General features: G+C 40.9%; 3 protein-coding genes across 10 annotated transcripts in view; 2 read left to right on the top strand and 1 right to left on the bottom strand.

The window, feature by feature from the left end:
* Positions 1-49,481: 49,481 nt before the first annotated feature.
* Positions 49,482-64,839, bottom strand: brd2 (bromodomain containing 2). 6 transcript variants are annotated; one of them, XM_012953825.3, is made up of 13 exons: positions 63,266-64,839; positions 58,363-58,663; positions 57,210-57,311; positions 56,350-56,487; positions 55,938-56,076; positions 55,113-55,315; positions 54,663-55,031; positions 54,125-54,253; positions 53,834-54,040; positions 52,754-52,983; positions 51,401-51,705; positions 50,747-50,896; positions 49,482-50,660 (listed from the first exon to the last, which is right to left on the bottom strand). In XM_012953825.3, the coding sequence occupies exons 4-13, from the start codon at positions 56,458-56,460 to the stop codon at positions 50,527-50,529; spliced, it is 1,977 nt and encodes a 658-aa protein (XP_012809279.2). In that variant the 5' UTR covers positions 56,461-56,487; positions 57,210-57,311; positions 58,363-58,663; positions 63,266-64,839; the 3' UTR covers positions 49,482-50,526. The 6 variants fall into 6 exon arrangements, with proteins under 6 accessions (XP_012809279.2, XP_012809278.2, XP_017951574.2 ...); XM_012953824.3 differs by lacking the exon at positions 57,210-57,311 and having other exon boundaries at positions 64,008-64,839; XM_018096085.2 differs by lacking the exon at positions 57,210-57,311 and having other exon boundaries at positions 63,626-64,839.
* Positions 64,840-64,940: 101 nt separating this feature from the next.
* mhc2a (major histocompatibility complex class II alpha chain precursor) lies at positions 64,941-116,522 on the top strand. 2 transcript variants are annotated; one of them, XM_018096585.2, is made up of 6 exons: positions 64,941-65,035; positions 101,811-101,926; positions 108,134-108,394; positions 110,958-111,239; positions 114,268-114,396; positions 115,700-116,522. In XM_018096585.2, exons 2-6 carry the CDS (start codon positions 101,848-101,850, stop codon positions 115,702-115,704), a joined length of 756 nt encoding a protein of 251 aa, XP_017952074.2. In that variant the 5' UTR covers positions 64,941-65,035; positions 101,811-101,847; the 3' UTR covers positions 115,705-116,522. The 2 variants fall into 2 exon arrangements, with proteins under 2 accessions (XP_017952074.2, XP_002942060.2); XM_002942014.5 differs by lacking the exon at positions 64,941-65,035 and adding an exon at positions 101,355-101,737.
* Positions 116,523-125,399: 8,877 nt separating this feature from the next.
* Positions 125,400-144,179, top strand: part of LOC100495183 (HLA class II histocompatibility antigen, DM beta chain) — a 23,257-nt gene continuing 4,477 nt past the window's right edge. Inside the window, exons 1-4 of one of the 2 annotated variants that reach the window (XM_002942013.5) lie at positions 125,400-125,501; positions 135,321-135,605; positions 138,469-138,747; positions 141,076-141,192. In XM_002942013.5, coding sequence (XP_002942059.2) covers positions 125,438-125,501; positions 135,321-135,605; positions 138,469-138,747; positions 141,076-141,192 — 745 coding nt within the window. In that variant the 5' untranslated portion in view covers positions 125,400-125,437. The remainder of the gene's footprint in view (positions 125,502-135,320; positions 135,606-138,468; positions 138,748-141,075; positions 141,193-144,179) is intronic. The other variant, XM_031892002.1, reaches the window with a different exon arrangement.

A 144,179-nucleotide genomic window follows, 5' to 3' on the forward strand; every position in this document is an offset into this window, starting at 1 on the left:
TTAACATTTTGGCACCCCCAAGTGACTTTGCCTTTCCTTCTCCTTTAAAAAAGAAGACTCTGCGGTCACTCGCCTATTATTAGGCAGTATATTGGACATAGGAGACAAAAACCCATCAAACTCATTCAATTAAAGGGGGAAACCAAGGCTAAAGCTCCACCCTGCAACAAGGCTAAAATAAAATCAACTTTCTTAGTATCATTAGGGTAATGGTTGGGTTGTAGATTAAAATTATGATTGCATTGGTCTAAGAACCAACAAAACCTGCCCTGATTAACCTTCTGTGTATCAGGGAGAAGTATTTTCTAAGTATGGGTGCAGAATGGGCAACAGCTGCATTTATTCAATATTTTAATGTCCCTAATATCATAGGCGGAGGGTGACTTTTTTGTTTGGGGAGGCTAAATATGGGCCATACATAGACTGACCTACAGCTAATGTGAGACTTAGTGGATTCGCTGCTGGTGTAAAAAATTAACCTCCCAACTACCTCTTGCTGTTCCCACTGACTCCCAGGGATACTGTACAAAAGTGCGGGTAGGGGTGCTTTTTTAACCTTAAAATGCTTAGGATGTAAAAACATTCATTTTATACATTTGTGTTTTTGATCAGTTAGCTTCAAGGGGTAGTTCACCTTTAAATTAACTTTTAATATGATGTAGACATTGATATCCTAAAGCAAGTTGCAATAGGTCCTCTTTTATTTTTAATGGTTTTTCGGTTATTTAGCTTATTGTTCAGCAGCTCTGCATTTGGTATTTCAGCAGCTATCTGGTTGCTAGGGTCTTATTTACCAGGTAGTGGTTTAAACAATAGATGGGAATATGAATACTTAAGGGCCTGCATGGAAAAGTAAAACTGTAGCTTCACAGAGCAATACTTTTTGGTCAGTGACCCTCATTTGAAAGCTGGAAAGAGGCAGAAGCGAAAGGCAAATTATTAAAAAACTACAAAAAATTAACTTGGAAGACCAATTGCAAAGTTGCTAGGAATAGGCCATTTTATAACATACTACAAGTTAACTTAAAAGTGAACTTCCCCTTTAGATGTGTTTAAGTTAGCTTTATAGAGAGAGAGGCAGCAGGTACAGACATCCCACGCACATTATATACAGTGAGACGCAGTCTCTATATACAAAACTAGCACATTACCGTATTTTTCGCCATATAAGATGCTCCGGAATATAAGACGCACCCAATTTTAAAGGAGGAAAATCTAGAAAAAAAAGATTCTGAACCAAATCAATTGAGTAACCTGAAGCTCTTGAATCACCATCTATATTTCCCCCAAAATAAATCAGTTCTAAATCACCAACAGCTTAAGATCGTACACTAAACTCCCCTCCCAATGCAGTCCCCATGCTCCTCACATACAATGCGTGTAAACTATATACTACTACTATATACTCACATATAGGTGCCACAACAAGTTCCCCGTGCTCCTTATTTTCCCCTAAGCGCGAAGCTGTGCGCCCGTCCGTCCACGGGGGGTGTGTGTTCTTGGGTGCTGTAGTATATAGTTGCGAGCACGCCGGACTGACAGGAGCCTACAGTCCCCGGAGCGTGCTGCCGTATTGACTCACATATAGGTGCTCTGTTCCCCGTGCTCCTCATATTCCCCAGAACGAAGCCGTGCACGGGCGCGCGTGAGCACGGCTTCGCTCTGGGGAATATGAGGAGCACGGGGAACAGGGCACCTATATGTGAGTCAATATTTGTCGTATAAGACGCACCAACTTTTTCCCCTCATATTCCCCAGAACGAAGCCGTGCGCATGCGCGCCTGTGCACCCGCCGGCGGGTGCACGGGCGCGCGTGAGCACGGCTTCGCTCTGGGGAATATGAGGAGCACAGGGAACAGGGCACCTATATGTGAGTCAATATTTGTCGTATAAGACGCACCAACTTTTTCCCCCCAGTTTTGGGGAAGAAAAAGTGCGTCTTATACGGCGAAAAATACGGTATATGCAGTGAGACGCAGTCTTTACATACAAAACCAGCACATATGCCATGAGGAGCAGTGGGCACTGATGGCAGATATTCAGGCCCTGGCACTATAACACTGGCACTGATACACAGCATTGGCTCCACTGTAACTAACTAGAAATGAAAAAAACAATGACAAAAGTAAAAGAAATATAGAAAGTGCAAATAACAAATATATAAAAGCACAATGAGCTTTGTCAGGGGGAAAAGTTAACTTACCCTCCATCTGTTAGGGTAGGGGATAGGGATTTTATAGATGCCAGGTGACAAAAAACAATTTAATTTCAGCTAGTGGGTCAGTCTTTAGAACATATAAAGTATAGTACTTGTGTACAGTACCTGTGTATAGTGCCTGTGGGATTAAAACTGCAGCAAAAGTTCAAAGTTGGTTCTTGGGTAAAGTTTACAGCCTGCAGATTCTTCTTTTTTTTGTCTTCAATTCAAATTGCAAAATCTCCCGATCCCTGTCTGCATCTGCGCCTTGATTGGTCAATTTTACTGCCTGTCAAGAAAGCTGTGCTCTGATTGGAGAATCCACAAGAAGAAAGATCCAATCAGAGCACAGCTGATTTCTGCAGAACCCGGGGAAGATTTGCAGGACAGTGCAGCAACGGAGCCAGGTTTTAAGGTGCCAAAGCAGGTTTGGGGAGGCTTAGCCTCCCCAAGCCTTATTGAAAATCCGCCTATGCCTATCCTGCAAACCATTTATACAGAAAACCTATACAGAAGCAAGGCTAGGATCGATCTCGCCGCACAGTGCATACTTCCCCTGCATCGCCGTATCGCCTTTTTTCAAATGACCGGAAGCCAAGTTTTAACAGGTATTTTCTAATAAAGCATTCAAAATAATAAATGGTTTGCCGGATAGAGCAATTATTGGGGCAGGGTAGAATAGATTTTTTAGATTTTTAGTGTTACTTTTCCTTTAATTTACACTTAGGCATGTACTTAGGTTCTATTTTGCTCTGGTGTTTAGAGTTAACTGATAAAGTTATTTATTCCATTAACCAGATTGGGGCAGGGTAGAATAGATTTTTTACTTAAAAATTTTTACTGTTACTTTTCCTTTAAGTGTAGTGTAACATCATATTATCTGAGGTCTGTCAAAGTGTATAAATTACAAATGTTTACAGTGTTTTCATTATAGAATACTGTATCTAGGTTTTCTTCTCATCTTAGCTTGGCAGACTAGAACTACAATATACCAAATTTTATCAATGCCTCATTTTCATATATATTCTTTTAACTCGACATGGTATACATTCCGATTAAACTCAATCATTGTTATATTTACAAAATGTCATGATAATGCTGTTATCAGTTATACGAAAATTTCGAGTTTGCATTCGAAAATCAAAAATTTTTCAAGCTGGAAGTATTGTTAAAACTTAAGTAAAACTCAAGTTTAAACGGATGTTCATTTATGTGAATCCTCTTTATTTTTCCCAAACAGGAATTGCTCCAGCAGCCCTTTTTGGAGCAATCTTGGAAAACAATAATATGTTTATGTTTCACTTGAAACTGGATGAAGTAAAAAACAATGATGGGATTAACTTCCTCTTGAAAATGTGTGAAATAGAAAACAATGATAAGGTTACCTTCCTCTTGAAACTGGGAGAAATAGAAAAAAATTAACAATTAGCTGTGTCAAGGACAGGCTGTCGCTGACTATTCTATTATTCTTCTATTCTAAGCCTCCAGTACTCGACAGCAAAATCCTGCTGAATTATTTTTGCAAAATAAAAGTTAACTAAACATTAATAAATAACGAATTATGGGAGTTATTCGGGGGAAAATTTCCTAAAAACTTGAATTTTTTAAGAAACAGTAACGGAAAAATTGAGTCCTGGCAAAAACCCATTCGTACATCTCAAAAATATCTAGAAGTAAAAAAAAAATCGACTTTTTTCAAAATTGCTTAGTAAATGTGCCCCTAACTGTCTACTTCTTACAGGTATATTTGGTGTTTGATTTTGCAGCTTTCATGAGACCTTTGTTATTTAAAACATAATCAAAAAATTCTGCACATGGCTCTAAAAAATTCAAACCTAATGGAGATTTCAGACTCTACTAGGTAAGTACTTACAAGTATTGCTAAAAAGTACTCCACAAACTTCAGTAGGTTTTCTGCAGAGCATTATCCACAGGCTTCATCATCTAGTGATGGGATTACTCTTTTTAAAATAGAAAACTCATTAAACAGTTCACCATCCACTTCAACATTAAAAATCTTTACAGTTTCATAAAGTTTGTCAAAAGTGATTGTCTCATTTGCCTAATCTGAATCTTGCTTAAACAAGAGCCCTCTCAAAGTTGAAATGCTTTTATAAATACTGTGCACTTATTTTGTAAACTTTCAGAGCATTTTTTGAAAGGCTTTTTGTTCTACCTGAGGAACATTTATCAGCACCTGGTTTATTTAAAAAAACTAAAATATTCTCAGTAATGCATGATTTCATGTTAAAAAGCACTTGTTTCATTACTGAGAAAATCTCATGGACTGTGCTCTATCATACTCTATTTTCAGTATGGCAGGCTGGAATGTGTTCATATAATTGTAAATAAAGAAAAGAAACTACAGGTATCGGACCCCTTATCCGGAAACCCATAGACTCCATTGAAATTGAATAATTCACATTTTTTAAAATTATTCCCTTTTTCTCTGTAATAATAAAACAGTAGCATGTACTTGATCCCAACTAAGATATAATTAATCCTTACTGGGGAAAACCCCAGGTCCCAAGCATTCTGGATAACGGGTCCCATACCTGTACTCAGACACAGACAGGTCAGAATCAGAATTCAGTCCATGTTCTTGGGACAAATTCCCAGATAAGACTTAAACCCTGTTGAATAAAGTGCATCTTAACTGCTAGCCAATTTTTTAATAATTGATCTACATCTGTACACAGAGTAAGCCATCTTGTGGGTACATGTCACAGCAGCTTGTAATCCCCATATCAAGAAAATTAAAGCATGACTTTAGCTCCTTAACACACTACACATTGCAAGAAAATTAATTGTATGTCTTGATGACAAAGCCTTAGTAATAGGTCAGTTTCTTGTAGCTTTGTTCTGCAGCATTGTGCAGCAGATGGCAGGTGCATCCACTAGCAAGAAGGTTGCAATTTGTTGACTTGAGGCTTGTATACACTGAATGATGGATGCCAAAGTTTACAGCTGCATTGTCTGCACAGATAACTTGGGCAGATGATGGGCAGGGTCGGGCAGGGTCGGACTGGGCCGCCAGGACACTGGGAAAAATCCCGGTGGGCCCTAGCTCTAGTGGGCCCCAGCGGGCCAGACCTGACCCTTGCCTGCGCTCCCCATGCCCGACTGTTCCTCCCCTGACGCGTTAAATTACGCACGCTCAGGGGAGGACATCAGGTGGGAGGGCCCTGCGAGGGGGGTTAGGGGGGCCCCTGCAGGGGGGGTGAATTAGGGGATGCGGCCAGCGGGGGCACCTGCAGGGCCCCTGGGGCGGGAGCCCTGGTGGGCATTTCACCCCCCAGTCTGACCCTGATGATGGGCCATGGAATCTGATGTCTCATCTGCATCTTAATAGAAATCAATTACTCTCTTTTGAAAAAAAAGTGACGGCAAGTGGGGAGAACTTAATGTTTCCTTTATTTGATGCTTCTAAAGAAACTGAAAAAGGCTTTCCATCCTAAAGCTTCTTAAGCACCTTTCCATTGCATATGGTGACAAAATAATTAGAACGATTGCTTTCCTTTTGGTTGTTCCACAGTTTACTTTTTTTTTTAGCAATCTCGGAGTCTGAAAAAAGCTTTGGAATCAATTTGTTTCCACAATCCCAGTTCAAAAGATAAGATTGAACCTGTAGCCTAGAATAAACTATTAAACATAATGGATAGCAAAATATTCTTCAAACTAATTAATAAGTCATAAGACTTATTAATAAGCATCTGAGTGTAATGTATTTGTAAAACAAAAATGAAATATTATAATCAAGGCTAGAAACCAAAAGAATTAGGCTAGCTTAGTAGATTGTTCTAGACACAAGAAGTAGTATTGGTCCCACCTGGGACAAACAGCTGTGATGATGTGTTACTCTATAGTAAACTAGTGGCAGTTACAGTATCTTCTTCTGATGTGTTTTTGTTTACAAGGAATTTGGAGTGAGTCTCAGGTGTTTTCTAAACATTAAGTGCTACTTGGAGTGGATCTCATGTTTCATAATCAGTTACTGCATTAATTACATCATGTTTCACTTTGAAGGAAATGACACACAAGCTGCATCTTGCTGACATGTCATCACCAGGTTTCTTCCGAAGCCATTCACTAAAGTCATCCCTCTCAAGCCACTCATGACAGAAATGGCAGAATCTTTTTCTGTGTTTAAGTGCCACAAAACCACACTAAGAATGTGCCACTTAAATGTATGCCAGAGAAGACATTTGCTATATGATGAGAAAACTCAATGTGCTGATGTTAATGTACAGCATTGGAGCTGAAAAGAGAATTATGTAGCCCCCTGCGCTGGCATGTGCATTATTACATTTAATTTCACTAAACTAAATACAAATTTCTAGATTTTTAACTGTTCCGAAACATGTTTTTTCTAAATAGTTTTCATGCCTGGCAGTCTATGGGTAATGTTAAACTTCAAAGGCAGAACTCAACAACACACACACATATTAGGCACACATATTTAGTGTGTCTAGTCCAGAAAAGTTGCAGTTGTAGTACATACCAGACAAAGTGGCTGCAGCTCTCTTAATCAATATGCTAGCCTGCCAAAGAATCTGCAGCTTTTCAGCATAAGAAAGAGGGTTGTTGGCTCAATAATTGTCATTGGTTGTTAAAACATTTTTTATGAATTATGATTCAGATCAACCCCTTTACTGCTGTTGAGATCATAGGGGTATTATATGGCATAGTAAAAAGTTATTCCAATGATCTCAACAGCAAGTAAGGGGGTTAATAATAAAACAAGTTTTAGCAGCCAGTGACAAATAAGGACCTACTGTACAACCCTCTTCCTTATGCTAAAAACCTGAAAACACTCCTTCTGACCCTCATGCTTTGAAAGTCTGCTTGTATATTTGGCACCTTCAGCTAGAAATGGCACCTGAACACTTAGGGGCAGATTTATTATGCAGTATAAAAAACTGTGACAACATTCGCAACACATGGCCAGGCTTCATCGCATAAAAAATAATGTAACTTTTTTTACTACTTAAAATAATGGAGTAAAATCTGACATTCAGATGGCGAATTTTGCCTTTTATTTTGCACAGCTTTTTACACAGTTTTTTTTTGCTTAATTTCTTTTACACATGATGATAAATAGGCCCCTTAAAGGGATACTGTCATGATTATGGTACACTTTTTATGGTATACTTTTTTTTCTAAATTATACTGTTTACATAGCAAATAATTCACTCTACTATTTAAAATGTTATTCTTGAACAATCATATGTATTTTTTTTTTAGTTTTAATATTGGTGTGTAGGCAGACATCTCAGTGAATTGTGCCTAATTCTGAGCTTTCAGAAGGAGCCAGTGCTACACATTAGAACTGCTTTCAGGTAACCTATTACTTTTCCTACTCCCATGTAACTGGAGGAGTCCCAAGCTGGACCTGGATTTCTTACTATTAATTATTCACGAACAAGCTAAAAGGGTTGAGGAGACCACCTCATACGTTTGCAAATAAGTCACAACAGGATTCTGGGAACAAATTCCTTTAGGCTCTTAGAAAAGTCCCATTTACATGGGTTTATCCTATAGACTAATGCTTACCCACTGGGTTTTCAATGCAAAAGCCAGGATAATAGCTGATCAGATTCCCAACTACAGACCGGTTTCACCCTTCTTGGGGCTCATCAGTGTAGTGCAGGGTTTTCTGATCAGCTTAGGTAGAGCCAGGAGTGGGGATTCACGAACAAGCTAAAGGGGGGAGGAGACCACCTCATACATATGCAAATAAGTCAAAACAGGATTCTGGGAACAAATTCCTGAAGGCTCTTAAAGTAGCGATGGGCGAAAAAATTCAGCAGGCATGGATTCACTGCAGAAAAATTCTCAGTGTGTCCAAAAATTGGTCACAAGCCTCAAAATATTTGTTGCGACCGTCAAAAGAGTTGTCTCTCATCAATAGAATTGTCTTGTGTGTCTAAAGAATTGTCTCGGGCTAAAGAAAATTGTCTCTCATCAAAAGAATTGTCTCTTGCATCAAAAGGAATTGTCTCTCATCAAAAGAATTGTCTCTTGCATCAAAAGGAATTGTCTCTCATCAAAAGAATTGTCTCTTGCATCAAAAGGAATTGTCTCTCATCAAAAGAATTGTCTCACCCATGCAAAGAATTGGCTCACCCATGCAAAGAATTGTCTCACACATGCAAAGAATTGTCTCACCCAGGCAAAGAATTGTCTCACATCAAAAGAATTGTCTCTATCAAAAGAATTGTCTCTCACGTCAAAAGAATTGGTGCGCACAGCAATTTTTTTAAATGCATTCTGACGCTATTCTGATATCTACTGGGAGCTGCTATTTTGCTACCTTCCCATTGTTCTGCTGATTGGCTTAGGGCTCTGGCACATGGGGAGATTAGTCACCCGCAACAAATCTCCCTTGTCACGGGCAACTAATCTCCCCGAACTACCATCCCACCGGTGAAAATGTAAGTTGCCAGTGGGATGGTAGACGCTGCGCAGGCGACTTCGGCAAGTCGCCAAAATTGCCTCGCGAGGCAAGTTCGGCAATTTGCCGAAGTCGCCTGCACAGCGTCTGCCATCCCACTGGTGACTTACATATATAGCAAATAATTCACTCTACTATTTAAAATGTTATTCTTGAACAATCATATGTATTTTTTTTTTTTAGTTTTAATATTGGTGTGTAGACCCAGGTGCTACCCACTCAGCATACTCACACAAAATCCCACATTTTTTACAAAAAAATTACTTTTATTGTTCCATAAAACTAGGTCGATGTTGTGGTTTCCTTCTAAGACCCTTTTCAAGGTCTTATTCTGGTCCTGAAAAAGGTCTTAGAAGGAGACCGAAACGTCGACCTAGTTTTATGGAACAATAAAAGTAATTTTTTTGTAAACGTTCCCAGTGTGCGCCTGCCTATGTGGGATTTTATATATATATATATATATATATATATATATATACACACACACACACACACAGTATATATGTTTATACATTCCAACATTGGAATTTTTGTAAATGAAACACTTTTTTGGTTTGAGGAGTTCCTGTGAGTGTGGTACTTTTTATCTTTTTATATATATATATACAGTTCAAACGACACCGCATTCATGGGTCTTAGTGGAAAAGTGTGTTTATTGAAAAGAAGACTGATGTTTCGGCTAGCAATCTAGCCTCTTTCAAAGTGACAATATATTACAAAGGAAGCCAGAAAAACCCTAAGTGGCGGTTAAGTGCAGGGGATGATGTCATAACATTGTCATTGTAGTGAGACAACTAGGGATCAACATAATATATACAAATAAAAAATAAAAATAGAAAAGAAAGCAAACAAAAGTGCAGAAATACTTCATGCAATTGGAAACAAATTGGTAACAAATTCAACTGCTAGCTGGTACATGTTACTGCTTTAGCAAAGTTATAGATACAATAAAAAAACAATATATGTAGCAATATTATGCCGTGCTCTGCACAAGCTAGAGATACATCAGGGAAAAGAATATAGTCTCCTCTCTTATCACAACTTAAAGGAACAGTTCAGTGTAAAAATAAAACTGGGTAAAATAGATAGACCGCGCAAAATAAAAAATATTTGCAATATAGTTAGTTAGGCAAAAATGTTATCTATAAAGGCTGGAGTGAGCAGATGTCTAACATAATGGCCTCCTCTCAAGTCACTGATTGATTACTGATACCTGATTACTGATAACAGCTTAGAGAGCTGTAAAGGTGGAAATAAAGTTCTGGCCATCATATTAGACATCTGCCCACTCCAGCCTTTATAGATTACATTTTTGCCTAACTAACGATATTGAAAACTTTTTTATTTTGCCCACTTTCATTTTTACACTGAACTGTTCCTTTAAGTCATTTAGAGACTTCTAGTTACAGCAATATGCTAAAGAGAAAAGCTGCAGTTACTATACTAGTAAACAGCACAGCTTGTCATAATGGAAAAAAATCATTGCATAAATACCTCAGTAGCTTAAATTCGTGTAGGCATATTTAGTTGAGCGCAACATCAGTCAAGTCAGGACCCCCTTTGGTCAGGAGGCATGGTGTTAGTAGAGACATGGGGGTCAATTATTAATACTGGGCAAAATTGCCAATAGGCAATAACCCTTGGCAACCAATCAAATTGTTGCATTCATTGTTCTTTCTGCAGCAGGTTGGAAAAAACAAATCACTGATTGTTTGCTATGGAAATGCAAATTTGCCCAATGTTGATAAATGAGCCTCTGTGTGTGTACAATTACCTACACTTGGGCTGGGGTGCAGTGCAGGTTGCCATGACAACAGTTGAGTTGCTATGATATACATGGTGGAACAGAGGCAGGGATTGGTCAGTAAAGACAATTAATGGGTAAAGAGAATTACACAGATATGTGTAACAAAATTAACAAAATTTTAATATCTCTAGGTAAATCAATTTAAAGTCAGGTTGTTGCTTGTAAAAAATCAGGAATAAGCATCCCATAACTTTTGGCTTATCCCAACAATCCTTATATTCAGGCTGAGTACATGTGGTGACCACGGGGCACAATTACCCATCGCTAAGTTAGGGGACGTTGCATACTAGGTGGGGTCAACCACCTATCCGGTATTGAAAGTTGAAGTAACTGGTTCCCAGGGGTTATAGACACACAACCCATCCGATCACACGTCTTCCAACTCTACAAATCTTGCCCAACCATATTAGGTCATACAATATATTGAGCTAACAATATATTGAGTATCCACCACCCAAGGTACCCTCCCCTAGGCATTATTGTATTTTTTAAACATGAGTGCCGGCTAACACCCTTTTGCTATATTTATAGACATACATATACAGACTTAATATTTCTGCTCATATCCAACAAAGGAAGAATTAAATTCCTTCTTCCTTCCATATAAAACAGGCATGATATCCTTATTCTGAACTGTAATTCTTGCACTGTTGGGATACAAAAATAAAGACTAATCTGCACTTAGTACTGGGCTGGGATTACTGTTGGAAGGAAAGTCCCTGGCATTGTCAGTAACAACAATCTCTAAATATAGATACTGAGCTCTTATTTCCAGTTAATATTTCAAGCCCTAACAGCTAATGGGCAGGTTTCTTTAGTTGGTGTCATGTGTTGCTAGGTAAGATACAGGAACAGAGAGTAGAACTCATGTACAGTACTGATAATATTACTGAGGGGATAATTTAGGTCCAGACTGGCAATCTGTGGATTCTGGAAAATGCCAGAGGGGCTGCTGTAAGATGCCATAGACAGTCACTATGGTTGTATAAGTTTAATCCTCAAAATGGTAAGTTTTGTAACATGTAAAGGGGTCATTGACAACTGATTGGACCAAAAGCACCGGTTGGACCTAAATCACTGTGTTTTTCCCATAATGCAGTGCTTTCCCTATTTCATCTTAATTGCAGCCCAGCATGGATTTGAGTACACCACAATTGTGCCCTATGTGTTAAAACTAAGGTTGCCACATTCTAACTGTAGAAAGTCTTGACAGGGGGCGGTAGTGACATCAGGGGGGCAGGGAAGGTGACTTAGGGGGTTGGGTGGGTGACATCAGGGGCCAGGCCGGTGACATCAAGGGTGGGGTTATGACGATTGCCGCGTCAGTCTAGTCTGGTTTTGTGGTTTGGAAAACCAAGCAGGTGCTTTTGCCCCAGACAGCCAAGTTTCTTGAGGGCTGTCTGGGGCAAAAGCGCCTGCTTGGTTTTCCAAACCAGAAAACCAGACTAGACTGACGCGGCAATCGTCAAAACCAGGGAGGTAGCAACCCTAGTTAAAATTATAAACCTGAGGAAGAAGAACAAATAAAGGAAAAGGAGAAAGATAAGTGTAAATATAAGCAAAAACACTGTGACACACAAATTAGGTGACCCGTGTTGGAAAGGGTTACTTTTATGGTGGGACTGAAGCTAACAAAAAATTGTTATGCTTAGAAGCATATTGGATTTGTTAACTTGAATCATTGTTACAGAGTTAAAGGAAAATTGGAATCTGTCTGTAATCTGTAAGTACAATTAATGCTTTTCTTTAGTGCTTTTCTTATGTTTTTTTTTTACTTTTAGAATAAATCCAAACAAACAAGTTTGGAAGAAAAGCAGCATCCTACAATACACAATATACAATGGATTTTACAAGTGACCTTTTTTATTTAATTTTTATTTTTTCCAATTACACAGTTTTTGCTGATGGTTTTTAATAGGTTTTATGTGTTTATTATTGTCACTTTAGCTCTACATCGCCATCTAGCTGTGTAACTCTATAGTAGTCAAAATTGTCATAAGGATTGCTTTATTTCTGGCACAAACTGTTAAAATATTATTAGTGTGTGATTCTTTTAAGTCTATTTACCTAGCATGCCAAGAGAATGCTAGAATTACTGCTGCTTTCAGGGTGGGGGTTGCTCCAGGTTTCCCTAATCTTTATAGCTGCCATTGCTTGCAATTCATCAGAGCAGACTGGAAGGGCACAGGAGGGTGTTTTGACACAAGTACATTTCAAGAAAGGCATCAATATGAGTAAAATTTGATCTGTTTTTTCGTGCTATCTTAATTGTGGCTGTAATTGAAAATGACCCCTTTAGTCTGGTTCAAATATATTCAAACTTCCAAACTACACAGTCAGTGTGGGAGATGTTAATAAGCATTGTAACTAAATAGATGTGTGCAGTAAATCCTAGAAGGTGGTTTAGATTTAAAAAAGTCACAAAAGAACCAAGCGTAAAAGATGAATATCTGTTCTTTTACATGTATGTGAGGTTTGAGTATCTGTCCTGTGGGGTTTGAGTATCTGTCCAGACTAGAATGCTAGCTTTTTGACCTTTAGATTAGTGGGACTACAAAGACTGAGCAGGTATTGGCAGCGCCAGTAAAGGCAGATAAACACTATAGTATAATAATAATAGTATAATATGCATAATAAACATAATCTGCTAACACTTTAGGTGATTTTAAAAAACTCAGTTTTTTTCGGATTTGTATTTTTTTGAAACCATGAAAAAATTCATTTACATGAATGGCAGTCATTTTTCAAAAGATCTGAAAAAGCATGAACAAAAAAAGTTGCGGGAAAGTCACCAAAACCACAACGTTTTCAACTTGTCGCATGACTTTTTTGTATTGTTGCACAAAACCCAAAAACCCTAAAACCACAAAGCAAAGAAAGATCTTCCAATTGTAAAAGTGACATATGACATTTACTTCAACATGATCTCGGTTTTAGATGGAGTATTTTTGTATTCAGAATTCGGATTCCGTTTTGTTGCATAATAAATCTCAGTAGGAGTAAGGGCTAACAAGATATTGTCTTGTATAAAAAGAGGCATAAATTCAAAAGATAAAAGTAAGTCCTGAGCCATAAGTCATTGATATGTGCCCCTACCACCTCCGTGTATGTAGATTGTATGTATATTGTTGTATAGAAGGTGCTTAAGGGGGGATAAGATCACTATGTATACATATATAGTGGGGATCATGAAATAAATTCTCTGATTCTGTAGTAAATATATGCTAGCCAGCAACAGTGTACAGATAATCAAAAGGCAGTTTTCTTCCATTAGCAGTTCAAAGACACAAGATAGCTTCCAGCAGCAAAATAATGACCCCCCCCCCAAAAAAAAAAACTGTATTTTGGACCTGGTGATATCTAATAATACTGAACTCATCTCTAACATTTGGGTGGGTGAGCATTTGGGGGACAAGGATCATAACATGGTCTCCTTTGAGATAATGCTGCAGAGACAGCTCTATAAGGGAGTAACTAAAACGCTCAATTTTAGACATGCAGACTTTGCCAGTATAAGGGCATCTCTGCAATGTGTCAACTGGGAAAGGCTTTTCATAGTGTTAGCCACAGAAGGAAAATGGAACATCTTTAAAACGTTGCTTAGCAAATACTGTATACAGGTCAGTATATTCCCCTTGTAAGCAAGGAGAGGCATAGCAAAACAAAACCTTTATGGCTGAATAAAAAGTGTAAGTGTCGAGGTTGGTAAGAAAAAATCTGCTGTTAAGCAGTCATGTTAGCTGGGACAGCAGAAACTTTCATCAGGTACAAGGAAGCAAATAAAGCATGCAAAAAAGCTATCAGGCAAGCTAAAGTAGAGATGGAAAGGGATATTGCAGCTAGGAGTAAAAGGAATCCAAAATTATTTTTTAAATACGTTAATAGTAAATAAAAATGAAACAAGAAGGGGTGGGAAACTTATTATCACAGACATTTTGAACTCTTATTTTTCATCTGTCCATAGCCTCCCCAAACCTGCTTGGCACCTTAAAAAATGAAACAAAAAAAATCTCACTCCAATTCTGCTCTATCCTGGAAATTTTCTCCTGTTCCTGCTAGCCGGTTCTGCTGTGCTCTGATTGGATCTTTCTTCTTGTGGATTCTCCAATCAGAGCACAGCTTTTTTGACGGACAGTAAAATCGACCAATCAAGGCAGACAGGTGTTTTAGCGTTTTGTTACATAACCCTCAAAGTGTGAGTGCCATAAGTACAGAAAAATTAGATGACTTCTCAAGGAGACAGGCTTTGTCTACAAACACAGGTTTGGTTGATTAATGACTTTGTACTACCCCCTCCCCCCGAGTGAAAAAATACTATGCAGATACCAGACCAAAATTGTTCCTTATACCGTAAAAGTCTGATTAGTTTTCTTCTTTGATAAACCAAACACAGAATTTTGCTTGAGTTCTTTTTTTGACCTTGTAAGACGTGTACTAAATGAGTCTGTTTGTACAAGTATCAGACCCCTTATCCGGAAATCCATTATACAGAAAGTTCCGAATTACGGAAAGGCCATCTCCCATAGACTCCATTTTAATCAAATAATTCACATTTTTAAAAATGATTTCCTTTTTCTCTGTAATAATAAAACAGTACCTTGTACTTGATCCCAACTAAGATATAATTAATCCTTATTGGAGCCAAAACAATCCTATTGGGTTTAATTACTGTTTAAATAATTTTATTAGTAGACTTAAGGTATGAGATCCGAATTATGGAAAGACCCCTTATCCAGAAAACCCCAGGTCCCAAGCATTCTGGATAATGGGTTCCATACCTGTAATACAATCACTTAGATTGTAAGCTCTACGGGGCAGGGACCTCCTTCCTACTGTGTCTCATACCACATGGCATTTATCCCCTGTGCATTTATATATATTTATTGTGTTTATTTATTATATCACTTGTCCTCCCTGTGTGTAATTTTGTATTCTGTAAGACTGTACAGCGCTGCGTACCCTTGTGGCACTTTATAAATAAAGTTATACATACATACATACAAACATAGCGATGCACTGAATCCACTATTTCTCATTTGGCCGAACCTGGAATCCTTTGTAAAAGATTCGTCTGAATTCTGAACCGAATCCAAATCCTAATTTGCATATGTAAATTAAAATATTGAAGGGTTTACACAGCAACAATTTATCAACTTCTGTGCAGGGGACCCCAGGGTCCAATCAATCTGGATAATAGATTCTATGGGGCTGATTCACTAAAGTGCGATAAGCGTTATTGTATGCTTTTTTGCGTTACAAAGCATGCGATAAATACCGCTTGATTCGCCAAAGTAATATCGCATGTGATTATGCATATTAAATAGTGCAGTACTGCAATGCGTTAATTTTAACTAACGCATGAGTCACAAACACATATGAAGCGTTAAACGCGCTAAATATCGCATGAGTCTATGCGAAAATTAACACCTACTTGGGGCGGGCGGTACTTAAAGAAAATTGTGGTTCGTGAGCTTTTGGCAACACAATATGGACTTTGCAGTGGGATTTTTTCAAGTATGTGTTGCCCTAGAGTGATGTAGCCTCCAGTTTTCAGGGAAATGGTCATTTTCAGAAATGTAATGGTTACGTGCGTTAAATCGTGCGCTAATATAGCATGTGCCAAAATATATTGCGCGCAGTGGTAAATAACGCAAGAAAACGCTCATCGCGAGTTAAATAACGCAAACATCACATCTAAATTAACGCAAGTATCCCATAGTGAATCGTGCATTAAGTCATGAAAAATAAGAAGTGATAACATTTTTAACGCATGCTATAAATAGCGCTTGTTTTATCGACCTTTAGTGAATCGGCCCCTATATCTCTACCACTATTAGTACAAGACATGATACAATGCAATAGTGTCTCATGGGGTGAAATTTGGTGCAGTGTACATTTTGGTGTATGTACTGATAGGCACATGCCATGCCTGTAAATGCATTTTAAAGACCAGGCAGAAGGCAGCAGATTGTGTTTTCACCACCACCTGAGGAAAATGCAGCATGTGACATTAGCCTAAAACTTTAGTGTTGATCTACACTCACCAAAAGGATTATTAGGAACACCTGTTCAATTTCTCATTAATGCAATTATCTAATCAACCAATCACATGGCAGTTGCTTCAATGCATTTAGGGGTGTGGTCCTGGTCAAGACAATCTCCTGAACTCCAAACTGAATGTCAGAATGGGAAAGAAAGGTGATTTAAGCAATTTTGAGCGTGGCATGGTTGTTGGTGCCAGACGGGCCGGTCTGAGTATTTCACAATCTGCTCAGTTACTGGGATTTTCACGCACAACCATTTCTAGGGTTTACAAAGAATGGTGTGAATAGGGAAAAACATCCAGTATGCGGCAGTCCTGTGGGCGAAAATGCCTTGTTGATGCTAGAGGTCAGAGGAGAATGGGCCGACTGATTCAAGCTGATAGAAGAGCAACTTTGACTGAAATTTCCACTCGTTACAACCGAGGTATGCAGCAAAGCATTTGTGAAGCCACAACACGCACAACCTTGAGGCGGATGGGCTACAACAGCAGAAGACCCCACCGGGTACCACTCATCTCCACTACAAATAGGAAAAAGAGGCTACAATTTGCACGAGCTCACCAAAATTGGACAGTTGAAGACTGGAAAAATGTTGCCTGGTCTGATGAGTCTCGATTTCTGTTGAGACATTCAAATGGTAGAGTCAGAATTTGGCGTAAACAGAATGAGAACATGAATCCATCATGCCTTGTTACCACTGTGCAGGCTGGTGGTGGTGGTGTAATGGTGTGGGGGATGTTTTCTTGGCACACTTTAGGCCCCTTAGTGTCAATTGGGCATCATTTAAATGCCACGGCCTACCTGAGCATTGTGACTGACTATGTCCATCCCTTTATGACCACCATGTACCCATCCTCTGATGGCTACATCCAGCAGGATAATGCACCATGTCACAAAGCTCGAATCATTTCAAATTGGTTTCTTGAACATGACAATGAGTTCACTGTCCTAAAATGGCCCCCATAGTCACCAGATCTCAACCCAATAGAGCATCTTTGGGATGTGGTGGAACGGGAGCTTCGTGCCCTGGATGTGCATCCGACAAATCTCCATCAACTGCAAGATGCTATCCTATCAATATGGGCCAACATTTCTAAAGAATGCTTTCAGCACCTTGTTGAATCAATGCCACATAGAATTAAGGCAGTTCTGAAGGCAAAAGGGGGTCAAACATCGTATTAGTATGGTGTTCCTAATAATCCTTTTGGTGAGTGTATATCAGGGCTGCCCAGCTGGGGGGCCTATGGGCTGGATTGTGCTTAACTGTAATTTAAAAAAAGGAAAATTAATGTTTGTAATATAAAGGATAGGACAACCACCTTTAGACTGACATTATTCAAAATGAGTACTTGTCTTTACATTTATAGCCCCTGTACTTTCGTCTTAATTTGCATAAGCCCTAAGAAGGTAACTCAAACTACAGAAAAAGTGTGTTGTAATTTTTGTATGTAGTTAATCATTAAGGTATGTCATTTTTTTTTTTGTTTTGACAAAATACAAAAATGCAAGTTTTTTGCTTAGACCTATATAAAAGAACACTGTCTGGGTCCTTAGTCACAGAATTTCTCAGTTACTTCTATAAATCCTGCAGGGCATATGCTATGTCTTATATATTTATAATTGTAATTTTAAGCCCCAACATTTTTTGTTTATAAGGATTTATTACATCCTGTTAAAAATTGTGTACTCCCATTATTTTGTAAAAGTGAGTGCACTTGTCAGTTGTGTTTCCCACAGAACATGAAGCCCCGACACCCACCTCAGAGGCCTACCAAAATGTGATCTGTGCATTGGGTCTGGCAGTTGGAATCATTGGGATTATTGCTGGAGTCATGCTCATCATTAAAGGGATGAAGCAAAGTGCTGCACAGGGGAGGAGCCAGTGCTTATCTGGAGAAACTGGTTTTAATTTCTAGTAATGCTGTATAATATTTTCTGCACACATAACCCTTACTCTGTAATGCAGAAAATGTAGCTTGAAGCTCAAAGCAGAGAATGTTGTAGATGCTCGCCATACCTCTATTTTAATGAATCAACATTGTTAATTTTAATTAGATGAATTAAATGCCAGACCCAATGCAATATAATTTTATTCAAATCGGAAATCTAATGTAGTTTAATAAGCGTGTAGAAATAAGTTTGGTTTAGCTTTTACCTGTTCAATAAACCTTAATCATTCCATTCCCATTCATCTACTTCATTCTGTTTAGGGAAGGCCATACTGATAGCCAGCACAGGACATTAGGACTGTGTTCTCTGAGAGACACTCATGAAATGCCAGAAGCTGAAGCATTGCCAAAAAATATTTCCATTGAGACTCAGTTATGTGACTGTAGCAGGAAACGAATGAAGCTCCAAAAGAAAGTCTGGTTCTGGCACAAGTGTTACTATATTCTGCATCCCTGGAGGCATTTCTGTTTTTTTTGTTTGTTTCTTAAAGGGGTACATGAAACTTCCAAATGCTCTTCTCAGTTTAACTTCAATGTATTTCTATTTTTAATTGTTTTTCAAAGATTACAAAAACCCAACATACTGTTCTTCGACCTCCACGTATTCTTCCGCTTTTTCTTATTATTATTTTTAGCTCCCTCCATTTTCTAAACGCTACTTCTCCTATAGTTTTAGGGGTACAACACCCAAACTCGCCACACTTCTTCGCCCTATAGCAGAGCAGGTTGCTTGTGCTTTTCTAAGCAATCCTGCTCCCCCTTCTTTTTGTGGCGCTGCTCTGAACCCCCCAATTTTCCCATTGACTTTGACAGGGAAGATTTTCAAACTGCTGCCACACTTACAGCTTTGAAGCTACACCCCCCAAACTTGAATAACATAATCATGGGGTCACCCTGAATGAAACAGCGACATTTGTTGGATTAGCCAAAGTGGGAGGGTCTTTAATGGGGAAACTAAAACTGCTGCCAATCTTTGAGGCTACACTCCACAAACTTAAATCATATAGTCATGGGATCAGCCTGAATGAAAATATGATGATTGTTGGATGCCCAAATGTGGACGGAGCTGTGACCAGCCTATGATCATTGCCTATGAGCAACTGGTTGGTGATCACTGCACTAGGGGATTGTTTATTACAATTTGGTTGCATATTTTGCCACTCTTTGATAGAGAAAAAAAACTTTTTTGCAGTGATTTCCCAAAGTTTATTAAATGGAAATCCTTAAAGAAATGTCTTACAATCTTAGTGTAAAGCAACACAAGGCTGTTTCTCTGCCTATGTAAAGGTATGGGACCTGTTATCCAGAATACACAGGACTTGGGGTTTTCCAGATAAGGGATCTGTAATTTGCATCTTCATACCTTATATCTGCTAAAATAATAATTTAAACATGAATTAAACCCAATAGGATTGTTTTGCCTCCAGTAAGGATTAATTAAATCTAGAAGTGGCCATACACTGTAAGATCCACTCATTTGGCAAGGTTGCCAAGCAAGCAGATTTTCTCCTGATATGCCCACCTACGGATGGGAGAGATCAGGCTAATTCAATTTGGCCCTAGAGCCATACGATTGTGTCCGGTGTCCCCCCATTTCAATGTGAGTAATCATAATGTATCACAGTTAAAATGCCAGGTACTGGAAGTAGTTGACAAACCACGGAGAGGTGGCGATAGGAAAAAATTCTATTACAAAGCAAAACACTATGGGCCTGGTTCACTAAAGTGTGATTTAACGTGCGCTATTTGGGGGGGGGGCATTTAAGAATATTTAGCCAAATACTTAGGGGTCCGTTTGCTAAAGTGGCTTAAATTAAGTGGGAGATTTTAGACACAGAATAAATGGCAAATATTTTATGGGCACTTTATTAAACGGGGACAAATATAATATTGCAATTATTCTGGCAACAAAACATTGGATTGGCAGTTATCACACTCGCCAGAAAATTCGCTACGTACTAATTAACGCAAGTTTTGCTATTCAGCAAAATGGGCTAAAGACAAAATTGTTGGCAGAATATTTGCAAACATTTAACCCATATAGCATATTGATGCTGTTACTGATAAATGTAAGAGTGTAGGGGAAACTACATGAAAGTATAGAATACCATATCAAGGAAGGAAAAATAATGAAACATTACTCAGTTCAAAAGTAGAAAACTAAAAACTTTTACTTAATATAATAAAATAAAAAAGGGGGGAAAAAAAAACTTAGGGCTTGCTGCCCTTGAGTTCTTTAATGTCCCTCTTTAGTTGTTCCACTTCCCCCCGGAGCTGGGCCAGCTCGGCCTTCATGTTGGCCAGGTCCTCCTGCACTGATGGTCCCTCGTGCACAGGAGAACCTGGCACCCAGCGCTTGGCCTGGGGGGAGTCCGGGCCCTGGAGGGAGAACTCAAGGGCCTGGGGGGAAACTGGGGGAGGAATCAAGGGGGGGTGTCTGTGGCCTCGGGGGCATATTCGGCCTCGGGGACATATCCGGCCAGTTGTCGGGCCTCTGGGGCCAGTTGTTGGGCCTCTGGGGCCGCAGGTCGGGCCTCTGGGGCCAGAGGAGTACGGGCCTCGGGGGCCGGTGCTTGGGCCTCGGGAGGCCGGAGGTTGGGCCTCGGGGGCCGGAGGAGCCTGCTGGGCCACAGGAGCCTGGAGGGCCTGGGGTTGGACCTGGGGAGGAGGCGCCAGCTGAAGTTCTGTGAGATAGTATTGCAAGATGTTATTTTGTGTAATATATTATATATATACATTCATACACCATCATAAATAACGGGGCCCCTCACAACAACATTTTTTGGGCCCCCCTCCTCCCACGCCCCCAATGGCCCCTCCCCCTGTGAACCCTCACATCAATACAAAGGACACACAGACATTGTTAGCCAGGGCCCCCTAAAACATTCCTGGCCCTTCCCCAAATGACTCACTCTATGGGCCACTACCTGCTGCTTCCCCCCTGCTTTAAACTTATTTATGCATATGTATTTGAAAATAGATGTATATATATATATATATATATATATATATACAAACCACGAGGGTTTGTCCTATATAGGGAAGACTGATCAAACGTTGAGGCTGCGTATGGATGGTCATCGCTCTGCTATTAGTACAGCATTTCCTGATGGGGTGACCAATAAACCTGTGGCAAAAATTTTTTAGAACAGGGCCACAGGTTACCCACCTTTCGCTATATTGCAATCGACCATGTTCCCCTACCCAGGAGGGGGGGTGACCGCTCCCGTTTGCTCCTACAAAGGGAAACATTCTGGATTAAAACTTTAAACACATTATCCCCTTTTGGCCTTAATGAATATTGCTCTTTTTCCTGCTTTTTAAATCAACGCTAGATGTTTGTGGGGTTTAGATTCTAGGGCCCTTAATTTAAGGTGATGGGCCAGAATATAAATGGGAGTTTATGGCCAGTGGTATGCTCATTATAATTCTCCTTATGGTGTTTGATATTGTTTTCTCCTTGGTACAGGGTTTCTTTTAATTTTGACACATGACTGGAATGACTTGTGCCATTGGGTGTGGGTTTGTGCTTTTATCTATTTATAGCTTTGATGGTTTTTACATGTTTAAGGTCTTGACAAAGGCCCAAGATGGGGGCCGAAACGTTGACCTATTTCTCCATGTATTAAGTTTTATATATTTCAATAAAAGCTAATTTTTAAAGGATTCCCAGTGTGCACCGCTATACCTGTGGATATATATATATATATTACGAAGTGCTGGAAAGCTGCACACCATAAGGAACAATAATACCTGGGTGCCTGTGGCAAAACAAAATCTAGACAGGCATGGGGTGACGGCACACACAGGATTTTCACAAGGAGTCACAAAGATGTGAGATAACATTCAGAGGTTTATTGTGACCAACGTTTCAGTTCCTCACTGGCATTATGGTTGAACGTGATGGACGTATGTCTTTTTTCAACCCAACTTACTATGTTACTATGTTACTTTCACCATCCCTGACATTTCTTACATTTGTACCTTTAGTTCAAATTACTTGCTAAATCTTTTACTGAACGTATACTGTAAAAGCATAATAAAGTACAATAATTACCTTCCGCAATTTCAGCAACCAGATCTGAACTCCTGCGCTTCAGGTCAGACCACAGACGCTGGAGCTGGCGGGGGTCCACATCAAGGGCAAACCCGGCGAGCAAACCTTCTCTTAGCTCGCCCAGGATTGCCCTCTTCCTCTCGTGGACCCCCAGTCCCCCAGCGGCGGGTCGTCATATCCTGAGCGCAGAAGCATGCTGATAATATAGCGCCTCTCCCCTGGTAGCAGATAAGAAACCCCAGGCATGATCCTCTCTGTAGTGTGGCTGCAGGCTCAATGACACAAAATGGCCCCAAGTCGCACATGTCACGAGATTACAAAATCGCCACAAAATGTCCGCAAGTCGCGAGTAGAGATGTAGCGAACTGTTCGCCGGCGAACTAATTCGCGCGAACATCGGGTGTTCGCAAGTCCGCAAATTCGCGAACTTTTCGTGATGTTCGCAATTTGGGTTCGCCGGCACCGAAAAAATCGCAAAACTTACGATAACGTTACGAATGCTCCGAAAAAGTCGCAAAACTTAGGATAACGTTACGAATGCTCCGAAAAAGTCGCAAAACTTACGATAACGTTACGAATGCTCCGAAAAAGTCGCAAAACTTACGATAACGGTACGACTGCTCCGAAAAAGTCGCAAAACTTACGATAACGTTACGAATGCTCCGAAAAAGTCGCAAAACTTACGATAACGTTACGAATGCTCCGAAAAAGTCGCAAAACTTACGATAACTTTACGAAAGCGCCGGAAATTACGAAAAAGTCGCAAAATTACCGATCATTTCGAAAAACAGCGTGGGTCAATTTTTCAGAGAAATTTTTGCTTGATCCCCCTCCTGCATGCCACTGTCCAGGTCGTGGCACCCTTTAAACAACTTTAAAATCAGTTTTCTGGCCAGAAATGGCTTTTCTAGGTTTTAAAGTTCGCCTTCCCATTGAAGTCTATGGGGTTCGCGAACTTTTTTTTTGAGGTTCGCTACATCCCTAGTCGCGAGATTACAAAGTAGCGACAAAAAAAAAATATCGCCAAAATATACATAGTAATGTATTTTGCGCGACAAAATATTCTCCGCTACAGTACTGTATATTATCGCAAGAACATATTCACCGCTATAGTACTGTAGGGTACCTGCTGCGGTCCGGAGCCAACCGCGGGGCTCCTCTGTGGCACCACCGGGCAGCACGGGCGCGGACAGCGCGCGTCTCGGCAATCCGCGCATGCGCGCGGCTACGGTGACGCCTGTCTGACTATGCCTTCTGCCTACTGTTTTTGCTCTGATGCTCAGGTTCGGCACTCCTGCCACTCCTCCACTAGGCCCAGTTCTGTCTCACCCTCAGAGGCTGTCGCCTCAGTGGGAGGTGTAGGAGAGGTCCTTCCCCTACGAACTCTTCCAACAAACTCCTCAATGGGTCCTGATAGTATCACTTCGCCACGACGGAAGAATCTGGGGAAGCTTTGGCCATGCGCCGCCTCACCCAACAGCTGGCGGCTCTTACCCAGGCGGTACAGGACCTCCAGACGGGTTTTCAGCACATGCAGGCTCAGCTACAGGCGCTACCCGAGGAACCTTCTGTCTACTGTTTTTGCTCTGACGCTCAGGTTCGGCACTCCTGCCACTCCTCCACTAGGCCCAGTCCTGTCTCATCCTCAGCGGCTGTCGCCTCAGTGGGAGGTGTAGGAGAGGTCCTTCCCCTACGAATTCTTCCAACAAACTCCTCATTGGGTCCTGATAGTATCACTTCGCCACGACGGAAGAATCTGGGGAAGCTTTGGCCATGAGCCGCCTCACCCAACAGCTGGCGGCTCTTACCCAGGCGGTACAGGACCTCCAGACGGGTTTTCAGCACATAAAGGCTCAGCTACAGGTGCAGCCACTCCTGCTGCCCCTATCCCTGTCTTAATTCCTGCTCCTGCTACTAAGCTGAGCTGAAGCTCACTGGCTGAACGTTTTTCGGGGGATCGAAAGAAATTTCGGCTTTCATGAACAGTTGCAAGTTAGAGTTAACCTTGAACCCTCATGTCTATACTACAGAACAGTCTAAGGTTCGCAATTTCTCTTTTGTCCAGCGAACCACAGACCTGGGCTCATCGGCTTTTGGAGCAACAAAGCCCACTGTTTGGTGACTCAACTGCCTTCTTCCAAGCAATGGCGCAACTGTATGACGATCCCCAAAGGGAGGCCACGGCAGAAGCAGCTCTCAGGTCTCTGTCCCAAGGGAGGCGCGCAGTGGAGGAATATGTGACAGACTTTCGCAATTTTTCCGCTGACACGCAATGGAATCAAGCTGCGTTAAAGCACCAATTCAGGATCGGTTTATCTGAGAACTTATAAGATGAATTGGCCCGTGTCGGAATACCCGAGGAGTTGGAGGCCTTGATTGACTCCGTGATCCAGATCGATCGGCGTCTAAGGGAGAGAAGGTTAGAAAGATTGGGAATGTTTCAGCCCAGCTGGGTAGTTCCCAAGGCGCCTTTGTTCCCCAAGCCTACCGTATTGTCACCCACTCCAACATCCTCCTCAGAAGTTCCTGAACCAATGCAAATTGGGTTGATTCGCTCTCCGCTGACGGCTGAAGAGAGACTACGTAGGCACCGCATGAATTTGTGCCTGTACTGCGGGGGCTCTGGGCATCTCCTCCGTACCTGTCCTATTCAACCTGCACGTAAGAGATCCGTTCCTATCCTCCTTAGCGCTGAGTCTGTTGAAGGTCTGTCTCTCATGTCTATTGATGCTGTTTTACAGTGGTCAAGAAGAACTCTCCAGATACCGGCACTGATTGATTCTGGAGCCTGTGGATGCTTCATTGACCGGGACTTTTCCCAACGTTACGATATTCCGTTAAGACTGAGATCCTGTCCAATGGCGGTTAAATTGGCAGACGGATCCGACATCTCCTCTGGTCCTGTACTTTTTGAGACCATTCCTTTGTTAATAAAGATTCAGCAGCATTATGAGTCTTTGTCTTTTGATGTGGTATCTTCCCCCTTATACCCGCTCATCCTGGGATTCCCTTGGCTCAAGGCACACAACCCTCTTATCCATTGGGACTCTAATCAAATCTCATTTTTGTCCAACCCATGCTTCCATCATACCTCGCCTCCAGGAACTCTGCAATTATTAACCTCTGACGCTCGCCTCAAACTTATCCCTGTGCCGTATCGTGAGTTTTTGGATGTTTTTGATGAAAAAGGGGCTGATGATCTCCCACCTCATCGAATTTATGACCTATTGATCTCCTGTCTGGCTCCACGTCACCTGCCGGAGCCGGTATCTTCTTTGTAGAGAAGAAGGACCACTCCTTACGTCCCTGCATTGACTATCGTGATTTAAATAAAATTACAGTCAAGAACCGGTACCCTTTGCCTCTAATACCAGAGCTTTTTCAAAGATTGCGGTCAGCCCGAGTATTTATCAAACTTGACCTACGGGGGGCTTATAACTTAGTCCGCATCCGCCAAGGTGATGATTGGAAGACGGCCTTCCGAACCCGATATGGCCACTTCGAGTATTTGGTAATGCCTTTTGGGCTTTGCAACGCACCAGCTACGTTTCAACACTTTGTCAATGACATTTTTAGAGACTTTTTAGATAATTTCGTCATTGTGTATCTCGATGATATCCTGATTTTTTCCTCTTCCCTAGAGAAGCATTGGGTTCATGTTAAGAAAGTGTTTACCAGGTTAAGGACCCACAAACTTTTTGCCAAGCTCGAGAAATGTGAATTCAAAAAATCTTCCATTGAATTCCTTGGTCTCGTCATCTCTCCTGATGGAATGTCCATGGACTCTCGTAAAGTTTCAGCTGTGCTTGACTGGCTTACTCCTAATGACCGTAAGGCAGTTCAAAGATTTGTGGGATTTGCTAACTTCTATCGGAAGTTCATCAGAGACTTTTCCAGGCTCATCGCCCCAATCACTTCTCTCACAAGTTTGAATAAAAAGTTTCATTGGTCTCCTGAGGCCCAGCAAGCATTTATAGACCTCAAGAAACGTTTTATGACAGCTCCTATTTTGCGTCACCCTGATCCGACTTGCCCATTTATTCTTGAAGTTGATGCTTCAGAATATGCCATAGGTGCAGTGCTTTCACAAAGAACTGATTCTAACAATCAACTCCACCCTGTTGCGTTCTTTTCAAGGAAGTTGTCACAGTCTGAACAAAACTATGATGTGGGGGACATGGAACTGCTTGCCATTAAATCAGCTTTTCAAGAATGGCGACATCTTTTAGAAGGAGCAAACCATCCTATTTTAGTTTTTTCGGACCATAAAAACTTGGAATATTTACGCTCTGCTAAAAGACTTTGCCCTCGTCAAGCTCGGTGGGCACTTTTTTTCTCCAGGTTCAACTTTCATGTCACCTTCAGACCTGGTTCAAAGAATGGGAAAGCAGATGCTTTGTCTCGCACCAGAAGGTAGTTCAGCCACTGGGACTATACTTAAAACCTCTAACTTCCTTCTCCTACAGGCAGACCTATTGGAAAAGATTCAAGATGCCTCCAGAGGTATAAGCAAGGGGCCTGAGGGTTCTATCTTCCAAAATGACTATTTTTTGACGGATGGGAATATTTTTGTCCCTGAAGGGTTACGCCTTGAAATTCTCAAATTTATTCATGATCATCCAGTGTCCGGTCATTTAGGAATCCGTAAGTCACAGGAACTTGCTAAAAGACATTTTTTTTGGCCCGGCATAACCAGAGACTGCTTTAAATATGTTATGTCTTGTCAGACTTGTGCCCGATTTAAGGATCCTTGTTCTCATCCTATGGGTCTGCTTCAGCCTCTTCCGGTCCCTGAGAAACCGTGGGAGAGAATTTCCATGGATTTTATTGTGGATCTTCCAGAGTCTGCTGGTTATAATACTATTTTTGTTGTGGTCGATGGTTTTACTAAGATGGCTCATTTCATCCCCATGGTTGGGTTACCATCGGCTGCTACCACGGCTGAAGTCTTTATCAGAGAGATTTTTCGGCTCCACGGTTTGCCTAAACAGATTGTGTCTGATCGAGGCTCTCAATTCACTTCCCGTTTCTGGAAGTCTTTATGCCAGGGACTGCGTATACAACTTGCTTTGTCCACGGCTTTCCATCCCCAAACTAATGGACAGACTGAACGTACCAATCAAACTCTGGAACAATATATTAGATGTTTTTCTTCATTTTCCCAAGAAGATTGGGTGGCACTCTTACCTTTGGCAGAGTTTTCTTATAATAATGCTGTACATTCCACTTCCAAACAGTCTCCTTTTTTTTCCAATTATGGGTTTCACCTTACTGCTTTACCTGGACTTTCTGAAGTTTCTGTCCCTGCGGCACAAGACCGGCTTTCCTTTTTAAACAATAACTTTAAGGTTCTTCAACAAACGATCAAGGAGGCACAAGAGGCTTATAAGAGACACGCTGACAAGAGACGAAGAAAGAGTCCTGAATTCAAGGTGGGCGATCTCGTCTGGCTGTCTACACGTAATTTAAAACTCTCTTGTCCCTCTAAGAAGTTAGGACAAATGTTTTTGGGGCCTTTTCCGATTATCAAGCAGATAAATCCCGTTGCTTATAAATTGAAATTGCCTGTTAATCTCAGGGTGCATCCTGTATTTCACGTCTCTCTACTAAAGAACTCTTTTCGAAAATCCATTTCCCGGTCGTACTGAGCCTCCTCCTAAGCCTGTGTTGGTGCAAGGTTCGGAAGAATTTGAGGTACAAACTATCCTTGATTCTAGATTCTGAAGAGGTAACTTACAATATTTGGTCCAGTGGAAGGGTTTTCCCCCTGAAGAGAATTCTTGGGAGTCTCTAACCAATATCCATGCTCCCCGGTTAATTTGAGCCTTCCACAAGAAGTTTCCAGGTAAACCTATATCCGTGCACGTCCAGAGGCCGCGCCTTGGGGGGGCAATGTAGGGTACCTGCTGCGGTCCGGAGCCGACCGCGGGGCTCCTCTATGGCACCACCGGGCAGCACGGGCGCGCACGGGCGCGCACAGCGCGCGTCTCGGCAATCCGCGCATGCGTGCGGCTACGGTGACGCCGGCGCATGCGCGCGCGCGTCTTTACGCCGGCGCATGCGCGCACGTGTCTTTATGCCGGCGCACAGGCACAACTTGACGCAAGTGCACGCCCCTGATGCTCTGCACATGCACATTACGTTTTTAAGGATGCCTGAGGCCTAGAATCACTGCAAAGTGATCTTTTCTCTGGGAAACACTAAGCTTTATCCTCTACTGCTAAATATTTTGACTTTGACCCGACCTGATCTTGGAATTGAACCTCGCTGCCTGCACCGACTCACCGCCTGTCTGACTACGCCTTCTGCCTACTGTTTTTGCTCTGACGCTCCGGTTCGGCAGTCCTCCACTAGGCCCAGTCCTGTCTCACCCTCAGCGGCTGTCGCCTCAGTGGGAGGTGTAGGAGAGGTCCTTCCCCTACGAACTCTTCCAACAAACTCCTCATTGGGTCCTGATAAGTACTGTATATTATCGCGACTAAATATTCACCGCTATAATACTGTATAATATCGTGACTAAATATTTACCACTATTGTACTGTATATTTTAGCGACTAAATTTTTACCGCTATAGTACTGTATATTAGTAGCGAAATTCCATACATGCCAAGACTTTAGTGAAATTGAGTAAAAAGACACATACTTGAATAAATAACACTGTAAGTCCATATTTTATTGCCAAAAACTAATTTACTGTACTTTTCTAAAATTTTTCGCCTGCCTGTAGTAGGTGTTAATTTTCGCATAGCCGAATGCGATATTTAGCGCGCCTAAGTGTTTGTGAATCATGCGATCGTATTCTTTTCAGCGCGGAAATTAACGCATGCATTAAAACTAGCGCATGCGGTCGCACGACAAATAACGCATGCGATATGGCGACTTAACGCACGTGACAATACTATGGTGAATCGCGCGCTAATTATCGCGACTAATTTAACGCAAAAAAGCGTGCAATAATTTTTATCGCACTTTAGTGAATCGGGCCCTATGGGTCAAGAGACTGCAAAGTCATATAGGAATGAATGATAAATGGAGTATAAGTTTCTTGTGATCTCATTTAACCATGCATTTCATTTTTTTTACAGTGAGAAATTAAAGTATGGCTACCTTGTTTCTAAATAAAAAAGAATAGTCATGAACAACAAATGGGTAAGACACAGGAGGGTTGATTCACTAAAGGTCGATAAGTTTTATCGCACGCTTTTTTGCGTTAATATAGACGCAAAAATGAACGCACGATTCACTAAAGTATTACCGCATGCGTTAATTTATGCGCTATCATATGCGTTAATTTTAACGCATGCGTTAATTTGCACACAGAAATGAATACTAACGCATGATTCACAAACACTACACCACTAGACACGCTAACACCTACTTGAGGCAGGCGGTAATTATAGAAAAGTACATTAAACATACTATAGTGGCGAATATTTAGTCGCCATAATATTTGCCACTATAATTATCATATAGGGCAATGAGAATTTATGACAAATATGCGACTAATTTGAGCGTATAATTTTACGCACCCTTACAATAAACGTAAGTATATTTGGCGAATATTCGCACAAATACATTACAAGTTATATTTTGGCGACTATTCAGTCGCAACGTGACGGCATTGGAATCTCGTGACAGGCGCGACTTGCGGCCATTTTGTCTCAGAGCCTGCAGTGACACAGAGAGCCAACATGCCTGGGGTATCAGAGCTCCGACCGGAGGAGAGGCGCTACATCTGCCGCTACCTCCTGCGCTCATCCAGTCATCCATGTCAGGCAGCCGCAGGGGATCATAGGGTTCCAGTAGAGGAAGAGGGCAATCCTCCGTAGGCTGATGCAGAGGTTGCAAAATAGGTTTGCCCTCCAAATGGACCTCAGACTTCTCCAGCGGATATGGTCAGATATGAAGCGCAATCACTGAAATAGCGGAAGGTAATTATTGTACTTTATTAGGGTTTTAAAGAATATGTTAATTAAATATATATATATTATTATTATATATGGTACCCTCAGCAGGACATTGGGGCAGAAAAACATTTTACAAAAGCTTGCCAGTTGCTTGGATTTCCATCTTATCATTACTATCCTTACTTAGTATGGCAGCTTTCTTAGCCTTCCCAAACTTGCCTGACAGTTAAAAAAAAAACTTAGCAGTAGCTGCTGCATTTCCCACCCTTGGCTTATACTCGAGTCAATATGTTTCTCCTGTAATGCATATGCATAAATAAGTTTAAAGCAGGGGGGAAGCAGCAGGGAGCAGCCCATAGTGTGAGTCATTTGGGGAAGGGCCAGGAATGTTTTAGGGGGCCCTGGCTAACAATGTCTGTATTGATGTGAGGGTTCACAGAGGGAGGGGCCAGTGGGGGCGTGGGAGGAGAGGGGCCCAAAAAATGTTGTTGTGAGGGCCCCCGTTATTTATGATGGTGTATGAATGTGTATATATATATATATATATATATATATATATATATATATATATATATATAGAAACAACAACAAGAGATCCTCTGCACTCACCCATTATCAATATATAGGACATTAAGACATTTGGTGCATTTAAGCTACTAAGAAATGCCCTTCCCTTTAAGCAAAACAGGGATTGTTTGTCCATATATTGCAATATACTTCAAGCTGGCCAACTGCGTCAAAGTCATCCCTTTTGACCAGTTCCTACACTGACTTATGCGATTCATTAAGAATTCTACTACTTCAATATACATTTAGCCAAGGGACTAAGTTTTACCTGCAACTTTCTTGCTTTCAAGGTTAAAACCCCCATATGGTTGCCCTTTTATTGGCTCCACTGGGATCACCTGACTGCAGCTGGGAAGGGTGGGAGCTACAACAAGGAGCTGGCCACTGCTCCTGTATAAGCTATAGCAAAAAAAGGGAAAGTTGTGCTCAACCACTACATTTTAAACCATTAGGTGGGGGTGCAATGAGGTTGTGACCACAAAATACATAGAAACAACAACAAGAGATCCTCTGCACTCACCCATAATCAATATATAGGACATTAAGACATTCGGTGCATTTAAGCTACTAAGAAATGCCCTTCTCTTTAAGCAAAACAGGGATTGTTTGTCCATATTTTGCAATATAAATTTAGTGGTTGAGCACAACTTTCCCTTTTTATATATATATATATATATATATATATATATATATATATATACAGTGGCTTGCAAAAGTATTCGGCCCCCTTGAACTTTTCCACATTTTGTCACATTACAGCCACAAACATGAATCAATTTTATTGGAATTCCACGTGAAAGACCAATACAAAGTGGAATACACGTGAGAAGTGAAACAAAAATCATACATGATTCCAAACATTTTTTACAAATAACTGCAAAGTGGGGTGTGCGTAATTATTCAGCCCCCTGAGTCAATACTTTGTAGAACCACCTTTTGCTGCAATTACAGCTGCCAGGCTTTTAGGGTATGTCTCTACCAGCTTTGCACATCTACAGACTGAAATCCTTGCCCATTCTTCTTTGCAAAACAGCTCCAGCTCAGTCAGATTAAATGGACAGCGTTTGTGAACAGCAGTTTTCAGATCTTGCCACAGATTCTCGATTGGATTTAGATCTGGACTTTGACTGGGCCATTCTAACACATGGATATGTTTTGTTTTAAAACATTCCATTGTTGTCGTGGCTTTAGGGTTGTTGTCCTGCTGGAAGGTGAACCTCTGCCCCAGTCTCAAGTCTTTTGCAGACTCCAAGAGGTTTTCTTCCAAGATTGCCCTGTATTTGGCTCCATCCATCTTCCCATCAACTCTGACCAGCTTCCCTGTCCCTGCTGAAGAGAAGCCCCCCCAAAGTATGATGCTGCCACCACCATATTTGACAGTGGGGATGGTGTGTTCAGAGTGATGTGCAGTGTTAGTTTTCCGCCACACATAGCGTTTTGCATTTTGGCCAAAAAGTTCCATTTTGGTCTCATCTGACCAGAGCACCTTCTTCCACATGTTTGCTGTGTCCCCCACATGGCTTGTGGCAAACTGCAAACGGGACTTCTTATGGTTTTCTGTTAACAATGGCTTTCTTCTTGCCACTCTTCCATAAAGGCCAACTTTGTGCAGTGCACGACTAATAGTTGTCCTATGGACAGATTCCCCCACCTGAGCTGTAGATCTCTGCAGCTCGTCCAGAGTCACCATGGGCCTCTTGGCTGCATTTCTGATCAGCGCTCTCCTTGTTCGGCCTGTGAGTTTAGGTGGACAGCCTTGTCTTGGTAGGATTACAGTTGTGCCATACTCCTTCCATTTCTGAATGATCGCTTGAACAGTGCTCCGTGGGATGTTCAAGGCTTTGGAAATCTTTTTGTAGCCTAAGCCTGCTTTAAATTTCTCAATAACTTTATCCCTGACCTGTCTGGTGTTCTTTGGACTTCATGGTGTTGTTGCTCCCAATATTCTCTTAGACAACCTCTGAGGCCATCACAGAGCAGCTGTATTTGTACTGACATTAGATTACACACAGGTGCACTCTATTTAGTCATTAGCACTCATCAGGCAATGTCTATGGGCAACTGACTGCACTCAGACCAAAGGGGGCTGAATAATTACGCACACCCCACTTTGCAGTTATTAATTGTAAAAAATGTTTGGAATCATGTATGATTGTCGTTCCACTTCTCACGTGTACACCACTCTGTATTGGTCTTTCACGTTGAATTCCAATAAAATTGATTCATGTTTGTGGCTGTAATGTGACAAAATGTGGAAAAGTTCAAGGGGGCCGAATACTTTTGCAAGCCACTGTATATATATAATATATTTAAATAACATCTTGCAATACTATCTCACAGAACTTCAGCTGGATGTAGCGCCTCATCAACCCCAGGCCCCCGAGGCTGCAGAGGCCCCCCCAGCTGCAGAGGCCCCCCCAGCTGCAGAGGCCCCCCCCGGCTACTCCACCGGCCCCGGACACTCCCCTGGCCCTGGAGTTCTCACCCCAGGCCCCGGACTCTCCCCAGGCCAAAGACTGGGCACCAGGTCCTCCTGCAAGACGACAGACCGAAGATGTGGGGACCCAAACCACACCTGGGTGGACTGACCCCACACTTTGGTCAATGCAGGAGGATCTGGACACCATCAAGGCCCAGTTGGCCCAGCTCCAGCGGGACATGGACCAAATCAAGGCCAGCAAGGCCTAAGTTTTATTTTTTATATTTTTATACATATCTTAAAATAAAAGTTTTTAGTTTTGTACTTTTGAACTGAGTAATGTCTAATTATTTTTCCTTCCTTGATATGGTATTCTATACTTTCATGTAGTTTCTCCTCCACTCTTACATTTATCAGCAACAGCATCAATATGCTATATGGGTTAAATGTTTGCAAATATTCTGGCAACAATTTTGTCTTTAGGCCATTTTGCTGAATAGTAAAACTTGCGTTAATTAGTATGTAGCGTTTTTTCTGGCGAGTGTGATAACTGCCAATCAAATATTTTGTTGCCAGAATAATTGCAATATTATTTTTGTCCCCGTTTACTAAACTGCCCATAACATATTTTCAATTTATTGTGTGTATAAATTTTGCCAGTAAATTTAAGCCACTTTAGTAAACGGACCCATAAGTATTTTGGCAAATATTTCTTAAATGCCACAACCTATTTACTGCCCTTTTTCCCACCCACAGTGCTCTCCATCCTTTTTTTTTTTTTCAATAATTGTTAGAAAAAATCTTTCAATAACACTTCTGTGCTCTCCCTGCGCAAATGCGCAAAATGGCACTAGCTTTATGCTATCGCGTGCGTTAATTAGCGTGCACGCGAAAAGTACCGCACTGTGAGTGAGTTAATTAATGCGCATGTGAAAAGTAGCGCACACGTTATATAATGCGCGTTGAGTGCCGAAAATTTAGACGCGATAAAATGCACTTTAGTGAATCAGCCCTAGGTTCTTTTATGGCAGCTATGTGCACTTTGATTGCATTAGATATTTGCTTCTTTGATTGTTTGTTTTCATGCCATGTTCATGTTTTTTAACTGCAATATGGAAGAACCAAGATTTGTTTGGGGTTTATTTAAATGTTTTGACATGTTTACAGCTTAAGGACTCAAAGCAGGTTGTTTGGCAATACTAGGAGCAAGTGTTTTCACTGGGCCTGGTTGGACTGTGGAGACTTGTTCCCTCCCATTGTCACTCTTTCCCCGTTGCACCTAGCTGACAAAAGACGCAATGACACCGTTGTGTGGGTGGAGTTCAGCCACAGCTTTATTATTAAATACAACATCCAAAATTAGTCCTTGCCATGTATATTCAACTTTTCCAAACAATAAACCATTTTGTTAACAAATGCTGGCCTCTGCGAACGCAGTGGGCATGTAGAAGCCATAAGACAACATCAGAACTTAAATGGCCAAGGACTACCCCCCGCCATTTGCTGTGACAAACCAGAAATTTATATTGATATGATAATTTTTTATTTTTTTTTATTTTTTATAAACAGAGTGTGCTTAAACAGGGAGGGTGGGAGGGGGATGCCGCTCAGTGGAATCTGGAAGCAGAGTGGCAGCAGCAGCTCGGGAATGCAGGCACAGAGAAGGGAGGAGGAGCAAGCAAGGGGGGGGCTGCCCTTTCCTGACTGCACTGGCTGGGTAAGTTAACCCCTTACAAGCACGGAAGGAAATGGGCCACAGCTGTCCCTCCGCGCTTTCATTATTTATTTCAGCGCTCTCTAAACTACAACTCACATGTTGGACTGTTGAGCTACAACTTACTTATATGTTTGATTTTTTGGACACTAATGGGTCTGCACAGAGGCTAAGCTGGAAACAGCCCCTTTAGCAGTTGCCCCTCATTGACAAGTGATTTCCTCCAGTGATTGGAGAGGGAGAGACTGTGCACCTTTAAGAGATCTGTGTAACCACTTGATATGTAACACTTGAGAAAGAGATTATAGCTTGAAACATGTTATGTTAAATAAAGAAAACAGCACAGTTTCTGCATAAGTGTCTGTTTCTTTACATTTTTTTAAGCTACCAATTGCTTTCCGGTGGTACAGTTTATATGCTGTCTCATACTGACCCCCTGTGGTCATATTAAAGCAAGAATACAAGAGAAACATGATAAATATGTTATGAACTCAAAACTGGAGTGCTCTACCTGGAATATTAAACCTTTGCAGGTGCCAGGTGTTACACAGTGTATAGAACCAATCCTACAATAGTCTTGTTATAGATACTCAATGGGCAGTTTATGAATTGCTTATTAGTAATATTATTAATTCATTGGCTCAAAAAGACATTCATCAAAACACATTTTCTATAACAGATTAACATTAAGTTGAAAGTCCTCTTATCTTTACTTCCTGTGCAATTAAACAATCTGCAAATTAAAAGCATAAAATAAATGCCACATTACAAAAAAACAAAATATTTAGTTTGGGTGATTTACATACATTTTACATCATTCCGTGCTTCAGTGGTGCTTTTCTTTAATATTTAGTTGTCAGCCAAATAACAAATATGAAGGTAAATGTGAAGTAAAATTTGTCAATGAACAGCACCTCATTTAGAGTTAAAAAATCCTTTATTGTTTAATCATGGCTTATATCATAGATAAACAAATGCAGCAACATTTCAGGCCACTCTCTGGCCTTTTTTCAAGCTAGCTAATTAAATACCATAACTTCCCTTTAATGTAATGTAACAGCGCCATCTATTGGTATTGTGCATAGATACAGCACAATAAAGAGATAAATTTAAATAAATAGAAACAATTGTAACAATTTGCCAAATTGCATTTATCTATCCATATTATCCATGGTTCCATATATAACTTGTATTTGTAAACAGGATAAAATATAAAACCTAGATTAAAACCCAATATCACTGAAAATGACATGTAAATCATACTCTTAACTCTATTGTCTCTCCACCAGGAGTGAGATACAGCATCCACCACCTGGAATCTCAACTGTTGCACACCATGGCCTTTTTCCACAAAGTGTCTTGCCACTGGCTGTTCAATATTAGTTTTTATTGCTGACTTATGCTCCCTTGTCTTCTCTTTGACTGGATGGGAAGTCTGCTGATATATAAAATGCCGCATGGGCATATGATGACATAAATAGCAAACACTGTCAGGCATGTGTAGTACCCACAGATTTTTATTGGTGTCCCCTTCCTTGAATGGTAAATATGGGGAGCCTTCAGACAATTGGAACAGCAGTTACAGCTTGAGCATTGGAACATACCATGCTTGCTAGGCCTTAAGCCTGCTGTTTTTCTTATTTCTCTCAATGTCAGTCTTGACCAACAAAGATCCTATTGTCTGACCCTTTTTATAGGACATTATTGGATGGGACTTAAAATATTTTTCACACTCGGTGTACCATCCCTTAATAAGCCCCAGTGCTTGCAAAGAATATTGGACATTTGTGAATTTATAACACTATGGGGCACATTTACAAAAGCACAAACGCTCGGAGCGTATTTTTGCCGAATTTTTCGGGTGCCCGCATGACTTTTTCGTACACCGCACGATGTTGGAAAGGTTTTACCGCTGTTTACAATGGTTCGGTACGAAAATTTTGTGACTTTCAGATCGCCAATATGATATTATCGTGACTAATATGATTTTTTTGTAAGCATTTTCAGGATATTTGCGATCTTCAGAAATTTTCCAATCCGAATTTTTCCCATTCGGGATTCAAATTCGTGGATTAGTAAATCTGCCCCTATATGTAGAAACAAAAGGTATACAATTTAACATGTTTTTGGAAAGCCGTGTAACATTACTGCTAGTAAACCAGGTCCAACATCGTTGTTTAAGTACAGGGGTTGGATAACCTATTTCCAAAAACATATTCTGCATCTCACCTAATCTATGGTGCAGCACTCTGTCATAATCCACTAAATGTTTGATTGAATTATGATTTAGGCAATGTCCTCTTCACCTGTACTGGTTGAAATGAATTAAAATGTTTACAATATACAACTGAGCTTGTATGGTGGTTAGTGGCCACACTGGAACATGCATATAGTTTCAGAAGGATATTTGTACTTATTGGGCACCTGTAGCTGTGCAATATTAGAGGTGCAGAGATAACATATAGCTAGCAATTAAGTATTTACTGTCAGTGGGTCGACATCAAGCCATGTGCTTCATATGTTCAAAAGAACGTGCATGGTTGACTAAATCAAGCCAGTAAGAAAACAAGGATAACATTGGCTAGTTCCAGTGCAGGACCATTGCCTTTTTTGAATAAAATAATATCTTTAAGTAAAGTACCTTAACTTGGTTTTAGGAATCAACTAACCAATGACACCCAGTAGGTATACTTCAGGAGAGATAACTTGAGGCAAGGCAAAAAGCCATATTTAATTCAATTAGAAAAGCATATCTCACTGTTCATACATGAAAACTATTGAAGTCTGTAGAAAAACTAGAACTGTATTAGAAGAAAAGTTTTTCTTCTGATACTGTATCTCACCCATAAATTCCTCGATAAACCATAGAGAAATGTTTTCTCGTGCAATTAAATCTGGACGGTTATTTTGGGGATTACAGTACTGGCATTGGAAGCTGCAGCTAGACAGCCAGAGTTTTCCCTCATTTTTCCAATGTATTGTGCACTTAAAGAAATAGTCACCTCAGACTGGAAAAAATCACCACAATAAAAGCCCATTGGCTTCAATGTGTTTCCAAAGTTTTGCTATTTCACACATTTTTTGGCCTGGCTAAATGGAACAGATTTGCCCATCATTAGTTGTGAGGTATATGAAAGTCTGGGATAATTCCAGGGTCCGTTGGAACTTACAATATTGCTCATGATTGGTCTCAGAGACCAGGGCCAGCTGGGCACCCTAAGCAACTTGGCAAGCCACCTAGAACCCCCTTTCCACGGGCATGTATGGGCGAGTGAATGAGCCAGCACACACACATGCACAAGGGCACAAACACATGTGTGTTGGCTGACTGGGGGTGGGGGGTTACAAACAAACTGCCAGTGGGGGGGGGCAGACTAAGGACAGCCAACAGAATAGATACATGCCCAGTGTCCCCCCCCACCGTTGTGCCCTATACACGTGCCTAGACACCCCTAGTTCTAGCCCTGCTCTGAGGGGATTCTAATAAATTCAGCTTCAACATTTTTAAGTTTGCATTCAGCCCCAATTTTAGCTGAATTAGCCTAAGTTCTAACTGTAACAATTGCAGCCATCAGAAAACCTCTTGCTAAGCCATTGTATATTTCAGCCAAAGTAGGCTGAGCCACTAGATAAAGTCTGGAGGCTGTATTCCCACTAGTACCTTAAAAGTGGACAGTAGTCAGAAAATGCCCTGGGCAAATATGCAAACTCCTTCACATAAAGCAAAACATCTTCAGAAGCCAGGGCAAGTTCAGTCCTAGAAAGGGCCTTAAACTGTAAGTAGTAGAGTGGCAAGAATATTGTTTACTGTTGGGATCTCCAGACTTTTGTTAAAGCTACATTAGCCCAATGTGCTAGTAGAGTTAAAAAGGAAGTTTGGGAGGACAGTTGTCCAATTGAGGGTCTAAGGAGGTCTTGAAGTCCTACAATGTACAAACTGTGGTGGAAGGTAGTTCCAGTACCTTGTTAACTAACACAAGGTCATGGGGGATATAGATTTACCAATATCAGGGAAGTTGAGTTAATTGTACAGTGTAATATAATACATCTGCTGTGCATGTGAAGTTTAACATTGTAAAACGGAGACCCCTCTCGCACGCTTGGAGAAGAGGGCATGGTAGTGGTGGGCAACTCAGGTTTTTTTTTGTGCTAATATTTATTGACCCGTTAAATGGGTTTCTTGCAATGGCAAAAGGATGGGGGGTATTTTTGGATATAGTCTTGAATTTACAGTTTAGGACCCTGACATTCCAGGAGCAAATGGTTATAGTGGACATAGAAACAGATATGCAATAGGTCTTGTGACATATACAAGTAAATGTGATGTAGAATGTAGTTGCCAACAAGTGGTTCACATTTAAAAACAAAAAACATAATATACCAACATAAATTCATAACGTCCAATTCCTGCCTGTCCCTCCCATGTCCACCAATAAAGAAAAGTGGGCCTATACCCTTAACTTTGTGAAACTGAAGGTAAAGTTAGATGCTCTGATCTTTTGGTGGAGCATTGTGCCCTCATTGAGATAATCCTGCCTTGGTTGTTGACAAACATATGTGAACAAGTTCCGTTTACTCAGAGCAGAAGAAATCAATATGAAAAGTGTCCAGATATGCAGCACAATAATGGCACACTTGTAAAATGCCAGGGTTATAGAGTTTGTGCAATAGGAGTGAAAGCTAAGAAAGGCCCCAATAGACAGAGTAGATATGTCAACATGAATCATACTGGCATCAGGTCGGCGAGGCACACAACCCGTATTGTTTAAAGCTGGAGTATTTAATGTTTGACTGCAGGGTGTGGAAGGGATTGGGCACTATGGGCACCTCCATGTGACGGATCCATTGAATCTGGTTGATCAAAGAAGAGGGTAGAATTGTCAGTGATAATGTACGGTTTGGCCAGAGTGAGCATCACTTACTCGCATCATATTTTCAGCAAGTGAAGTTTGTGTCAAGCTTCAATAAATGAACTGTGTTTCTTCTGTATTAAAGTAGAGAAATCAGAGTATAACATTTTTTTAGCATTTTCCAGTATGATTTCTCCTTTCTTTCTGGCTGCATGGGGTGCTGCATCTCTATCTTTGAAGCATTTTGAGGACAATTGGTCTAAGAGGAGCACCCAGAGGGAGCTGATGAACTGGCACTCAGTGGGCTCTTTCGACTGTAAAGCATGGTGTTGGAGGAACCCACAGGGAGAACATACAAACTCCTTGCAGATAATGCCCAAGATGGGAACAAACACAGGACCCTGGCACTGCATGGCAGAAAAGCTACTAACTAAGCCACTGCACAATATACAGTGAGACCTCTATTTATCTAGATTTATAATGAATTTCAGTGGGTGTTTTTCCCACATTTTACATAAACATTATAAACATTTTCAACTAATGTTCCCAAGTTCTGTCTGTAAATAGTGAATTCCATTTAGCGGACACCTCATACAGCTATGGATAAATCATTTATTACGCATCTGACTGTCAGAGGGGTCCCAGAGTGTAACATTAATGCTGCACTACTTAATCCTTGTCATTAACACACTAAATATTGTATTTCAAAGTAAAACTTGCTTCTGTGGGTATATCCTTTGAGTACTTGAAGAATAAGTTGTTTTAGCACATTTCCCTGATTTTACATTTTCACAGATTTTACATAATTTTTTCCTGGTCTCCTGAAAAACATAAAATGTGGGTTCTAGTGTAAGACCTAATAAGATTTTTATATCGCTTCAGCGGTTATAACAGGACAAATTAGTGCTCTGTACAGTAAAAGGAGAGTGACACATTAATGTCGGGGTTTGGGCAGGATAAGGCAGAGGCCACAGTGCCCACGAGATGTGAGGAACCCCAGTAGATAAAGGGGCTGATTTACAAAAAATTTTTTTTTTCTGACCTTCGAAGTCATATAAACTCAACATGATATAAATTTGAATTTAACTAAAAAACTGTTGCATTTATAAAATATCACGATAATGCTGTTATCAGTCGTACAAAAATTTCAAGTTTATGTTTGAAATTCACAAATTTTTCGAGCTAAAAGTATTGTTAAAACTCAAAAAATTCAAGTTTAAAGTGATACTGACACTAAAAAACGACTTCTCAAAATATGAATGTACATAAAAAGTTGCCTATAGGTCATGTTGATTGATTTTCGCTGAGAGATTTGCTTTTGTAAATAATTGTTACTTGAAGTTCCTAAACCTGACTGTTTTGCCAACCTGACTGTCCCTTCTCAGCCTGTCAGTTATAGCTTCTAATGCCAAGGGACTCCTGCTGAACAAATATGGCTTATAGGGGAACATGGGGGATCAGACAGGTAATATAAAAGCATTGGGCAAATACTTTTATGGCAAAAATGAAGGTCATGCAAAGACAATGTTATGATAGATGTAAAAAAAGGTTTAATTTCTGGTGTCAGTATCTCTTTAAGCGGACATTTGTTTCTATGATAGAAAACAATGATGAGATTAAAGGGCACCTATCACTCCTATATTGTTTCCCCCACCAGAGGTGCAGAAAACAAAGTTCTTTTAAAACCCACCCCCCGCCAGCTCTGGGCTACCCGAACTGGGAGGGAGCTGCTGGTGCGAATTTGCATGATAAGGGAACTCCCCCTGCTTGCTTACGATGCACCTGAGGTGGGAGCAGTGAATGTAAGTCACACACATGCGCATAAAAAGCGAGTTGCGACACTCACTCATTATCATCATCATTTATTTATATAGTGCCAGCAAATTACGCAGCGCTATATTATGATATGTTATATTATGCTCATGCGTGTGCCCCAAGATGGCTGCCCAGGGGGTCCTTCCAGTGCACAAAAAGTTGATGTTCATTTTGCTGTGCCCTTGTTGAAGAATGGGTTCTTCTCTCATATAATGACATGAAAGGTTCCTCCACCTAAAAACTGCTTTTTGCACAGTGAAAGAAAATATAATTTTCAGCAACTTTCCAATACACATTTAGGGGCACATTTACTAAGCATTTTTTTTTTAACTTCTAGATATTTTCTTTATGAATGGGTTTTTGACAGTATTCGATTTTTCTGATATTGATTCTCAAAAAATTCAAGTTTTTCGGAAATTTGCCCTGAAAAATATGAGTTTTTCGAAAATAACTACCATAATTTGTGATTTATTACTGTTTAGTTAACTTTTTTTGTCAAATAAAATTCAGCAGGTTTGATCTGTCGAGTACCATTGAGTCCTATGGAGGCTTAGAACAGTACAAGATTAGAATAGTTAGTGACAGCCTGTCCTTGACATATTTCCAAGGGGAAGTAAATCCCATCACTGTTTTCTATTTCACACATTTTCAATGGAAAGTGAATCCCATAATTGTTTTTTATTTGACCCAGTATCAAGTGAAACTTAAACACATTATTGTTTTCCAAGAAGGAAAAGAAAGTCAGTTTGAACTCAAATTTTTTGAGTTTTAACAATACTTTCGGCACGAATAATCTGTGATTTTTGAATGTAAACTCAGAATTTTCGTACAAATGATTTAAGCATTATTGTGACATTTTATAAATAGAACAATGATTGCGTTCAATTTGAATTTATGCTATGTTGAGTTTATATGACTTTCAAGGCAGGAAAAAAAAACTAATTTTAGAAAATCAGCCCCTTATTGTATAACTCTGTAGGGACCCATAGGGTTAATATGCCCCCTGTGGCTTTAAACCCTACAACTTCCTTAGTTGATGTTGTTACTGGGCAAAGACCCATGTATTTAGTTTATCCTTTGACCTTATACCTTATTGGTTTACAAGTTGACTCCACCCTTTGCACTCCAATATAGTGTTTAGCAAAGGGGTGGGTCTTCCTCTTTGGCTGCCTATGTGTCTCAGGTCCACTGAGCCTGGGATCAGAATAGGCCCAAGTAAAGCAATTTATGCCCTAGAGTCACCATCTGCTCTAGATAAGTCGAGGACAGGGACCCCGTGAACTAGGACCAGTTAGATAGTTACTCTTGTAGAACACTTTCTAGGAAAGTGAGATAGAGAGGGAAGGAAGCAAGAGCAGTTTTGGCTCCACCAAGGAACATAGCTGGAAGTACCCTTCCACACAGGCACTGTTGCCTCAGCATAGGGCCACCGTTAAGACATAGGAGACAGGCAGTACCTTAACCCTGATCCACAGTCAGCTGTAGGACTCTTAAAGCTAGAGGTATTCAACCTGAGGACTGAGTTATCTATCCAGACTGCTTCCATAGGGGTATTTAACTGACCAGGTGCATTTACCCTGCCCAGACTCTAAAGGAGGTGGGATAAACCGGTGTGCATCCTCTATTTGTTTGTATGTGAGTATATTGCAATAACCCTGCACATTGATTGTCTGTGACAAAAAACCCAGTTCTATTGTTTTAACTGCAAGAACCTTCTGACATCCATTATTCTCTATTCTACTCTGCACACAGCTACAGTGAGTTGTAGTTGCACTACACCCCTGGTTACTTTCATATAGCGAAGGCGCATCCTGAAGGATTGAGTAGCATGTACCCCATGCTCTAAACCTATACAGCCAAATAGGGGTTACAACTCTATTTTCAAAAAAGTTGGGACACTGTGTAAAATATAAATAAAAAGAAAATGAGATGATTTGCAACTCATGTAAACCCTATATTTTTTTGTAAATAGTACAAAGTCAACATATCCAATGTTGAAAGTGAGAAATTTTATTGTTTTCTGAAATATATATGCTTGCTTTGAATTTAATACCAGCAACATGTTTGAAAAAATTGGGACAGGGGCAGGTTTCCCACTTTGTAACCATTTGGGAATTGCTATAGTTTTGAAAGTGAACTAAGTTCCTTTGTTGTATTTTCCTGTCATAATGCACCAAATGTTTTCAGGGGATGACAGGTCTGGACTGCAGGCAGGGGACCAGTTTAGCACCCAGACTCTTTTACCATGTGAGTATGTGAGTGTATAGATGGGTAGGTGTAAGTTTGTGTGTGCTGGGTTTGTTTGAAAGGGTTGAACTTGATAGACTCTGGTCCTTTTTTCTACTCTATGTAACCATGTAACCATGGAGCCATGCTGTTCTAATATGTGCAGAATTGTGTTGGGCATTGTCTAGCTGAAATAAGTAAGTCCTTCCCTGAAAAGATGCCTGGATGGCAGTATATGTTGCTTGAAAACCTGTACATATCATTCAGAATTAATGGTGCCTTCCCAGATATGCAAGCTACCCAAGCCATGTGCACTAATGCACCGCCCATACCATCACGGATGCTGGCTACTCAACTGTGCACTGATAACTAGCCAGATGGGCCCTCTCCTCTTTAGGGCTCTGGCACACGGGGAGATTAGTCGCCCGCGGCAAAACTCCCTGTTCGCGGGCGACTAATCTCCCCGAGTTGCCTTCCCCCTGCCATCCCACCGGCGACTTACCCAAAAGAACTATAACCCAAAAAAAATTTTGTTATCCAGGCTAATCCTGGCCTAAAGAATTTCAGTCTAGATGCAGGCCAGCCTAAGGCCCAATCCTAACCTCCTGATACTAGCTGGAGAAGGAGGAGTTTTGTTTTTCTCCTAGTGTCCTGCATCCTACAGGTGGGAGCTATACCCCTGTGTCCCCCAAGCTATTGTATGAGAAAAGCAGAATTTCTGGTTAAAAGGAAATTCAACTCTCAATTACCAATATCAGCTCTTTTCAGCCCAAGGTTAATGTGTCCTGATGTAAACTAGTGCTCATGGTCTCTTGGTATCAGGAGGCAGACAACATTTAAAGCTGACAAATTTAGAAAATGGAGTTATGGTAGAGAAGGCCCTGGGAGGAGATTAAGAACCAAAGGTTGTAGAGACCCAGCAGAGGAGCCCCTAAAATCTCCCATCACCTGGACTGCTGTGTAGGTGAAAAATGCTTACGACTAAGCATGATTCATGGTCCTGCCTTCTGGGCCCTACAAACCAGCATACACATTAAAAGGGTGGTTCACCTTTATAATAACTTTAAAGAGAACATGTATAAGCCTGTCAATCATCTTACCCATCTTCCACATTTTTTTCAGCTATATTGCAGACGATGAGCAAAAACAGCCTCTGTGTAGTGGTAGTAAGATTTCAGGCAGTTGTCTGTTTCTATGTGCAGTTGTAAAAAAAAAAAAAAAAAAAAATTACGTGGCCAAATAAGCTGGCAAGTCAGTGGCATTTATCAGCCCATTTCTGGCTAGCTTAACATATTGGGAGAGAAAAGAAAAAGGTTTTATGTTGTCCTGCCTCCAGTGGTGAGACATGCCTATAAATAAGGCTTGGTCTGCCCTTTACTTGAATGGTTTTCCAGTAAATGGTTTGATAATTTACTTCACTTCAGCCACAAGTCCATTAGTGAGGTTGGGCACTGAGGCGAACAATCCTAGCTTTCATTTGGCATTCCAATTCATCCAATGGGTATTCAGCTGGCTTTGGGTCAATATTATACTGATATAGGAAAGGCTCTTCCCCACATCTTGCTACTGACTAGGATTTGTGGAATGTTCAGTAATCACTGTATGCTGTAGTACAGTGCTGTCCAACTTCTGTGGGACGGAATGTTTTTGGCCTACATGGTGGAGGGCCAATAAATGAAGCCAGTTTGACCACTCCCCTTTTTAAAACCACACCCCCTTTGAAACCACACCCATGTTATCACAATAGCTTTTAAGACCATATCCACATTAACGGTGGTAGCGCAGCAAAAACCCAAATGGCTGGTGCTCACTCTAGGGATATCACCATTCATTCTTATATTATGTCATATTAAGACATGCCCTTAAATCCATATGCCTCTTCTTCCCTTGTGGATAGCACAGCAACCCTTAACATATAATTACAAACCTTAGGGACCATATAATGACTACTCTGTCTATGTGTGCCATACTCTGCCTGCCCTATGCTTCCTGTGTGTGCCATGCACACAGGCAGCATAGGGCAGGCAGTGCATACAGTGACAAAATGGTGGCACTGCTTCTACAGTCTGTCTGAGGTTTGAACATGTGAACATTAGCGGTTCTTACAGTCTGAGCCTGAAGTGTAAACAATGTAGACGGTAAATAATGCAAGGAGTACAAGGTGTGAACAACACAGGGGATTACATGTTTAAACAATACAGGGATTTACAATCTGAGGTGTGAACAATGCAGGGGACCAGTTAATTTCAGTACTGATACCATTTAAAGTTTACACAAAGGTAAGCAGTCACAGCAGCCAGACAGGTGGGGGGCCCCCACAGAGGGGGTCTGCGGGCTGGATACAGCCAGCAGGCAACCAGTTGGACAGCATTGCTGTAGTATAAAGGTTTTCTCTTACTGGATCACTGTCCATTCTCTACCAAACTTAATGCAGTAGTTTTATATATTCAGGCAGCTAGAAGTTGTCCTCTCATCCACCAGACACTATTGCTAGAGTGCCCAATGTAAAGCACAATTCAGAGAACAACCCATTTGTACCTCTACAGGGCCCTATGGCAGTGCTGTCCAACTTCTGTAGTACCAAAGGCCAGAATTTTTCCAGCCTACATGGTGGAGGGCCTATAAATTAAGCCAGTTTTGATGACTCCCCTTTTTAAAACCACACCCATGTTATCACAAGAGCTTTTAAGACCATACCAACATTAACAGCGTTAGCACAGCAAAAACCCAAATGGCTGGTGCTCACTGTAGGGATATCACCCTTTATTCATATGTGAAAGAATTATGTCATATTAAGACATACCCTTAAAGGACATGTAAAGCCTACATTTGCCTATAATGTATATCAGTTAGGCATGTCTCCCCCACCCAAATGGCATTATTTGTATTACATATATCCTCTCCACTTGCCAGCACCATCACATTTTCCTAAAGCAAATAGCAGCTTTCACCTGGCGGCCATTTTTCCTCTGATACATCAGTTACATTTAAATCTGCTAACAGCATACACACACACAGACCCTTATTCAGCATACATTTCATCAAGAATACAGGCTCACACAGGCACAACTGTCTTTGATAAATGTTCTGCTTTGTTTGAGCACTGTAATGGTAAAGCTGAGCTCAGGAGATGAAAATTGAAGCAGACAGCTAGAGCTGAGTTTCTATGGGAACCAGCAATGCCATCTCTTTACTGGCTGCTAGACTGGGGGATGTGTTTAGTAATCTGAGCTTAGAACAACTGAGCATGCCCACAAGCCAGAAGTCAAAGCAAATTCCTGAGGGAGGGGGCTGAGTGGGTTACAGGAGGAGAAGGAAATCTAAATAATTAAGGGGATGCTGCAGCCTTACTATTAACCTCTGGGCCGCCAGAGTGGCAAATATTTAAAGATTTCAAAAAGGCTGTTCACCGATTAAATTCTTGTGTGTGGGGTTTACATGTCCTTTAAATCCACATGCCTCCTTTTCTCCTGTGGATAGCACAGCAACCCCCATCATATACATTAACTACACACCTTAGAGACTATATAATGACTATTTCCAAATGCTAACAAACTCCCAGAACAAACCCCTGCCAGGTTCACCTCCCACAGGCAGCATAGGGCAGGCAGAGTGTGGCACACACAGGCAGCATAGTACTGCCTGTGTGTGCCATACTCTGCCTGTACTACCCTGCCTATGTGTGCCATACTATACCAGCCCTACACTGCCTAGGTGTGCCATTATCTCTGCCTACCCTATGCTGCCTGTGTGTGCCATACACACAGGCAGCACATACAGTGACACAATAGTGGCACTTCTTCTACAGCCTGAGGTGTGAACATGTGGGTGCTTACAGTCTAAGCCTGAGGTGTGAACACTGCAGGCGGTAAACAATGCAAGGAGTAAAAGGTGTGAACAGTACAGTTGATTACATGTTTAAGCAATACAGCCTGAATCTGAGGCGTGAGCAATGCAGGGGGCCAGTTAATCTCAGTACTGATACCATTTAAAGTTTACACAAAGGTAAGCAGTCACAGCTGCCAAACAGGTGGGGGCACACAAAGGTGGTATGTTGGCCGCCACCTAAACAACACTGCCCTATGGCATATATCTTAATATATATCCTTATACCACACTCACCATGCAGCTGCTTACCACTTGAATAGTTCTTGTGCTGATGTTGCCTCCATAGAAAGTTTGGAAAACAGCAGTAAGTGATAAAACTGAAAAGTAGATGTGATCAAAGGGTTGTCTGTTTACTTTTGGCTGTATATGGTACAATATCTAGTAGCCCTTCCCTGACAGGTAGGTTTGATAGAGAACTCTGATCCTATTGTACACACCCGACATGGCAGGGGAAGGTTTGGGAAAGGAGGTCAGGGACAGCTCAAGCCAAGGTTTATTTTGTGCAATGAACTCAATTTGTGCATTATTTGTACTTTGGAACTTTGTGCACTTTTGTAAATAAGCCCTTCTGTCTCTATTGTGATCTTGGTCTAACATGGAAGGTGTAGAGTTGCTTTGACTGTTAATAACTATTGGAAAGCCGCTTGTTACAAAAACTCCTGCTGCATGTCAAAAGCAAATCTAAGTGTGCCAAGGCACATTGGAAACTACATTTAGAAGAATGTAGGGGAAAAAGTAGAATGTGACAGATAGAATACAGAGTCACAGCTAAATGGTGAACCACCAACTAATCAGAAGCTTAGCACCCCAGCCTACAGAACAATTGTCTGCAGCTATACCATACTGTTTTAAGAGGTTAGAGTTGTACCTGAGCATTAAAGAGGTTAGTTCTGACTTGTGGCTTTCAATTTAGCATGTACCAAGCATAAACAGAAAACAGTAAAAACATTCATTACTACATTAATCCCTTTAAGTGCCACAGATTGCAGAATAAAGGTCTATGGATAAAAGAACAGAAATGCCACACAACACAGATTCTACGATCTGCAGTACATCTGGGTGTTGAAGTGAAAGAGCAAATTTCAAAGCTGCTCGTGTTTCCCTCTTTCCCCAGACCCTAGGCAACAAGCAGAGACGTGGCCGTAGGTGCAATTGTCTCCTGCAGCCTGCCTACACTTGTGCACACATACATTTGGGGGGGGTTGGTGGAGTTTCACACACATTCGTAACTTGGGTGAGGCCTTCAGGCAGTGTAATGGTGTTTTCTTAGTTTACTAATGCTGTAAAACATGAAGTAAGCTTTTCTGGCTTTTCAGATTTTAGTATGAGGCTCTTGGGGATATCAATATCACCTGCAGTAAAGTGTTGATCACTCCTTAGCTAACTGCATAATAGAAAGACTGCTTTAATATGATTTATTGTGCAGCACTGCGGAATATGTTGGCGCTTTATAAATAAATGTTAATATGATGATGTATGCTAGAGAGGTTAGAAGTACTGCATCACATCAAATTCGGCTCTCCATCCTAACTTCAATGTTATGTGTTTGCATTGCTATAGAAGTGCTTTAAAGCAGAAGTGGCAAAGTTTGCAGTTTTGAATACAGGTTATTATTAAAATGTTATACATGGCATCAATCATTTTTTCTTTATTTACATGTCTCAAAACTAAAGGGTTTGACAAATACAAGAAAAATATACAAGAAAGACAAAGCAATATTAGGCTATACAGAAGACAATAATTAGGAAATAAAAGCTTTTTCCATAATGTAAAAAAAAAAAAAAAAAAGTCACCCTTTACATCAAGAAACATGCCTGTGCAACTTAGAATATATTTACATACATCTTTATAAAATCTTACATCTACACTGGTCCCTGCATCAACAGGGATCCATCTGCAATTATTTTACATTATAAAACAAAAAGGAAAAGCTTTCCCTCTGATGTCTAAAATAAATACATAAAAAATTGTGGGAGGGGGTCTAAACAAAGGTCATTTGAAGTTGCAGCTGGGATTGCCATAAGAAAGGCATATCCATAATTGAACTGCCCTATACAATAAATGCTACATGCAGGAGAGGGCTGAAGGAAGAGATGGTAATACTTGCCAAATACATGTTCTTTAGAGTACCTTAGTTACAAATCACTCCTTTGCAATCTAAACACAGCCTTCTCTCTGACTTGAACAGTTTCCCTAAATAAATGACGTACTAGCACACACCCAGAGCAGATCTTTTCAAAAGCTGGTTTTTCAACACCATGTTGGGTACGTGGGGTGAGTAGAGGGTTGGATAACACTTCATTGAGCTTTGAGGTACACCAGAAAAGCCATTGTGGAATGCAGATACCAACAGATATGATGCTAATGCCAACAGAAATGTATTCACAATTACCAGCATTTATGCATTCCATGAGAACTTAAAGGGGAGGGGTTTAAACCCTCCCCCCTTTTGATATTTCCCCTCCTGTAAATGCCTACTGCACTAAACCACATTTGTCTAAGGCCTCATACTCCCTAGCACCCCAAAGAAAGCAGTCTGGTTCAGGTGGGCTCCGTTCCTGCAGATCCAAATCAGAACCACTTCTGACGGTAAATCAGCAACACTTCCTCTCAAAGGAGAAGGTGATTTCCTTCAACCAGAATCAGAATCACTAGTGTCCGAGGAGCTAGATGTGGAGCTGCTACTGCTGTCAGAATCTGAACTGGAACTGGAAGCACTGAGGCGGGTCACTGATACTTGTTGGGCTGACTCTGCCTTGTCATGGGCTGCAAGAAAATGAGTGGGTTATTAAAAGTTGTAAAAAGCAAAACGGTAGCAATTTTCTGACATTAAGTTTAAAGATAAAGCTTACGTTTCTTAGGAGGTTTCTTTGCAGAGTTCAGCTGCCCACTCACATCCTGCAATCTCTTTTCCAGCTCTCTCTTCTTCTCCAGAGCAATCTCCTCTTTTGTTTTCCCCACTGGCTTCTTAAGTGCTGGAGAGAGCACCGAATTAGGGGGAGCTGAGGAGAACATAAATAAGGAAATAAATTAAACTTTTAAACAAGACACATACACAAAGCATAACAATATCGAAGGTTATTTTGATCTAAATATCTACATTTATTGTAATATATACATACACACACACACATATCATATGTATGAGCAAGTGTATAGTCACACAAAAAAAACATTGAAAACATTTTCCAGGAAAATTATGAAAATATGGTCTGTAATAATACGGTGATCCTCCAGCTAAGAGACCACATCCATCAATTTAGGGTGCATTGTCCATTTAAAAGGAACTGTAAGTATATTTTACATGATTATCCAAAGGCAAATATACCTATTTTTTATAAAGCTGGTTTATCGTTTTATCTTTAAAAAGTTAAGTCTGCTTATTGTGCAGACCATTGTTTGCTTATACACAGGAAATCTGCGATTCTTAAAGGATATTCTATGGTTTTATAGAAAATGCTGTGAGTTACAGGTTTGTCACATATTAACACATTCAGAACACTTACTATAGGGCTTACGGGGTTTTTTCCTCAGACAAGACATCACATATCTCTCCAGTTCTCGCAGAGTGGAAGGTTTAAGGGTCTCAAAATCAATTTCAATCTCTTCAGGATTAGAGTCTCGCAAAGAGGGCTCACGAGATTGTATGATGTGAACTACACGGCCGAGCTTCTCTCCTGGTAATTTGTTAATGTCCAGGCTCAACTGCCGCTTCTCGTCGTAAGTCATTGGTTTGCTTTCCTCCTCTTCCTCCGAATCATACAAAACAGAAGGAGCAGGAGGTACAGACTTGAATGTTTTCTTGGTGCTCCTAATAAAGACAGGTAACAAACAAGATAAGCTTACACTCCCTACTAAATCACTTTAGAATCAAGATAGTATAAAATGCTAATCTTCATAAAACTACTTTTACTATAAGCCCACTTCATTCTTTTTCTAAGTGTCCTGCCTCCTGGAGGGTGGAGCTTTACCCCATCTGTCTCCTGTGTCCCCCGGAGACGACAGAGAAAACAACTTTTACTATAAGCATGTCTAGTGATGAAGAAAAAAAAAAAAAAACAAAACAAAAAAAAAAACACACACACACACACACACGACCCCAGGCTGATACACCAAACTGTCTGTTTGGAGTCAAAGCGCTGCCACAATTTTGTTTTTCCCCAATGGTCTTCTGGGAAAATGCATACAAAAAAAAAAACAAAAAAACAAGGTACTTTACACCTTTATTCAGCACAGGGGATTTGGCATTGTTAAAACTACTGCTTAAGGAACAGATCTAACATAACAGCTAGAACATTTCTTCCTCCCTAACAATAATGCCCCATGTGGGCCCCCCCCTCAAGACACTGACTAAGATATTAGAGAGCTGCAAATAAGGAGGTAGTGTTCTGGCGATTATGTTAAACATCTGCTCATACTGCCTTTATAGATTAAATTTTTGCTTACTTATATTAGAAATATTTCATACAGCCTATTTACCCAGTTTTATTTTTACACTGAACTGTTCCTTTAAATTGGCTTTGGGGCAGGCTGCTGAAGGGCAGAGATTTTCGAGAACCCCCAGAATTTAACCACTCCTGTATTCAGCAATTTCTGTAAGGTGAGGTCATCTCCAGTGAGATAGAAGCAGCATCATCTCCAGATTAAATTACCTGGGATGTAGCCCCATTTGCAATAAATAACCTGTCAAGAAATTATGTCAGCAATAATTCAGTAAAAAAAAAAGTTTAATGTATAATACCACTGCCCAACTTACAGGTTAAATAAAAATTACAATTTAACTCAAACTTCCCCAAAATTTGCTATCTAGTGATTAAATTGTTTGTCTGTAAGCAGGAAAAAAAAAACAAAAAACTCACTTAGATATTGCAGGACTGACTGTACTGCTGGTAGCAATTCCTCCCCCCGATTTCTTGGAGGATTTTTTGGCTTGGGAGGGTTTGGATTTGCTAGATCGCCATTCATCATCATCTTTCCTCTTTTTTTTATCAGACTTCTTTTTCTTCTTCTCTTTTTTCTCTCGTTTCTTCTTTGGTTTGGAAATGGGGCCTTGAGAAAGTGCTGCCAGTTGCTCATGTACTGCACGAAGCTAACGTGAAACATACAAATTGCACATAAAATTGAGCAGCATAACACTGGGGAAGAACATACAAGATCTAACAAATCAAATGGAATGTGTCCCTCTGTTAAGCATTTTAGACTATTGATGATAATCCACCACCCCTTATTACATATAGTGGGCCAATTCTCATATAGCATGCCCAAAGCTTAGATTAAAATGGTTATATCATATAGTAAAGTCTAAGAAGCTTTTGAGCAGGTCTGTGGATTTTTGGATACTGGGTTGCCAACAGTTCCTCATGTTTAAATGTTTTTCAGTTGTCTTTAACTAAACCATTCTATTGGTTTATTTAAGATCAGTCAAGTACAAGACTATTATTAAAAAGGAAAAAGGAAATTAAAATATATTTGCTTAAAATGACTCAATAGAAGGTGGGCTTCCTGTAGCACCTCATCTTTTTTGCTTGCAGGAGTTTTTAGGTCACAAAGATGGTACACAACACATCTTTATATGTATGGTGAGCTTAGAAGCACGTTTACCAGTGCTATTCCAGCAAACCAACAAAAAAGTTTTTCCAAACTGTAGAGACTGCCCACCTATTGGGTTTAATTAGACACAATTTGCCGATCAATAACAGCTCACTCAGTGTGTTCTACCACACAAGGCAGAAACCATAGCGTACAAGTCAATGAGCCAAACACTACAGGAATGGTCTTGGGTGTGATGTCGATACCTCAGCGTAGCAATTATACCAATATACCAATATGGCAGTTGCCACTGATACCTTGTATTTTATTGATTTGAGAAAATGATATACAATTGCAATTGAAACTATTTTCTTGGCATCAGCTAAAAAAAAAAATATTGATATGAATACCTGCTCCTGAAGCTCTGCCAGTCTGTTAGCTCTTTCCTCCTCAGAGTCATCTGAGCTCTCACTGTCATCGGAGCTCTCACTACTGCTCTCACTGGAGGACTCTGAAGAGGACTTTGAATCAGAAGGTGGAAGCTGGGAGGATGTAGATGGTGGGTTTACTACCAGAGGTTCATCTGGCATCTTGGCATAACGAAACTCAAACACATCCTAAAAACACAAGAAACAGTTTAAAATAGTGTGCCAAAGGGGAGATTATCCAAAGTAGAATTGATTTGTGAACAGAATAATTACTTGCAACTTCCTTGCCATAGCCACAACATCATGATCTGGAGGGTTGTATTTGTAACAATTTGAAAACATTAGCCGAACAGCAGCTGCAAACTCTTGTGCATCCTTGAATTCCCTGTTGTCCATTTTCTTCTGCAGAGAAACAAGATGAGATAGTTAAGTAACATTGCTTTATTTTAACCTAGCAATTTAAATAACAAGGTCGGCAAACAAGCAGATTTTCCCCATACGCCCACCTAAGGTGGGGCCAAACGATCAAGTTTAAACAACAGGTATATGGGCTGTCAAGAGGACCATATCAACAAACTGATGCAGTCCCCAAACAGATGGAAAAATCAAACCTGCCCAATCTAGACAAATTTTAGGGAACATAACGGTTGGCTGGCCCGTCGGGGTGCCCCTACACAGACAGATAAGCTGCCTGAATCGGGAGCTGAAATCTGCCCTTGTATGGCCACCTTAATACTGATTCATCTATCGTACACAATTAAATATATTTAAAGAACTTTGTGAATAATTTAGTCTAAAGCCACACACAAACCTTGATGGTACTTAGGTCCATTGGATGCTTTATAATATCATAATAGTCGTGCAACCCCAGAGCAGATACATCTACAGGCTTGTAAAAAGGCCATGCATATGCAGCATGCTTCTTTGAGAGAAGCTCTTTCAGGATTCCATTACAGTATTTAAGCTGCTCAGACAATTTGCCTTTCTTTGATGTTTGATGCTGCTGTGAGTCAGGAAGATCCTTTTTTGGCGGCTTTATGGGGCGACCACTCTCACGCCGGGCAGGAATTTTAGCAGGCTTTGTCTCAGAAGCTTGTAAAGGTGATAAGTCTCCACTAGTTGCAATGATAGCTGTGGTAGTTGGTGTAGTGGTGTCAGCTTTTCGCTTCACCCCTTTTTTCTATCAGAAAATATATTGGTTAGTGTGAGAGGAAAAAAAAAAACAAAACAAAATCCAAGTCTCAAGATCACAAACAAATACCTTTGCAACAGGCTGAGTAGCCCCTGGCAATACAGAGAGCACTGCCTGTGATGATGGCATGGATTTAAGAACAGGATTAGAAATAATAGAAGAGTGTGCCAGGCTGAGCATAGTAGTGGGCACTTCAGGGGAGCTTGGATACAGAGAAGACTGAGATGAGACAGCTGGAACTTGGTGTGCTGTGGTGACTCCACCAGTGGGCCCTAAAAAATAAGAAAACAACTTAGGAAAAAAAATTACACCTGGAAATTTACATGACCAGGTTTGGTCTGCTAATTTCATCCAACTATCAAAATTAGATTACAGTCACAGAAAATTTCATCTGGTTGATAGCTGTCCAGCTGATATAAAAACAAGAGGATTACTGCTCAGGCTAGTATGTTTAGCCCCCCACTGCAAAAACAAGGGAAGGGAACTTGTATTCACTGGGGAGGGGTGCATAACTACTACTGGGCTAGGTTAAGAAGTAAGAAGCATTCTGTAGAAAATACACTGTCTAAGAATTGCAATGTCATTAAGAATCACAAACACACACTACAGTGCACCAGTCCAAAGACAGCAAACTTGCATTATCAGAAAATTTCCCATCTTTACTATACTGCACTTGTGTAAGGGATCGCTGGGAAAAACAATCAAGACTGGCACACAGAGAAAAGTACATGGGCCGCTGCATTCTTTTTTTTGACCGAAAGAGAATCAGCCCCCCCACCCCCAAAAAGAAGAGGTGCATAAAAGGACTGCACCAGTAAACCTTACTCTCTGTTGTTTAAGTTAGCTCATCCTTTACATCAGCCCACACAATGCTCTGATATTAGACATACTCACCAGAAGTCTTACTAATCTTTACATTCTTTATTTTGGAAGCAGTATTAGGAATTTCTTGCTCCTCCTGAGGCATTTGAGCAACTTTCTGCAGGAACATTTTTTCTAGACTTTGGGCCATCAGCACAATGTCATCAGTTGGCTTAAAGAAGGAAAAGAAACAAATTCCAATAAAGCAAAAATCAAACATTTTGACAAATTAACCTTAAAATGCCCATACTGGTAAAAGCTTCCCAATAGATATCTCTGGTTTCAAGAATCACACTGGGTGAGGACACTCATCAGCCAGACCTACCACAGGAGATGCTCCCATTACAATGTGATTGTTTGCCCATGGGCAAAAAGATCATACAGATTTGGTAAAAGTCAAATAGTGCAAAGAACAATTTGTTAGGTGATCTCAACACAAACTTACTTTGTTGTAGATGTAACAGTTGGTAAACATAGTGTTGAAGTCCTGCATACACTCTAACGCACTCCAGTAATAGTTGTTCTCTAGCCTTTTCTTTATAGTTCCCATGTCCATTGGCTGCTTGATAATCTTGTGATAGTCCTGTTTAGGGTACACATGTGAAAGCCAGGAGACAAATTATAAGCTTTAACTTGACAGTTTTGCAAAAGGGAGAGGGATAAAATGAAAAAAAATATGCAACTTTATCATAAACAGGCATCACCAGATGAAAAGTGATTAGTGCACAAAAATGTATGCATATAATTGCCTATATCTTTTTACAACAATTTGCATTGGCTGCATCTCACTTAAAGAAAGACTTTTTGTTGCAGCTCACCCATTAAAAGCTCAGGTGGCTTTCTGTGACCTTGGGACCTGATGACAGCTCTGGGTAACAAAAGGCTTTTGACATAATTCTGGTCACATAACAGGCATATTATATACTGACCAAACTCTACTTAAAAAAGGAACACAGAATTGACAGCTGGCTGTATGCTTGCCTTTATAATTTCAATATACAATTCTAAAGCTAATCTTACCTTCCAAATGCTATTCAATTGGGAAATACTATACAATGACTTAAGCAGTCAACAGGCCATGACCTCCACCCCTATCCCAGAGATGACTCTTTGCTTCTTGGAAATACAGCAGCCTGTCCCTGCTTACTTTTAAGCATGTGGACTGTGAAATTATGCTGTATGCACATCGCTACTTCTTCTCTGCTTCAAGAGGGGACATGGACCTTGCCAAAACAGAAGAATGACAAGGCAACGGATGGGGCAAGTTAGGACTATATTCTAAAATCTAAAGAATAGGACACCTACCAGTTTAAAGTACCTTCATACTTCTAATCCAAGACATCTCAGTATGTGTTGCTTTAATACTTTCACACTTGGGGTCCTGTACAAATTCATGGATGTGCAGATCTGAAACGCATCAATTGGAAATTTGCATTTCACAAAATAAGTAAGAGGCAACAATATAGAGGGTTGTGGCTACAAAGTTTGCATGTAGAAATGCCTTAAGTATAAAAGTGTTTGGGGACATCCATACATTTGTAAGGATGAATTGGAGGAATATAGCTGACTGGAATAACGTAGCTGTTTAGGATAATGCAGAAATATCCTTTAACAGTTACAGGGGATGAGAACATTGGGTTTAAATGTGTATGCCTACATCTTTCACAATTACTGTTTATCGAGATAAAAGGGGAAAACAATATTGTGCCAATGAATTATACTCCTCTACATATAGAAGGAATGTGCATTAAAAGTAGTGTTTTGGACCGATTTATTGAAAATAAACCCCACTAGTCCTGCCCATCTGTTCCATTTCCTCGTGCCTCCTTTCCCAGGCTGTGCAGGGGAGCCAGAGGCACTCAGCACACTGCACTGTAGGATAGGAACTGATCAGCAGGTAGACTGACCTGATAAGGAACTGAAACCTGTCTTTGCTTTTGTGACTGCAAGACTGATTAGTTATTCCCCTCCTACTGTATTTCTGGCAGGGACCGTTAAGACAACCCGCCCCTCATTTAAAACAAACACAGGGACCATCACAGATCTATAAGGAACTCTAATAAAGGGGGTATTATTACAGATAGTGTTAATTTTTGAACAAAGTGAAACCAGTACCATATTATTCATAACTGCCTACAAGATTCAAGGTTTTCTCATTTATCCTATATGTCTCCTTTAAGTGTGTTCACGAAATCTAGAAAAGGGGCCACAAGTCCACAGTCCAAAAGTATTCAGCACAAAATGCCTCAAAACTGTCACAAACCCAGAGCTGTCATCAGGCTGGGCATATCGAATCACAGGGTTGTTGAGAGACATAATGAAACTGAGCCAAAAGGCAAACGTGTGTTTTGAGTGATTTTACACTAATTCTGCAAGTTAAAATATTAGTAAGTCTCTCCCTATGGTTTAAAACCTTTACAGCACTAACAGCAACACAGTAATACGGAGTAACACATACCGGTAAACCCAGTTTAACTGCATCCACAGGCTGTCGGAAAGGCCAAGAAAACTGGTGCTTCCACAGTGACTTCATGACTACTTTGTGTAGGTACTGCAGTTGATTAGTAGAGCGTCCTGGCTTCTTAGAATTGCTAAACTCAGGAGGTGGTGGGTTTGTCTGAGGCAGCTGATGAAAAACACTTGATGTCATGTTTGGGCCTTCAAAGTCCTCATAAAGAAGGGATGGCTTACGGATTCTTTTGCCTGGTGTACCTTCAATGGACTGTCCCATCATGCCATGATTCAGATCCAGAGGTGGTCTGCAGGAAATGGAAATGTCCTTTAAATGCATACTACTACCTGTTTCAACAAGCAAAATTGGAAAACATTTTGACTTTGAACCTCAAAGGAAGTGCACCTGATTTAAGGCATTTTAATAGATGCAGTTCTCTCAAATGTCAGACTTCATTACTTTATGAAGCAATATACCTCTAAAATGTAAAAACAGTGAAGGATGACAAGACAACTTTTTACATTTTGAAACTTTTTACATTTTGAAACTTTTTTACCAGCACCTACAAATCAAACAAACTATTGGGAACGAATGCCCTATTTTGTATGTAACAGATTTTAATATTGCAATTCTTTGGAAAGCCATGAGTTATTTCACCTGTTTGACTAGCGGCAGGCAGTTTTCTTGTCTGACGATAAACCAATACAGCCCTATGTGTGTATGCAGTGACAGACATAGCATGTGTTGTCATTTCACGCAGGGTACAGATTGCTATCAAAAACAGACAAATAGGCAGTAGTAGGCTTTATCAGTGTTTGCGAGAATACCATGGTTAATATTAGCCTTTATCATCTTATAAGTGAAGCAAACAGCTGTATTCTACACAGCTCATCTGCTATGTGTGTGTGCCCCTTCAAACAAATCAAATGCCTGGATTGCTAATAGCATCAAATTTGTATAAGTCTAACAATACTGCTCATCCACTGTAACAGTACATTATATTTAATTACACAGAAAACACTTCTTGTACAACCTATGGAAAACTGCACTACGCTACTGTGAAAATGAAATAATGCTTTTATCTTATGGAAATGAGTTGTCTATTTATAAATCAAATAAATGTTTAGCTGTTTTTAAAATAATCAAGATACTTTTCAATAGACCCCTTAACAATTTATCTACATGCAGAAGTCTGAGCCAGATTGGATTAACAGGTCAAATTCATTGGTGTGTGACTAAACATTGTATTGTAACTGCCCTTCAAAATAATTATCCCCAACACAAAGATGGATGTAAAGAAAACAGACTGCTAAAGCCAACACACTTATTCACGCACAACGGATCTCTGCTACTTGGGAGACTAACCGCTCCGGAATGCATTTACACCGGCAACAATAGGAGTTGCCAGTGGAAAGGAATTTCAGAGCAGTTATTCGCCCACAGTAGTCTATCGCAAGCGACTAACTGGCTCCGTGTGCCATTAGCCTAAGAAGGAAGATAGGGAAAAGTTACTTTATTATTGTAGAAACAGAACAGAATTTAAAAATTGCAATGCATTTGGTGCCCTTAGTGGATGTGCCTATATCCATTAATCATCTTCCACTCAAACATTCTACAGTCTGCAAATCCTCTATATCGATTTCTTTTAGCCTAGATGTCTGCTTTATTAAGTAATTGTCTCCTGAATGTTTGAAACCTGTTTTGCAAACCCAACTGGCACTTCTCAACCTGCATGTTAGGGTTTCTCTTTAAGAGACATATTGAATAAATGGATTTTGAAGGCAATTCTGAATAATATATGATGCTGGTTTCACTTTGGGCTAAAATTGAATAGTCTGTAAAAATTGCCTTTTTATTGGAGCTCCCTATAGATCCTATCAGGTCTCTGTCAGTGTTTCAGATGAAGGGTGGGTGTGTCCTAAGCACAACAGGAGGGGGATAGCCAATCACAGCCTTGAACTCACACAGGCAAAGACAGGCTTCAGTTCCTTATCAGGTTAGCCTAGCAGCTGATTGGTTCCTATCCTACAGTGCAGTGTACCCTGGCTCCCCTGCACATCCCGAGAATTCAGCCAGCAGGAAGAGGAACAGATGGGCGGGACTAGTAGGGTTTTGGGGGAATTTCTCACTAAATTAGTCTGAAACACAAAAACTTACTTTAAGCACAATCCATTGTTTAGAGTATAATTCACTGGAACATTCATTCATTAAATTCACTGGTAAACTCCTTTAATGATGTTAGCTGAACCTGGTTGGTTTTTTCCCCTCTTCCTGCAAGTCTCTGTGTCTCACACTGCTCACATCAAAAAGCTTTCACTGAGCACTGCCTGTAAGGGTGTTCTCAATAAAGCTTGTTTTAGCGGCCAGAACTATGCTAACTAGTCCTCCTCTGAGTTACTTTAAAGGAATACTCGCTTCTTTGCAGATAAAAATCATAAGAACTGCCTTCTCATGCCTGCCATAGTGCTTGTCCTTACATGACAGGCAGGCCAGCACATAATCACCTGATATAAAATACAAAATGTAAAGGCTATTTCAGCAAATATGCTCAGGAGGGAACATAAATGCCTCATTCCTGAACAAGAGATTTAGAGTTTGATATGTGATATCCAACTGTCTAAAATGTTCAAATTAAAAGGGTGGTGTTTTCAAACAACAGACTACTGCTGCCAGAACATGGCAGCACCCTTAGAGAAACACAAGATCAGAAAAATATAAAAGTGATACCTGCATAGTTATAGGCTGAAAGAAAAGGTACAGTGATAAACCAATGAAAGCTTTAAAAACAGCATCATTTCTGGTGTCAGCATCAATTTAAGGTTCAAAATAAAAAAAAAAATTAAAAAAAATTGCTTCACTGTTGTACAGGACTGTGTGGGCTGCTGGGTGAAGAATACAAACTGAGCAGTTCTGTCCTGTCATAATTTGTACCCATAGTATTAGGTGTACTGTGGTTTATGTAAAGCAATGAGCCTTCTAGCCACTTCAGGTCAGTAAACAACTTCAAAACTGACATGCCAAATACCAGTGTTCTTAGTTCTGTACATTAGCAGAAGACCAACAAATGGCATACAAGAGTTCCATTACTTGTCTTTACACACATTGCACCATAGAAATATTAAATATGTATTTTGTTTACACTGTTCCACAGACAGGATTCCAAATATTGCTATAGGAAAAACTATGTTCGAGTGTGGTTTTTAAATTAACTTTTTGTTCTACAGTGTGAATTTTAGCAATCTGGACATTAGGGGTCCAGTTTACCCTAGAACACAGGCAGTGGTTCAAATGAGAGACTTAAAAGCTAAACAGGATAGGGTCTGAATAGAAACATTTATTTAATTTTATTAAAACATGCAAAAATTAACAATTAAAAAACACACCTCTTTTGCCTAAACAGTGATACTGAAACTACTTCATGTTTGGATCTAGGGATAATAACTAGATTACCAGTACAACATAGGAATATAGGAATTGTGTAAAAAGACAGAAATAGCCTTCTCTTGTATGTGATCCAATCATTTAACCAGTAAAGATTCACATGGAAACCAACACAAAGGGATAATTTGTTTTGTCACCACAAGGTTTAGAGAAAGTGACAAAATTTCCCTTCTGCCATCACAGTTAAAGGTGAACACCACCATTAAGGACAATGGGACATCGGTTTTAGGCAATCTGCCTGCCAGTAGGCCAAAACAATGTACTTCTTTCTATGCAAGTCATCACAAACCATTTGTATGGATGAGTGAAAACATGGACTAACATCAAGATTAAGACGTGCCGAATACTAAGGCACCAGATTTAAATAAACTTAAGCTGGCAACCAACAAGGCACCACATTATTAACACCTATAAAGGCACCAACACATTATGCAGCACGTTACAATAAATGTGTAAACAATGAACTTACATATTACATAAACATGACTTATAAAGGGGTACCGAGGGCACTGCCAAAAAGAACCTTCAACAGGTATAGTTATTACTTCTGGTAATATCGTTCTATGCAGGTATTGTTAAGAAGACCAGCACACAACTGCACAGGAAATATCCTCTTTTAAAACATTTTCCCAAAACAGACGCTTTATCACCAGCAGATGACGTCCACAGGACTTAACAGAAATAAGCAATAATATGTTACTCCGATAGTGTCTCCCAATGTCAGCTAAACATACCTACAGCAAGGATACCAGCCCATTGGGCGAGTAGCGTTACCTCACACACTATCCCCCACCCAAATACAACGTAACAGCTTGCCGCACACAATAACAAGCAGGAAGCCAACAGTACTGATAAGGTACGTTAAACAATAAGTACATCAACGTTACCTTGCTTTTCCACACAATTAAGCACCGAAATAAGGGTGGCATTTATGGAACACTAAGCATGTCATGGCTATTTGAGCTACATCTTAGAATTAAGGCGGGCAAGGGCGTTATCTGTTCCCTGACGGTTAAAACAATCCGAAAATATAGCTAACGCGCACTAAAGACCCCGTGTTATTTAACATACCCCTATCCAAGCTGACATTAAACAAACCGAATTTGCCCGGACCCCCGTTGCTAGGATACGCATCGCCCCACCTCCAGGGAAACAAGTCAAAGCAGCCGGAAGAAAATGGCGGCGCCGCAGCGTAGGGAGGGAGCAGCTAACACCCGCCAGAGAAATATCTGACCCGGGTGCTGTAATAAATTGAATACAAGACGCTACATTAAGCCAAAGGAATGTGTGTTTGGTTGTGGAGAGTGGTGTAATCAACTTGAATTTCACATGTAATTTTACAATCCGGATATGCCATACAGATAAAGGCGAATGAGTATCTACACAACCCGATCTATTTGTTACATATACTTTTATACCACAAATATTGCACGGTAACAAGTGTACAAGGTCGCCACTGGGGACGTACCTCTTAACAGCCGGGTTAACGGCAGCCTCCATGCGGATGGACACGGATTGAATGGACGTCCGCACTCCGAGTGGGGGCGTTGCTAGCTCCTACGTTACAAACCTCAAGCTACCACTCTCCTCTCCAGCTGTCTGCTTCAGCGAAATGGCGCCGCTAGCTTAGCGGCCGGTAATTTATATAGGATACCCGAAGCCGATTGGCTGGAAATGTCCCTCCTCTATAGCTAATGTTAACGTATGATTGGTCAGCATGCATATTCATCTTCAATCTAACCGCCTCTTTGGGTTAAACAATCATCCTATTGGTTGAAAACCCAGTAACTGTACTTTGTGCCTCCAGTGGTCGTGCAAAGAATAGCACCTGTAGAACATGGAGAGAAAGCGCCCTTCCTTTCTCGAGACTCCAGGACAAATGACTCAGCGCTGATTCCACGTCACCATAGGAAGGGTATGCTCTAATTGGTAGCCTGTCTACAGGGCGGAGTGTCGAGCCGGTCTTCCATTGGCTGTTACCAGGGAGCGAGCTCAAACTGGGCATATTTGGTCTGTCACACGATAAAAACGTTGCTTCTCCTTCAGCTACGTTCTAAGACACGGCGCCATTTTGTTGCGCACTAAGACTTCATTCCGATCAATTACAAGAAATAAAATGACTGCTTTTTGCAACAATGCACTTATACATTCGAACAATTAACACCGAGGCAATGATTTATAAAAGTTAGAAGTCCAGAAATAATACTCACAAACGGTTGGAAACTTAATACGCGCCTGTCTAAAAAAATAAATCTTGCGTCCAGAAAACAGACTTGCTTCAGAATCATTTTCTGTTAACAGCGAGCACGTTAAACTCGCAAAACTGCCACGACAGCCGTCTTTTGCGCACGTCCGCGAATTAGCCATTGTTTTACATTTTCTGTTTGAAAATTCATTCCGCTGGACAGAATATGGCTCTTTCGCTGAGATGAGTTTAATCCCATGTATTTCCTGGTTGGAAAAAAGCACCAAAGTCCGTGATAGTGGACGCCGCCCCCGCCTGCATAGAGCCGCCGCCATTTTGTAGCGAGGAGTGTAGAGCAGTGTCATGCTTCTTCATCCTCCTCCTCTCGTTCTCTTTTCCCCCCAACGACCTCTTTCCCACAGCTCCTAGGACGCCCCTGCCCCCGGATGCACAATCTGTTTTCGCCCCCTACTGGCGGTGACTTTCTTCATGCCTCTCCTCCTTCTATAAAGCGCAAAGTTATAGTTCCGCTATGGCAACTAGGAAGCGATTTCTACGATTGCTTTCTGTCCTGTAGGAAACCAGCCTGAAGTTGTAGTGCCACACCGCAGTCACAACCATAGCTTTATCATCAACCTTGATGCTTAAAATGAAGATCGTAGTCCCATAATCTGAGTTTTTAGCGGGTGTTTTTATGGGCGGGAGCCTCTCCGTTCTATTGTGGGTTTGTACTGCATTGTGCCTATGCGGAGGAGCAATGCAAGTCTCACCCCTCCATTTTTACATTGATTCGGCTAAAAGGCAAAGGTCTACGTTAGTATTACAGTTGTGCATTTAAATGACGAAGACATAAATTCTGCAACACGACTGAAATGCATCTGTTTCGATAAAGGGGAGGCGCATGAACCCCGCCGCGGTTACACTACAACTCCCAGTATCCCCTGAGCGCCCTACTATGAATGCCAAGCGCCTGAGCGCTCTATTCGGGATAATAAGGGTACTGCGCATAGGGCGGTTTGCCCTCTGCTCCACTGTCCAAACCAACACTGAAGGGTAAGGAGCCATGGTGGTTTACAGGATTAAAGGACAATGAAAAAATTATTTTCACGGGGGTAGCCAGGAGCTAACTTGTATGCAGTGAATATAATTCATAATCTTGCTTCTTTTCACTGAAAAACACACTGGACCGGGGTTAAGTCATATATATATATATATATATATATATAAATAAGGGAGCTGGAAATAAGCAGCATGCCTATGCGTGCTTTTTCCACAGTTAGCCAGGCCACCTTCTGTGTGATATGGGGTTGCACAGCAGTACACAGCACTTCCATGTTTCAGTGCATCAGTTTGGCGGTCCCATACTAGTACATGTCCTTTCATTAAACATGCACCCATCCTGGATCAAGGAAACCCCTGGGGGATTAATTAAAGATGATGTCAAACTGACACCCCCAGGCGTGGTTCACCTTTATGTTAACTTTTAGCATGTTATAGCATGGCCAGTTTTTAGCACCGTCTCAATTTCTCTTTGTATTTTAGCTGTTATTGTTGTTTAATTATTTGCCTTCCTCTTCCTCCGGAAGCAAAAAAAAACAACTATTGCTCTGTGAGGCTACAATTTTATTATTATTGTTACTTTTTATTACCTAGGCCCTCTCCTAATATTCTTCCAGTTTGTAAATCAAACTACTGCCTGGTTGCTAGGGTAATTTGGACCCTTGCAACTAGATAGTTACTAAAATATTAAACTGGAGTGTTGCTAAACAAAAAGCTAAATAATTAAAAAATACACAAATACTAATAGATGAATACCAATTGCATATTGTCTCTGCCCTGGTAGCTCTGGCATATGAAAAAATGTAACAAATGCCAGCAGATTTTACAGACCTGACTTGCTGGAGGAGCACTTTGCAACATTGTTTAAAAAGTAACAACCAGGAGTTCAGCAAATGCTGCTTTCAATAGCAATTACATTTACACATAGCTTTTAACCCTTTCACTGCCAGCCATTATGAACAAAGTGGAACTTCTACTGCCAGACCGTTTTTTAACATTTTGCACTGTTTCACTTTAGGGGCTTTTCCTCGGGGGGACTTTTAGTTTACCCAGGAAAACTATATATCGTTTTTTTCAGGACAACCTAAGCTTTCAAAATATGGTGGAATTTTTGTGTAATACCAATTCTATACAAGATATAGGCTTCTAAATGTCTAAAAAAATGAAAAAAAAAATATTTTCCATAATATAAACACATACAGCAGAAACAAAAATTATTTTATGCATGAAAATACAACTGATTTGGAAAGTCCCATGTCTCCCGAATTTGCCAATACCAAATATATATAGTTTTATGGAGATTTTTCACTTGTATAGGTCAAAAACTCCCAGCAGTACACTACCAAATTTCCAAAGCACTGCTCCAGAAAGCTGCATACTTTAGATTTCAAGGTCAAAAATTCCACTAACGGAAGGTTTATCCCAGAAAATGATACATTTTTAGAAACAGATTCTGTGGGATCCAGAATAGGTAGAACTGTCTGTCTACTCCAAACTATCAAGTTGCAATGCGTTCCTAAAGTTATTGGTTTTTATCAAAATTTGTGAAATTTCTTAAAAATCGCTTCAAAGCTTCCAGTCTATAGTATCTTATCTCCTACAGGTCATAAAGTAACCAGATAAAACACCCTAAATATGAACGCCAGGGGTCCACTGAACAGTTTGGTGCCCATACCTAAGTATGTGGCATGTAGGGGCCCCAATGTGAACATACCCCCATGTGATCTGTCATTTCTGTCATTCCAGCTTCTGCAAAATCAACACATTTACATCATTTTATGTAGGCTAAAGCTACAAAAAGTACATTCACCCCAGAAAGCCATTTATTTTTGGAAAGTACACATTCCCCTGAATTCAAAATGGGTACCCATGTCTTTCTACTCCAAAGTACCAAGCCGCAAAGCTTTCCTAAAGTTGGCATTTTTGATTTCCAAAAATCCTCTCAAAGCTTCCAGTTTGCAGCATCTTATCTCCCAAATATCATTAGGTACCAAGAGAAAACACCCTGAATTTGAACGCCAGGGGTCCACTGAACAGTTTGCTGCCCAATATGTATAGGTTTACCCAAGTATGTGGCATGTAGGGGCCCCAAAGTGAATATACCCCCATATGATCTATCATTTCAGCTCCTGCAAAATCAACACATTTACATCCTTTATGTGGGATAATGCAACAAAAAAGTACACTCACCCCAGAAAGCCATATATTTTTGTAAAGAACACATTCCCCCGAATCTATAAGGGGTACACATTTCTTTTTGCTCCAAAGTACCAAGCTGCAAAGCTTTCCTAAGTTTGCAGATTTTTATGACATTTCAGAAAATCGCATAAAAATGTTGCAATTTGCCTCATTTATCTCTCACAATTTCTTGATAAAGATCAGATAAAGGTTAATCACCCCAAATAGGAACACCTAAGGTCTACTGAACAGTTTGATGCCCAATATGCATGGATATACCAAAGTCTGTGGTATGTACTGACCCAAAATGAAAATAGCGCATATGGATTTCTCTCCTGCCAACTCAGCTTTTGCACACAGAGCCCCCTGTCAGCGTATTATGTGCCCCCTGTCAGAGTAAAACCCCCAAACTATACAGAGACCCTCAGAAAACCATATAGTTTTGGAAAGTACACATTCTGACAAATCCAACAAGGGTAAAGAGTCTTTTCTACACCAAAGTACCAATCTGCAAAGCTTTCCTAAAGTTATTATGACATTTCAGAAAATCGCCTAAAAATGTTGCAATTTGCCGCATTTATCTCACACAATTTCTTGTGTACAAAGGCAAATCACCCCAAATAGGAACACCTAAGGTCTACTGAACAGTTTGATGCCCAATATGCATAGATATACCAAAGTCTGTGGTATGTACTGACCCCTAAATGAAAATAGCGTTAAAAAAAAAGTTATTTTAGTACACCAAAGTTACACATGGCAAAGCTATGCTAAAAACAGATTAGGAACACTTATACAGGGATAAAAATGCAATAAAACCACAAAAATTTAGCAAATCAGTGAAACAACAAAATAAGTCACACAACTGTAATTAGTGTAATTAGTGGTCAGAATATATGATCCAATAGTCACGCTGTCAAAATAAACAGTTTTTAGGGAAAAGAAACTAAAACCAAAGTGGTAAAATGAAAAAAAAAAAAGTGTTTGTGTATACATGTGTGTACATATGTAAAAGTTGTGTGACAGTGTGTAAGTGTGTATATGAGTGTATATAAGTGTGCAAAATAAAAAAAAACAAAAAATAAATAAAAAGTGTGTAAGTGCAAAAATAAAAACACCCTTACCTGTCCTGAAGCACTTTTTGCAGTCCTGGTCCTCCTGCTGCATCCTGGAGTCATTGGGGGGGAGCAGGAAGCAGGAAGCGAGGCCAAGCAGCAGACGCGATAGTGTCTGCTGCTTGTAGACTGGTCCTGCGATGATCGCGTCACAGAACCAGCATGACAGCCCCCCTGGCACGTTGCCCAGGGGGCTGCCATCGCTAGAAACTCTCTGCATGTGCCGCCGCTGCAGAGAGAATTCTTTTTTGACACGTCGTTGGCAGTTTAAGCCTTTTTCTGCCACAACATATCCCATACGTCTTTGGCAGAAAAAAAGGTTAAACCAAGGTTTTCAAATGAGTAAATCTTTGCCTGACTGGGTATCCTGCTGGTGGGCCAGATTGGACTAATGCAATTGCTTGGCACCTGAGCCAACAATCAGTTCAGGCCTATGCAGACCCTTTAAGAGGGTCTGCCATAGTTACAATTTTGAAGAGGGTCTTTGCTCACAAATTGTGAAAACCTTCCCCCTAACACTTTTGAGGCCTCAACAATTGCAGGAGTAGCAGCAGCAGTGCAGGTAGAGGTGATGATTTGATGGATATGTGGAGAATTTTTTTGAGCTTTGACAAGCAGTAGCTATTGCCACCATCAATAACAGCTAGAGCACATGATGGTTGAATGTGTCTATAGTCTATAGGTCTGTCGGTGGACAAGACAAGGATTTTTTGGTGCCGAACCAGTGGCCAGATCTCGCACAGTATGCTCTGGAGGTAATGGCTTTCCCCCCTGTCATAGACTGCCAGGGCCAGAACTAGGGGTAAGCAGAAGGGGCAACTACCTTGGGCGCAACAATGGGGGGCACCAGGCAGGTACCTGTCCTGCCTACCCCTAGTATACACTCTCTTTCCCCTGCCACTTGTCTAGCGTGGCACCCGACCCCCACCCCGCAATGTCCGTGTGCATGTGCATGCTTCTTCATGCGGGGGCCTAGGGCGCCAGTCGGCTTGTCCTGCCCCTGTAGACCACAGGGATGCCAAAGCCCAACCAGTAGCCAGAAGTGGCAAAGTATGCTCTGGAAGTAACAGCTTGCCTGCCAAGCTCTAAGGTTCTGCTGATTATTTGCACTCTGGAGAGACACTTGCATTCATACCAGTAACGTTCTCAAAAGTAAAAACTGGGAGGCCCTCTAGTCCAGTGTTTTTCAACCTTTTTTAGGCAAAGGCACACTTGTTTCATGAAAAAAATCACGAGGCACACCACCATTAGAAAATGTTGAAAAATGTAACTCTGTGCCTATATTGACTATATATAAAGTAATTCTCTTGAATAGGAATCAAATAAACACAAAGCTGCCATAGTTTCCACATACAATATTTGTTGTGGCCATAAAGTGTCCGGGTCCCATTGTTTCTCACAGTTTATTGCAGTTATATAGCTAGTGTGCGGCTGGGGGACATAATTAAATGGTAAAGGCCAGCAGCCTATGTATAGCAGATGCTCTCAGGCAAAGATGTCAGCCATCTTAGCAACAGCTTGAATCATTACCTGCAGCAGCTCCAGGCTCATTTATCCCCCCCCCCCCCGCTGAGTTATTTAAAAAAAAAAAACATGTCCAGGGACTTCTAGTTACAAATACCTCTTATCTCATCGACACGAAAGGAGAACTCCTTCACAGGGGGCTGTGCGTGCGTGCGTGCGTGTCTGCTTTAGCACGGTGAGAGCAGAGGGTCAAAGTTTATGCCTGTGTCCAATCGCATTGCAGCACAGCCCCCTGTGAAGAAGTTCTCCTCTGGTGTTGATGCGATAAGAGGTAAATGTAACTGGAAGTCCGTGCGGGTGGAAGGGAGTGAGGGACGGGGGAGTTAAAGCTATTCTTTTTCAGTGGAGCGCGGGGCCCCCATTGGCGCAGGGCCCGATTGGGCGCAATGTTGCCTGGTGTGCCGTAGGTGCAGGGCCGGCCCTGCACCTACGGCACACCAGGCAACATCTCGCGGCACACTAGTGTGCCGCGGAACAGCAGTTGAAAAACGCTGCTCTAGTCACATTCTAAGTTTCTCTGCTGGTTTGCACTCTGGAGAGACAGCACCATTCACTGCAGTGCATAATTCATGTGAAATTAAAAGCATGTTTTGGTGAAGCTGATTTGGAGAATTTCTGGCCTGAGCAACTGGGAGAAAGGATATCGGGACAGTATGATATTGATGGAAAAGTTGGAGCTATGTTTGGAACGAAATTGGAAACATTTTTCTATGAAGAACAGTTGTAGCACAGTGGAAAGGAGCATCTCTAATTATATGGAGCAATGTATATACTTTTGCAGAGCTAAAACCACAATGTAATTTTGCCTTCCCATTGACTCCATTGCATTTTGTCAAATGCAGTGAGATTTAGCACAAAGAAGTGAAACGCAGCAGATTCGCTCATCAATAGACATTATTTATTAATATCCCCTCTTGTTCAAGTGTCATTATCAGTACTACCTCAGTGGACTTTTGACTTCCTCCATTTGCTAGGGAGTCACCTAATTTATTTTGTATTTTGGTTCTTGAGCGAGGCTATATATCCAACCCATTGGGCCCGATTCACTAAAGTGCGATATAAATTATCGCACGCTTTTTTGCTTTAAATAAGTCGCGACAATTAGCGCGCGATTCACTACAGCATTACCACATGCGTTAAGTCGCCATATCGCATGCGTAAATTTTCGCGCGACCGCATGCGCTAGTTTAACACTTGCGTTAATTTCCGCGCTGAAAAGAATATGATTGCATGATTCACTATAACTTAGGCGCGCTAAATATCGCATTCAGCTATGCGAAAATTAACTCCTACTAGAGGCAGGCGCAAAATTTATAGAAAAGTACAGTAAATGAGTTTTTGGCAATAAAATATGGACCTACAGTGTTATTTATTCATGTATGTGTCTTTTTACTCAATTTCACTAAAGTCTTGGCATGTATGGAATTTCGCTACTATATACAATACTATAGTGTTAAAAATTTAGTCGCCAAAATATACAGTACAATAGTGGTAAATATTTAGTCGCGATATTATACAGTACTATAGTGGTAAATATTTAGTCGCACAAAATACATTACTAGGTATATATTGGCGATTTGTCGCGACTTGTGGCCATTTTGTGGCGATTTTTGAATCTCGTGACATGTGCGACTTGCGGCCATTTTGTGTCATTGATCCTGCTGTCACCACACTGAGAGCATCATGCCTGGGGTTTCAGAGCTGCTAATGGAGGAGAGGCGTTATATTATTGAGTTTCTCCTGCGCTCAGGTTATGATAGGCTGCCGCTGGGGCCAATAGGGGTCCATGAGCGCAAGAGGGCTATCCTGCGCAACCTAATAGCTGGGTTGCGCAGGGGCTTTCGGCTCCAAATGGACCTCCGCCTGCTCCAGCGGATTTGGTCAGACCTGAAGCGGAGGAATTTTCAGGAGATCGCTGAAATTGCTGAAGGTAATTATTCTAATTTAATATGGTTTTACACAATACGTTTCTTAAAAGATTTAGCAAGTAATTTGAACATTCTCTCTCTCTCTCTCTCTCTCTCTCTCTCTCTCTCTCTCTCTCTCTATATATATATATATATGTGTGTATATGCATGTTTTTTATAAAATACACAATAAAGTTGACAATAAAGAGGGAATTTTAAATATGTTTTGGCATTTTGAAAAACAAATACATATACACATATATATATACAGCCAGAATGCTTGGGACCAAGGGTATTCCGGATAAGGGGTCTTTCCGTTATTTGGATCTCCATCCCTTAAGTCTAATAAAAAAATCAATAAAACATGAATTAAACCCAATACGATGGTTTTGCCTCCAATAATGATTATTTACATCTTAGTTGGGATCAGTTGCAAGGTGCTGTTTAATTACTACAGAGAAAAAGGAAATGTGTTTTTAAATTATGAATTACTTGATTTAAATGGAGTCTATGGGAAACGGGCTTTCCGTAGTTTGGGGTTTTATGGATAACGGGTTTCTGGATAAGGGATCCCATACCTGTGTATATATATATATACACACACACACACATACATATACATAAATACATATGCATAAATGCATAAATGCATAAATGAGTTTAAAGCAGGGGGGAAGCAGCAGGGAGCGGCCCATTTGGGGGAAGGGCCACAAATGTTTTAGGGGGCCCTGGCTAACAATGTCTGTGTGTCCTTTGGATTGATGTGAGGGTTCACAGGGGGAGGGGCCAGTGGGAGGAGGGGGGGGCCAAAAAAATGTTGTTGTGAGGGGCCCCGTTATTTAGGATGGTGGCCCTCTGTGTATGAATGTATATATATACAGTGGAGGAAATAATTATTTGACCCCTCACTGATTTTGTAAGTTTGTCCAATGACAAAGAAATGAAAAGTCTCAGAACAGTATCATTTCAATGGTAGGTTTATTTTAACAGTGGCAGATAGCACATCAAAAGGAAAATCGAAAAAATTACTTTAAATAAAAGATAGCAACTGATTTGCATTTCATTGAGTGAAATAAGTTTTTGAACCCTCTAACAAAAAAAGACTTAATACTTAGTGGAAAAACCCTTGTTTGCAAGCACAGAGGTCAAACGTTTCTTGTAATTGATGACCAAGTTTGCGCACATTTTAGGAGGAATGTTGGTCCACTCCTCTTTGCAGATCATCTCTAAATCCCTAAGGTTTCGAGGCTGTCTATGTGCAACTCTGAGCTTGAGCTCCCTCCATAGGTTTTCTATTGGATTAAGGGCCGGAGACTGACTAGGCCACTCCATGACCTTAATGTGCTTCTTCTTGAGCCACTCCTTTGTTGCCTTTGCTGTATGTTTTGGGTCATTGTCATGCTGGAACACTCATCCACGATCCATTTTCAGTTTCCTGGCAGAGGGAAGGAGGTTGTCGTTCAGGATTTCACGATACATGGCTCCGTCCATTTTCCCGTTAATGCGAATAAGTTGTCCTGTGCCCTTAGCAGAAAAACACCCCCAAAGCAAAATATTTCCACCCCCATGCTTGACGGTGGGGACGGTGTTTTGGGGGTCATAGGCAGCATTTTTCTTCCTCCAAACACAGCGAGTTGAGTTAATGCCAAAGAGCTCTATTTTGGTCTCATCAGACCACAGCACCTTCTCCCAGTCACTCACAGAATCATTCAGGTGTTCATTGGCAAACTTCAGACGGGCCTGCACATGTGCCTTCTTGAGCAGGGGGACCTTGCGAGCCCTGCAGGATTTTAATCCATTGCGGTGTAATGTGTTTCCAATGGTTTTCTTGGTGACTGTGGTCCCTGCTAATTTGAGGTCATTAACTAACTCCTCCCGTGTAGTTCTAGGATGCTTTTTCACCTTTCTCAGAATCATTGACACCCCACGAGGTGAGATCTTGCGTGGAGCCCCAGAGCGAGGTCGATTGATGGTCATTTTGTGCTCCTTCCATTTTCGAACAATCGCACCAACAGTTGTCACCTTCTCTCCCAGCTTCTTGCTAATGGTTTTGTAGCCCATTCCAGCCTTGTGCAGGTCTACAATTTTGTCTCTGACATCCTTGGACAGCTCTTTGGTCTTTCCCATGTTGGAGAGTTTGGAGTCTGCTTGATTGATTGATTCTGTGGACAGGTGTCTTTTATACAGGTGACTAGTTAAGACAGGTGTCCTTAATGAGGTTGACTAATTGAGTAGAAGTGTCTAACCACTCTTTGGGAGCCAGAACTCTTAATGGTTGGTAGGGGTTCAAAAACTTATTTCACTCAATGAAATGCAAATCAGTTGCTATCTTTTATTTAAAGTAATTTTTTCGATTTTCCTTTTGATGTGCTATCTGCCACTGTTAAAATAAACCTACCATTGAAATGATACTGTTCTGAGACTTTTCATTTCTTTGTCATTGGACAAACTTACAAAATCAGTGAGGGGTCAAATAATTATTTCCTCCACTGTATATATATATGTATAATAGATTGAAATAACATCTTGCAATACTGTCTCACAGAACTCAATATTGACATCGCGCCTCTCCTCCCTCCGGAGGCACAACCCCAGGCAGACCAGGCTCCAGGACCTGCCCCAGGACCTTCACAGGCCCCCGAGGCCCCAGGACATTTAAAGGCCCCAGAGGCTGAGGACGCCCCCGAGGGCGAGGAGTCCCCGGATACCCCCCCCTTTACTCCTCCCCCAGTTTGCCCCCAGTTTCCCCAGCCCTTGAGTTCCCCCCCCAGCCCCCCGGATCACAGCCACCAGGTTCTCCTGCCGACGAAGGCCCATCTCGTCGGTTCATGCAGGAGGACCTGGACAATATGAAGGCAGAGCTGGCCCAGCCAGGCCCAGATTTGTGGAGAGGCCACAAAGGCCCAGGCCTAGGGCGGCAGAAGTTTAGGGGCGGCATGCCGCCCCGCCGCAAGAACATTTTTAAATTTTGCTCCCTTACGGAGCAGTCGGGACCTCTGCCCACTGCTCCGTATGGGAGTTAAAAGGAGCGTTCGCGCATGCGCAATGGGGGGCGCGTTTGCGCATGCGCACTGGGGGGGCGCGTTCGTGCATGCGCACTGGGGGGGGCGCGTTCGCGCATGCGCACGGGGGACACCCACAGGGGCGGCCTCGGGGAGCACGGGATAGAAATCCGGCCCTGGGCCCAGCTCCGGGGGGAAGTGGCCGAACTGAGGAGGGACTTTGAGGAACTCAAGGGCAGCAAGCCCTAAGTTTTTTTTCCTTCCCCATTTTTTATTTTTGTTTTAATCTTTTATTAAAATTTAAGATTCTTCTACTTTTGAACTGAGTAATGTCTCATTATTTATCCTTCCTTGATATGGTATTCTATACTTTCATGTAGTTTCTCCTACACTCTTACATTTATCAATAACAGCATCAATATGCTATATGGGTTAAATGTTTGCAAAAATTCTGCCAACAATTTTGTCTTTAGCCCATTTTGCTGAATTGTAAAACTTGCGTTAATTAGTACGTAGCGTATTTTCTGGCGAGTGTGATAACTGCCAATCCAATGTTTTGTTGCCAGAATAATTGCAATATTATATTTGTCCCCGTTTAACCCTTTCCCTGCCAACGACGTACGGCGTACGTCATGGCAGGGAAAGCCTTTATGTGCCAATGACGTACGGCGTACGTCTTTTGGCACATAAAGATTCTCTCTGCCGAAGCGGAATACTGATGACAGCCCCCTGGGCAACGAGCCAGGGGGGCTGTCATGTCAATCGGCGCAGGGCCCCCCCCCAAGCAGCAGACGCGATCGCATCGCGTCTGCTGCTTCCTGCCGATTCCTGCTTCCTGCTTTGCCCCTCCCACTTCCCCCCACTCACCGGACTGCAGCAGGAGGGCCAGCCAAGCGATCAGGATCTTCTGGACAGGTAAGTATGTTTTTATTTGTTGTATTTACATACTTACACACGTTTATACTTACATACAGCACACACTTCAGCAAAAAAAATTTTTTTGTTTTTGTTTTTTTTCCATTTTCACACTAATACACACTTATGTACACTCATATACACACTTACATACTGTCACACTACTTTTACATATGTACACACGTGTATACACAAACTTATTTTTGTATTATTTATTTAGTTATTTTCCATTTTACTGGTTGTTTTTAGTTTATTTTTCTTAAAAACTGTTTATTTTGACAGCGTGACTATTGGATCAGATATTCTGACCACTAATTACACTGTCGTGTGACTTATTTTGTTGTTTCGCTGATTTGCACAATTTTTATGGTTTTATTGCATTTTTATCCCTGTATAAGTGTTCCTGATCTGTTTTTAGCATAGCTTTGCCAGGTGTAACTTTGGTGTATGAAAATAACTTTACCTATTTTGAATTCATCAGAATGTGTACTTTCCAAAAATATATGGTTTTCTGGGGGTCTGTGTATAGTTTGGGGGTGTTACTGCACATAATACGCTGTCAGGGGGCTCTGTGTGCAAAAGCTGAGCTGGCAGGCGAGAAATCCTTATGCGCTATTTTCACTTTGGGGTCAGTACATACCGCAGACTTTGGTATATCTATGCATATTGGGCATCAAACTGTTCAGTAGACCTTAGGTGTTTCTATTTGGGGTGATTTGCCTTTGTACGCAAGAAATTGTGTGAGATAAATGCGGCAAACTTCAACATTTTTAGGCGATTTTCTGAAATGTCATAAAAACCACTAACTTTAGGAAAGCTTTGCAGATTGGTACTTTGGTGTAGAAAGGACTCTTTACCCATGTTGGATTTGTCAGAATGTGTACTTTCCAAAACTATATGGTTTTCTGGATTTTTCTGTATATTTTGGTGGTATTACAGCACATAATACTCTGACAGGGGGCTCTGTGTGCAAAAGCTGGGTTTGCAGGCGAGAAATCCTTATGCGGTATTTTCACTTTGGGGTCAGTACATACCACAGACTTTGGTATATCTATGCATATTGGGCATCAAACTGTTCAGTAGGCCTCTGGTGTTCCTATTTGGGGTGATTTGCCTTTGTACGCAAGAAATTGTGTGAGATAAATGCGACAAACTTCAACATTTTTAGGCGATTTTCTGAAATGTCATAAAAACCACTAACTTTAGGAAAGCTTTGCAGATTGGTACTTTGGTGTAGAAAGGACTCTTTACCCTTGTTGGATTTGTCAGAATGTGTACTTTCCAAAACTATATGGTTTTCTGGATTTTTCTGTATATTTTGGTGGTGTTACAGCACATAATACACTGACAGGGGGCTCTGTGTGCAAAAGCTGGGTTTGCAGGCAAGAAATCCTTATGCGCTATTTTCATTTTGGGGCCAGTACATACCACAGACTTTGGTATATCTATGCATATTGGGAATCAAACTGTTTAGTAGACCTTAGGTGTTCCTATTTGGGGTGATTTGCCTTTGTACTTAAGAAATTGTGTGAGATAAATGTGGCAAACATCAACATTTTTAGGCGATTTCTGAAATATCATAAAAATCTGCAAACTTAGGAAAGCTTTGCGGCTTGGTACTTTGGAGTAGAAAGACATGGGTACCCATTTTAGATTCGGGGGAATGTGTACTTTCCAAAAATATATGGCTTTCTGGGGTGAGCGTACTTTTTTGTAGCATTATCCCACATAAAGGATGTAAATGTATTGATTTTCTGAAATGACACATCATATGGGGTTATGTTCCCATTGGGGCCCCTACATGCCACATATTTAGGTAAACCTATACATATTGTGTATCAAACTGTTCAGTGGACGCCTGGCGTTCATATTGAGGGTGTTTTATCTTGGTACCTAATGCTATGTGGGAGATAAGATGCTGCAAAGTGGAAACTTTTAGCAGATTTTTGGAAATGTCATCAAAATTGCTAACCTTAGAAATGCTTTGCGGCTTGGTACTTTGGATTAGAAAGACATGGGTACCCATTTTAGATTCATGGGAATGTGTACTTTCCAAAAATATATGACTTTCTGGGGTAAGCATACTTTTTACTAGCTTTATCCCACATATAATGATGTAAATGTGTTGATTTTGCAGGAACTGAAATGACAGAAATGATTGATCATATGGGGGTATGTTCACATTGGGGCCCCTACATGCCACATACTTAGGTAAACCTATACATATTGGACATCAAACTGTTCAGTGGACCCCTGGAGTTCAAATTTAGGGTGTTTTATCTTGGTACCTAATGCTATGTGGGAGATAAGGTGCTGGAAACTGGAAGCTTTGAAGGGATTTTTGGAAATTTCATCAAAATTGCCAGCTTTAGGAAAGCTTTGCAGCTTGATACTTTTGAGTAGATAGACATGGATACCCATTTTGAATTCAGGGGAATGTATACTTTCCAAAAATATATGACTTTCTGGGGTGAGTGTACTTTTTACTAGCTTTATCCCATATAATAATGTAAATGTGTTGATTTTGCAGGAGCTGAAATGACAGAAATGATTGATCATATGGGGTATGTTCACATTGGGGCCCCTACATGCCACATACTTAGGTAAACCTATACATATTGGGCATAAAACTGTTCAGTGGACCCCTGGCGTTCATATTTAGGGTGTTTTATCTTGGTACCTAATGCTATGTGGGAGATAAGGTGCTGGAAACTGGAAGCTTTGAAGGGATTTTTGGAAATTTCATCAAAATTGCCAGCTTTAGGAAAGCTTTGCAGCTTGATACTTTGGAGTAGATAGACATGGATACCCATTTTGAATTCAGGGGAATGTATACTTTCCAAAAATATATGACTTTCTGGGGTGAGTGTACTTTTTACTAGCTTTATCCCACATATAATAATGTAAATGTGTTGATTTTGCAGGAGCTGAAATGACAGAAATGATTGATCATATGGGGTATGTTCACATTGGGGCCCCTACATGCCACATACTTGGGTAAACCTATACATATTGGGCATAAAACTGTTCAGTGGACCCCTGGCGTTCATATTTAGGGTGTTTTATCTTGGTACCTAATGCTCTGTAGGAGATAAGATGCTGCAAAGTAGAAGTTTTGAGGGGATTTTTGGAAATTTCATCAGAATTGCCAGTTTTAGGAAAGCTTTGTGGCTTGGTACTTTGGAACAGAAAAACATAAGTACCCATTTTAGATTTGGGGGGATGTGTACTTTCCAAAAATATATGACTTTCTGGGGTGAACATACTTTTTACTAGCTTTATCCCACAAATAATGATGTAAATGTGTTGATTTTGCAGGAGCTGAAATTACAGAAATGACAGTACATATGGGGGTATGTTCCCATTGGGGCCCCTACATGCCACATACTTAGGTAAACCTATACATATTGGGCATCAAACTGTTCAGTGGACCCCTGGCGTTCAAATTTAGGGTGTTTTATTTGGTTACTTTATGACCTGTAGGAGATAAGATACTATAGACTGGACTATAGACTATAGACTGGCTTTGAAGCGATTTTTTAAAAACTTCACAAATTTTGATAAAAACCTATAATTTTAGGAAAGCATTGCGACTTGATAGTTTGGAGTAGACAGACAGTTCTACCTATTCTGGATTCCCCAGAATCTGTTCTTTCCAGAAATATGTAATTTTCTGGGATAAACCTTCTATTAGTGGAAGTTTTGGCCTTGAAATCTAAAGTATGCAGCTTTCTGGAGCAGTGCTTTGGAAATTTGGTAGTGTACTGCTGGGAGTTTTTGACCTATACAAGTGAGAAATCTCCATAAAACTATATATATTTGGTATTGGCACGTTCAGGAGACATGGGACTTTCCAAATCAGTTGTATTTTTGTGCATAAAATAATTTTTGTTTCTGGTATGTGTGTTTATATTATGAAAAATATGATTTTTTTAAATTTTTTACACATTTAGAGGCCTATATCTTGTTACAGAATTGGAATTACGCCAAAATTCTACCATATTTTGAAAGTTTAGTTTGTCCTGAAAAAAACAATATATTGTTTTCCTGGGTAAACTAAAAGTCCCCCCGAGGAAAGGCCCCTAAAGTGCAAAATGTTCAAAAACTGTCTGGTAATACACGTTCCGCTTTGTCCAAAACGACTGGCAGTGAAAGGGTTAATAAAGTGCCCATAACATATTTGCCATTTATTCTGTGTCTCCCACTTAATTTAAGCCACTTTAGCAAACGGACCCCTAAGTATTTGGCTAAATATTCTTAAATGCCCCCCCCCCCCATTTTATTATCTCTAGCACTTCTTTTTTTTCTTACTTAGATTTTTATAGTTTTTGGGGGGGTTTTTTTGCAAATAAACTTTTATACAGCACATCTTTAGCACTCTGTGCTCTCCCAGGGCAAAATGTCGCCATTTTTATGCTGCTGATTGTCGCGTGCGTAATGTTGCGACAATTAGTGCATGCGATAAATAGCGTGCATGCGGAAAATACCGCGCACGCTATTTATCGCGACAAGAATATTGCATGAAATACCGCGCGTAAAATAGTGCGAGTATGCTTATAGTGAATCGTGCGAAAAGTCGCCAAAATTAAGACGCAGTAAAATTTTTAGCGCACGTTAAGTCGCACTTTAGTGAATCGGGCCCCCATTATCTTCTTTCTTAATTCCTCTGTTCTTAATTTCCCCCCTTTGAGTAGTTTATACTGTAGCTTTTAACTAGATATGTGGTTGGCAAATATCATGGCATTTTGATGCTTTATAATAATTCTTCCGATTCTTCTTGTTCTATAAGGCCCCCATTTTCTAAATGCTACTCCTACAATTTAAGGGGCACGACACCCATTGACTTTGACAGGGAAGATTTTCAAACTGCTGCCACGCTTACAGCTTTAAACCAACATTTCCCAAACTTGAATAACATAATCATGGGGTCACTCCGAATGAAATAACAACTTTTGTTGGATGCCCCAAAGTGGGAGGAGCCAACAACAGCCAATCAAATTTCACCAATTGACTTTAATGGTGAAATTTTAACTTCTGCCACGCTTACATCTTTGAGGCTACACTCACCAAACTTGAATCACATAGTCATGGGGTCAACCTGAATGAAAATGGATGCCCAAAAGTGAATGGAGCTACGAACAGCCAATCAGATTTTACTTTTAATGGAGGAAATTCAACCTGCTGCCATTCTCACAGTAATAACGCCGGATCCCCAAACTTTGTACCAGGTACAGGTTGGCACCAGGTAACTGTGGTTCAAGGTTAGAAAAATTGGGTGGAGCCACCAACAGCCAATCAGATTTTACATATTGACTTTTAATAGGGAAATTTAACCTGATGCCATTCTCACAGTATTAACACCAGGATCCCCAAACTCTTCACAGTTGGTCACTAGGAGACTGCAGTTTTAAGTTTAAAAAAGTGAGTGGAGCCACCAACAGCCAATCAGATTTCACCTAATGAATTTTACTGGTTTAATGCCAGGGTTCCCAAGCTTTCCACCGTTTGTCACTGGGTCACAAAATGAAATAGGGTAAAATAGATAGACTGCGCAAAATAAAATATGTTTTCAATATAGTTAGTAAATGTAATGCAAATCTGTAATGTAATCTATAAGGACTGGAGCAGGCAGAAATCTAACATAATGGCCAGAACTCTACTTCCTCCTTTACAGCTCTAACCAATCAGTGTCTTGGGGGGGGCATACGGGACATAACTGTTCAGTTTGTTTGCATTTGAATCTGACCTGTGTGTTCACAAACTAACTGAACAGTTATGTCCCATATAGCCCCGCCCTAAAGTCACTGACTAACTAAGAGGTTAGAGAGCTCAAAGCAGGAAGTAGTGTTCTGGCTGTTAGGTTAGCCATCTGCCTACTCCAGCCTATAGATTACATTTTTGACTATATTAACTATATTGCAAATATTTTGTATTTTGTGTAGTCTCTCCATTTTACCCAGTTTAATTTTTACACTGAACTCTTCCTTTAAATATTAATATTAAGGTCCCCAAACTTTGCAGAGTTAGTCACCAAGTAACTGTGGTTCAAGGTTAGGAAAAGTGGGTGGAGCCACCAATAGCCAATCAGATTTTACCTGTTTACTTTCAATGGGGAAATTTAATCTGCTGCCATTCTCACAGTATTAATACAAGGGTACCCAAACTCTTCACAGTTGGTCACTAAGGGACTGCATTTTTAGGTTTGAAAAACCAATCAAATTTCATCTATTGGGGTTTTTTTTGGTTTAAATTTAAAATGCTGCCATTCTTATACTTATTCTTATACTATTTACGCCAGGGTCCCCAAACTCAGATTTCACCAATTTTAATGAATTTCATTGGTTTATATTAATACTGCTGCCTTTCTCACACTATTTATGCCAGGATTCCCAAACTCTGCACAGTCACTGGGTGACTACATATTCAAGGTTCAAGAGCCAATCACATTTCTTTAATTGATTTTAGTGGGGGAATTTTTTTACTGCTGCCATTCTCACACGTTTAATGCCAGTGCCCCCAAGCTTTTCATAGTTTGTCACCAGGGGAATAAGGTTAAAGGTTAGGAAAAGTGGGTGGAGCTACCAACAGCCAATCTGTTTCCACCAATTAAATTTAATTAGGTTATATTTAAAATGATTCCATTATTTAAGTATTAATTCCAGAGTTGTTAAATTTTGCAAAGTTAGTCACTGGGTATTTGCGGTTCAAAGTTAGAAAAAGTGGGCGGAGCCACCAACAGCCAATCACATTCCACCTATTTACTTTCAATGGTGAAATGTAAAATTCAATACGCTGTCAGTCCCACAATTTTTACGCCCCAAAGAATCCCCAAACTTTGCAGAGTTGGCCACTGGGGGGACTGCAGTTCAAAAATAGGAAAAGTGGGTTGGGTCACTAGCAGCCAATCAGATTTCATCTATTGAATTTTATTGGTTTAAATTTGAAAAACTGTGATTCTCATACTATTTAAGCCAGGGTGCTCAAACTTTCCAGTTTGTCACTGGGTGACTTCGACTCAAGGTTATAAAAAGGGGGCACACCCACCAATCACAATTCACCTATTGACTTTTATTGGTTTAAATTTAAACTGCTGCCATTCTTTAACTATTAATCCTAGGGTCCCTAAACTTTACAGAGTTAGTCACTGGGTAACTGCAGTTTCAGGTTAGAAAAAGTGGGCAGAGCCACCAACCGCCAATCAGATGTTACTTGTTGACTTTCAGTGGGGAAATTTAAATTGCTGCCATTCAGACACTATTAAAACCAGGGTCCCCAAACTTTGCACAGTGGCTTTTACTATATAACTGTGGTACGAGGTTAGAAAAAGTGGGCGGAGTCAACAACAGATCAGATTTCATTCAGTGACTTCACATTTTTCAACCCAACATGAAGTTTGTTCTCAAACTTCCCTTTCTAGTTTACTATTGCCTGCTCATGGGATCTGTGAGTGCCTGCAATATGTATTGAAGTATATCTTCTCCTCAAGCTTTAGGTCTGGGGCATGTGCACCCAGACCCCACATATATATATTGGTGAGCTTTTCTACTTATAACTGTGAACATACACTAAAATTCCCCCCCCCTCTCTTTTTTCTTTTTCTTCCCATGTTTTTGCTATCAATTACCACCCCATATTTGGAGATTTAGGCCAGATTCTCCCTTTTCAAAACTACCTGGACCGAACTGGGTATATGCCTGTTGGAAAAACAAGTAAAAATATTACAAGATCTATGAATATATAACAAAATTCTAAATATTATGTAAACAGGTGATCTTGTTGAATTTAGAAATCACTAAATCATTTGGTTCTAGAAAAGTTTGGCTTGTCTGGTTAATATATGTGAGCAACATTTGCTTTATGATTCCCCCAAAGTGGCAGTTAGGGCAAGGGCACATGTAGTGAATTGTCTGCTTTTATCTGCTCGTGTTTTGCACACAGGTGGAGGATCTGCTTTCATGGGCTCACTCCTGTAGCACAATTGACAAGCTTACTGTCCACCTGTGTTGAACTGGATATTTGTGCAAAAACATACTTGTTTCCACGCCAATATCTGTTCTGTGTAGCTCCACACAGGCCAACGCTGGACCTGGAGCTACAGGAGTGAGTGCATGAAAGCGGATCTCCTTTCCTCCACCTGTGTACAAAAGACAAAAATCCACTTGCGTGCCCTTGCCCTTAAGGTAAAAGGCCAGCTATCAGTGCTTTACTATCAGTAATCAGAAGTGGCAGGGCTGCCCCATGTCCCCTCTATTACTCTCCTTGGCTACTGCAGCTCTAGCAGGGGCCCTCAGGTTGGATCCTAAATGGGTTACCAAAAAGCATACAAGGGATATAAAATAAGTATCTATGCAGATGGTCTGCAGCTGACACTCTGAAGCCCCCACCCCCCACACACACAAGCTGAATTTGTTCAGTTGCTGTTAAACCTCTGTAAATTACATGATGGAAATGGTTTTCAAAATCACACAATGAAATCAATTCAAGCCGACTTTGATATTCCTTTAAGAATTTATGCAATACCATATCTTGGGGTTCAGCTAGCCCCAGTTTGCAGTCATTTTCCCCCTTTGATAAAAAGACTTAAGTTATTATTAAAATAATGGAACAAGTATTCCATTTTATAGTTAGGCAGGATATGTACAGTTAAAATGTCCTGGCTGCCAAAACATCTCTATTACTTTAGAGATCTCCCTATCCATGTTCCTACTAAGGTATTAGTTGATCTTCAAAAAGATGTATTAATCTTTATTGATGCAAACAAATGCTTCAGGATGCCTAAATTAACACTAAACAACAAACAACTTTGCAGAGGCCTGGGGGTCACGTTATCTCTACTATAAAGTGCCAATTGCCATGTTACCTATAAAGCTCAGCACAATTCTCTGGCTGTTTGGGATAAATACAAGGTTAAAAACCACCTAGTATATGCACGGTCACCTTTACAGACGATCTCAGTAAATCCAGCAACATCCACATTTCCTGACAACAGTTTAGTTTAGTACATAATAATTCTATTTAATCTTTCCAGATTCTCCATTATTTATATGATTTCCCTCAGAACAATACCGGTACTGTGAGGTTAACAAACAATTTATCACATTTTTTTTTCACAACCGGGTTCTGATTTTAATCCAGTTTTTGAGTTAAGCAAAAAAGGGCACAACTGCTTTGTCTAGAATTTATAGCTTTTCCTCTTTAATGTAACTGAGTTTGACCCTACATATGTGGCACTGTGGGAACATGATTTAGTCCTAAAAATATCTCCAAATTACTAGAACAACATTTGGAATAAAACAAGGTCTTTTAGGAACATTGCAAGCAAGGAATTATCAAACTATTGACAAGATGGTACCTGACCACTTAAAGGAAATAGAATTGGCTTTACTACTTCCCTCACTGTTTTAGAGGGTGTTCAGACATCAATCTGGTGGCTTTATAGCTAAAGAATTCTGCCTCATTTTAATTGAGTGCTGCCTAACACAGGCAGTACCTAATTCTAGGCACAGGTCTATGCATTCCAAAATGTAACATAGAGGCCTGAAGCAATCTACACAATGCCAAATCAAAGTTAGTGGTGCTTTAGACCTCTGTTGTTCACTTTCTGTCGGTTCTCAGTCCCATCCTCCTCCAGGTATGGGCTTAAACACTATTTTATATATAGAGTAACCAATGCTCTAAGAGCACAGGGACAGGCAAAAAAACACAATTTTTTAGCATTCATATTTATTTTGTTTTTGTATTGATCCCTACTGCACGTGGGAGATAATGGGCCTGATTCACTAAAGGGCGATAAAAATTATCGCACGCTTTTTCGCGTTAAAAAATGCAAAATAATTTGCGCGCGATTCACCATAGTATTATCGCGTGCGAAAAATCGCCATTTTCGCATGCGGTATTTCTCGCACTAGTTTTACCGTTTTGCGTTAATTTCCGCGCTGAAAAGAATACGATCGCATGATTCACTATAACTTTTGCGCGCTAAATATCGCATTCGGCTATGCGAAAATTAACACCTACTACAGGCAGGCGAAAAATTATACAAAAGTACAGTAAATGATTTTTTGCAATAAAATATGGACTTACAGTGTTATTTATCCAAGTCTGTGTTTCCCCTAGAGTGATGCAGCCGCCAGTTTGCAGCGAAATGTTCATTTTTAATACAGTAATTTTCTGCAAGTATTGGCGTGTATTCATTTGCGCAACTATTTCTATTTGGCTACAAGTGATGAAATGTTTTTTCATGCGTTTCGCAAAACAATCCACCAATGGCAAAACGCATGAAAAAATTCGCCACGCAAAAATTCACCGCACATCCAAAAATTGATACAAGTGTCAAAAAATAATAGTCACGGGCAACAATTTTTTTGCCCGCACAACATTTTTGCCGTTTCGTGGATCTTTTGAAAGATTTGCTAATTTTTCACTAAAGATAACCAGAACACATTTGCTCATCACTAGTGGCTACTATTTATAAGCATCTACTATTTATATGATACCATTTATATGTGGCTAATATTTATATACACCATTTATATGCGGCAACAATTTTTATACACTATTTCTATGCTACCATTCATATGCGGCGATTATTCGCATAATTTAGCGCATGTACTGGCAAATACCGCATTGAAATAGTCTTTCGCGAGTTAAATAACGCATGCAATATCGCGCGTAAAAAAGCGCAAGTATGCTTATAGTGAATCGTGTGAAAAATCGCCAAAATTAAGCCGCGGTAAAAATTTTAGCGCACAATAAAAATAGCGCACATTTTATCGCCCTTTAGTGAATCAGGCCCAATATGTGGGGTGGTTGTTGGGGGTAAAAAAAAGACTTATTTTCCTAGTTTGGATTTGTCAGAATATGTTCTTTCTAAAAATATATGGTTTCCCAGGGTAAACCAACTGTAATATAAAATCGATCATGGGTATATATAGGGCTAAGTAGAAGAAGTGGAAAATCTTACCCATGGTTTTTAGAGGTCCGGGTGCTCATGCCCCAGACCTTCAGCATGAGGGAGCCAGTTAGAAACAAAATAGATGAAACAGGTAGGCACTCTGGATTTCCAACAAAAAGTAGATGTAAAACTCAGGTATCAGTAAAATCAAAAAAGTTTTATTAACATATACACATTAATGCTATGAAGCCTTACGCATTTCGTACCTTTCTGGGTACTTAATCATAGGCTGAATAACATCTCACAAACACAAAATATTAAGCGTACCAGCATAGTGTTAAAAAAATAAGTATGATAAAATATACAAAGTAGTTATATCTTAAACTCGTAACTAATATGCATGAATAAAAGTTCATAAGGTTTTAGGGTGTATATTATATTAGAATCATAGTTTACATACTGAGTTTAAGATATAACTATACTTTATCATACTTATTTTTTCTAACACTATGCTGATACGCTTAATGCTTTTCCTGTAATTATTTCTAATTACATGTCCTTTGTGATAGGTCAATATTCTGCAAACATGATTGGCCACCTTGGCTTTAAATATTTTGTGTTTGTGAGATGTTATTCAGCCTATGATTAAGTACCCAGAAAGGTACGAAACGCGTAAGGCTTCATAGCATTAATGTGTGTATGTTATTAAAACTTTTTTGATTTTACTGATACCTGAGCTTTACATCTACTTTTTGTTGGAAATCCGGAGTGCCTACCTGTTTCATCTATTTTGTTTCTAACTGGCTCCCTCATGCTGAAGGTCTGGGGCATGAGCACTAGAAAAACGTGAAATTCCGCTTTTTGCTGCCACCTGAGGTGAGTTTCTCAACCCGGAATCCTTAGTTGCTTATGGAAATTAGGCTATGGAAGGATTGTCACATGATTTTAAGTATTTGTTTCCGGTTCAGCCCAGTGCTTGGATTAGCTGAATTTGAATCCTGCTGAAAAAGGCTGAATTTTCACAAAATCCTGGATTCAATGAATCCCTAGTCACCATATAAGACTGCTTTACCATGTTAAACTATTCTATTCTTCTTATTCTTTTACTTGGAGATACATGTTTCCCACTTCCCCTTTCTATTCTGTATCCCATTTTTTATATGTAGCAACCCCAGAAATTTAGTACTGTTGGTTCAGGCATTTCTCTCTAGTTTGGACAACTAAAGGTTGTCCTAGTTCTGTTTGTGAATACTTTTCCAGGTTAAAAGTAAATGTAGATATGCCCAATAGGTGGCAGTGTACTCCAATATAAAAAGGTCCTGAGACCTTGCCTCACAAGAGGTGGTTACAGCCTGGGATCTGTTGGAAAATTTAGAGTTAGATTAGTTCTGTGATTGTCACTCCAGAAGTGAAAGACAGGCAGCACCGGATAGACTGTATGAGCAACTCAAAGCTCCAACAAGGAGAATAGAGCATTAAAACCCTACAGTGTAGGGTTCCTGCAGTAAGGGACTACTGTGAAGCCAGACTACGCTGGGGATTTGCACTAAGGCATCACCCTTTGAAGGTATAGATTGCAAGCGTGAATACAGTTGATATTGTGTGCTGCCTGTGAAGTTATGCAAAATTGTGCTTGATGTACTGAGATCTGAGTCACATATTGATGTTATATGATGCTACATGCCTGGAGCAAAATAAACACGATTGTTTGAAGAAACCTTTGTTGCTCTATTCATCTACTTCACCTATTAGTGGACAGATATTCCAGGTAATTTATCTTTTAACACTCTGGCCAATAACCACAAGAGGGAGAATAACTAAAGGCAATATTTATTATATGGCTGCCAGGAGTTGTTGCCCTAACCGGTTAGTTCCCATGTTACTTTGCATGCAGCACACACATTACTACAATAGCACACCCAAGTGTGGCCTACATATATTTGAAAATAAGTAAAATTGGAATTGAAAAAAAATCACCCTTCAGAGTCAACACCTGCTAATTAATCCCTTGTTCTTTCTATATTGTATTTGCTTTTGGTTTACCGGAGCATGTCAGTGTGTCTCATATGATTTCAAGTTGATGAGCTTTGGTGCACTGTGTCTTTAACTAAGCATATTCACTTCCTTAAAGGACGTCAACCTAAAAAACTATTTTTGCCTATTAAGAGAAAACCTAATTCTAAGCAACTTTCCAATATGAATTTGTTAACAATTTTAGTGGTTTAAAAGCTATTTGTAAATGTAATTGCAATTGAAAGCAGCATTTGCTTAACTCCTGGTCGTGACTTTTTAAGCAATGTTGCAAAAGCCAGTCTCCTCCAGCAAGTCAGGTCTTTCAATCTGCTGCCTTGTGTAACATTGTTTTAAAGGACATGTAAACCCCGCACACAAAAATGTAATCAGTGAACAGCCTCTTTGAAATCTTTCAATACCTGCCACACTGGCTGTACAGAGGTTAATAGTAAGGCTGCAGCATCCCCTTAATCACTTAGATTTCCTTCTCCTCCTGTAACCCACTCGCCCCCCCCTCTGGAATTTGCTTTGACTTCTGGCTTGTGGGCATGTCAGTTGTTCTAAACTTAGATTACTAAACACGCCCCCCAGTCTAGCAGCCAGTAAAGAGATGGCATTGCTGGTTCCCATAGAAACGCAGCTCTAGCTGTCTGCTTCAATTTTTTTCTCCTAACTTTCTCTCCTGAGCTCAGCTCAAACAAAGCAGAACTTTTATTAGACAGCTGTGCCTGTGTGAGCCTGTATTCTTGATGAAATGTATGCTGAATAAGGGTATGTGTGTGTATGCTGTTTGTGGATTTAAATGTATCTGATTATGTATCAGAGGAAAAATGGCCACCGGGTGAAAGCTGCTATTGGCTTTAGGAAAATGTGATGGTGCTGGCAAGAAGAGGGGATATATGCAGTACAAATTATGCCATTTGGGTGGGGGAGACATGCCCAACTGATATACATTGTAGGCAAATGTAGGCTTTATATGTCCTTTAAGTCAGAGCCACCGGGGCAGAGAATAGAAAAGGACAGACAATATGCAGCTTTTTATAGCAATCATATACACAAATAACTTAAAAACTTTCACAAATTTGCGATGAATGTATATTGCAAAGTTGCTTAGAATTATGTTTTATTTTATTAGGCAAAAAATGATTTTTGGGGTTGACATGTCCTTTAAAGCTGCTAGGAGATATAAATGGGGGTGGAGGCAAAGTGCGTTGTAGACAAAAGGGGTCATTTATGATACATAAGTGCAGTGTGCAAAGTTTTTATGCTCATGGGGCTCTCTCAGTTCCAGGAGGGTTTGAGAGGGACGTTTTTATACTACTTCTACTTGTGCCCATGAGCACACTCAAGCTTCATAGTATTTAGTATTTAACATACCTGCAAAAAACAAACAAACAGTGCAGGTTAAAGGAACAGTAACACCAAAAAATGAAAGTGTATAAAAATAATTAATATATTATGTACTATTTCCCTGCACTGGTAAAAGTTGTGTGTTTGCTTCATAAACACTACTATAGTTTATATAAATACCCTGTTGTGTAGCCATGGGGGCAGCCATTTAAATTGAAAAAAGGAGAAAAGGCACAGGTTACTAAGCAGATAACAGATAAGTAACATAGATTCCCATTGTATTCTACACAGTTATCTGTTATCTTCTTATGTAACCTGTGCCTTTTCTCCTTTTTTCAATTTAAATGGCTGCCCCCATGGCTACACAACAGCTATTTCTATTAACTACAGTAGTCTTTCTGAAGCAAACACACAACCTTTACCAGTGCAGGGCAACAGTACATTATATTTTAATTATTTTAAAACATTTTTATTTTTTAGTGTTACTGTTCCTTTAAATTCATACAAATAGATAATATGCAGTACATGAACATTTGTTTCTTATGTTTAAGTCAGCAGGTATGCATACCTCCCAACATTTTGAAAATGGAAAGAGGGACAAAAAGAAATGCTGAGCGCCGTGCGGTAAAATTTTCATGACCACGCCCATTTTGCGACCACACACCCTAAATACCACTCCCATTTGACTAAATTGGCAGGTTATATAAAGTTTGAACACATTTCTGTGGGTTTTGGGGTCTTGTTTTATGAGCTGAAATTGCCCTTTAAGCTGTGAGTCTCAGTTCCCCCAAGAGACCTGTTTAGCTTATTAGTTACAATGTATCTCAGTGCAGGTGTGGCTTATTAAGTTTTTCTGGGCTCTCTGCCAAAAGCTACTTTTTAATTAAATTTGTATCTTTTTTAGCAGTCAGTGCAGGAGATCAAAGGGAAATGAGGGACTTTTCAGTAAAAATCCAGGACTGGGAGTTGAGCTGCCAAAAGAGAGCCTGTCCCGCGAAAATCGGGACAGTTGGGAGGTATGGATGGCCCGAGTGAAGAGCAAGTGGGAAAGCTAGTGTAAATTGATGTATGGTGGCCACAAGATGTCACTATTACAGCACAATATCTCCAAGCAACTTTGGTATTATTACTATATTTCTTTATATAACGCTGACATAAGACCTTTAGAGATAATACATCATTCATTGCCCCAGTTCCTTCAGTTGTTTAGTAATAACAGTGTTATGCAACAACACTTTTTGTGCGTAGGACAGCCTGTGGTCTTAGGGCAAGGCAAAGGCCGTCGTAAAGCACACATTCGCCATGCAAACAGGGGAGCGAAAGAAAATTGGGGGTAAGAGATCCAGGACTAGTAGTTGGCAACAGAGGTACCTGCCTAGTGCCCCCTCACTGTTGTGCCCTAGGCAGGTGCCTCTTCTGCCTACCTCTAGTTCTACCCCTAGTTCTGGCCCTCCGCTTGCATATGCATTTTTGCACCTATATCTGCTCCATGTAGCTCCCTACAGGCTAACGCCGGACTTGTCACCAGGCCCATGGTGGTGGGGGGCTGGGGGTGTGCATAAGATCAGATCCGCTTTACTCTCCCTCTATAAAAAAAAAAAAAACAGGAAAGAGGAAATTAGCTATGCATGCCCTTACCCTACCTATCAGTGTAACTCTGCACATAAAAAATTAGGAGACAGACAGTAGCAGTGACTGCAGTTAAGCAAGCGCCCCATACCAACTCAGCCACTGCAAGCAAGTAGTTGAAACTGCTCTTCTTTGGCTGGGGGAACACACAAAGTTTTTGAAAAATAACTTGTTTAGCAGCAGCAGGAAGCAAACACTGTTATCTACAGAACTTACAATAAAAAGAAGAGGTGTATGCAAGAATGACATGATGCTTAAACAGACATTCCCTGACAGGATTATGGAACCATTCCCTTATGTGTGATGCTCTACTTCTGATTCCTTCTTATAGGAGACTGTCACTAAAATGAAAATGTAAATATAAGCTTCATCTCATGCAAATGAGAATCTTTCTAAATACAATCAATTAAACATTTAGTCCCATTTCTAAAATATTCAAGTTACTCCTCACTAGGGTCAGATATTGATTGACAGGTAGGTCTAATACATCTCTTAGGGGAGTTCCCTTTTGAAGCAGATGTGTAAGAACTAACTCAGATAACCAACTCCAGCATAGACAAAATCTAACAAAACTCTGGCACAACTCCTGCATGTAGAACAAGATTATTTTGGAAAAAAAGAGCATCTTCTTGGTAGAGAGAGCACCCCCCAAAATAATATATTAGACCCAGGGCCATACCTGCAATAAGGTAAGGTGAAAACCTTGCCTCAGGCTGCACGGAGTGGCCAGTTACCAGGGGTGTAAATAGCAACCACTGGTAATTTTTTAAAATGGAAAGTCAGCTCTGCCAGTACAAAATGTGCAATATCACTCTCTGCGCTAAATGCATCCCCCTGGACCCAATCTGACGCTAAAGTTGTAAGTGCAGTGTGGAAGAGAGGGTGATATTGGGGCCCGAGGCAACAGCAGCCCCAGAACTAGTGCTGATTAGACCTGTCAATCAAAATTTGACTTTGACTTCTGCTTGAAGAGAGAACAAAGAGATACAGGTGCTAAGAAGGAGATATTGAAACTTTGCTATTTCAGAAATGGTACAGAATTGTTAATGGATTACATTTAGAAGGTTTCTTATTTCACTGAGATGACTCTAATATAAATTTTCATTTTCATGATAGGACTGTCCCTGAAGAGACTGTTATTGGTGATGTGAACCACAGTCATTTTGAAGTCTTTATTAGACATATGAGGTATATTTATATACTGTCAGCGGGGGCCTTCGGCACCCACGGGGAGGGTGAAGTCAGGATCAAGGAGGAAGGCCGCTTCCAGCGAGTCCGAGCGAAGTACAGATGCGGGATAATCCAATAGAGAGGTCGGGTCCAGGCAAAGGTCACTTGAGGCAGGCAGCAAGGTTCAAGGTCAGGAACAGGCAAAGGTACAGCAACAGGAAAGCAAGCAGACAATTAGGAACCCAGGAACACAATAGGAATATTGAGCTATACTCGGGCATTGAACCTGGGTCTCTGGCGTCCTTTTAAGTTTGAATTTGGCGCCATAGCGCGTGACGTCATCGCGCCGGCGTCCTTGCGCCCACGTGGAGCCCTGGGCGCCGCCATCTTGGATTCGCCGCGCTGGGAGGAAGGACGCCGCCGCACAGGAGCAGGTAGGGAGCGTCGCCGATCCATGACAGTACCCCCCCTCCCACGGGGGGCCACTGGACCACTAGGCCGAGGCTTCTGAGGAAATTGACCATGGAATGCCTTCACAAGACGAGGAGCATGTACATCAGAGTCTTTCTCCCAGGAGCATTCCTCAGGGCCGAATCCCTTCCATTGGACGAGGTATTGAAGTGATCCCCTGGAGAGCCTAGAATCTAGAATCTTCTCAACTTCGTACTCTTGCTGACCATCCACGAGGACGGCAGAAGGAGGGGACTGAGCAGAAGAGAAGTGATTGAGCACTACTGGTTTCAACAAGGAGACGTGGAACACGTTAGGAATCCGCATCTCTGGGGGAAGTTGTAGCCGGACTGCCACGGGATTGATCACCTCAGAGATGGAGAAGGGACCCAGGAACTTGGGACCCAGTTTCGGAGATGGTACCTTCAAGCGGATGTTCTTGGAAGAAAGCCAGACTTTTTCACCAACCTTGTATGGAGGGGAAGGCTTTCTCCGACGATCAGCGAAGGTCTTGTGTACCAGGGAACTTTTCTCCAAATTAGACTTGGTGGCAGCCCAGATAACAGACATGTGAGCCGCCAGGTCATCTGCAGCGGGAACTTCGGAGAGGAGAAAATCTTGAGGGAAGGCCAAAGGATGTTGACCATACACCGACAAGAAAGGAGATCTTCCAGTGGAGGAATGACTGGCATTGTTGTGAGCGAATTCTGCCCACGGGAGTAAATCTGACCAGTCGTCTTGGCAAAGGGAAACATGGTTTCGCAGGAATTGTTCAAGAGCTTGGTTTACACGCTCTGCTGCCCCATTGGTCTGAGGGTGATAGGCCGAGGAGAACTGAAGAGATACTCCCAGAGACTTGCACAAGGAGCGCCAAAATCTGGACACAAACTGAGACCCCCTATCGGAGACAATTTCCACAGGGAAACCATGCAAACGAAAGATATGCTGTATGAAGAGTTGAGCCAGTTCTACAGCCGAGGGGAGTTTCCTCAAGGGTACGAAGTGTGCCATCTTGCTGAAGCGGTCTATCACTACCCAAATGACAGTGTTACCACAGGAGGGCGGCAACTCCACAATAAAGTCCATACCCAAATGCGTCCATGGGCGAGAGGGTATTGGCAATGGATGCAGAAGACCGCAGGGTCGAGAGTGGCTGGCTTTAGTGGTGGCACATACAGTACAAGCTGCGACAAAGTCTCGGACATCCTTGCGGATGGTCGGCCACCAAACTAGGCGTTGAAGAAGTTCAAGAGTTTTTTCAGAACCAGGGTGGCCAGCTTGTTTGGAGCTATGAGTCTGCTGGAGAATGGGAAGGCGTAACTCAGGAGGTACAAATTCCATCCCTATGGGAGTATCTGGAGGAGCGGCAGACTGGCTTAGCAATATTTGTTCAGCGAATTGGGGCAATACAGAGGCAATGATCCTGGATGGAGGAATGATAGGCTCTTGCTCTATAGGTAGACGATCCTCTGGGGAGAAACTCCGGGACAGGGCGTCTGCCTTCCGATTCTTGGTCCCAGGACGATACGTCAGGACAAAATTGAAACGGGAGAAGAAAAGCGACCACCTCGCCTGACGGGGATTCTGTCTCTTTAGAGACTGTAGAAATTCTAGGTTCTTATGATCGGTATAGATCGTGACCGGATGAGATGCTCCCTCTAAGAGGTGTCGCCATTCCTCGAGGGCGAGTTTGACAGCCAGGAGTTCACGATTCCCAATGTCGTAATTCTGCTCGGCGGAGGAAAACTTCTTGGAGAAGTATGCACATGGATGGAGCTTACCATCTGCAGAATGTCTTTGGGAAAGGATAGCACCTGCTCCTACATCAGAGGCGTCGACTTCAATAAAGAAGGGTAGATGAGGCTCTGGGTGTCGAAGAACAGAGGCCGAAATGAAGGCATCCTTCAGGGACTGGAAGGCTTCAAGGGCCACAGGAGGCCAACAATTGGGTCTCCCTCCTTTGCGGATGAGGGAAAGGATAGGAGCAATGCGGGAAGAAAAGCCTTTAATGAATTGGCGGTAATAGTTCGCAAATCCTAAAAACCTCTGGATTGCTTTAGTACTCTGGGGGAGTGGCCACTTCTGGATAGCAGATACCTTGGCAGGATCCATTTCGAAGCCCCTAGACGAGATAATGTAGCCCAGGAAGGAGATCTTTGGTACTTCAAAAGTGCATTTCTCCAACTTGGCGAAAAGAGAATTTTCTCTAAGGCGAGAAAGGGCTTCTTTGACTTGGGAGCGATGGGTCTCCAAATCTTGAGAGAAGATAAGGATGTCATCCAGGTACACGACTTCCCCAGAAGGTCCCGAAAAATATCGTTTACGAACTCTTGGAAGACGGCTGGAGCGTTGCAGAGGCCGAAGGGCATCACAAGGTACTCGTAATGCCCATCACGGGTATTGAAAGCCGTCTTCCACTCATCGCCCTGTCGGATCCTGATGAGATTATAGGCCCCACGGAGATCCAACTTAGAGAAAATCTTGGCCCCTTTTAGTTGGTCAAAAAGTTCTGAAATAAGGGGTAAAGGGTATCTGTTCTTAACAGTTATTTTATTGAGACCCCGGTAGTCAATACAGGGGCGGAGTCCACCGTCCTTCTTTTCGACAAAAAAGAAGCCAGCTCCTGCTGGAGAGGTAGAAGGACGGATAAATCCACGCTGGAGATTCTCAGAGATATACTCCTTCATGGCAGCCGTCTCTGCAGGGGATAAGGGATAGGTCCGCCCACGGGGTGGCATGATTCCAGGAAGGAGATCAATAGGGCAGTCATACCGCCGATGCGGGGGAAGAAACTCTGCTGACTTTTTACAAAAAACATCAGAGAAGTCCCTGTAGACGGAGGGCAGAGCTGAAGGACTCGTAGAGGAGACTGTAACCCGCTGGAGTGGCTGAAGAATTAAACAATGTCTTTGGCAGTACTGACTCCAACGGGAGATTTGACCTGATGACCAGTCAATCGAGGGGTTATGGAGTCGTAGCCATGGCAACCCCAGCACAACAGGAGACGAAGGACATGGAATGATCAGGAATGACATCTTTTCCAGATGTAGTGCTCCAATCTGGACAGATAGTTCACCGGTGGTTAAAGTGACGGTGTCCGTGGAGAGAGGTCTGTCATCGATGGCGAGGACCCGAATAGGAGGAGTCACTGGAAAGAGGGAAATGCCAACCTTTTTTGCGAATGCCAAGTCCATAAAGTTTCCTGCAGCTCCGGAATCAAGGAAGGCTGAGACTGGAATTGCCTGGGAGGGCAACCGGATCTGCACAGGAACATGAAATTGGTGAGATTGTTCCGCTGACTTAGGAACAATACTACCAGCAAAAGAAACAACAGTCTTACTTGAAGCAGGAGTATTCCCCAGCTTGACAGGGCAGGAAACCGCTAAGTGGGATTGTCCGCCGCAGTATAGACATAGGCCGGAAAGGCGTCTCCGAAGCTTCTCTTGTGCAGATAGTCGAGCCTTCCCAAGTTGCATGGGTTCCTCCGAAGGGGAAGTGGTAAACTGCGGGGAAGACGGGGGTATCATAGGGTTCTGGAAGCGCGGAGCCAGGACTGGATGAGACTTTTTACTCCGCTCTTTATCAGCCTGATGTTCCTTAAGGCGAGTGTCTACCTTAATAGCGAGAGCAATCAAATCTTCAAGGGAGTCAGGTAGATCTCTGGATACCAGGTCATCCTTCAGACGGGACGATAGGCCTTGGTAGAAGACTGCCTTATACGCCTCCTCATTCCAGGAAGTTTCCGCCATGAGGGTTCTAAAGTCTATGGCATACTCACTGGCACCGAGACTGCCCTGGCGGATTTGCAGCAGGCGTGAAGAGGCAGTAGCGACCCGACCAGGGGCATCAAAGATGGTTCTGAACATCTGTAGAAATTCCTTCACATCAAATGTCAGGGGTGACTGACTCTCCCAGAGAGAAGTTGCCCATTCCAGTGGTTTGCCCTCCAGACGAGACATAACGTAGCCCACCTTCGCTCGCTCACAGGAGAATTGGGAAGGTTGGAACTCAAACTGAATCTGGCATTGAGTCACGAATCCCCTGCAGGCCTGCGGATTGCCACTGTAGCGCGGAGGAGGAGGTATTCGTGGCTCACGAGCTGGCGGCATCGCTGGCGGAGGAACCACCACAGCAGGAGGAATTTCCGCGACAGCGGGAGTAACGGGCAAACGGGACAAAATGGAATCAAGTACTTGCCCAATTCTGACTTGCTGGGATTCATACGCCTCCATACGGGACGCCAGCCCGCGAAGGGCTCTTCCGACGTCCAGTACCGCTTCCTCGGGATCCAGGCCCGAGTATAATGTCAGCGGGGGCCTTCGGCACCCACGGGGAGGGTGAAGTCAGGATCAAGGAGGAAGGCCGCTTCCAGCGAGTCCGAGCGAAGTACAGATGCGGGATAATCCAATAGAGAGGTCGGGTCCAGGCAAAGGTCACTTGAGGCAGGCAGCAAGGTTCAAGGTCAGGAACAGGCAAAGGTACAGCAACAGGAAAGCAAGCAGACAATTAGGAACCCAGGAACACAATAGGAATATTGAGCTATACTCGGGCATTGAACCTGGGTCTCTGGCGTCCTTTTAAGTTTGAATTTGGCGCCATAGCGCGTGACGTCATCGCGCCGGCGTCCTTGCGCCCACGTGGAGCCCTGGGCGCCGCCATCTTGGATTCGCCGCGCTGGGAGGAAGGACGCCGCCGCACAGGAGCAGGTAGGGAGCGTCGCCGATCCATGACATATACAAAGCTATAGACATGGGGCTGTAGGGAAGAACTGTAACTAAATTGTGATACTATTAGTACTCCCTTAAACTCCATTAAAGAGTTAATGGTTAGGAGAACCCAACATACCTGCACATTCTGATGTTTATGCCCCCGTTTTTGTTTTTTTTTTTTACAAAGTAATATACTGTAGCACATATTTTAAGTTTGTGTGTTAGTTTAGTTCCTTAGTAAGAGCCATGCACAGCAGCAGTGAGTCTGTTTCGCCAAAAAAAATTGTGAAACTGCTGAAAAATTTGTATGCAACTATTTTTCTCAAATAACAACAAAAAATTCAGTGAAAATAAAACGACATTTTAATGGCTCAAAGATTTTTTCAAGACATAATACATAACAAATTCAAATGTATACTATACCACACAGTGACAGGGTACATCCTAGTGCCTCTCCTAACGCGTTTCGCACAAAGTGCTTCATCAGAGGAGGTATTGTGTGCTGATGTCACTTCCCTTTTATACCAAACAGCATATTTCATATACAGTGTGCAGGGTTAATGCTGTACCTTATAGTGAGCATATATTACAATAATACTTAAGATATACACATTTCAGGGTTTAAAATTACCCTGTATTCAGCATAATTTATAACAATTCTTGAAAAATACATGTTCCAGGGTCTAAACTTGCCCTGTATTCAGCATAGATTATACAAAACCACATAAAACAACTTCATAGAGCTTATCTATTTTAGAAAAAATCTTTTCAGTGAAAAACTTTAACTTTTTCATTTTTTCTAACCACTATAGTGGATATTATAGCCACTGTGTTAAAACATCACACACAATAAAATACATTGGTGTAGTTCAGTGCAAAATAGTGCAAAACAATTAAAACAGAATAAAAACATTTACTTATTTATTCTCTTTTCCTTTTCGACCCAGACCAGTTATCCTTAAGTTGTTTCTTTAGACCCAGACCAGTTGCCCTTAACTTATTAAATGCCATGGATTGTAACTCTTACTTCTCCTACATAAGTTATTTCCAAGGTGATACCAAAAACGGTTTTAATTCAAATTTTGTGTTCATCCCGTTTGGTATTACAGTATTTAATGTAAAAATCCACTTAGATTCTAGCCGCAACAATTTAGTGACCAGATTTCCTTCACTTCTTTCATCTATTTTATCAATGCCGAACATTTGAAAATGCATCTGTTTGCCATCATGCGAGTATTTAAAATGTTTGTAGTGGCTATAATATCCACTATAGTGGTTAGAAAAAATGAAAAAGTTAAAGTTTTTCACTGAAAAGATTTTTTCTAAAATAGATAAGCTCTATGAAGTTGTTTTATGTGGTTTTGTATAATCTATGCTGAATACAGGGCAAGTTTAGACCCTGGAACATGTATTTTTTAAGAATTGTTATAAATTATGCTGAATACAGGGTAATTTTAAACCCTGAAATGTGTATATCTTAAGTATTATTGTAATATATGCTCACTATAAGGTACAGCATTAACCCTGCACACTGTATATGAAATATGCTGTTTGGTATAAAAGGGAAGTGACATCAGCATACAATACCTCCTCTGATGAAGCACTTTGTGCGAAACGCGTTAGGAGAGGCACTAGGATGTACCCTGTCACTGTGTGGTATAGTATACATTTGAATTTGTTATGTATTATGTCTTGAAAAAATCTTTGAGCCATTAAAATGTCGTTTTATTTTCACTGAATTTTTTGTTGTTATTTGTATATTGATTCAGGGCCCATCAGTGAAATATAAAATGTGATTTCCTTTCCCAATTTATATTGTTGCAATTAACTATTTTTCTCACTCCAAATACATTAAATGTCAATGGCTGTTTTTTCTCTGCAAATTTTTTGTTGTGGCAAATTTTTGCCACAGTTTTAAAAAAAATTGCTAATGGTGAAATGCAATATTTTGTAGCAAATACATGCCTGGCTAAAAAAAATGCTCATCACTAGAAAGCAGTACCTAGTAAGTTGCAGGCACCACATAGTGTTGTCTACCAGGTTTCCTAGTTGTCTACATGCACCGATAATATTGTATGAAATCTCATTTTGTACGATAATTGGTGCGTGTATGGCAACTTGGTGAGGCGACCGATATCGCAGAAGACTGCAGATATCAGACAACTTGCCGATTGGGCGGGTTAAAAGATTTTCATCAGGCACCACTGAAAGCGCCTGAGTAAAATCTACCTTCAGGGCTGAATTGGCAAAAGGAGGTAGAAATCCTATTGTTTCTACCTCCATATCTGACAATTCAGCCCTGAATGTCAGTGGAGGGTGGGAACGACCATCCACGACCATCGGTCGCACGAAAGATCGAAAAACGCCACGTGTGTGGCCAGCTTAAAGGAGAACTATACCACCCAGGTACAAAAGCCCTTTTAACTGCCCTGCATTGACCCCCCTCACCTCTCCCTTCTCGCATAGCCTATAACTTTAAGAACTATAGAAAATCCCAACCTAAAAAAGCAGTGTAGCTGTGTACCTGGGCACCATCTTCCGTTCATTAGAAAATGGTGCCTAGGTACACTGCTGCGCTGCTCTGCTTTTTTAGCTTGGGTTAGGGTCACTTTTCAAAGTTATAGGCTATGCGAGAAGGGAGGGCAGTTATGGGGTATTTTGTACCTGGGGGGTGTAGTTCTCCTTTAATGAAGGCCTGTATTTAACATTTGTTTTGAATGCTATAGTCCAGGGGTGGCCAAGACGTCGATCGTGGTCCACCAGTCAATCCCCCATGGATTTCTGGTGGACCACGACGAAGCCAGGGGATGCAGAAGTGCGGCGTGAATATGTACGTACGCTGCATTTGGGGGAGGAGTCGCCGATGGAAAAAGTCTGGCCACCCCTGCTATAGTCACTTCACATGTATACCTACTGAACAGCAAGTGCAAGTGACATGCATCTAGATGACCTTATCCCACAACTTGCTCTCTTTTTGCCTATAGTTTTGGGCATAGAGATTAAAACCAGTCTGTTGTGGGCAAAATAAAGCTCTAATTCTGGAAAATATTGTTGACTTGTGGGCAATAAAACATGTGTATTTGGGCCTTGGGAAGCTGTGTGTTGCCAAATGTGAATAATGCATTTTGCAGTAATTCATATTTGTTCTCTTAAAACAGATTGCCTAAGTGTTTTCCCCTGGTTTCTCCAAGGCTGGTGGGGAAAAAAAAGCATATGCCTTGCTTAAAAAAAGACTACACACAATTTCTTTCTTTATTATGCAGTTAACAAAGAAACATAAACAGATCCGTTTTCAATATAATAAACTACACACAATTAATATAAACAAGGGTTTCAGAAGAAGCCAGTTACAGCTAAAAGGAAAAGTTTCTGCTTAGCAACAAATGATGTCATCTAGATGGAGCTATGCTATAGGAGGTAAACAAGAAACTGAGCTATTATTGGTATGCTGCAAACATATTTCTCTTACAGATAGCTCAGGTGATTTAATCTGGACTATAATGATACTTTTATGTGCAGCTTCGTGTGTTCACCAAGAAGGAGTCTGCAAACCACATGACTTTTAGGAACTTGAAAACGAAGAGGTTATGAAAGCCCCTAAGCATTTAACTACGAATGCACACAGAGATTACTGGAGATATATCTCTGCATACAAATGGCTGCAGTTCCTGAATATATATTTACAGCATGATCTTGGAAATTTATTTACAGACTTTTGACAGCATTATTCTGGATGCTATGTATATAGACTTTTTGAAGTTCCTATTATAAGTAAATGAATATTCTGAAGGCAGAAATTAATATAAATTAAGACTTAATTAACACTCCTGGAGCTGATATTAGGTAAGACTATCCTGGATTTTATTGTGGCGAAAAGTGGATTATAACATTCTGACAATATGTTCTGTGATTCCAGAGAGGGTCTGTGCTGTGCATGACAAGGCTTCCCCCATATGGATGTTTGGATCATGTGGAGCATTTGGATGTTGCTGTTGGAGACGCTCCTTGTGATAACGTTGGGGGCTGAGCAAGGTAAGTATTAACAGTAATGGAGGTTTGTAGTCTGTTAAATAGCAAGTCTGAAAAAATAATATAACAAAGTATATTTTATGGTATTAAGCTATTGGTAAATTTAACTACAATTCTATACTGTGGGTCTGACACTTAAAATGACATAGCAGATGTAATTTCCCCCCCAGGTCTTTTAGTAGATCATCATAACTTGCAGGACCAGTAACAACAAAGTAAAATATTTTTCTTCACATTTAAATGGGTTGTTAACTAAACACTTTTTTCTCTGTTCAGTTATAGGTGCTGCCTCTTAACTGTTACAATTTGCTACTTTAGTTGCTAAATTTCTCAGCAGCATCTGTGTGATGTTAGCAACTATTGTATCAATTCTAACAGCTGCCTTTAATGAAACTCAGGGATTCTGTGCAGCGGGGCAAAGATAAGAAATGTATTGACTAATGTAGGAAATACATGCATTATAGAGCCAGTGACCCTCCTCCCAGAGATGCTCCAGGGCTGGGGTGGCCAGACTTTCTTTGGTTGCGATCGACGTGACGCAGCGTACGTAAGCATTCATGGAGCACTTCCGCATCCCTGGCTTGATCGTGGTCCACCAGAAATCCACGTTACATAGTTACATAGGGTTGAAAAAAGACCAGTGTCCATCAAGTTCAACCCATCCAAGTAAACCCAGCACACCTAACCCACACCTACCAATCTATACACTCACATACATAAACTATATATATACAACCAGTAATACTAACTGTAGATATTAGTATCACACTAGCCTTGGATATTCTGATTGATCAAGAACTCATCCAGGCCTCTCTTAAAGGCATTAACAGAATCTGCCATTACCACATCACTAGGAAGGGCATTCCACAGCCTCACTGCCCTCACCGTGAAAAACCACCTACGCTGCTTCAAATGGAAGCTCCTTTCCTCTAATCTAAAGGGGTGACCTCTGGTGCGTTGATTGTTTTTATGGGAAAAAAGAACATCCCCCAACTGCCTATAATCCCCTCTAATGTACTTGTACAGAGTAATCGTGTCCCCTCGCAAGCGCCTCTTTTCCAGAGAAAACAACCCCAACCTCGACAGTCTCACCTCATAGTTTAAATCTTCCATCCCCTTAACCAGTTTAGTTGCACGTCTCTGCACTCTCTCCAGCTCATTAATATCCTTCTTAAGGACTGGAGCCCAAAACTGCACTGCATACTCAAGGTGAGGCCTTTTGGAGGGATCAACTGGTGGACCGCAATCAACGTATTGGCCACCCCTGCTCCAGGCAGACCCGAGAAGGGGGAAAGTTAACTGAAGGAATCATAAAATTAAAAAATAGGAGATTATTGAAAACAGTTTATTTCTGGAAATATCTGCAAATATCTGAATATATCTGAAAATAACTCAAATGAAAGTGCTCATTTATTGCGTGTAACATCACACTCTGGGGGCATGTTTGGGTCCAGTGCCTTGAGGCTGCACTGTACAATTACATTCTTGACAATTCTGTGTCCATTCTTTTTGGCAACAATTTGGAGAAGGCTTTTTTTCAGTTGTAGCTCAATAAAGAACAACTTCAGCTGACACTTGGTATTAAACATGGCTATGTTAAGTTTATTTGCCTCTGATTACCCTTAAAAATCCCATGCTAAGTTCATATAGTTCTTTACTGACTCTCCTACCACATCAAGATTAGAACTGAGGACATGTAATTTTATATGTAGTGTTGCCCATATAGTGTATCTATGATTACATGTATGAAGGAGGAATCCCCTATGTAGAACTATGTGGACAAACTGCCAGTCTGGGCCTTTTAAGAGAATTACCAGGACCCCAGGAAGATGCCTGGGACTCCATATGTTCCTGGCCAGCTCAAGGGAGCTAGGGCTTTGAATGTGACATGGACAAACAAGATGGCCATCTTTGTTATTATATTTATACAAGCTACACACCACTCCTGCAGGCAACTTCTCACCACTTCGAATAAACAAAGCAATGCTTAGGCCTTTCCACTGGAAATTAACTTTGTTTTAAGTGGAAACAAAGTGGGGCATTAGCTTAATGGCTGGACTACAGAAGTTATTACCTAAGATAGACTAATTAAATCCTACTGCTGTGCCCAAAGTAATGTAATAAAATAAATGACTTCCATTTTTAACTGCTTACTGCTTACCCTGGGCTGGTGCTTCTGTTCACTATAAACTGAACCAGTCCAGGATGATTCTGTATGAGCTCATTGTCGCCATCTTCTTTGGCTTTTTCTGTCTTCCCTTAAAGGACAAGGCAACACAAAATATAATTTTTTGCTTAATAAAAGAAAATTCTAAGCAGCTTTGCAATATACATTTATTACAAGTTTGTAATGGTTTTTGAGTTATTTGTATTTATAATTGCTATTAGAAGCAGTGTTTGCCCGTCCTTTTCTATTCTCTGCCCCAGGGGCTCAGACTGTTGAAACAATGTAACACAAGGCAGCAGACTGACAGACCTGCCTTGCTGGAGAAGCAAGACCTTTGCAACATTGTTTAAAATGTAACAACCGGGAGTTCAGCAAATGCTGCTTTCAATAGCAATTACATTTACAAGTAACGTTTAAAGCGCTACAAATTTTTAATTACTTCATATTGGAAAGTTGCTTGCTTAGAATTATGTTTTCTTTCATTATGCAAAAAATTATTTTTGGGGTTGACATGCCCTTTAATTTTGGTCCGGGCAGATTGATGTGCAGTAGTGAAAAGCTGAGCTTCAGATGCAAAAAGCCAGTTTTGTCATTCTACTGCACATGTGTCTGTCCAGGCCTAAAGAAAAAAAGAAAGAAGCAGAAGATCAAATGAGCTCCTACAGAAATACCCTAAATTGGTGCAGCTTTATTCAAACAGGAGCTATGACCCTGGGTATCAGGTAAGCAATTATAATCACTGTGAGGTTGCCTAAGATTTGGCACTCTCCAGCAGGGGTGGGCCAAGCCGACCAGGCGCCCTAGGCAACCCGGTCGGCCACCATGCCCCCCCCACATGAGCAGTAGCATGTGGGGGGGTTGCAATGCGATGGGTCATTGCCCCTGCCGCTAATGACAAGCGGCGGGGGCAATGACAAAGGAGGAGGACTAGGGGTAGGCAGAAGTGGCTCCTGTCTGGCACCCCCTAATCGTTGCACCCTAGGCAGCTGCCTCTTCTGCCTACCCCCAGTTCCGGCCCTGCTTTCCAGTGATTATTCCTTTAGTTCTCCCTTAAAAGGTGTGTTTTTTTTTAAGTAGTTACCTTTTTTGTGTGTTTTTAAGGTTATGTAACAAAAGGCATTGTTTGCCCAGGAGCAGTAACCAATAGCAACCAATCAGTAGGTAGACTTTACTAGTCACCTGTTTAAAGGCAAACTTTATTGGTTGCTATGGGTTAAACTGGGCACATTTCGTGCCTATTTTTAATATGGGGGTAAATAACTTTAAATATATCGGTTTTAAGACACTTTTTAGAACTTAAAACCTTGTTGCTGCTTGACCCCCAAAACAGGCTTTGAATGTGATTCATGGAGGCAGCAGATTTGAAACTCTTTGGTCTGCTACTTTTTATTTATTTATATGGCATAATACATTCTTCTGGGTAGCATGGTATAATTCTCTCTTTTCTGTAGCTTAAAATACTAATTTTGGCACCAGTGGTGATGCTGCCATGTGGCGAATTGAAAAACTCAGACGGCAGCAGCCTGCAAGTTACCATTGCAAAAAGGCGCACCTGGCAATTTAAAGAGCTAAAATTCAGATTTTTAAATCATAATTTTGCTCTGCTACTGCAGAGAATGCAATTGCTCATTCTGCACTAGCGATGTGGCCCTCAGAAAGGTAAGCAACAGGTGTGAGGGACCCATGGAACGGCCCTAGTAGGTGCTACACCTGTTGCAGCATATTTAGTAATTTAGGGGCCAAAACGCCTGTTCAACAATTATCTGGATGTAAGTTAGCCAAATATCCATTTGGCAGGTTTGAAAATCCAGTTTCACATTATTATGATTTGCTCATTACAACAGGCTTTTGAATTTCCATTATTATACAGATTATATACATGGCTGTTGAATTCAAATTATTAGACACTAGAAAGCAGAAATTCCTGATTCAGCTGTTTTGGGATAACACCTTACATGTCCCAGGATAGTAGCTTTATTAACTCACCCTTGGACTAAAATATGAAATAGTAACAGTATTATTTGATATTTGATGTTATCACATCTTAATTGAGAAGTGAGTATAGAAAATCTAGGGGTAATTCTTCATGTATTAGTGATTTTTACTGAACAGACCCTTAAGAGTTGAACTTTTCTTTTAAGGCATATGATACACATGTTATATTTCCTACACTAAAAGAGCTCTAGAGTCTCCAGAATGTGGTAATTATTTCAGGAGTAAAATACAGCCTGAGGTTCTTACCTTGCCTTGTGCCAGAAGTGCCCCTATAAAGCTAACTTTACAAGAAATCAATATGCCAGTGTACCACCAACAACTATTCTAGAGACTAACAGATGGGGATGCAGCACATAGTATACATGGGATTTTTCTCAGAAGGCATTACAGCAATAATAGGATCTTGTTTGGGGGGTAGGGGTGACACGTGTATTAAAGGGGTAGTTCACCTTTAGGTAAACTTTTAGTATGTTTAAATTTGCTACAGTTTTTTAGTTATTTGCTGGTTACTTCTACCTCTTATCCAGCTTTCCAGTTTTTTATCCGGCAGCAAAAAACCTTTTAAACTATTTATTACATATCTTTCTATTTGGCCCTCTCTTATGCATCTTTTAGTGTGCCATTCAAACTGCTGCCGTTTTTCTAGGGTTAACTGTAATTTAATTGTTGCTGAAATTTTAGATCGATAAGCCACAGAACAGAAAGCTGAATTATTCAAAAAATTCAAAAAATAAAAAAAATTATGAAGTCACCAAATGACTACTATCACTAGATCAGTGCTGTCCAACTGGCGGCCCGCGGGCCACATGCGGCCCTCGACCCCCCTCTGTGTGACCCCCCACCTGTCTGGCTGCTTTGATGTGTTAACTTTGTGTTAGCTTTAAATGGTATCAGTACTGAGATTAACTGCCCCCCTGCATGGTTCTCACCTCAGATTCAGTCTGTAATCCCTCTGTATTGTTTAAAAATGTAATCCCCTGTGTTGTTCACATCTTTTAATCTCTGCATTGTTCACCTCCTGCAGTGTTCACACCTCTTCACCTCTTCACACCTCACACATTGTATGTACTGCCTGGCCTATGCTGCCTGTGTATAGGAAGCATTGGGTAGGCAGAGTATGGCACATAGGCAGCATAGGGCAGGAAGGGTATGGCACCCACAGGCAGCATAGGGTAGGCAGAGTATGGCACATAGGCAGCATAGGGCAGGGAGGGTATGGCACCCACAGGCAGCATAGGGTAGGCAGAGTATGGCACACACAGGCAGCATAGGGCAGGGAGGGTATGGCACCCACAGGCAGCATAGGGTAGGCAGAGAATGGCAACACACAGGCAGCATAGGGCAGGCAGAGTGCTGCTTGTGTGTGCCATACTCTGCCTACCCTATGCTGCCTGTGGGAGGTGAACCTGGCAGGGGTTTGTTCTGGGAGTTTGTTAGCAGTTGGAAATAGCCATTAAATGGTCCCTAAGGTGTGTAAATATGTGCTGGGGGTTGCTGTGCTATCCACAGGGGAGGGGAAGGCATGTGGATTTAAGGGTGTGTCTTAATATGTCAATGACAATTCTTTAACATATGAATGATGGTTGATATCCATGCAGCAACCATTGTGATAAAATGGGTGTGGTTTGAAGTGGGTGTGGTTTAAAATGGGGGAGTGGCCAAACTGGCTTCCATTAGCGGCCCTCCACCATGTATGCAAGAGAAATTCCGGCCCTCAGCACTGCAGAAGTTGGACAGCACTGCACTAGATGATACAGCAGTTAATTTAACAGTGATTTTCCCCTTTAACTGATGTATGATTAAGATTTGTTCAATGTATTTAGGCTAGAATATCATCACAACCAAGGCCTTGAAATAAAGCAACATTCCTGCTGACTGTCTTTCTGCCCCATATCTTTTCTCTATTTTAATCTTTTTAAAGTCATTTTTTAATGTCATTGGAATTTTACATATTTTTCTCTGAAGTTATTTATAGTCTATGCTTTTCTTTCTCCCATCTGGTGTCAGACATTGTTATTATTGCTGATTGTCACACTTTATTTTTGCAGGCAGCCATATTCTGAGACAGGTCCTGTTTTGTCAGCCACAGTCCCCATCTCCAGTTCTGCTGAAAATGTTTGATGATGAGCAGATGTTCCAGTACAGTTTTGCAGATAAATCCGTTGTACCTCGCATCCCAGACTTTAATAAGTGGACCAGCCAGGGCGTTTTCTCCAGTTCTGAATTTCTTGCGTTTGATGAAGAGTTGTGTACAGAGTCCATGCAAAACTTTACCAAAGCTGTTGTAGACATTACACCAGAGACAAAAGGTCAGTATCACAGCAAAGGCAATTTTTTTAAACTCTCAGTACATTAATCTATTTATGCCTAAAACTATCCCAGCTACCATTGTATCTTTTCAGGGTTGGACTGGGCCGCTGGGACACTGGGAAAAAACCCGGTGGGCCCCAGCAGCCCGACCCTTGCCAGTGCTCCCCCGGCCAACGGGGTTCCACCCCTGATGGTTAGGGGAGGACTTCAGGTGGGGGTCCCTGCAGGGGGTTAGGGAGGCTCTGCGGGGGGTTAGGGAGCACAGCGGGGGCCCCTAGGGGGTACGGGGGACACGGCCGGCAGGGGCACCTGCAGGGCCCCTGGGGTGGTGGCCCTGGTGGGCCCTGCACCGCCAAGTCCGACCCTGTACCTTTTTATGCTTCAACACAAAAGACAGAGCTTAACAGTTACTGTGTATTATCAGTCCCTGACCCAGTTCAGCTTACACCACACTCTCATACACAGCATTTCATCAGCAACCAACTTACCTGCCAATATGTTTATGGATTCTAAAGGAAATCAGATCACCCAGGGGAAACCCACACAGACATAGGAAGAATATGCAAAAACTCATTCAGAAATGCAAAGCACAAAAGTGAGAGTGCATCAATACTGTTTATAAACATACTTACTCCCTTTCTACTTGCAACATACATTAATGCAACTAGTGATCTCTTTGATTATTTAAGCATGCACACATTGAGGCAAGTAAAGTCAGCCTAGACCTGCCTGTAATTTCAGGTTTCCTTTAGTGGACTGGTTCAATAACTGCTACTGACTTGCACCAAAGGAATCTTACACTTACCGTTAGTAATACATACTGAAAGTGACGCTGTTCTAACACACCTTCAGGGGAACTGCCACAACTTGCCTACAATTTATCAAAATGGATGCTAGCTTGTATATGTATGGGTGCATTACATTTAAGTTATGGTCGATGCAACTTAGTTTGTGTTGTAAGAATTTTGTCAAAATACTGTGTTGTGGGGTATTAAACATAGCAATTAGCATTAACTGAGGCTTGCATAAAGTTGTTGGAGTGACTTTAGCTCTGCAAGTTACCAATGTCAATATCCTTTCTGTCAGTATATTCATCTATTTATTTATAGTTCTCTTATCACAGATACTGATTTCTACTGCTAATATAGTGCCAACACAGTCAGAAACATCTAAATTTAATTCATGATTCACATCAGTCCTGGCCCTAGTTGAGCTTATAATCGAAAGTTAATGATTTTTATCAATACAATAGATTTGATGCACGGCACTTAATTCCCTTGTTATCTGTATCTGTTTTAATCCAACATGTAGTATCTACCTTAAATACAGTGGGAGTCATTTACAAATGGGGGTAAAGTACTGTGTGTTAAAACCTGCTGCAATTCCCCATATTTTGTTTCACCACAATGTAGCATGTTTTCCAACAATTATGGTGTCATTGCTTTTTCCCTAAGTGACTTCATAAGCCAAATAAAATTTACCCTAGGTTCTAAGTGACAAGGGGCACACAATTTTTAAATGGCATTTTAACACATGCATATTTAGCCGTATTTTTTGCTTTCTGTTGTGCTCACTGTGTGTTAGCTCACACCCCAGTAACCTGCTTAAAGGAACAGTAACACCAAAAAAAGAGCTTTCAAGTAATAAAAATATAATGCACTTTTGCCCTGTACTGGTAAAACTGGTGTGTTTGCTACAGTAACACTACTATAATTTATATAATAAGCTGCTGTGTAGCCACAGGGGCAGCCATTCAAGCTGGAAAAAAGGAGAAAAGGCACAGGTTACATAGCAGATAACAGATAAGTTCTGTAGAATACAATAGTGTTTTATCTGTTATCTGCTATGTGCCTGTGCCTTTTCTCCTTTGAATGGCTGCCTCCATGGCTACATAGCAGCTTATTTATATAAATTATAGTAGACTTTCTGAAGTAAACACTCAACTTTTACCAGTGCAGGGCAGCAGCACATTACATTTTAGTTACTTTTATACACTTTCATTTTTTGGTGTTACTGTTCCTTTATTAATCTGAAACTGATGAGATGGAACCACTTAAAAATATTCCCTACCCAGTACTAAACACAAACCAGAATGGTACCCCCAGAATAATTATTAGTCTGGCATCAGATTTAGGAGACATGAAGGAAGAAAAAAAAACAGATGCAAGTTCTTTCATTTACTTGGGTTTTTAGGCATCTGTTAATCTTTCTCTGTTACAAGGAATTTGTTTCCACAGTCCTGTTTGTTCAAAAATTTAAAAAAGCTCAGTCGGTTGTGGAAAAAAGTAATGGATTTCTGGAACCCTAAGTTAAATAACTCACTTCTGTACCTTTTCTTCCATGTCCTCCAAACTAAAAATAAATCTGCCTCTGTGACTTGCAGTGTCCATCAAGTCTTTTCCCTCTATCAATGACCATTCTCATATAGCAAGTTAACCCCAAAGAAAATGTTTATAACACAGTGGAACTAATATCTATTACCAATACATTCTAGTGTATCTAACATTTTTTTAAGTTGAATCTTGTGATCATGCAGCAACTATCATATTTTTTTTCTTTTAGGCATATTGGATATAAAGGTTTTTACATTACACCCACTTACCATAGGAAAGCCGAACACACTGGTTTGTTTTATCAGTAATATAATTCCTCCTACTCTCAATATCACCTGGAGGAAGAATAGCATTTTGTTGAAAGATGGAATAAGCTACACGGGTTATTTTGCCTTGAGTAATAATGAATACCAGACTTTCTCCTACCTCAACTTCACTCCAACGTACACAGACAGCTATACTTGTAATGCTCAAGAGTCTGGGAAAAGCACTACAACCGTTGCATACTGGGGTAAGAACCTTTATGTCATTATGCTAGGAAGGAGGAAGGAGTCTGGGGATGGGCAGAGTAAGCTGATGTAATTACATGTTCAGCCCCATCCTTTGTACTGATTTCTGCAGACTCTTCCTTTGGGGTCTTAATCACTAATAGTTGTAAAATCACAACCCATGCATAAAGATATTATCTTTCTAGTAGTCTGGTCATATAGTTACATAGTTACATAGTTACATAGGGTTGAAAAAAGACCATTGTCCATCAAGTTCAACCCATCCGAGTAAACCCAGCACACAACCTATACTAACCAATCTATACACTCACATACATAAACTATATATATACAACCAGTAATACTAACTGTAGATATTAGTATCACAATAGCCTTGGATATTCTGCTTGTTCAAAAACTCATCCAGGCCCCTCTTAAAGGCATTAACAGAGTCTGCCATTACCACATCACTAGGAAGGGCATTCCACAGCCTCACTGCCCTCACCGTGAAAATATATAATAGCAGATTGTTCTTTATAAACAGCATTCATGTAGTATCCAAAATAAAGCCTTTGCCTTATTTTCCTTCTGTCTCCCCACCTAAAGGTGAAGACACATTGGGCTTCTAGTTGCAGCTACTTTTTCAAGGCTACTAAACTCCAGAAAAAACCCTGCCATAGACAATACTGAGAATTGTCTCTGCTAAAACACACATAGAGGCAGTTATCAGTAAATGATCAGCTTTGTCTTTTTTAGCAGCCATGACAAGTAGCTGCTACTAGTAGCTCTGTGTGTCTTCAACCTCAAGGCTTTGTTCTGTGGCTCTTTTCTCTCTCTCTCTGTCTGTCCAGTCAATCCTCTGATAAATGCATTTGTTTATTTGTGTCAACTTATCATTGTCTGGCACCAGTTTTCTCTATCCATATGGTTATGGTCACACTTAGCTGTATTTACACAGGCTGAGAGACAACCCAACCACTTGCCTCAGCCCACGCCAGTGTCTGCACTAACAGGCACTGTGCCAACCTGGGTGCCCATGAGAACATGGAGCAGATTTCGGAATGGAAACTCATGAGTATGTATTTTTGCCTCAGAATCTGCTCTGTGTATCTTCATGCAGCCTACTGCAGTGCCTGGAGTGGGCTGAGGTAAGCAGTTGCGCTGTCTCTCTGCCTACCTTTCTACACAGGTCAAGAAACAGCCCTGCATGGCTGCAAGAACTCTCATCCCCACACTCTGTTTTGGCTTCAGACTGATATTCCTGGATCCCTTAATCTTCAAAGTTTTTGAATGTCAATTAAAACCTCACTGTCCATTGAGACTTATTACACTGCAGGACTAATCTCTGCTAAGGAAAAGCTTTTCAGCACATCGCCAGAGACTCTCTATCAGTGGCAGACACCGTAGACAATCTGGCCAGTCGCCTCGCTCCCCTGCGTACATGCACAAATGGGCATGGACTGGGGAGAAATTAACAATATGCAGGCAGTGGGGTGGCCAGGCTAGGGGCAAGAGACAGAAGAAGTAGCCTAGCACAACAACCCCCCACCATCATTGTGCCCTCGGCACTTGCCTCTTCTGCCCACTCCTAGTTCTGCCCCTACTCTCTATTTCAGACTCCAAGGTTCCCTACATTTTAAATCATATTTTAAAGGGGGTTGTACAAATTTCAGTTGGTTTCTAATTTTTATTTTTGACCCTTTTTTAAAATTAGAGTCTAAAGTTTAAGGTTTCTCTGTTGTTCCAATCTGGCAGATCAAAATCCAGGTGCAGCCCACTGTTACAATTTGTGCATCTGTGGCATATTTGCAACTATTTTATCGATTCTAACAGCTGCCGTTAATAAATCTCAGGGATTAAGCTCAGCAGGGCCAAAGATAAGGAAAGTATCAAAATGAATGTATCAAATTGGAACAGGTACAGAGTTGGAGACCCCCCCCACCCCCCTTAGAGCTGCTCCAGGTAGCCACAAGAAGGTGTAAAATGAAACTTTAATTAAAATAAAACCATTTAAAAGTAATACATAGAAAACAATTGAATAAAGTCTTTATTCTTGGTGTACTATCTGAATACTGAACTGAAAAAAGTGTTTGAATACTGAACCTTAAACACTGTGTTGCCAAAAGCTCACCAACCACAATTTTCTTTAAGTACCGCCTGCCCCAAGTAGGTGTTAATCTTCGCACAGACTAATGCGATATTTATCGCATTTAACGCTTCATATGTGTTTTTGAATCATGCGTTACTACTATTTCTATGCACTAATTAATGCAATGCGTTAAAATTAATGCGTTGCGATGATGCGTTATTTAGCGCATGCAATATGTGTCTTAACGCATGCGAAAAGACTTGATGAATCGGTACTTATTTATCGCGTCAATTTTAACCCCAAAAAACATGCGATAAGTTTTATCGCAGTTTACTGAATCGGCCCCAAAATGTCAAGTGTGGAAACCAATGTTCATAATAGATACAAAATTCTTTGTGCACCTCACAATTTGTTATGTGTGCTGGCTTTAAAACTTGTGTGCGCTTGCCCAAGTGCATGTCTTAATGTTGAATCATGCTCAGTTGCTTCTACTGACACTGATGAACCCTGAAGCAGTAATAGGCACAGCAGATTTGCTCAACAAAACATCTCAACAAAAAAAATGTAATTTGCATAATTAACATGGGATTGTGTAGGACATATTTATCATTGTGTGAGAGTTCACCTTTTAATATATACTCTTTTAAAAATCTCATTGAATATAGTGTGGTCACATCACTCAAACTGAGCCTAGATTCATTTCTTGATATGCTGCTTACTTTCGCTATGTATGAATCCATATTGCATGTAGCTCTAACTATGGGGCACATTTACTAATCCACGAAGGCTCCGAATGCGTCCAAACACGTTTTTTTTATAATGAGCGTATTTTCCGTGACTTTTCCGTACCTTGCGCGACTTTTTCGACACTTGCGCACGAGTCTGTCTGAGAAACCTGTAGTTGTCAAATGAAACAGTAGCTGCTGGAAAAAAAGAGTAGCTGACATTTTCTGTGCTTTCAGTTCCAGAATACCCAACCCCCTCTGATATACTGGAGAATACTCTCTGTTACTCGGCTATTGCTCTTGGCATTGTGTTCCTCTTTCTGGGGTTTCTGTTCCTCTTCTTGACTTGGAGACTACATAGAATCGGTAAGCAGTAGTAGGATGTGTCTGATTTCAGTTGCAATCTTACACAAATGCTTATAGACCAAAAATATAGAATTAACATTTTAAAATATGAAAGATGCATTGCATTGGCACAAGTACTGTGGTTTGTAGCCAGGACTATAGACCTGAATTATTTTATTGTTTGATAATTAGCCCATATGTACAGATTTGTCAAAAAGGTCAAATCCTGTTTGTAAATCACTGACTCAAGCAGGGAAATCATTCTTAATTTTGTCTTATGATCCTATCCCAACATTTGAATATTAAAAATAATTAGGCCATGCCCCCAATCTTCCCCAGCCACAACCAGTATGAGACTGTCCCACTTAAATTGGAACCACAGGGAGGTATTAGATACATATTTTATTATAATCAGCTGTATGGAGTGGCCAAACTCATACAGCATAATTTTATATAACATAGGTTAATTTGTTCCTAATATAACTGACCATAGTGTGTATAAATGTGAAGGGAACCTTAGATTGGAAGCTCTACTGGGGGCAAAGACTAATGTTAAAGGGATCCTCAGCAAAAAAATGTTTCCATTTAAACAATTAAACATTTTTAATGTTTTTCAGTGTAAACTTTTGTAACATTTACTTTTTTAAGAAATTTATTTTTATTTTCTAACAACACCACCTACAGACAGGAATACAAGAATACACAACTAAAAATATTTTTTTAACATTTAGTGCCATCATGTAGCTCCCTATGTATTGTACTATTTACAGTTTAAAAGAACAAGAAGAATTTGACTAATGAAGCTACCTCTGTGCCATCCTGGTAAAGTGCCAGATGAAGTTTCACTGCTTGCCTCATAAAATGCAATAATCATAAAATGAAAGAAACCATAGCACAATACGCAGACAACTTTATAAAAGCAATAATAATGTTTTCCAAAATATACAAGTTTTAAATATTTAAATCATACAGAGATCTTTCCCTCACACCATTATACATTTTGTTTGTTATACGATACAGTAAACTACAAAAAAACACCCCTTACCCACCCCAGAACATGGATTGGAGTGAGGAGGGCAGATTTACTAGCATACAGAGCACAAATGCACACTGAAACAAAAGTTAATAAATGTGACATATAAAATGATGTGACATATAAACATGCTTCACTAATGATTCCTATATATAACCTTGGTATCAGCCGGGCCTCATCTTCCAAGATGGGGTAGGAAGTAATAAGTGTGACAGTCAATGCTAAACTGTCTGGGTTGTCCTGTACTTTTACATTCTTCCATAATTTAACTGATATTTTTTTGCCCTACAGATTGAACCTGTGTGACTTCCCTGAACTAAATTACCTCTACAGGATGCCATACGTTTTTCTGCTACCTGCATACTATTGTGCTTTGCATTTGTCTGAATCCTGAATTTTAATTTCTGGGCTATTTTTTTAATCAGCTCTATTTTAATACCAAATAAGATTATCTCACACAGATGCTCAGCAAAAAAATGATGTTGCTTCCAGTATCCCCAACAAGCTTCCACAGAGAAACAAAAGTTGTAGTTCCTAAGCATCTGAATTATTCTATCGTCCCTGTTACTGATGTGTGGCTTTGAACAGCCCAGGCTGGAAACCTCCAAACTATGTGGAATGATCAGAAATTAAGGGGGCATAGAGAGGTTATTCAGGGTCATCCCTCCTCCATATATAGGCTAGTAAGATTAATTACGTGTATATGATGCACACAAGTTCATAGAGAAACTGTAATACAGTAATACTACTTTTTTTTATAAAAGGAAATGCTATAACAACCAGGCAGGAAATTTAGCATGTTTCTGCTGGTTAAAGTACACTTCAACACTTTAAATACCTTTGGTCTACTCCATTGTGCTAAATATTTTGCAAAACCACTGAAACCTTTTATCAATAATAAAGAGAAATTGTAATGCCTTGAAAGAAATACTTTTCTCTTCAGTCTGATTTCAATAAGAAAAAAGGCAGTGAGGGGAGTTCCAGTTCAAAAATATTCTATGCCTTTATTTCATAGAATGTAAATACTTAGGGGCCGATGTACTAATCCACAAATGGATCGAAAGCGTCGGAATGCGTTTTTTTCGTAATGATCGGTATTTTGCGATTTTTCCGTCGCCACTTTTTTGTAAATTGTCGCGACTTTTTCTTAGCCGTTACGACTTGCGCGAATTGTCGCGACTTTTTCGTAGCTGTCGCGATAAAATGGAAAGGTTTGCCCGCCGTTTACTAGCGCTCAATACGAAATAGTCGCGACAATTCGCGCAAGTTGTAACAGCTATGAAAAAGTCGCAACAATTCACGAAAAAGTCGCAAAGGCGATGAAAAAATCGCAAAAAATACGAAAAAGTCGCAAAATGTTCGTTTCCAATACGATTTTTTCCCATTCGGGATTCGGATTCGTGGATTAGTAAATCAGCCCCTTAGGCTATGATCGTACATATTTAGAGCATGGTTCAGTTCTGCTGCACAGAAAGTAATTAAGTTTCTGCAAGAGGGTTGAACTAAATAAAGTTCAGGGAGATGGTTAAATAGCAAAGGCTAAAAAAGCTTTTTAAAATACTGCACTCATAGCCAGGAGTTCTGTTGTGTTAAATATCCTCTTCTATTATTTCTTACCAAAAGCCAGCCAACAGAAAACTGTGATTGCATTTTACCTCCATGGTCCTAAAATCAAAAAGAGTTTTTTTTTAAAACCAAATTGAATGTGTGTGGTGTTTTATTTTTTTAATCTTCAAAATAAAAAAAAATTGTTCTAAATGTCTCATTTTTTCCCCCTTTACTCTAAAAGGCAGCACATGCCGAGTTATTCAGACATATTTTGCTGATTGGGCAACAGTTAATCTCACCATATATAGCTCCCATCTTACACAGTATTATTGCATGGATAACTAGTTAATTTCTAGTAAAAAAACTGGGTATACCACAGTTAAATACAGTAAGTTTTATTAGTAAAGGGGAAAAAAGCTATAATACAGATAGCAAGTAAGCAATAGATTTTTGTTTACTTTATGTCCTACACAATGATGATCAACCTGGGTATTTTAGGTAACAAGCATAGCATGAAAAGGAGAAGTCAAAAGTTTAGACATTAATCCCCATATTTAATCAAAGGCACTTAGTTTGCCCAGACGCAGTAAGTCATAGCAATCAAGATGTTTTCTTTCAAACAGGTAACCAGGAAATTCTACCTGCTGATGGTTGCTATGGGTTACTGCTCCTAGGCAAACTTAGTGCCTGTTATTTCATAATCCCATTAGTGATAAATATTGTTCCTATAATCCTAATACATCCTGAGAAAAAAAGTGCAAGTAACAGCTTTACTAAGTTCCACGAGATACATAGCAGCTTCTTTATTCTAAAAAAAAGTGACAATACCTTTTGTAGAATTATTATTAGAGTTATTGTAACCCTTTCTTGGCACACTCTGGAGAAATTAGGTTACTGGGATGCTGGGAACTGGGATTTACAGCGCAGTGCTTCCACCTAGTGGACACTGAGGAGCACACCTTAGGGGAATTCCCCTAGAAAAATAATCACACACAGTTTTGCAGCAAAGATAAACTTTATATAGCAGTGTGAAAATAGAATAACAATAACATGCAAACAGTAATAAACCCTGCTTTGGGAATCCTGTGCAGTTTTAGCCAAACCTGTGGCTCAGTCTCTCCCAGGACAAAGTCCCACACTCCTCTCCTGGAGGAAATACGCTTTCCCAGTTCAGTCTTGGCAAAGTCCCTTCCCCAAGAGCTCTTTTAGTTTCCCAGGTAGCGCTACCTGCCACAAAGTACCTCTCCCTTTGGATAGGCAGTTGCTCCCATGTAGCAGGCACTCGATCAATACCTGTCTTCACACAGGGGACACACACAGAGACTTTCAATACCTTCCCTCAGATGGATCACTCACTGGGGACCCGCATGGTGGTAAAGGCATCTAACAGCAATGTAGCAGATCTCTCTTTACAGGCTAAGCAGAGCTCCTCTCAGCCTTTTACACTCTCACCGCTTTCCTGGATGGTCTCTCTCTCTCTCAATGGCTGGCAAAACAACAGGGGCTCCCTTTATAAACTGCTGCACCTGCCCCTGATTTTTGGCTCCAAAGTCTGGAACACCTTCTCTCCCAACAGTGCACTGGGGCATCCAGCCAATCAGGTTTCTCCCCAGTCTGTAATTGGGCTGGATGATGTCACAGATAGAAAAACAGGGAAAGAGTTCTCTCATCCCCTACACCAGTGCTGTCCAACTGGCGGCCCGTGACCCGCCCGCGACCCCCCTCTGTGTGGCCCCCCACCTGTCTGGCTGCTTTGATGGCTTACTCTTGTGTAAACTTTAAATGGTATCAGTACTGTGATTAACTGCCCCCCTGCATGGTTCTCACCTCAGGTTCAGGCTGTAATCCCTCTGTATTGTTTAAACATGTTATCCCCTGTGTTGTTCACACCTTTTAGTTTCTGCATTGTTCACCCCCTGCATTGTTCACACCTCAGGCTCTGGCTGTAATCACCCCCATTGTTCCCCTGTTCACACCTCTAGGAGCAGTAGAAACCCACAAATAAACCCTGCACACTACAAAAAGAACATATACTGAGGTGGTACTGCAATTAAAAAGTTTTGTAACACATAGTTATTGTGCAGACTGTAGGAGCAGTGCCAGCATTGTGTCACTGTATGCTGCCTGTGTGTGCCATACAGCATAGGGCAAGCAGAGTATGGCACACACAGGCAGGGTAGGGCAGGCAGAGTATGGCACACACAGGCAGGCTAGGGCAGGCAGAGTATGGCACACACGGGCAGGGTAGGGCAGGCAGAGTATGGCACACACAGGCAGGGTAGGTCAGGCAGAGTATGGCACACACAGACAGCAGAGGGCAAGCAGAGTATGGCACACACAGGCAGGGTAGGTCAGGCAGAGTATGGCACACACAGGCAGGGTAGGGCAGGCAGAGTATGGCACACACAGGCAGGGTAGGGCAGGCAGAGTATGGCACACAAAGGCAGGGTAGGGCAGGCAGAGCATGGTACACACAGGCAGGGTAGGGAAGGCAGAGTATGGCACACACAGGCAGGTTAGGGAAGGCAGAGTATGGCACACACAGGCAGGTTAGGGAAGGCAGAGTATGGCACACACAGGCAGGGTAGGGCAGGCAGAGTATGGCACACACAGGCAGGGTAGGGCAGGCAGAGTATGGCACACACAGGATGGGTAGGGAAGGCAGAGTATGGCACACACAGGATGGGTAGGGAAGGCAGAGTATGGCAGGTTTTTGCTGTACTTCAACCATTAATATGGGTATGGTCATGTGATAATGCGGGTGTGGTTTCGAATGGGTGCGGTTTAAAAAAGGGGAGTGGTCAAAACTGGCTTCCATTATCGGCCCTCCACAACGTAGGTCGGGAAAATTCCGGCCCTCGGTACCACAGAAGTTGGACAGCACTGCCCTACACTATATAGGAGCTTTCTTAATTTCAGTATTCTTTAGTCACCTGCATAGGTGGAGGGTGATTTTTTTGTTTGGGAAGGCTAAATATGGGCCATACATAGACTGACCTAAAGCTAATGTGAGACTAAATGGATTCACTGCTGGTGTAAAATATGAACCTCCCAACTACCTCTTGCCATTCCCACTGACTTCCAGGGATACTTTGCAATAGTGCAGGTGTTTTCCATACATTTGTGTTTGTAATCAGTTAGCTTAAAGGGGTAGTTCACCTTTAAATTAACTTTTAATATGATGTAGACATTGATATTATGAGACACTTTGCAATTGGTCCTTTTATTTTTAATGATTTTTCAGTTATTAAGCTTTTTGTTCAGCAGCTCTCCATTTGGTATTTCAGCAGCTATCTGGTTGCTAGGGTCTTATTTACCCTAGCAACCAGGTAGTGGTTTAAACAAGAGATGGTAATATAAATAGTTAAAGGGTCTGCAAGGAAAAGCAGTGGGTATAGATGGCAGATATTCAGGCCCTGGCACTATAACACTGGCACTGATACACAGCATTGGCTCCAGCTAGAAAAGAACAAAACAATGACAAAAGTAAAATAAAAAAAAAAATAGTAAGTGCAAAAAACAACAACAACAAATTTATAAAAGCACAATTAGCTTTTTCAGTGGGAAAGAGTTAACTTACCATCCATCTTTTAGGATAGGTGATAGGGATATTATAGATGTCAGGTGACAAAAAACAATTTCAATTCAGCCTTTAGAACTGTATAGTACCTGCGTATAGTACCTGGGTATAGTACCTGTGGGAGGGGGATGATACAGTATAGTACCTGCATATAGTACCTGGGTATAGTACCTGTGGGAGGGGGATGATACAGTATAGTACCTGCATATAGTACCTGGGTATAGTACCTGCATATAGTACCTGGGTATAGTACCTGTGGGAGGGGGATGATACAGTATAGTACCTGCATATAGTACCTGGGTATAGTACCTGCATATAGTACCTGGGTATAGTACCTGTGTATAGTACCTGGGTATAGTACCTGTGGGAGGGGGATGATACAGTATAGTACCTGCATATAGTACCTGTGTATAGTACCTGGGTATAGTACCTGTGGGAGGGGGATGATACAGTATAGTACCTGCATATAGTACCTGGGTATAGTACCTGCATATAGTACCTGGGTATAGTACCTGTGTATAGTACCTGTGTATAGTACCTGTGTATAGTACCTGGGTATAGTACCTGTGTATAGTACCTGTGGGAGGGGGATGATACAGTATAGTACCTGCATATAGTACCTGGGTATAGTACCTGTGTGTAGTACCTGGGTATAGTACCTGTGGGAGGGGGATGATACAGTATAGTACCTGCATATAGTACCTGTGTATAGTACCTGTGGGAGGGGGATGATACAGTATAGTACCTGCATATAGTACCTGGGTAAAGTACCTGTGTATAGTACCTGTGGGAGGGGGATGATACAGTATAGTACCTGGGTATAGTACATGTGGGAGGGGGATGGAATCTGCAGCAAAAGTTGAGAGTTGGTTCTAAGGTAAAGTTTACAGCCTGTAGATTCTTCTTTTCAGTCTTTATTTCTGCACTGCCTTTAGTTTGTAATATCTCCCAAGCCCTGTCTGCATCTTTGCCTTGATTGGTCAATTTTACTGTCTGTCAAGAAAGCTGTGCTCTGATTTGAGAATCCACAAGAAGAAAGATCCAATCAGCACAGCTGATTACAGCAGAACTGGAGCTTGCAGGAACAAGAGAAGATTTCCAGGATTCCTGGCTTAGCCTCCCCTAAGCTTATTGCATACCCCCCAACTGTCCCACTTTAAGCGGGATAATCCCACTTTCTATAGCGAATCCCGCTGTCCCGGATAGTTCCCTGAATGTCCCGCATTTTCGTAATAGATTACGGAAATGCGGGACAGTCAAAGAAGGATCCGCGACAGAGGGATGAGAAGGTTTAAGATGAGCGCTCCGACTCCTTGTGCTGCTTCTCTCCTGTGGCTCCTTCTCCGGCGGTCCCTGGCCCTTTTATAAGGTTGCGCCCGTGCGTAATGACGTCACACGTACACACGGGGCGCAACCTTATAAAAGGGGCTGGGACCGCCGGAGAAGGAGCCACATAAGGAGAGAAGCAACACAAGGAGTCGGAGTGCGTATGGGGGGCTCTGTGTATGGGGGGCTCTGTGTATGGGGGACACTGTGTATGGGGGGGCTCTGTGTATTGGGGGCTCTGTGTATGGGGGGCACTGTGTATGGGGGCTCTGTGTATGGGGGCACTGTGTATGGGGGGCACTGTGTATGGGGGGGCTCTGTGTATGGGGGGGCTCTGTGTATGGGGGGCTCTGTATGGGGGGCACTGTGTATGGGGGGCTCTGTGTATGGGGGGGCTCTGTGTATGGGGGGCTCTGTGTATGGGGGGCACTGTGTATGGGGGGGCTCTGTGTATGGGGGCACTGTGTATGGGGGGCTCTGTGTATGGGGGGGCTCTGTGTATGGGGAGGCTCTGTGTTTGGGGGCTCTGTGTTTGGGGGGCTCTGTGTTTGGGGGGCACTGTGTATTGGGGGCACTGTGTATTGGGGCACTGTGTTTTGGGGGCACTGTGTATGGGGGCACTGTGTATGGGGGGTACTGTCTATGGGGGCCTGGGGGCACTGTGTATGGGGTGTACTGTCTCCCCTGTGTGGGGGGGCAAAACTGGTAGATAGTTATAACTCACTTATATTTATTATAACATTTGACCTCCCTGTGTGTAATTCTGTATAATTGTAAGATTGTACAGCGCTGCGTACCCTTGTGGCGCTTTATAAATAAAGTTATACATACTTTGTACATACATACATACATAACTGACTGCCTTCTCTCTATATTTGTATTTTATATGTAGGAGTTGCTATATTGTTTTCCTTAGGTAGTACAGTATGAGGGTATAGCACATTTGCATCTGATCCCACCATTTCAACTATATAAAAGGAGTATTTTTAGAAAAAAATGGGGTGTGTTAATTGGGGCGTGGTCAAAAAAATTTGCCTTTTCACTCTAATGCATACCTCCCAACATTTGAAAAACAAAAAGAGGGACAAAAAGATTTTTAGGCCACGCCCACTTTTGTGACCACACCCCAATTAACACACCCCATTTTTTTCTAAAAATACTCCTTTTATATAGTTGAAATGGCGGGATCAGATGCAAATGTGCTATACCCTCATACTGTACTACCTAAGGAAAACAAAATAGCAACTCCTACATTAAAATACAAATATAGAGGGCAGTCAGTTATAGTTACATAGTTACATAGTTACATAGGGTTGAAAAAAGACCAGTGTCCATCAAGTTCAACCCATCCAAGTAAACCCAGCACACTTAACCCACACCTACCAATCTATACACTCACATACATACACTATATATACAACCACTAGTACTAACTGTAGATATTAGTATCACAATAGCCTTGGATATTCTGATTGATCAAGAACTCATCCAGGCCCCTCTTAAAGGCATTAACAGAATCTGCCATTACCACATCACTAGGAAGGGCATTCCATAACCTCACTGCCCTCACCGTGAAAAACCACCTACGCTGCTTCAAATGGAAGCTCCTTTCCTCTAATCTAAAGGGGTGACTTCTGGTGCGCTGATTGTTTTTATGGGAAAAAAGAACATCCCCCAACTGCCTATAATCCCCTCTAATGTACTTGTACAGAGTAATCATGTCCCCTCGCAAGCGCCTCTTTTCCAGAGAAAACAACCCCAACCTCGACAGTCTCACCTCATAGTTTAAATCTTCCATCCCCTTAACCAGTTTAGTTGCACGTCTCTGCACTTTCTCCAGCTCATTAATATCCTTCTTAAGGACTGGAGCCCAAAACTGCACTGCATACTCAAGGTGAGGCCTTACCAGGGACCTATAAAGGGGCAAAATTATGTTCTCATCCCTTGAGTCAATGCCCTTTTTTATACAAGACAGCACTTTATTTGCTTTAGTAGCCACAGAAAGACACTGCCTGGCATTAGACAACTTGTTATCAACAAAAACCCCCTAGATCCTTCTCCATTAAGGAAACCCCCAACACACTACCATTCAGTAGATAGTTTGCGTTTATATTATTTCTACCAAAGTGCATAACTTTGCACTTATCAACATTGAACCTCATTTTCCAGTTTGCTGCCCAGTTATCTAATTTTGTCAAATCGCTCTGCAAAGCGGCAGCATCCTGCATGGAACTTATAGTTTTGCACAATTTAGTATTATGTATTTAGTTATGTATGTATGTAGGTATAACTTTATTTATAAAGCGCCACAAGGGTACGCAGTGCTGTACAATCTTACAATATACAGAATTACACACAGGGGAGACAGTACCCCCCATACACAGTGCCCCCCAGGCCCCCATAGACAGTACCCCCCCTACACAGTGCCCCCCCATACACAGAGCCCCCCAAACACAGTGCCCCCCAAACACAGAGCCCCCCAAACACAGAGCCCCCCCATACACAGTGCCATCCCATACACAGTGCCCCCCCATACACAGTGCCCCCCAAACACAGAGCCTCCATACACAGAGCCCCCCATACACAGAGGCCCCCATACACAGTGCCCCCAAACACAGAGCCCCCCCATACACAGTGCCCCCATACACAGTGCCCCCATACACAGAGCCCCCATACACAGAGCCCCCAATACACAGTGCCCCCCCAACACAGAGCCCCCCATACACAGAGCCCCCCATACAGAGCCCCCCAAACACAGAGCCCCCCATACACAGAGCCCCCCATACGCACTCCGACTCCTTGTGCTGCTTCTCTCCTTATGTGGCTCCTTCTCCGGCGGTCCCAGGCCCTTTTATAAGGTTGCGCCCCGTGTGTAGGTGTGACGTCATTACGCACGGGCGCAACCTTATAAAAGGGCCAGGGACTGCCAGAGAAGGAGCCACAGGAGAGAAGCAGCGCAAGGAGTCGGAGCGCTCATCTTAAACCTTCTCATCCCGCTGTCGCGGATCCTTCTATGAATGTCCCGCATTTCCGTAATCTATTCAGGGACATTCAGGGAACTATCCGGGACAGCGGGATTCGCTATAGAAAGTGGGACTGTCCCGCTTAAAGCGGGACAGTTGCGGGGTATGCTAATGCGCCAACATGGAAGGAGGAAGCGCTCACAGCTACCCCGGGCTGGTGCGGTTCTCTCTTAACAGGGGCACCAGCCCAGGGTACAAGGTAAGATTTTTATGAAAATAGTTAATAGATGAAGCAGGGTTTCATATATGAGCTGTTATATGTGATATATTTTTTCTAAAGAACTACATTGTATTGTTCCTTTAACGTGTATTTAAATGTACAGGTTTCATTCTGTGAGGTGTGACATTAGTGCAGATATTTAATTGTACAGAATAGGAGAACTACGGTACTTCCTTGTTTCTTAATTAGAGTACAGAAAAGTACCGTAGAAACCTATAATCACTTTCTCCAGTAACTGCTGATGCCTCCTTGCTTTATTTTCTGATTGGCTGCAGCTCTGATTGCTTTTAGCTTGGCTATGTCTTTCCTGAACAAGAGGGATCACTGCAGAAATGAGGCAGTGTGTGAATCTGCTGTGGCTGCTGCTGTGCTGCTCAGGCTGGTACACTGGATCAGGTACATATAGAAACATTATACATATGTTCATCCAAATTCATTAATTCAAGAAAAACACTGTTTCCTAAAACATTTTGAGATGACCATTTGAATTTCACATTGTGTTTGATGTCATATTACTGGTTCTGTTGCAAATGTGTGTGTTTTGGAAATAACCTTTAATTACATCAAGTTCTGTGAAAAACTGCTTTGGTGGGTTTTTTTTAGCAGTTGACATTGTATCATGCACATTCTCTTATCTCACTAATAATACTGTCTAATGCTTTATAGCAGTGCTACGCTGTCTCTCCATTTGATAGGACAGTATCTTGTGCTCCAGCCAAGTGGCAGAACACCTGGTACTGGGTAAAGCACGTGACCCCAAATATGTATGGATACACTAATCAATGAACTTAAAGGAGAACAAAGGGTGAAGACACACAGAGCTACTAGCAGCAGCTACTTACTGTATCACAGCTACTAAAATAGACAATGCTGATCATTTACTGATAACTGTCTCTACATGTGTTTAGCAGAGGCAATTCTCAGTATTGCCTATGGCATGGTATTTTCTGGCGTTTAGTAGCCATGACAAGTAGCTACTACTAAGCTGCTAACTAAAGAAGTAGAGTAGAAATGTTGTGCATTATGTTTTGAGCTTCTGTACCAGCCTAAGGCAACCACAACCCTATAGTAGGGAAGATCTGTGCCCCTAAACTGCCCCCAGTAGCTCCCCATCTTCTTTTCTGCTGATTCACTGCACATGCTCTGTGCTGCTGTCACCTACCTTTGCTTAGGGACCCCAGCTTAGCTTCTTAACAGCTGCGAGTGTCACAGACACTTTCCAAGATGGGGACCCCCAGTGACAAGTTTAAAGTCCTTGCGTCTATTTCTGCTATTGAGATTCTGAACCTTTTGGCTGGTGCAGTAAGTTTAGTATATAAAATATGGAATTTTTAGCCATATTTATTTTTAGGGTTTAGTTCTCTTTTAAAGGAGTAGTTCCCCTTTGAGTTAACTTATAGGGGTGTATTTATCATGCTGTGTAAAAAGTGGAGTGAAGCATTACCAGTGATGTTGCTAGTAGCAGTCAGTCAGATGCTTTGCTTTGGTTTTCTAACTGTTGAAATCTGATTGCTGATTGGTTGACCTGGACAACATTACTGGTAATGCTTCACTCCACATTTTAGACAGCATGATAAATATACCCCTTAGAACTGTGAAGACAGTTGTAAGATTTCACAACATTACCTCCTAATACTAGGGTCATGTTTCTTTAGAAAAGAAAAAAAAGAATTCACACCAGTAAGTGTATGTATGTTAAGGTGTATGTATATTGGGTAATAAATAAAGTGACAAAACAAATGATTATTTTTAAAAAATGTGATATATATAGTGATGAGCGAATTTTTATCGATAGGCATAGATTTTCAGTGAATTTCCGTATTTCGCCATTGGCGAATTGTTTTGCGAAACTTCCAAGAAAATTTGCATCAAAATGGGCTTGGGCGACAAAAAAAGACACGGGCAACAAAAAAAACATGCGACAAACACGGTTCGCAAATTTTTCGCCGTTTCGCGAATTTTGTGCCGAAGCGAAATGGGACAGATTCGCTCATCACTAGATATATATAGTGTATACAGCTGATGATTAATTACGTGTTCTACATCATAATTACACAGGGAATGGAATGGAGGTTGTCTGCTCTCTCCCTAGCAAATCCATCATAGCTTACCTGCAATCTTAGCTTTAGTCTGCCCAGCACATGCCACCCCCTACTACTGACTATTGTTAACTGTCATGCAGGCTTATCAGCACCTGCCCCACCAACAAAGACCAAGAAAAGCTTGAGAAAAGTCCAATGGGGGTGGGGGGAGGTTTAAAATATCAACCTAATAAATTTTTAATTTTAAATCCAGACCCTTAAGTGCTTATATATATATATATATATATAGCAAAAAATGGAAGAATGCCGCACTCACAGGGCTTAGTGTAGAAAAATAGAGTAGTTTATTCAAGCAAAAACCTAACGTTTCGGCTGGAACCTCAGCCTTTCTCAAAGTGAACATACACACAATGTATGTTCACTTTGAGAAAGGCTGAGGTTCCAGCCGAAACGTTAGGTTTTTGTTTGAATAAACTACTCTATTTTTCTACACTAAGCCCTGTGAGTGCGGCATTCTTCCATTTTTTGCTCTCTATACTACAGCTCTAAATACTGCACCCAGGCGATCTGTGACTAGTAGACGTGAGTGCCTGTTGCTTGGACTTCTATATATATATATATATATATATATATAAACTTATACAATACTGTCACCGCACTCATCCATAGCACAAACCCCGGTGCTCTGCAACTTCAGGATGCCGTCACGTCCCTCCACTATAGAAAACTTGAAAGAGATGCAGCTCACGGGTTATTTGCAAAAGAGTGTATTAAAAAGAATCACATCATATATGCGACGTTTCGGACAAAACACATGCCCTTTATCAAGCCTGTAATAACGCAATCCATCCAGTGAATCACATTTAAAGGGATATACAGGAAATGACATCATAGACTAAGCGTTACCATAGCGATTCATTTCAAGTCATAGTAAACATTTTACATATGCTGAATATTGTCAAGTAGCAACATCTTATATAGAAAAATTATGCAATTGTATACAAATACTTACAAAAAGAGAAACAGATCATAATCCCTGTTTAATCCAGTAGGAAAAAGCGATTGTAATTTATTAATCCATAGTTACATAGTTACATAGATTTGAAAAAAGACCAGAGTCCATCAAGTTCAACCCATCCAAGTAAACCCAGCACACACAACCCACACCTACCAATCTATACACTCACATACATAAACTATAAATACAACCACTAATACTAACTGTAGATATTAGTATCACAATAGCCTTGGATATTCTGCTTGTTCAAGAACTCATCCAGGCCCCTCTTAAAGGCATTAACAGAATCTGCCATTACCACATCACTAGGAAGGGTATTCCCCAACCTCACTGCCCTCACCGTGAAAAACCACCTAAGCTGCTTCAAATGGAAGCTCCGTTCCTCTAATCTATAGGGGTGACCTCTGGTGCGTTGATTGTTTTTATGGGAAAAAGAACAACCCCCATCTGTCTATAATCCCCTCTAATGTACTTGTACAGAGTAATCATGTCCCCTCACAAGCGCCTCTTTTCCAGAGAAAACAACCTCAACCTCGACAGTCTAACCTCATAGTTTAAATCTTCCATCCCCTTTACCAGTTTAGTTGCACGTCTCTGCACTTTCTCCAGCTCATTAATATCCTCAATGCCCTTTTTTATACAAGACAGCACTTTATTTGCTTTAGTAGCCACAGAATGACACTGCCTGGAATTAGACAACTTGTTATCAACAAAAACCCCTAGATCCTTCTCCATTAAGGATACCCCCAACACACTACCATTCAGTAGATAGTTTGCATTTATATTATTTCTACCAAAGTGCATAACTTTGCACTTATCAACATTGAACCTCATTTTCCAGTTTGCTGCCCAGTTTTCTAATTTTGTCAAATCGCTCTGCAAAGCGGCAGCATCCTGCACGGAACTTATAGTTTTGCACAATTTTGTGTCATCAGCAAAAATAGAAACAGTACTGTCAATGCCCACCTCCAGGTCATTAATAAACAAGTTAAAAAGCAAAGGACCAAGGACTGACCCCTGCGGTACTCCACTAACTACACTGGTCCAATTAGAAAATGTTCCATTTACCACGACTCTTTGTACTCTATCCTTCAGCCAGTTCTCTATCCAATTACAAATATTATGTTCTAGGCCAATATTCCTTAATTTGATCATTAACCTTCTGTGAGGTACTGTATCAAACGCTTTAGCAAAGTCCAAGTAGATGACATCAACTGCCATTCCAGCATCGAGGTTCCTACTCACCTCCTCATAAAAGGCGACTAAATTAGTCTGGCAAGATCTGTTACGCATAAAACCATGCTGGCACAAACTAATAATCCCTTATTACCCCTTCCAAAAGTTTTCCTACTACGGATGTCAGACTAACAGGCCTATAGTTTTCAGGCTGAGAACGGGATCCCTTTTTAAATAACGGCACCACATTAGCAATTCGCCAGTCTCTCGGCACCATGCCAAACCTCAACGAATCCTGAAAAATTAAGTGAAGAGGTTTGGCAATCACAGCGCTCAGCTTATTTAATACCCTGGGATGAAACCCATCCGGCCCTGGACCTTTGTTTACCTTTACATGTTCAAGTCTCTTTTGAATTTCCTCCCGAGTGACCCATGTGTCAGTAGCTAAATTACTAGAACTGGGCATATTAAAAGGGAAGCCTTCATTATCTGGCTCCTCAGATGTATAGACAGATGAAAAATAAGAGTTCAAAATTTCAGCTTTTTCCCCGTTCTCATCAACCAACTTACCCCCCCGTGATAATAAAGTTCCCACCCCTTCTTGCTTCATTTTTTTACTATTCACATAATTAAAAAATAATTTAGGATTCCTTTTACTCCTAGCTGCAATATCCCTTTCCATCTCTATTTTAGCTTGCCTGATAGCTTTTTTGCATGCTTTATTTGCTTCCTTGTACCTGATGAAAGTATCTGCTGTCCCAGCTAACTTGAATGCTTTAAAAGCACGTCTTTTCTTACCAACCCCGACAATAACACTTTTATTCAGCCATAAAGGTTTTGCTTTGCGATGCCTCTCCTTGCTTACAAGGGGGATATACTGTTGTGTATGCCTGCAAAGCAATGTTTTAAAGATGTTCCATTTTCCTTCTGTGTCTAACCCCATGAAAAGCCTTTCCCAGTTGACACATTGCAGAGATGCCCTTATACTGGCAAAGTCTGCACGTCTAAAATTGAGCGTTTTAGTTACTCCCTTATAGAGCTGTCTCTGCAGCATTATCTCAAAGGAGACCATGTTGTGATCACTGTTCCCCAAATGCTCACCCACACAAATGTTAGAGATTATTATTAGAAATCACTAGGTCCAAAATAGAGTCATTCCTAGTGGGTTCTTGAACCACCTGAAATAAAAAGTTGTCATTTAGCATATTTACAAACCTACTAGCTTTTTCTGACTTAGCCACCCCATTACTCCAGTCAATGTCCGGATAATTAAAGTCCCCCATAATAACAACTTGACCCAGTTTTGAAGCCTCCTCCATTTGCAACAATAGCTGGGCCTCATCCCCCTCATCTATACGGGGTGGTTTATAGCATACACCAATGATCATTTTCTTTGTGACCTTCAGCCCTACTGAAATTTCTACCCAAAGAGATTCAACGTTTTCATTGGTAATGTCTTTATTACATGGCTTTAAATCTGACTTTACGTAAAGACAAACCCCTCCACCCTTTTTAATCTCTCTGTCCCTCCTAAAAAAGTGTATAACCATTTAAATTCGCAGCCCAGTTGCATTTATCATCTCACCAGGTCTCAGTAATACCAATTAAATCATAATTTTCAATACATGCAATAGCCTGCAGCTCCCCTAATTTACCCGACAAGCTACGCGCATTAGCCAGCATGCAGCGGAGATTACTACTTCTCCCTCTGATGTTTACATTAGCTAATGGAGAGTTAGAGCTAAGGCAATTATGAGACTGCTTTCCTTGTAATGGAGACACTTCCCTTTGTTTCAGCCTAAATTCCCTATCCCCTCCTCTTTTTAGAGGCGGTATAGATTCTAATACCATGAACCTAAGCTGTTCTGCAGTGTGGCCCTTTTCACAAAAATGCTTAGACACCGGTAATGTAGTATTTCCCAGATTAATAGCTGATCGATGTTGCGATATATGGGATTTTACCATCTGTGTGGTCTCACCCACATAGATGAGACCACACGGACAGATCAACACATAAATCGCATATTTTGTGACACATGTAAAGTGCCCCCGTAATTGTACCTTTTGACCTGTTTTTGGATGCACAAAATAGCTTCCTTTTGAAACATATGCACATTGCGTACAATTTAGGCATGGATACATGCCCTTAGTTCTTGCTCCTAAAAAAGTATAACTTTGTTTGTTTTTTATTCTAAGTGCAGTGGAGGTAACCGAAGCACCAATAGTTCTCCGTCTACGATATGATATCATAGGGGGTGCCTCAAATTCTTGTATCAACGGATTTGCCCTTTTAAGAATATACCAATGTTTACGTAACGTTTGAGCAACAGTTTCACTATAATCTGAATACTGTGTGACAAAAGGTATACGCCCACCTCCCTGTTTTCTCCTTCCAGTAAAATGTTGTATTCTATATTGTGCCTTATTAATCACCTTCTCAGGATACCCGCTATCTCGAAATTTCTGGCACATCCTATTCTCCTGTATTTCTCGTTCTCCTGTCTCACTTACCAATCTCTTAACTCTAGATAGTTGACTCACAGGAATTGAGCTTTTTGTATGTGGTGGATGTTGACTTTTGAAATGTAAAATCTGGTTCCGATCTGTTGGTTTAGTAAAAAGAGAGGTACAAAAACGGCCTTCAATATTTCTATAGATTCGTACATCCAAAAAGGGAATTTGTTGGAGATCAGGAGTAAGTGTCAAAGTGATAGAAGGATGTATATCATTCAATTTACTGTGGAACCGTTTAAGCCCTCTGATAAAGGCGGATCAATTGTTATTATGGACACATCCTATTATGTAGAAGAAATTGAGAGTCAACTTTCTGATCAAGAGGTATATAAACCATTAATGGGGGATCCCATTTTGGGGATTATGCGAAAAATTAGATGTTTACTTAATGGGATGTATAATGATGGCATTATTACAGAGAAATTATGTGAATTTTTGACAGTTAAGAATCCACGAACACCAATATTATACACTTTGCCTAAAGTACATAAGGATCAAATCCGCCCACCAGGATGTCCCATAGTGTCAGGAGTAGATTCAGTATTCTGCCCCTTAGCCACTATGTTGGATAAGGTTTTGAGTCCTTTGATACAAATGGTTCCTTCATATCTAAGAGATACTGAGCATTTTCTACAACGCCTGAATTCACAGGAGGGTCTGGAGGGGGGGAATATAATTCTGGCCACACTTGATGTGGCTAGTCTGTATACCTCTATCCCACACCAGGATGGAATTCAGGCGTGTGAGTGGATACTTAGGAAATTGGCACATTATTCTAATGAGCAGATTTCCTTTTTCATTCAAGTTTTGGAGATCATATTGAGATGTAATTATTTCACTTTTAAGGATCAGTTTTATCTTCAGTTACGTGGTACCGCGATGGGATCTAACGTCGCTCCGTCATATGCCAATGCCTTTATGGCTAAGCTAGAAGATCAGTACATCTATCACGATGTAGACTTCACCGAACATTGTTTGGCTTGGTGGAGATACATCGATGATGTGTTTGTACTATGGCGGGGTGACGTTGGCTCCCTGAAACGGTTCCACAGTAAACTGAATGATATACATCCTTCTATCACTTTGACACTTACTCATGATCTCCAACAAATTCCCTTTTTGGATGTACGAATCTATAGAAATATTGAAGGCCGTTTTTGTACCTCTCTTTTTACTAAACCAACAGATCGAAACCAGATTTTACATTTCAAAAGTCAACATCCACCACATACAAAAAGCTCAATTCCTGTGAGTCAACTATCTAGAGTTAAGAGATTGGTAAGTGAGACAGGAGAACGAGAAATACAGGAGAATAGGATGTGCCAGAAATTTCGAGATAGCGGGTATCCTGAGAAGGTGATTAATAAGGCACAATATAGAATACAACATTTTACTGGAAGGAGAAAACAGGGAGGTGGGCGTATACCTTTTGTCACACAGTATTCAGATTATAGTGAAACTGTTGCTCAAACGTTACGTAAACATTGTTATATTCTTAAAGGGGCAAATCCGTTGATACAAGAATTTGAGGCACCCCCTATGATATCATATCGTAGAGGGAGAACTATTGGTGCTTCGGTTACCTCCACTGCACTTAGAATAAAAAACAAACAAAGTTATACTTTTTTAGGAGCAAGAACTAAGGGCATGTATCCATGCCTAAATTGTACGCAATGTGCATATGTTTCAAAAGGAAGCTATTTTGTGCATCCAAAAACAGGTCAAAAGGTACAATTACGGGGGCACTTTACATGTGTCACAAAATATGCGATTTATGTGTTGATCTGTCCGTGTGGTCTCATCTATGTGGGTGAAACCACACAGATGGTAAAATCCCATATATCGCAACATCGATCAGCTATTAATCTGGGAAATACTACATTACCGGTGTCTAAGCATTTTTGTGAAAAGGGCCACACTGCAGAACAGCTCAGGTTCATGGTATTAGAATCTATACCGCCTCTAAAAAGAGGAGGGGATAGGGAACTTAGCCTGAAACAAAGGGAAGTGTGGTGGATTAATAAATTACAATCGCTTTTTCCTACTGGATTAAACAGGCATTATGATCGGTTTCTCTTTTTGTAAGTATTTGTATGCAATTGCACAATTTTTCTATATAAGATGTTGCTACTTGACAATATTCTGCATATGTAAAATGTTTACTATGACTTGAAATGAATCGCTATGGTAACGCTTAGTCTATGATGTCATTTCCTGTATATCCCTTTAAATGTGATTCACTGGATGGATTGCGTTATTACAGGCTTGATAAAGGGCATGTGTTTTGTCCGAAACGTCGCATATGTGATGCGATTCTTTTTAATACACTCTTTTGCAAATAACCCGTGTGCTGCAGCTCTTTCAAGTTTTATATATATATATATATATATATATTTCCTGTATCCTGCCATTGTTTGCTTCACCTTAACACTTATGTCTTGTTTCTCCCTTTTTAATGCTGTTCTGTTGTCTTCTTTTTCCCTTGTTTCCCTTGTTGTTTCCATTATATTGATCTTCTTTCAAATACTAAACTCTTATCTGCCCTCCTCTTTTTCCATTTTTTTCTAACCCTTTCCTCTTCTCATATGATTTGTACAATTATATTGATGCGTGTATGACCCGCTTTAAGGTATGGAGATACAAATTATATAAAGACTCCTTATCCATAAAACCCCATTTCTGAATAAGAGGTCCCATAACTGTATCTCCTTTCAAGTTGCCAACTAATCCTGTCCTCACTAAGTACTAGTGCAGAAGGGCAAAAAAAAGTTGGCAGAAAGCACTTTTAACATTTAATAAAAGGTGTGGGACCTCTTATCTAGAAAACTTAGGACCTCATATTTGCCGAATAAGGCATCTTTCCATAATTTGGATCTCTGTTCCTTAAGTTTACCAAAAAAACATTTAAACCTTAATTAAACCCAATAGGATTGTTTTGCCTCCAATAAATATCTTAGTTGGGATCAAGTACAAGGTACTCTTTTATTATTACAGAGAAAAGGAAATTATTTTTAAAACTTTATTTTGACTAAAATGGAGTCTCTGGGAGATGGCCTTCCCATAATTCAAAACCTTCTGGATAATGGATTTCCGAATAATGGATCTTATACCTGTATGCCTCTAAAATCCCAAAGAAATGATTAGATCATTTCAGGATTTCACTCTACAATAAGGTCAGAGAGTTAGCAATCCTAAGGTTAACTGTCTATACAAGAAGACCATAGGAAAGTACAAGACAGCTTGGGTCTCTGATTTTCAAAGACAGATGTTGAGCCAAAACCCTGCTATAAGCCCTGTGTGCAATAGTCCTAAAATTGTCTAAAATTTAATTGTAGGGTTTAAATTATTAATTTCTAACATTGTTTCAATGTATGTATGATTAATTTATAAAGGAAACATTTCCGGCAATTTTTTTTGTTGATACAGTATCCTTGAATGGCTTGAATGACTTGTGCTTATTGGCAGGTTTTGTGGTTCAGGAGATCACTGGCTGTACCTTCGAAAAAGAAAATGCAACGTTTTATTATTATATGACCTTCAACCGGCTGACTGCAGTACAATATATTCCTACAGAGAAAATATTTATTCACTGTAATGAATATCAATGCATTGATGAAATCAGAATGGTAGCCACAAACATCACCGTCAAGTTGAATTCCAAACCTGGCATGGTTAGCCGCATGCAACAGGAAGAGAGTAAATGCCAAGCACAAGTAAATGAATTCTGGGAACGTACCGTGGAGAGGAGGGGTAAGTGAGGAATCAAAGGGGGGAAACGCTGCAGGTATGTTATGTAAGAACCAGAGAGAATAATATAACAAACACCACAGAAGCTAAATTGGGGTCAATGAAGTTAAGTGGTTAAGGACTAACTGATTGCTTCATGGTATCGGCAATTTCTGCGCAGGATTTTCAGAGCAAAATTATACTTAAACAATCTCCAGTTGTGTGTAACCTTAGAAACAGTCCCACAGACACATTTGTCAGCAAGTCCCAGAGTACAGCAATTGTAGGAAAAGCTCAACATTCCACCACAGAACATTTAAGAAGAGGAGATGGTAGCACCTTCCACAATATAAAAGTGTGTCCAATCAAGTGAGGATAGGGGGAAATGTGCATGGAGAGTATCAGATAAATGTATATACAAGGAAAAAGGAGCACCAATCAGGTGATCCTTTAGTAGACTCCCATATACTGCACCATTCCCACCAATCAACGATCAGGTAAATATATAGACCAGAGAAAGAAACGTAAAACTTAAAGTAAAAATAAAAAATATATATTTTTATATCAAACAGATTGGTTCTGTGAGATAATAAGAACATGTAGGGTGAGTTGTGTTATCTCACACATTTAGGGGTAGGCTTGATGTGAAAGTCAGTTCAGAGATTTAATCAATTTCTAATAGACAAACACTGTGTGAAATATCTCATTTAATTTCTTCAAACTGTTCAGTACATCTCCAATCTGCAACAATAGTATCAGTTGTAACACTTCTCTTAGCCCCAAATGGTGACAATTGTTTCAGAGTATCAACAACATTCCACCACAAATGTAACTTTTGACTGTGAAATTAGCTTGTGTCTTAATAATAAAAATTTAAAAATCCTGTAAAATGCCTGTAACTGTGGCAACAGGGACAGACACCAGTTGGAAAGGGACTGTGGCTGGGGCATAGCAGGTATAGTAGGGAAAGGCATGCCTAATATATTTCTACAGTTACAATTTATGTGAGCATTTCTCATACTGCAACTCTTTTGTGCTTTTAGAAGTACAACACCCATTGCCAGTTGACAGCCTTTGGGGTTCTGGGATTTGTAGATTCACAAGTAAAAGGATTGTCCCTGGGAACCTGGGCCTACACCCCACGATTACTAAAGATAGCCCTGTCAAAAGAAGAAATCCAGCTCATAACAAGAATTAGTAGAAGGTTAACATGTGATTCAAAGAGCATGGGGAAGAGGACTTGCTTTGTACCTAGATACAATTATTCAGGTCCTTCTGGAGAATAGTTTACTGGCAAAAACGACCCTCCGTGTTTTACTGTTTTAAAACAAATGAGTTACAGATTTTCTATACCTGCGCAATCAATTGGCTATGTTTATGGAGAATGCAATAGGGTTGTCTTTTAGTCCTTTTTTTAAAAGAATTGTTGCAAATTACAAAACACATGCAAGAAAAAGCAATTAACATTTATAATCAACAGACACAGACCAGCAGTTTAGGCCTAAGGGCTCGTACACACAAGGATTTTTTATGCATTTGACGCACATTTGAGACCCAGGTTTGAGCGCACCTAAATGCATTCACTAATTAATTTCATAATATTCTGCCAGGTTGTACTCATGAGCATTTACAGTTGCATTTTACGCCATTTGTTTTTCATTGCATTTTCTTAGATGCAACATGCAGCATTTTCATGAGCTTGATGCTTGTTTATAATTTGGTGGAATAGAGGTTTTAGTTTGAAACTGACAAAAATGCACCTAGCTGTGTTTTAAAAAAATGCACGTAAATATACATAATGCATTTTTTTGTGCTCAGCATACGTTTGTAAATGCATTAAAAAAAGGTCATGAGTATGAGCCCTAAAGTTGTGGCCAATCACCAACATGATCACAGTAGATAGAGTCTCAAAGTTGACATGTCCTCATACTGCTTTCTTCACCATGATGAAGTGTCTTAACACTGACAATTAAGGTTAAAACAGAGCTAATGAAGTATAGAGAAAGGGTGATATCCTTACCATGAAAGGAAAACCAAAGTAATAAATTGCATTACAAAAGGATTTACCATATCTCTCAGAAACCCAGTGGGAGCAAGCACTTAAGGCCCCCTCCCAGGTCTCCCTGAACTACAAGTACAGATTGACACAGCTGTATATTGTCCACGGGGCCTATTTAACCAAAGTGAGGCTGCATAAAATTGACTCCAACATTTCACCTCTTTGCAATACATGTGGACAGAAACAAGGTACACTCCTACTTACATTATGGGCCTGTGGCCAACTAAACCGGTACACTTTCTAAACTTCCCGGTCCCTAGAGCACCAGAACTCTGCCTGCTGGGCATTACTATATCAGTAAAACTTCCCAGCGCAGAAACACAATACCTTCAAAAGGTCCTATTCCTAGCCAGGAAATGGGTCACCTGGTTCTGGAAATGCCCTGACCCTCCAACGTATGACCAGTGGTACAAGTTAGTTGGGGATCTGTGTAAAATAGAAAAAGCTGCATACACAAAAAATGGTAACTTCAAAATGTATGTAGAAATATGGAGCAAGTGGAAATCTATAATCGAATGGTCTCCCCAATAATGTGTCTTAAGGTAAATAATTGTAAACAACCTACTGTATCTATTCCTAAAGGGGTTTCTACAGTGATCCTGTAAATATGTAATTTGCTTTCAATCAATAAGCTCTGTTTCATCTCTGTTATTCACTAATTATAAATTAACTATGTTTTTTCTCATTTTCAATAAACTCACCTGAGTAAAAACTTCTGTAAGAGAAGGAGACCTTAAAAAAATAATCTGCTTCCCCTAACACTCTTTATTCCCCCCACCTAATTTACATATTTTTCTTATCACTGTTTCCCTTTCTGTTTAATCATAGTTCAGCCTTCCATGAAGGTCTTCCTCCCAGATACAGTTTTTGAGGGCTCCATCCCTCAACTTGTTTGCCATGTGTGGGGTTTTTATCCTGCTGAGATTGTGGTTTCATGGTTTCTTAATGACACGATTCTGGTCAGAAACTACACTAATGCTGTCCCAGTGGGAGACTGGACTTATCAAATAGTGGCCCTCCTCGATATGAGAGGTTCTATGCCGGGAAACAAATACACATGCGTTGTGAAGCATTCCAGCCTGCAGGATCTCATGACTGAGGATTGGAGTGAGTATAAATGTCTGCCAAACTAATTCTCTTATATTGCAGTGCTGTCAACTGGAGGGCTATACAATGTTTCAATTATGGGGAAAAAGTATTTGACCAAGTCCAAATTTAACCACCAACATTTTTGTAATGGAGATAGCAGGAGCATCAACCAAACTAATTAGTAGGCAAAGCACCCAGTGACAGTAATACAGTTCGGTTTGAAATTGATTAAATTGCATGATCTGTGTCTTGAGGACATTTTATCAGGAGTCTGTAGCCAGGTTATTAGCTCAGAATTTACCTGGGGCCCAGTGGAAATAAAGTGCTCATTGCAGACCTCTCAGCTGCCTGGGCCTCTTCCCAAAACTCCATCCATTATTCAGACATATCCCACTCGTTACACACAAGCCTCACCACTTTAGTGACCGGCAATTTATGCTTTCTGTCTTGGGTTCCTCCTTTGCTATTGGGCCCCTGGCTGCAGTACCCCTGTATCCCCCTGATTCTGGCCTTGTAATGCATGCTCCTGTGTGCTAGTTGCATCTGTTGTGAGTGATGCAGTGCTTTTGTGCACTGTTACACAATAGGGCTCATTTAGAATTCTGCTTATGGAAATTGTGTGCAATTATGGAAACTTTTGTCACCTTGACAGTGACTCCATTGTTCCCACAACTGCTATCCATACACTTTTTTGAATTGAAGCCAAAAAATCATATGCAGATAGAGAGTGTTATTATATCCCAACATTTTCTCAAAAAGAAGGAATTTTAGTCATTTATTTAAAAAGGAAAAATAAGCTCAACACTTTGGGAGTATAAGCATCCCTTCTTTAAGAAAAAATGGGCTTCAAGAAGGTGTCTTTCTCCCATTAAACGTATTCACAGAAGAAGTCTCTGGATCTTTGCAGTGTGTATCAGGACATGGGTGGCTTTTCCCATATTCTCTCTGCTGGTTTTGTCCCAAAGTACCTTTATAGAGTGTGACTGCATTAAACACTGGGATATCCGTATACTGCTTTGTCCTGTTTGTTGTGGGTTACACAATTTTTAAAGGAGAAGGAAAGTTACAATCACTAGAGGGTGCCAAATATTAGCTTATGCAATCACTTACCTGATACTCCGGCCTGGTGCTTCTGTGATTAGAACTTTCCTTCTCCTTTAAATAAGTCTCTACCAAAAATGTTTTTTGCATAATGAAAGAAAATGTAATTCTATTAAACTTTCCAATATACATTAATTTAATATTTCCAGTGGTGTTAATTATTTGTAAATGTCACTGAAATGTAAAACAGTATTTGTTTAACACTTCAGTTCTCCTCCAGGTCTGGTAATCAATTTTAATCAGCAGAGAATGTAAATAACCAGACAAATACTGCTTTTAATATCAATTATATTTTCAAATAACCACAGCACTGTCGAAATAAACCACCAGGTTGTTCATTGCCGTCCAGCAAATAAACTCTTTAAATGCAAACAAATGTATCATAAATGTAGAGGAGAAATATTTCATTCTGTGAGGCAGAGAAAAGACTTGTTCAGCTGTAATTTCACATTCACGTGTATTCTGACTTAAAGTTCTGAAGTTACATAGTTATATAGGGTCGCTTGGTCGCCAAGCGAGCCAATCTTCTCCCAATATCCCCACCTACGGGTGGGCAATATCAGGCAAATGTAGGCTAATTTAATTGTTTGGCCCTGGGGCCAAATGATCGAATTATGACGGTGGCAATGGGCGCGGTCAGTTCATGGACCGCATCAACGTGCCGTTGCGGTCCCCGATCTGAATAAACCCTTAACCTGCCCGATCGATATATCTGGCCAATTTCAGGCCAGATATTGGTCGGGCATGGCCATCGTTCCTGCCCCTACACAGGCCGATAAGCTGCCGAATCGGTCTAAGGGACCAATATCAGCAGCTACAATCGGCCCGTGTATGGCCACCTTTTGTCTTGCACACCCAAGATAAATCAATTTTGTAACTTAACCTCTGTGATAAAATGATAGGATATCAGTCACAAAAACTGTTTATTTTTTAAGCAGGAAGAAAATTTACAACTAAATAAATACAAGGGATACATTCCTCTGTAAAAAAAGGCAGAGACTAGGAAGGTGATATGGTAAAATAAGCCATAGTTTGCTTTAGTCTAGTAACTGATAGCAGTACTCAGCACTTTGTTTTACTTGCTTAGTACAATTATGCTTTGAAATAGAACTGATGGAATGCTATGGGCTACTGGTCCAGGGCTGTCTTTGCCAGTGTAGCTGCATAACCTCTCTTATGTACCACAGGATTAAATATTACTCCCCAACATTACATAATCTCCTAACTTTGCTAATCTCTCTGCAGGCTATGGTCTGACCTCCAGCCAAATCATTAAAATAAGTATCTCTACTCTGGTCTTAATATTAGGACTTATTACCCTCATAGCGGCATTTGTGAGCTGGAGGAATGCAAAGAAGAGTGGTAAGGGAGCACTAAATTATGTGATGATATTCTATAATGTGATCTTATTTCCTACATTCATAATGATGGGATTTGTATAGTATTAATGATGTAAAATGTAGTTTCATAGAGACAGACATGATATACACTTCACTCTGCTGGTGACACCATCTACACCTACATGACTGTTTTGTTTATGGCTTGTACTTTTTCATGAATGTCATTATTAGAACTTCTTCATGCAGAAAAAATATCCACTGATTTCAATGCATTTGGGAACATTCTGTTGAAATGTAACTATTTTGTGAATTCATAGGTAAAGCAAAACAGACTAGGTTCACTCGTTAGTACTGTTAGTTAGTACTGAACCTACAAAGATATGACAGATCTACTTCCATACATAGTAGACCATTTGGGATGGATTTGATTCTTTAACTTTTGGGCTAATAACTGATGCAAGGGGGAAGCCATTACAGAAAGTTTACACAATTCTAGTACATATTAATCAAGTGATATTAATTAGCAGTGTTTGTGTTTATTATTATTATAATTCAGTCATTCAAGATGTTTTCGTATTGAACTGGTTACATTATATAGCTTTGTTAAAAATGACACACTTTAAATATATATATATAATATCCGTGAACCTGTTTAATGCAAATATAAAGAATATGCAGTGACATTTCATGATTTTGTTGCCCTCTATGCTTTTATTTAGAGCTGTACTGCACTGTCATATACAGTAAATCCCTTTATTTCAATTCAAAGTCCTGCTGCCAGGATGAAGCTATGCAAACAACTAAAAAATAATCATTTGACAAACTGGGTGGATAAATGGAAGCTTAAAGGAGAAGGAAAGGCACCCACCTGGGGTATCAGGTAACCACTTACCTGATACCCCAGGACAGTGCTCCTGTCAGCAGAAAACTGCACCAGCTCAGGGTACCTGCCTGCGCACAAGTGATCCTCTTCCTCCTGTCTTCTTTCTACGCGATCCCAGGGCCTGTGCATACAGAGAAAAGGGCAGTTTTTTTGTTAAAGTTCGTTTTTTAACTCTGCACATGCGCAAGCGGCGCAAAGACAGAAGAAGGAAGAGGATCACTCAGAGTACCCCAGGCCAATGCAGGTTTCTGCTAACAGGAGCACCATCCCAGGGTATCAGGTAAGTGATCACAATCACTGGGCAGTTCCTAACATTTTGGTACCCCCCAGTAAATGTATCTTTTTTTCTACTTTAATCAACTGAATGGGACAGATTGATTATTGTACCCTTGTGTCACGAATGCCACCTCAGATGTATGTGATCAGGCATGCGGCTGTAAGGGTTAACACATCAACTGTACAGTTTCTCAACAACCTGTGCAGTCACACCCCAAACAGCCCAAACCCGCCAACAACTTAAAAACTGCCACCACCGCATTTTAAGGGCCGCAAGCATCCAACTCTCAATGCTCTATTGCACACTGACGCTTCACAGGCAAATCACCCTGGACTTTCTAGCTAAGCACTCTAGCAGACACTCTAGCAGACAATGCAAGTTAGTCTACAGACAACACACAACTTTCCCGCAAGTAGACAATGGGTTAAGCAGACACACTTTCCTTCTAACTAGCAAAGGGTTAAAACACATTTAACATACACACTCGGCTTAAAGGAAAAAGAAAGTCAAAGTCACTTGGGGGTGCCAAAATGTTAGGCACCCCCAAGTGACTTTGACCACCTACCTTTTACTCCAAGCTGGTGCCCCTGTGGGGAGAGAACAGCACCAGCCCGGGGTACCTGCAGCGCTTCCTCCTTCCTATTCGCTGCGTGCGCAGTAGAGTGAAAAGCCGAACTTAAACATTAAAGTCGGCTTTTCACTCTACTGCGCATGCCCGGCCACCGGCATTTGCAGAAAAGAAAGCCGGAAGGAGGAAGCGCTCCACTCCAGGTACCCCGGGCTGGTGCTGTTTTCTGCGAACAGGGGCACCAGCCCGGGGTACAAGGTAATCGGTTAAAGTCACTTGGGGGTGCCTAACATTTTGGCACCCCCAAATGACTTTGCCTTTCGTTCTCCTTTAAGGCAAAAATGTTTATTTAGAGCAGCAAAGACAAACTTATTAAATTTTATATTTAATAATCCAAAGTGCACAGTGCATATATTATATAAAAACAGTTAATATTACAAAATGACATACAGGTTGCAAACAGCAAAAAGGGATAAAAATGCAGAAAACTACATACAGTGGCTTGCAAAATATTCGGCCCCCTTGAACTTTTCCACATTTTGTCACATTACAGCCACAAACATGAATCAATTTTATTGGAATTCCACATGAAAGACCAATACAAAGTGGTGTACACGTGAGAAGTGGAACGAAAATCATACATGATTCCAAACATTTTTTACAAATAAATAACTGCAAAGTGGGGTGTGCGTAATTATTCAGCCCCTTTGGTCTGAGTGCAGTCAGTTGCCCATAGACATTGCCTGATGAGTGCTAATGACTAAATAGAGTGCACCTGTGTGTAATCTAATGTCAGTACAAATACAGCTGCTCTGTGACGGCCTCAGAGGTTGTCTAAGAGAATATTGGGAGCAACAACACCATGAAGTCCAAAGAACACACCAGACAGGTCAGGGATAAAGTTATTGAGAAATTTAGTTTCAATCATTTTTATTGGGATTTTTTAAACATTATAGCCAAATAAAGGCATTAAAATATTTTCAAACATTAATATTTACATTATGCAGAAAAATAATCTGCAGTACAAATAATAACAGCCGTTGAAAACTTATACATTCAGTATTGGTCAACATATGATAAAATATGATATAATATAATTTAATATTATTGGTTGTTATTGAGAAATTTAAAGCAGGCTTAGGCTACAAAAAGATTTCCAAAGCCTTGAACATCCCACGGAGCACTGTTCAAGCGATCATTCAGAAATGGAAGGAGTATGGCACAACTGTAAACCTACCAAGACAAGGCCGTCCACCTAAACTCACAGGCCGAACAAGGAGA

This window comes from Xenopus tropicalis, chromosome 8 (assembly GCF_000004195.4).
Source record: "Xenopus tropicalis strain Nigerian chromosome 8, UCB_Xtro_10.0, whole genome shotgun sequence".
In the NCBI taxonomy this organism is placed as follows: Eukaryota; Metazoa; Chordata; class Amphibia; order Anura; family Pipidae; genus Xenopus; species Xenopus tropicalis.

Excerpts from the sequence above, each read along its gene's own strand:
- brd2 (XM_012953823.3), bottom strand. The coding sequence starts at position 63,297 with ATGGAGGCTGCCGTTAACCCGGCTGTTAAGAG. Across the intron at positions 55,316-55,937 it reads AAAGATTAGTAAGACTTCTG|GGCCCACTGGTGGAGTCACC; the intron begins GTGAGTATGTCT and ends CTTATTTTTTAG. Across the intron at positions 51,706-52,753 it reads GTCAGTCCTGCAATATCTAA|GAGCACCAAGAAAACATTCA; the intron begins GTGAGTTTTTTG and ends TGTCTTTATTAG.
- mhc2a (XM_018096585.2), top strand. The coding sequence starts at position 101,848 with ATGGATGTTTGGATCATGTGGAGCATTTGGATGTTGCTGTTGGAGACG. Across the intron at positions 101,927-108,133 it reads AACGTTGGGGGCTGAGCAAG|GCAGCCATATTCTGAGACAG; the intron begins GTAAGTATTAAC and ends TTATTTTTGCAG. Across the intron at positions 111,240-114,267 it reads TACAACCGTTGCATACTGGG|TTCCAGAATACCCAACCCCC; the intron begins GTAAGAACCTTT and ends CTGTGCTTTCAG.